This window comes from Microcebus murinus, chromosome 3, assembly GCF_040939455.1.
Source record: "Microcebus murinus isolate Inina chromosome 3, M.murinus_Inina_mat1.0, whole genome shotgun sequence".
NCBI lineage: Eukaryota > Metazoa > Chordata > Mammalia > Primates > Cheirogaleidae > Microcebus > Microcebus murinus.
This window is the reverse complement of record NC_134106.1, coordinates 72248645-72392823: the sequence shown is the minus strand read 5'-3', so window position 1 is coordinate 72392823 and position 144179 is coordinate 72248645. Positions and strand designations below refer to the sequence as shown.

General features: G+C 43.2%; 4 protein-coding genes, 2 long non-coding RNA genes, 1 other non-coding gene and 1 pseudogene across 9 annotated transcripts in view; 5 read left to right on the top strand and 3 right to left on the bottom strand.

The window, feature by feature from the left end:
* THNSL2 (threonine synthase like 2) overlaps nt 1-560 on the bottom strand; it is a 14196-nt gene extending 13636 nt beyond the window's left edge. Inside the window, exon 1 of one of the 2 annotated variants that reach the window (XM_012774341.3) lies at nt 443-560. The gene's annotated coding sequence lies outside the window, so the exon portion shown is untranslated. The remainder of the gene's footprint in view (nt 1-442) is intronic. The other variant, XM_020286232.2, reaches the window with a different exon arrangement.
* A 25971-nt stretch (nt 561-26531) lies between these two features.
* Nucleotides 26532-32529, top strand: FABP1 (fatty acid binding protein 1). Its single transcript, XM_012774345.2, has 4 exons — nt 26532-26680; nt 28258-28430; nt 29898-29987; nt 32408-32529. Exons 1-4 carry the CDS (start codon nt 26614-26616, stop codon nt 32456-32458), a joined length of 381 nt encoding a protein of 126 aa, XP_012629799.1. The 5' UTR covers nt 26532-26613; the 3' UTR covers nt 32459-32529.
* An 8819-nt stretch (nt 32530-41348) lies between these two features.
* On the bottom strand, nt 41349-84268 carry SMYD1 (SET and MYND domain containing 1). 2 transcript variants are annotated; one of them, XM_012774339.3, is made up of 10 exons: nt 84070-84268; nt 65977-66153; nt 64383-64596; nt 61418-61548; nt 59006-59044; nt 55752-55941; nt 48679-48771; nt 47380-47543; nt 46212-46380; nt 41349-44794 (listed from the first exon to the last, which is right to left on the bottom strand). In XM_012774339.3, the coding sequence occupies exons 1-10, from the start codon at nt 84204-84206 to the stop codon at nt 44636-44638; spliced, it is 1473 nt and encodes a 490-aa protein (XP_012629793.1). In that variant the 5' UTR covers nt 84207-84268; the 3' UTR covers nt 41349-44635. The 2 variants fall into 2 exon arrangements, with proteins under 2 accessions (XP_012629793.1, XP_012629794.1); XM_012774340.3 differs by lacking the exon at nt 59006-59044.
* On the top strand, nt 53767-55731 carry LOC142870055 (uncharacterized). Its single transcript, XR_012918591.1, has 3 exons — nt 53767-53856; nt 54466-54558; nt 55645-55731. It is a non-coding gene; the product is annotated as an uncharacterized LOC142870055 (long non-coding RNA).
* On the top strand, nt 55879-63539 carry LOC142870054 (uncharacterized). Its single transcript, XR_012918590.1, has 4 exons — nt 55879-55967; nt 56570-56669; nt 57283-57410; nt 63452-63539. It is a non-coding gene; the product is annotated as an uncharacterized LOC142870054 (long non-coding RNA).
* Nucleotides 84269-89898: 5630 nt separating the features above from the next.
* On the bottom strand, nt 89899-89956 carry LOC142870340 (uncharacterized; annotated as a pseudogene).
* A 4956-nt stretch (nt 89957-94912) lies between these two features.
* On the top strand, nt 94913-116825 carry KRCC1 (lysine rich coiled-coil 1). The gene is made up of 4 exons (XM_012774338.3): nt 94913-95078; nt 109492-109594; nt 111596-111717; nt 115452-116825. The coding sequence occupies exon 4, from the start codon at nt 115474-115476 to the stop codon at nt 116251-116253; it is 780 nt and encodes a 259-aa protein (XP_012629792.2). The 5' UTR covers nt 94913-95078; nt 109492-109594; nt 111596-111717; nt 115452-115473; the 3' UTR covers nt 116254-116825.
* A 7493-nt stretch (nt 116826-124318) lies between these two features.
* Nucleotides 124319-124510, top strand: LOC142870222 (U2 spliceosomal RNA). The gene has a single exon (XR_012918669.1). It is a non-coding gene; the product is annotated as a U2 spliceosomal RNA (small nuclear RNA).
* The last annotated feature ends 19669 nt before the right edge of the window (nt 124511-144179 follow it).

Genomic DNA, 144179 nt, shown 5'->3' with positions numbered 1-144179 from the left:
GAAGGGGACATTTGAGGAAGGGCTCCTCGGTGTGGCTCGGGAAGATGGAGAAATCTTCTGAGACTGGGTGGGCAGGGAGGAGACCTTCACACCAGCGGCCAACTGCGCCCCTCGGGTGGAGGCCGGGCCTGGACTCCAGTCTAAACCCGCAGCGGCCTCGCGGGAGCCTGAAGCTCCTCCACTCCCAGCCGCCGAACACACCGCGGCCTTCTCAGTTTCAGGGCCCTCCGAGACCGCCCCAACCCCGCGGAAGGCGCAAAGCATGAAGCCGGGTTCCTCCAAGTCCAGCGCCCGCACTACAGCTTCCAGGAACGGGCGGGACGGCCCACGCAGCCGCGCCAGGGTCCGGACCAAGCCTAGCCGCGGAGCTCCCAGAGCCGGGAAGCTCGGCAGCCGCGACCCCAGGAAGTCGTGGCCATACGGAAGGGCCGCCAGCGGTTACCTGGAGCGAGCGCGGGGCGTGGCGGGCCTGCCAGGCTGCGGACGTGCGCTCCAGGCGCAATCTGTGTGCGCCACCGCGGCGACAGCTCCACACTTCCCGCGAGACCCCGCTGGTGCGGGTTAAATGCCCGGAGCCGGGCGGATATCGCGGGAGTGAGGCGGAGGCGGAAGACAGGGCGGGGGAAGCGGGGAGAGGAGAGCGGGGAAAGCCAATGACAATGAGGAAGAAGCCCCTTTGCTTCTCCCTTCTGTTTTTCAGGCACTCTGCTAAAAACGCTTTGTCCACATTCAGGCTGAGAATCTTCACTGCAGGGCTGTGAGTATCACAAAACCTCACTTTCCAGATGAGAAAAAGGAGGGCGAGATGGGAAGGAAAGTCCTGCCTCTCCCTGGGCTTCTTGCCTCTCTGCAACATGAGAGAGCTAGGCAAACGCCTTGGTTCTCAAACTGGGGCCATTATGGCAGGAGCTCAGAACTCACGGGATATTCTTTATATTTTTTTAGAAACATTTTAATTAATGATAGATAATTAAAAGGGTAAAAGCCTGTCCTCCCTCCCCCATTCATTTTTAAGAGAAAAAGCAAGAACTTGAAAAACAAACTCAGAATGCCCAAATGCCCCCAGATTTACATACATCCTCCTGGGTCCCATCCCACTGAGCTGGCAGAGTTTGAGGAGCTGTCCTGGACAGGTGCGAGTGCAGGTTTAGTCCTGGCTCTGGGCTGGGCCTGGTGGTGGTAGCAATCCCAGCTTGGTCTCAGGCTGTGCTCTGGTTGCCTGTTTTCTCCATTTCTTCCTCCTATTTATGACATCCTCCTAAACCTGTGGTCTCTGCTTACTGAAGTTACCCACTGTCCAAACTCTGGATCACTTCTTGAGTTCCTGACTCTGTAACAAGGCGCAAATACATAGTCCCAAATTATCAAGCAAAAACTGACTTGCATAATTCCAACTGCCTTTTTCACAGAAAGGGACGAGCTGATCCTAAAATTCATGTGGAAGTGGAAGGAACCCAGAATAGCCAAAATAATCTTGACAAAGAACAAAAGTTGGAGGACTTATATTTCCCAATTTTAAAATCTGGTACAAAGCTATAGTAATCAAAATGGGTTGGTACTGGCATAAGGATAGACAAACGAATCAATGGAATAAAACTCATACAGGTACTGATTTTTGACAATGGTGTGAAGACCATGTAATGAGGAAAGAATAGTCGCTCAACAAATGATAATTGGACAATTGGACCTCCACATGTAATGAATGAATTTGGACCCCTGCCTCACACCATATGCAAAAATTAGTTCAAAATGGATCAAAGACCTGAATATAAGAACTAAAACTATAAAACTCTTAGAAAAAAACATGGGTTTAAATCTTTTGACTTTGGCACATTAGACAAAAGGGAAAATAGATAAATTGAACTTCATCAAAATTAAAACTTGTGCATCAAAGGACTCCATTAAGAAAGTGAAAAGAGGCCACACATGGTGGCTCACACCTGTAATCCTAGCTCTCTGGAAGGCCAAGGCGGGAGGATCACTTGAGCTCAGGAATTTGCAACCAGCCTGAGCAAGAGCAAGACTCTGTCTTTCAAAAAAAAAATAGAAAAAAATTAGCTGGGTGTGGTGGCACATGCCTGTAGTCCTAATTACTCAGAAGGCTGAGGCAGGAGGATCACTTGAGCCCAGAGTTTGAGGTTGCTGTGAGCTAGGTTGACGCCATGGCACTCTAACCCAAGCAACAGAGTGAGACTCTGTTTAAGAAAAAAAAAAAGTGAAAAGACAACCTAAAAAATGGGAGAAAATGGTTGCAAGTCATATATATGATAAGAGTCTAGTATCCAAAATATACAAAAAGCCGTTACAACTCAATAGTAAAAAGACAACCTAATTTTAAAATGGACAAAGGATTTAAATAGACAGTATCTCTAAAGAAGATATGAAAATGGTTAATAAGCACATAAAAAGATCCTCAAGGTCATTAGTGATTAGGGAAATGCAAATCAAAACCACAATGCGATACCCCTTTGTATTTGCTAGGATGGTTAGAATCAAAAAGAGAGATAACAAGTGTTGTCAAGGATGTGGAGGAATTGGAACCAGATACATTATTGGTGGGATGTAAATTGGTGCAGTCACATTTATTTATTTTATTTATTTATTTATTTTTGGAGACAAGGTCTCATTCTATCACTCAGGCTGGAGTGCAGTGGTGCAATCATAGCTCACTAGAGCCTCCAACTCTTGGGCTAAAGGGAGCCTACTGTCTCAGAATCCCCAATAGCTAGGACTACATGCACACACCATCATACCAAGCTAATTTTGGAAACCTTTTCATAGAGATGGGTGTCTCTATGTTGCCCAGGATGGTTTTGAATGCCTGGTGTCAAGCGATCCTCCCAACAGCCTCCCAAAGTGCTGGGATTACAGGCATGAGCCACCATGCCTAGCTGGTGCAGCCACTTTGCAAAACTGTTTGGCAGTTCCTCAAAATGTTAAACATGGAATTACTATGTGACCCAGCAATTCCATTCCTAGGTACATACCCAAGAGAACTGAAAACATGTTCATACAAAATATTGTACATAAAGGTTTATAGCATCACTATTCGTAATAGACAAAAGGTGAAAATAACACAAATGTCCATAAACTGATAAATGGATAAACAAAATGTGGTGTATTCATACAATGGAATATGATTCAGCCATAAAAAGGAATGAAGTACTGGTACATGCTACAGCATGGATGAACCTTAAAAATATTATGTTAAGTGAAGGAAGCCTGACATAAAAGGCTGCGTACTGTATGGTTCTATGTATATGAAATAGTTTGGAAAGGGTCATGCTGTTGCTGCTGGGAGAACAAGACAATCTGAGAATGATTTTGATTCAGATATGACTAATTCATCAGTAAACGGCTTTAGAAATCATTTCTAAAAACTCAGAGAACAACAAAGCCTCTTCCATTGCTTCTCATATGTACTGATTATGTACTCTGCTTCTGTTCCAAATAAATTCTTCTGTTGCTGAATTTATTTGGAATAGCAGTGGATAGTCATGCAGAATTAATTCAGATTAGAGATGCCTTTTAATATTCTGATATCTAGTTTTACTCAATAAACTTGAGAAACCAGCAGAATACATTTGAGAAGGGTACAAATAGTTCTGTAGTTATTTTTACTTCAGGTGCTGTTCTTTTACCATCTGAGCAGAATGTGTGTTTATAAGAGATGTTTGTTGTAGGGACTGGGTGCTGGTTTCTCAGTCATGTCTTTTTCCTTACCCTGGCCCATGCTAAGTATTGCTGTATGTGCACAAAAGCATCTGTGCCAAGTTCAAAGATACTTTTATTCATGCAAATTGGAAAAACATCCTACCCAACTATCCCCACTGAAGTAGAATTAAGTCAAAGTAAAGTTTGCATCCCCAAATTAGGAGTTTTATAGGCTGCTGGTACATCTGTTCATTCCTCCCTCCAGAGACAGATTACTCATTACCAAATCTCCTCCAAGGGACAGGGGAAGGTATAGCTAGATTAATTACCCTAGAATGTAAGGAATGTCCCCAGGAAAGAGAAGGAGACGGATATAACTCTCCAAATCTCTCAGGAGGTCTCTACCTTTAGTGAGACACTATCACCAGTTTCCAAGGCCTTGGCAATTCAAACATGCTGTTTGTTCAGAAAGCCTGCACCATGCAAAACTGTGAAATAGTCATGGAGAATTTTCTCCCAACACCTGGAGGCAAGCAGCCACCTTGCACCATGAGGAGGAAAGCCACGTTAATGATAAAGGAGCAGAAAGACAGAGGAGGCCTGGGACCTTGGTGACTTCCTTGAGCAACTGAACAAGCCCTGTACTTGCTTGTTTGAAGCTTGATTTCTCTTGCTAGGAGCCAAACAATATCCTAACTGCTATATTTCTTCTACTGGAAACTAACGGGACTAAAAGAAAAGCAAAAATTAAAAGAGTGTGAGGAGGACAATCATTACAAAAGAATAAGAGTACGAAAGAGGTGCCTGTGTCATCTTCAGTTCAACACGCACTGCACGGAACTCTTCACTCTCCCCCTACTCTCCCCTCACTCTGTACATGGCACCACCATTGGCTCAGTCACTCAAGCTAAGCAGCCATTTTTGATTTTTCCCTTCCCCTTATCCCCCATATCAAATCCATCAGCAAGCCCTATAGGTTCTACCTGCAAAATGTATGGTCCACTTCCACCACTTCCATCTCCTACCCACCAACACCCTGAAGTCTCTGCCCTTCCATCCCACAGTCCATTCTCCCAGCAGCAGGACTGGTCCAAGCACGCTGGTGGTTAAAGCCTCAACAGATCTTGTCACTATTAGAATTCAGTTCTGAGCCTATGTGGTCCTGAGTGATTTTTCCAGTCTCACTTTGAAACACTCCAACTCTCATCTACTGTGATAATCAAGCAGCACTCAGCTTTCTTCCTTTCTAGAACAAGCCAAGCTTTTTCTTATCTCTGGCCATTGCTGTACCTTCTAACTAAACGCTGTTCTTCAGTGTTTTGTTGTTGTTATTTGTTTGTTTTTTGGTTTTTTTGGCCACAAGGTCTTGCTCTGTCACCCCAGCTAGAGTGCAGTGGCATCATCAGAGTTCACTGAAACCTCAAACTCCTGGGCTCAAGCGATCTTCCTGCCTCGGCCTCCTGAGTAGCTGGGACTATAGTTGTACACTTCCACGCCCAGCTAATTTTTTTTTTTTCTGTAGAAACGGGGTCTCACTCTTGCTCAGGCTGGTCTCGAACTCCTGACCTCCAGCAATCCTCCCACCTTGGCCTCCCAAAGTGCTGGGACTATAGGCATGAGCCACTGCACCCAGCACCCAGCATCTTCTATAATTGGCTCTTTCTCAAAATCGAGGTATTGGTGCTAACATCACCTTCTCAGAGAAGCTTCCCTGATCTTTTCCACTTTCCTATTTCTATCAGATTACCCTTCTTTTCTTTTCTTTTCTTTTCTTTTCTTTTCTTTTCTTTTCTTTTCTTTTCTTTTCTTTTCTTTTCTTTTCTTTTCTTTATAGCACTTAATACAGTCTGAAGTTGCCTTGCTTGTTTTTTGTTTTTATTTATTGTCCACACTCACTCCAACCCCCAATGGAACATCAGCTGCTTGGGAAGCAGGACCCTGCCCCATTCACCACTGTGCCTACAGCACCTGGGCCAAGTACCGGCCCCTGGAGCTCTTAAGAAGGTTGGTTTGGGTAGGTGTGACAGCCACCTCTCTTTTAGGAAAAAGACAGTAGATACTGTTTTATCACTTCAAAATGGCCTTAGAGCAGCCTAAGAGCCCACCTGCCCACAGTCACTCTCTATCGTGCCACTGTTTGACTACCTTCGTAGCACTGTTGCTATCAGATGCATGTGCTTGTTGTCTTTCTCCCCTTTCTATTCTAATGAGAGCAGGGACCTTATCTGTTGTGTTCAACACTTTCTCCTCAGCACCTAGAACAGTAACTGGCAACACTCAATACACGCATGTTAAATGAATGAATAAAATGCATAGAAAACAAAATTGACTTCCTTAAGACAGTCACCTGGATGTCACTGGCAACTCAGCACAGAGCCAGTCTGCAAAAGTTGATTTGATCAATATGAAATTCCACGATTGGTGGCCACGATAAACACCCCTGAACATAAACAATGTTCAGCAAGGATATTTCAAGCTTCAGGAAGAGAACACACTTTTGCAGTTGAATACATTGAAAACTAGAAAATCTTTGGAGATTGAAGTGGTCTCAATTGCAGACAGGGAACCTGTAGACTATTAAGCAACCATTTTTTGTTATATAAAGGAAGGCATGAACAAGACCTCTACCCTCCAGGAACTCATAGTATGGGGAGCAGCAGGAAAGGGACAGTCAGAAATGCATAGCCCAACAGAGAAGTGCTCTAAGGGAAGCAAGCACAGGCATTGGCACAGAACAGGGAGTGGAGGGGCCAGAGAAGATGGGCTCTGATCTAGCCTTGGCAACTTGGATTTGTAGCCATAGGTGGAACTGAAGAGGGATTTTTGTTACCTGCCCACACCAGGCAGAAAGCTGGCAGATGCAGTGTTTGGCACCCATCTCTCCTACATAGTACTAGCACGGTTAAGTTGGAGCTTTCTGGTTCTTTCTGGTTCTGGCAAAACCAAGGTAGTTACATTCACTGCCACTAGATGGGAGTACTTGGTCAAAAGTGCTCACAACAGGTGTTTTATTGCAAACCAGCCCCAGTTCTGGTTTTGGTTTGGGGTTGGGGGGAATCCTTAGGAGTGGAAGTAGAATTTTATAGATTAAAAGGAAAACTTCCTTTAATTCATTATATTGCACAGGGCGTATATATTCATTTGCCAAAAAGCATTAAAAAAATCAAGCAAATACTAGAGTTTTTAGGCTGTTATATCCATAGTAGACTGGAAATCATTGCTTAAAGAAAAGAGAGGGGGTTGGAGGAGAAGGAACAGTAAATGTTTTCCCAGAAAATTGTCAACACTGTAATTTTTCTGTGACAATTGTCTTTCCTTACTATGTCCTCTGCTACCTCCTGGCCAGATGCCAGTGTACCCACATTAGTGATATTATATAATAGTTAGCTTTTTTCTTGATCTCCAAGTAGCAGCATCTTCTATCACTTTTGCCTGTTCCCCAAGATCCTCCGTTAAGTAGATGATGATTGGAAAGCAGCAATTGTCTAAAATATTTGTACTATGTTAGAATCAGAAGGTAGTTTAGACCTTACCTGTATTTTACAGATGCAAAAAATAAAGTTGGGATCTCATCTTCAAGGTCACCTGGCTCCTTTAACAGTATAGGCATACCTTGGAGATACTGCAGGTTTGGTTCCAGACCATGGCAATTAAGTGAATGTTGCAAAAAAGTGAATATTACAATAAAGAAAGTCACATGAATATTTTTATTTCCCAGTACATCTGGAAGTTACATTTATATTATACTATCGTCTATTGAGTGTACATTAGCATTATGTCTAAAGAAAACACATTAGTTTTAAAAATACTTTATTGCTAAAAATGCTGATGATCATCTGAACCTTCCGAGAGTAATCCTTTTGCTGGTGGAGAGTCTTACCTCAGTGTTGATGGTTGCCTACTGATCAGGGTGGCAGTTGCTGAAGGTTGGGAGGGCTGTGGCAATTTCCTAAAATAAGACAACAGTGACATTTGCTGCATCAATTGACTCTTCTTTCACAAAAGACTTCTCTGTAGTATGTGATGCTGTTTGATAGCATTTTACCCAGAGTACAACTTCTTTCAAAATTGGACTCAGTCCTCTTCAGACCTCGCCACTGATTTATCAACTAAGTTTATGTAATATTCTAAATCCGTTGTTGCCCTTCCAACAATGTCCACAGCGTCTTCACCAGGAGCAGATTCCAACTCAGGAAAACACTTTCTTTGCTCATCCGTAGGAAGCAACTCCTCATCTGTTAAAGTTTTATCATGAGATTGTAGCAATTCAGTCAGATCTTCAAGCTCCACTTCTGATTCTAGTTCTCTTGCTATTTCCACCACTTTTGCAGTGACTTCCTCCATTGAAATCTTGAACCCCTCAGTCATCATGCAGGTTAGAATCAACTTCTTCCAAACTTCTATCAATGTTAATATTTTGACCTCCTCCCATGAATCATGAATGTTCTCTTTTACCTTTTATTTTTTGTTGATGCATAATAATTATACATATTTATGGGATATAGACTGTTATTTTGATACATGTATACAATGTGTAATGATCAAATCAGGGTACTAATTAGCATATACATCACCTCGAGCACTTATCATTTCTTTGTGTGGTGAACATTCAAAATCCTCTCTTCTAACTTTTTGAGAATGTGCACTAAATTATTATTAACATCTGCACCTGTTGTTTAGTGTAGCTACCCTTGTCAATGTTCTTAGCTAGATCTGGATAACTTGCTGTAGCTTTTATATCAGCTTGTTGCTTCACCTTGCACTTTTATGTTATGGAGATAGCTTCTTTCCTCAAATCTCTTGGAACAAATCTCTGGTAGCTTCAAGCATTTTTTTCTGCAGCTTCCTCACCTCTCTCAGCACTCATGGAATAGAAGAGAGTTTGGGACTTGACCTGTATTAGGCTGTGGCTCAAGGGAATATTGTGGCTGCTTTGATCTTCTATCCAGACCACTAAAATTTTCTCCAGATCAGCAATAAGGCTGCTTTGCTTTCTTATCATTTATGTGTTCACTGGAGTAACACTTCTAATTTCCTTCAAGAGCTTTCCTTGCATTTGTAACTTGGCTAACAATTTGACACAAGAGGCTTAGATTTTGGTATATGTTGGCTTTCATCATTCCTTCCTCACTAAGCTTAAACATTCCTAGCTTTTGATTTAAAGTGAGAGATAAACAATTCTTGCTTTTCCTTGAACATTTAGAGGCCATTGTAGAATTATTAATTGGCCCAATTTGAGTATTGTTGTGTCTTAGGGAATAGGGAGGCCCAGAGAGAGGGAGAAAGATAAGGGGATGTCAGGTTGGTGGAGCAGGCAGAACACACACAACATTAAGTTCGCCATCTCATATGGGCATGGTTTGTGGTGCCCCAAAACAATTACAATAGTAACATCAAAGATCACTGATCACAGTCCATCATAACAGATATAATAATAATTTCAAAGTTTGAAATATTGTGTGAATTACTAAAGTTTGGCACAGAAACACAATATTATTGGAAAAAATGGCCTTAATAGACTCACTTCATGGAGGGTCATCACAAACCTTCAAGTTATAAAAAGTGCAATATCTGGCTGGGTGTGGTGGCTCACGCTTGTAATCCTAGCACTCTGGGAGGCCGAGGTGGGTGGATTGCTTGAGCTCAGGAGTTTGAGACCAGCCTGAGCAAGAGTGAGACCCCGTCTCTACTAAAAATAGAAAGAAATTAATTGTCCAACTAATATATATTGAAAAAATGAGCCGGGCATGGTGGTGCATGCCTGTAGTCCCAGCTACTCTGGAGGCTGAGGCAGGAGGATTGCTTGAACCCAGGAGTTTGAGGTTGCTGTGAGCTAGGCTGATGCCACGGCACTCTATCCAGGGCAACAAGAGTTAGACACTGTCTCCAAAAAAAAGAAAAACTATACTTTAAAAAATACCAGCAAATATTTGTAAGGCAAAGTTATTCATTCAACAAATGCGCATTAAGCATTTGCTAGTTGCCAAGTGCTGTATTAGGGTGGAGAGTCAAAACCAAGTATGGTGGTCTCAGCCTTAGAGACACAAGTGGGGGAAGCAGAGGATATTACACAACTGAGTCCCTGAGCAGAGGAATGACTTTTCTTTAAAAAGTGAACACAAATGAAAGAACAACAAATGAAAAATTATGGAGTGTCTAATCAACATCTCTCGAGCTGGGAAGATGATATCGACTTGAAAGTGTGTAGGCAAGGGAATGAAAATACTGGAGTATAGGTGAGGAGAAGCAGCAGGGGGACCTTGCAAGTCTGGAGAATGTAGAGATCCCCACTCATTCCCATTGAGAAGGTTTATAAGGGATTCCTAGGTTTCTTGTGGGCTCAGAGCAGCTGTGGGCGGCAGCTGGGAATGTAAGTCATAGGCCAGATCTCCAGTGCCCCAGGTGGGCAGAGACTGGACCTGCTGTGGCTCCTGAGGTCAGTCGTGTCTCAGGAGCATTCCCTGATGGTGGAGATGACAGAAGTGTGCCCAGCTGGGCACCTGAGAACCACCAGATCAGCCTAATGATCTTTATTTTCCATGATAATGACTCAGGTGATAATATCTAAAGCTAAAAGGAAAATGGGGAGAGAAAAGGGGAGCTAGGAGGAAAGAATAGTTATAAAAGCATGTTATTTAGAAATGTGCAGAAAATCACCAGAAAAGAAAATAGCTAAAAGAGCTGAAAGTGGTTACAATCATCTCATTCTTAACCGTTTTCGTATGTTTTTTTTTTTTTAATTTTGGGAAGGGTCCTGGATTCTCAAACTTTAGTGTGCCCCCAAAACACCCAGGGAGCTTGCTAAACACCTGGCCCTTTGCTCAGAGACTCTCGGTGATGGGCCCAGACATACGAGTGTTTAGCCTGATATAGGAGTGGAGCGGATCACTTTGGAGAATTCTCTAGATTCCAAGAGAGGTTAGAGAGTGGGGTATAGCAGACCCAAGGTTCTCTTCCAGTTCCTCTCCTTTCTAGTTGTGTAACTTTGAGTAGATCACTTGACTTCTCTGGTTTCTCATCATTTAACAAGGGATTGTTTGCATTAGATTGAGGCTTCTTGAACTTTTGGGGGGGTTAAGGTTGAGAATCTGGCGAAAGCTTTATCAGAAAAATTTAATCGGAAATTTTGCACACAATTTGGGTGTTCCTGGACTCTTTGGAATCCTATAGACTCTTGGTTACAATCCCTGAGAATAAATTTTCTTCAAGAAGATGTCCCTGTCAGCTCTGACATCCAAGGATGATCAGATTCTGGATGCTGTGGGGAAGCTGGCTGGGGACGAGGACAGGACTCACTCTGGACAGCAGCTTTGGAATCCCAGCCTGTGGGTGGTCTCTCAGCACACTCTGAATTGGTACCTCATACTGCCTTTTCTAGGGATAAAGAGCTAGTTCCTAACTTGGCAGATACAAACAAGATACAAATCAGCCCCACGTTCACCAAGATGTTAGAAGCTAAGCTTCCTGGGCATACTGAGTGACCAAGGACATCCAAGGCAACAAGAAAGTGGAACATCTCAAAAGAGTTGCATTTAATCAGAAACTATCAAGAAAGATAAATGAATCAGCCTGGGGAAGTGGCCTGAGCTTTACCCTTTTTCTTCAGATCACAGAAGAAATAGCCTTTCTAGATAAGCACAAAGTTTCTCCCAGCAATGACTGTGATAAGGGCTGTGATGCAAATTCCTCATCCCATCCAAGTACTCATAAATGAAAAACTAGGGGCTGAGAGAGCTCACATGTACTGGGACAGGGTGAAGCAGTCTGTGCAGTTGTCAGGTCCAAAGGTCCTGAGTCATCTTTGTCAAGCCCGAGGAGACCTTTCATCCAGACAGGAGCCACGGTACAGCCCTGCCCATTATCTAGTCCTGCCAGTCCAGGTCTAATCAAAGGAGCCATTGGCTCCTGCTGTTCCCCAATCTCAATGAGATTAATACAATATGTGGCTCTTGGCCAGCTGGCCAATGATCACAGGACCAAGTTCTTAGATAGGAAAAGCAAGCTCGGGGCCAGTGGAGCTGTGATCCACCAACAGGAACACATGTGCTGGCACTGGGCTCCTGAGCACAGTCCATCGTTCCTTCCAACCTGGAAGAGGAGGCTCTTGATGTGAGAGTGGGGGAGTAGGGAGAAGGGTGGTTTGACTGTGGGGCACACATCAGAGGACTCACTTGCCCAAGATATGGATTTCCTTCATCAGCTTGCTGTCCTCCCTTCTCATTTCCAGCCTGAAAATCCCACTGATACATCATGACTGGGTTACATAACATGTCATGATCAGGTTGCCCACTGTTCTGCCTGAAATTATGTTTTCCCTGTTTGTTTGTGTTTTGATGTTGTTGTTGTTGTTGTTATTTATGGTATGACATGATCACCTATGTACTTATTATTGTTGTTATATTTTAACATCTTTGCAACCCAAATTCTTTTGAACTGGTTTGTGAAATCTAAAAACTGGAGTCACTGGGCTGTAAAACAGCCTTGCCAAAGCACCCCTCTTCACTGCACCCTGCCCAGGTCTTTTTACTCCACTGGACATTTTTTATTAGTTCATCCGGTTAACACAAAAAATCATAAAACAATAAGAATAAATAGCATACACCACAGAGTTATATGCCCCAGATCTATAAAGAGATGATTCACAGATGTACCTCTATTCTACCCAAAAGGAGGTGCCCTTAAGAACAAAGGTTAAAGATTATCTAAAAGCCGTCATGACCAGACCTAAGTCTACTTTTCCAACCTCATTTCTCTCCATTCCTGTCCTTTCCCTAAGCACTCCTCTAGTCACATTGACTATTTGCTTTCACATGTGCTTTGCATATGTTCTTGCTTCTGCCTACAGTGCCATTCCCCTTTGGTCAGGCTATTGAACTCCTACCCATCCTTCAAGATTATGCTTAAGTGTCACCACCTCTGTGAAGTCCTCCGTAACTTCTTCCACCCCCTTTCCTTCAGGCAAATCATATGTCCTTTATCTCTGTGCTCCAGCACCTGGACATATCTCTCGTTTAGTGTGTAACACACTACATTTGGAACAGCTGGCTTGATTTTCCTCACTCCCTACTAAACTCTGAGCTCCCTCTGTCAAAGACACTACCGCCTGCCTCTTTGTATGCCCAAATCCTAAAATATAATACTTGGCATATATTTTTGCTAAGGAGATTCACTGAACTCAAATGAAATAGAATGAAGCAAGTGAAATTTATGGGCTAAAACCTGCATCAACCATTATATTTAGTTAAAAACTTAAGAGAACTTTTAAAATTAGGAATAAAACAAAGTAACCCATTATTTCTATTATTGTTATCATAGTTCTGGCAGTCTTAGCCAAGACAATAAGGCAAGAAAAAGAAATTATAGGTAGAAGGATTGGAAAGGAAGAGATAAAATTTTCATTATTTCAATATGATCAACAATTTTTAAGAAGAGGACTTCTGTTTCTGGCGAAGATTAAGCTTCCTGCATGAAACAACAGCTTTCAAGGCACTGGATATCATACAATGAAGAAAACTGATCTCTGAGAAACTGGAAATAAATGATGTGAGTCATACAATTTCCCCAGCTTATTAGGAGACTTTCTAGTTGATAGCACAGTTATGGGGAAACCTAGGCAGACTGTAGAGAAACCCTGAGTTGAGGAGACAGAGCTGAGAGTCCAGGAAGATCAAGCCAACTGAAGTTTGCAGAACAGAGTACTGGAGAGGAGACATGAATAGAGAACTCCAGAGATCTGCAGAGGGTGCCCTTCAAGCAGTCTCCAGAGAACCAACCAGCAAGGAAACCACCCAAGGCCAAAGAAAGAACCAAACAAAATGGTTAGAGGGTAACAATGTCTGACATTCACACAAAGTCAGGAATAATGCCTGTTTCTACCAGCACAAATGAAAAACCTCATGATTTTATGGGATATTGAATATGTTACATTGAAAGATCTTGTCTTAATACTGGTGACTGATTAGCCCTAGTCAGACTACTGCTCCAGTCCTGTCTATCAAGCCTTAAAAGCAAGACCTAAAAGGATCAAGAGTAGTTAAACTCCATTCCAGAACAAAAGTCCAGAATACTTATGAGAATGCAAAAACATCCCCCACCCAACACAGCAAAATGTACAAGGTATAGCATTTAATAAGAAATAACCAAGCATACAAAGAAACAGGAAAAAACCCATAATAAGGAGAAAATTCAATCAATTATACCTTCTCAGAACTGACACAGGTGCTAGAACTACAAGACAAGGATATTGAAACAGTTATTCTTATATTTCCTATGTTTACCATATGTTAAGTAGAGATAGAAAAGATCTAAAAAAACAAACAAAACCACATTGAACTTTTGGGGATGAAAACTGCAATCTCTGAAGATCTGAGATGAAAAGTATAGATGAGATTAAAAGAAGGTTAGATATTGCAAAAGAAAAGATTAGTAAACCTAAGGACACAGCAATAAACACTATAACAAATGGCAAATACACAGAAAAACAGAATTAAAAAAATTAATAGAGCAGCCTTGTGGAATCCTGCCCGACTTCTCCCACCCTCTTTCCTTTGTCCAGGTCCTATGTCCTTTATCTCTGTGCCCATAACACCATGGGCGTTTTGCTTATTTAGCATGTAACACATTCCATTTGGAAAAACTGACTTGCTTTATTGCCTTCTCTACTAAGCTGTGAGACAGTGAGCTATAGGACTTCAAGTAGCCTGATTGAAGTGTATTAGAGTCCCCAAAGAAGAGGAGAAATCAGAAGGTATGGAAAAAAGTATTTAGAGAAATAATAACCAAAATCATTTCTAAATTTGACTAAAACTGTTAACATGCAGATCCAAGAAGATCAACAAACCCCAAGCACAAGAAACATGAAGAAAAGTATACCACATCTCATCAAATTATTCAAATTATTGATTATTCAAAACTAATGATAAGGAGAAAAAGATTTATTTATTTATTTATTTTTGAAACAGAGTCTCGCTTTGTTGCCCAGGCTAGAGTGAGTGCCGTGGCATCAGACTAGCTCACAGTAACCTCAAACTTCTGGGCTCAAGCAATCCTTCTGCCTCAGCCTCCTGAGAGGCTGGGACTACAGGCATGTGCCACCATGCCCGGCTAATTTTTTCTATGTATATTATCTGGCCAATTAATTTCTTTCTATTTATAGTAGAGATGGGGGTCTCACTCTTGCTCGGGCTGGTTTTGAACTCCTGACCTCGAGCAATCCACCCGCCTTGGCCCCCCAGAGTGCTAGGATTACAGACGTGAGCCATTGCGCCCAGCCAAGGAGAAAAACATTTAAAGCAGCCAGAAAAACAGACATGTTACATAGAAGAACAAAGGTAAAAATGATAGCAAACTTCTCATAGGAAACAATGCAAACACAAAGATGTGGAGCAATATCTTTAAAGCAGTGAAAGAAACCCTGTCAACCTAGGATTGTATATCAGCAAAAATATCTTTTAGAAATGAAGGAGAGATAAAAACTGTTTCAGACGAATAGAAGCTGAAAGAATTTATAACCAGCAGACCCACACTACCAAAAAAAATTGAGGAAGTCCTATAGGAAGAAGAAAAATAATAGCAGATGGAAATCTGGATCTACACAAAAGAATGAAGAGCAGAAGAAATGGTAACTACATGGTAAAATTTTAATTTCTATTTAAATCTCTCTAAAAGATAATTGATGATTTCAATATAAATAATAACAAGGTAATGTGGAATTCATACCATACATAAAGGTAAAATGTATGACAGCAGCACAAAAATCTGGAGGAAAGAAATGATAGCATAATCTTTTAAGGTTGTTATACTACACATAAGATGTAATATCACTTAAAGGTAGCATGTGATAAGTTGTGTACTCTAAACCCTAAAGCAATCACAAAAATAATAAAGATTTCATATCTAATAAACCAACAGAGGAGATAAAATGGAAGCATAAAATATGTAATTAACCCAAAAGAAGACAGAAAGAATAAAGAAAAAGGAGATAAAGAATAAATGGGACAAATGGTAAACAAATAGCAAGATGATAGATTTAACCCCAACCATATCAATGAACACTTTAAAAGTTTATGGTCTATAAGTTTAGGCAATGGTTTCTAGACACAAAACCAAAAGCACAAACAATAAAAGAAAAATTGAAGTGGACTTAATCAAAATTAAAAGCTTTTTTACTTCATAGGCCACCATCACAACTCACAAAATGAGAGGGAATATTTGCAAATCCATATGTCTGATAAGGAACTTGTGTCTAGAATATATAAAAATCACTTAGAATTCAACAGTTAAAAGACAACCTAATTTTAAAATAAGCAAAAGATTTGGATATACTTTTCCCAAAAGAAGATATGCAAATGACAAATAAACACATAAAATGATGCTCAAAATCGTTAGTGATGAAGGAAACACAAATCAAAACCACAATGAGATAACACTTGACACCCACTCTAAAGGGGGAAAACATACAACTGGTGGTAAGAATGTGGAAAAATTAGAACCCTCATACCTGCTGGTATAGGAACAAGACTGGGTTTTGTTAGTAAGGAAGATAGGTAGAGATGTATGTTAGTGAGCAACCCAAAGTGTCTACTGCATTAATAAGCATACATGCAAGGTCCCATTCCTGGATCAGGAGTTAAGAGTCTAGGACTTGAATACCAGCTCCAACACACAAGAATGCGGGAACCTTGGGGCTGATTTCTTTGGCCTCTTATCCTCAAACATGAAGGCGAAGTTTGGACTCCTTGATCTTTATAATATATTTAGCCCCGCATTTTACAGGTGAAGTAACAGGCTTTGGGCCAATTGTTGAGTTGCCCACTCTCCTATACCTTCAACTTCTGCACAGCAACCGAGGGGGGCAAAGAGGTGCCTCCAGCCCTTGGGATTCTCAGTCTTTGTCCTTTAAGAAGATAGCCACATGGTTGATCTCCATGAATCCTCTCAGCAATGCCTACAGAGAACAGAGTTGAATCCTGGGAGGATCCATAGCTCTGCAAACTCCTCAATGACATGGGCTGCAATTTATTAGTGTCTGGGATATTAACAAGGAGTGAGCAAAGTCCTGGAACAAGGTAAATGCTTAATAAATATTTGCTGAATGAGTGAGTAAATAAACTGCTTATTATTCCATAAATGAGAGAGTTGTTGTCAGGGCGACTGATCCACCCCCAGGATTGCATAGCCAGGAATCCCTAATATCTGACTGTAAATCCTGCACTCTCTTGAGCTTATCACAATGCTTATTTTGTATGCCCATTGAAGATACTGAGAGTGGAAATGTGAGTAAGGAACAGGTACCATCCCCAAGAGTCACTGAGGATGTTTGGCAGCAATAAAACTGCTCCTCCCCCAGACCCCCAAGCACAACTCAGCCCAGGCTGGCATGAACTGCTAGGAAAGGCCAGGGTTTGCTGCTGCAGCCTGGGGTCTTCCAAGACAATATGAAAACCTCCTTTCTTCATTATTTAGCACCTCCAATGTGCCAGACACTGATTTCTCTGCCTCTCTGGTCTAATAGCCAAACTCACTAGCGATAAACTAGCAATGAAGAGAAATGTCCCAATCCTGAGTATTTATACCTCATTCTGATGCAAACCTTGCCTTGCATTTAGGATCAAGGTTTGAAAGGGAGGCATCTCTGATGTAGTGGAGACAGTTCTAGGCTTACCCTCAGAAGGCTTGCCTTCTCTGCTGTTTCCTAGCTGTGTAGCCTGAGACAAGACACTTTCCCTCTCTGAGTCTCAGTTTTCTTTCTGGTCAAATGGGAGTCATTGAATATGCTGTGTCTGCCCAACAGGTAGTTGGAAATGAGTCAGTCTTGGTGAGCTGTGCTATGCAAGATGAGGGGTAATCATTTTATTCTAGTCTTCAAGAATTTGAAGTCCTTTTGAATCAGTCTCCCCAACGGCAATGAAAAATCTCAACCAAAACCAGGGTCAAGAGTTAATCCACTGGGACCTATTTGGAAAAGAAGTAGAGTGAATGGTTTGAGACCCCTGACTGGTTGCGTCTGGACCCACACATCTTTGTAAATAAAGGTTTGAATACCTCTTATCATGTCTAATCCTGCCCTTTTCCAAGACACCAGGGTTTTACTTTGTCCTACCTGTGGAAAACTCCCATCAGAGCTACTTTCAGCAAAGACAGCCAAAGGAGGCTGATAGCCTCCAGTCCCTAAATTATAAGGGTGTAGCTAAATCAAATAATGTTTAGTTGAAATTTAACCCAATTGTCAAAAACTTCAGTCAAAGAGGAATTTGGGTCAGAGTTGAACATGTGATTACAAACGTCCCACATACACACACCTATCAGCAGATGGGGTGATCTGTCTCACTCCCACTTAGTGGACTATGTGCACTGTGTGGGCTCTGCCTGCAGCGTGGAATTCTGCACTTCCCAGTTTATTTCCCTGGGGCCACTTCCCACCTATGGCAGTGAACTTTAGTGTTTCTATGAGGTACTAATAAGAATACTGCTAAATAGGCTGGGTGCTGTGGCTCCCGTCTGTAATCCTAGCACTCTTGGAGCCCAAGGCAGGCAGATCATTTGGGCTCAGGAGTTCAAGACCAGCCTGAGCAAGAGCCAGACCCCGTCTCTACTGAAAAAATAGAAAGAAATTAGCTGATCAACTAAAAATATATATATATGGAAAAATTAGCTGGGCATGGTGGTACATGCCTGTAGTCCCAGCTACTCGGGAGTCTAACGCAGTAGGATTCCTTGAGCCCAAGAGTTTAAGGTTGCTGTGAGCTAGGCTGATGCCATGGCATTCTAGCCTGGGCAACAGAGTGAGACTCTGTCTCCAAAAAAAGAATAATGCCAAATAGACTCCAAACCCTTTCTCATAATCTCTGATTACTCTCTCATCTTCACCCTGTGCAAGGCATTTGTTCCCCTGCATAAACAAAGATCTTGCCAGGAGGCATTTACAGTTGAAATTTGAGACATTTGTTTTATTCTTATCTGTGCACTTAGCCATATATTAAGCATGTCCTGGATGACTTTTGCTCTCAGAAACTTTGTTAAGCTCCAGAGATATAAATAGAAACATAGTCCCTGCTCTCAAGAAACTTATAAGTAATAAACAAAAGAAAACAGAAAAAGAAATGTCATTACAGACCCAAAACCTCTGTGTCCAATTTTATCATTGTACCCTTGACTTAATATTATGATTAGTGCCTTCTAAAATTCGAAATTGCCCTAATCATAAATCAACAGACTGAAAATAACAGTAGAAAATGTGCTTTTTGTACTTGATGAGAATTTTACTTCTTAATCAAATTTCTCCCTTTCAATGGCCATCTCAAGGGATGGCAATAGCACCCCCGTGGTGACCCAAGCTGGGCTTCTAGGTTTGTCTTCAACTCCTCCCCTTCCCTCATGCCCTATAAGGGACCCCCAAAGGCTCTCTGTTGCAATTACACAGTATCTCTTCAATTCATTCCCTCCTACCTACTCCCTAACTCAGGTCCTTATCCTCTTGTGCCAGAATTTTTGCAAGAGTTTCATAACCCATTTCTCTACCTCCAGATCTTGCCCGCTACTCCTCACCATCTTGTCTTTCCTGCTGCCTTGAGAGTAGTCTTCCAAAATCACAAATCTGATCACTCCTTTGATTAAGAACTTTTGCTAACTTTCCATTACCTAGAACAGCAAATCCAAAATTTTATCAGTAGCATATCTGCTTCACTATTTTATTTTTTGTCATATCTTTTTATGTCTTTGTGCCAGTTATTTGCCTGTGTAGTTCAGCCCCTTACCCTCACTTCACCTCTCTGCTCTCTATTTGGGGAACATGGTGTCTAAAAACTATGTTTTCCAGACTCTTTTGCCAGCTGCATCTGTTAGGGCTAGAGTATGCCAATCACTCAACCAGTGGGAATTAAAAGTCAGGAGTTAGAGACAATCTTCCTTCTAGCATTGCTAGAAGTTCCTAGTGGTTGCCGTTGTGGCTGCAGTTATACAGTGGTTCTAGATTCCAGCACCCTGGACAGGGGGAGCACCTTTTTAGTGGTTCAAGCCCTGGTCCAGGTGGTGCCACTTTATTGGATCTAGAACAGAAGTCACCAGCAACCTCCAACATTGTAGAAGCTGGTGTAGACAGCTGGGCATTAAGAGCTTCAAATCTCTTCTTCCTTTGTTCTTTTGGCTCTTCCAACATCTTGGTAACCAATCCCATGTATTAAATTCCCTCATTTGCAAGGCCTAGGTTATCTGTTTTCCATACCAGACTCTAATTGATATATAATATGTTATTTACTATTTCTCTCTAAGTTACTGCGTAAAAAAAAAAAAAAAAAAAAAAAAAAAAAACTCGACCTTATCCTAGGCAAAAATATCCATAAGATCATAAGTTGGTATATATTTTTCTAGTATATATGAGACCAAATGCTTAATTATTAATATTAAAATGTTCATCCATGCGCCATCTAGAACCATCTCCTGTGCTGACATATACCCACTCTGGGAAGGTGTGGGCCTCCTGCTCTCCACCTGGCTGTGGCCCCTCTGCAGCTCCCATCTCGGCACCCCTACTCAGACTCTTTCATTCCACTCTCTGTCCTCTGCCCTGAACCACGTGCCTCTTTTCTGCAGTAATCTGTTTCTTCATGCTTGTGCATGCTTTGTTCTCTCTTCTTGAAAGAGAGAACAGAACAATTGTTTCTCGCTCTTAATTCAAACATTCCCTACATTTTGAGGTTTCATTCAAACATCATTCTATCCAAAAGACAGCTTCACCACTCCTCGTGTTGCCTACTAGACAGTAAGTTTTTTCATAGATTCAAAATGTAAGCCCAGCGTAGATTTCACACAATGGGTCAGAGGATGCTTGTTGAGTGATAAAACAAGCAGCAGTAGGTAAATCATCTAATGCCTTGTAGATTTGGTGGGATCTGAGGTTGAGGAAGGCAACCCAAGAGGGGCAAACAGAATGGTACTTGTGATCATAATGGAACACAAAGTGTGTGTTTGCACCATGGCCCAGATGGGGCATTCCAGTAAACTCAGTATTGGAAGAACTGTAGAGCCTTGCTTTAAAGAATGAAAATTCAGTGCATATACTTTGCACTCTACCTCTATTAAACACAAGAGTCCAGCAGCCACCTCAGCATCTTTCATTTCTTGAAATCTGTCTTCATGCACACAGACTGTCAGGTTATTATAAACACATTTCTGAACCAACAATAACCCATTAGAGTTCAATGACACCTAGACTATTGTCCTGTCAACATTTTCTAGGTATGTATTCCATGGAAAGTAGAGTGCAAAGTTCCAGTTCAGAAGAATTTTTAGGACAGTAGCCAAGCTATACTTTTCAAAATTATAATTGGGAAATAATAAAAGTCAATAACTTTGGAGTTTAACAGACTGGAATCATCTTCCTATTTAGATAAGTGAAGTCAGTTACTAACCTTTTCATATTTTTAGTTTTCTCATCTGAAAAATGGGGATATAATGCTTACCTTATAGTATTATTTTGAGAATTCAGTGAGCTTGTGCAGAGAAAGCACTTACTTACTTTTTGTTCAATTAATGGAAGCTATTAGTTTATCACTATTACTATATTAGTAATAGTTACTAATAGCAATAGTTACTATATTAGTAATAATAGTTACTAATAGTAATAGTAATATTACTATATTACTAATATAGTAATAGTGATCCCAAAAGAAATTGCTTTTGGGACGTTGGTCTAGGGGTGGAAAAAAGGCAGAGAGAGACCTCAGGGGGGCTTCATGGAGAGGGATCAAGATGCTGAGCCTTGAAGGAGGTCAGTAGAGTCACCACCATGGCCCTGAAGCATGGATGAGCCATGGCTTGAAAGCAGAGAGGATGCAGGGCTGCAGGGTAGGGGTGGCAAGGCCGTGCAGGACTGCTTAGGCGAGCTCTCTCTTTGAAGTGTCAGACTGACACTGAAGCCAACTGGACTAGCTTTCAGCCCCCATGGGGCAAGGGACACAGAGACACAGAACAAATAAATAACAGCCAAAATAGGGCCCTTATGAGTCAGCCTTGCAGATAAGTTTTGAGTTCTTTCTTGATCACTTCAATCTGCACATTATCTCCACTGCTTGCCATGCCATCCACGGGCTTCTCCACACTCTCACCTCATACAAGGACATTCCTAGAAAGTTATTGTGTGAGGGGAAGGTTTGTTCATTGCATACACTTTTCTGTGTAGTCTGTGTAGTATGGTTGCTTTTACAGCGTTAAAGCACCACCCACAATTTCTGTTGAGTATATTTTTATTTTTGTCCCCTGCCCCTACGGATTCTTTAAGCAAGTGTGTCTCTAAAAATGCTGAGGATATTGAATGGTTCATTAAGGCAGGTCCCATTCTAGGGCCTCGACGGTTGTTACAGGGGAACTCTTTAAGGAACTTACCATGGTTGAAGAGACAAAATAGGAATATGTAAAATAAAGCTTAAAAATATCTTTGAAAAAAAATTTTTTTTTTTGCTGAGGTACGTACATACTGAGATCCTACCAAAAGGATTTAAAACAGCATGTGGTAAAAGCACAAGACTTCCAGGACTGACACGTGGCTGACTGAGTTGATGGAAACTCTTCCCACAGCACAGCTAGCGTGTGCAGGTTGTAGCATAGCAGCTTTTCACATATTCAACTGAGATCACAAGAAACAAAAATCCCCAGATTCCAGGAACCGAAAGTCAGAGCAGTGAGCAATGAGCTGAGGCTGGGACACCTAAGGTGGTTGCCAGACCTGGAAATAGACCCAGATGGCCAGGAGCTTTGGTTTTCCTGGCCCTTGGGAGCAGGAGATGAGGCTCTCAGGCCTGCAAAAGACACAGCTACACCACCAGCAAAGCGGGGACTGGAGACACTACCCACTGGCCCAGGGAGATGGGAAGGAAGCCTGTCCCCAAGCCAGGAGATAAACATAAAAATTGGTCCTGGGCTGGTTATACCCTCGGGACACCTGGCAGATGCAAATGCAAAGTGATCTGATGCCCTGTGACAGGAGTGGTGCATTTCTGAAGGACTTGACCATCTATATAGTTCTTTCACAAGGCAAAGAATGCAATGACCTTTGACAGATGAGGAAGTGAAGCCTCAGCAAAGTGCTAGTATTACATATTGGGTAAAAAGAAGAGCTGTCCTTCTCGGCTGCAGCCCTGCCTCTAGGAAAGGTAATAGCTCCTCGGGGCACCTCCTGTGTCCCAAACATCCGGGAAATGGGCAAGCTGGCACTGCAGGCACTCGGGTCAGACACAGTGCAGAACTGAACAGCCGCCACAGCCTGCCACCAAGAGCCACCCTCTCCCCTCCCACACTGCCCATCTGAGTAGGAAGCCCGAGGGGAGGGATGTCAAGTAGGGAATGAGGGGCCAGAGTCTTCAGGCTGACCGAATCCAAAGCTATGCCCATGTAATGGGAGTCTTTTTTTTTTTTTAATCTTGAAAGCCACTTGAACTTTGTTATTGCAATTAAGCTTATCTCTTCTTGTGTTTGCCCAGCCAGTGGGTGGAAGATGTCATTACCCTCTCCTAATTTTACAGAAAAAACATTCACAAGTGTTAATTTTTGAAATGGCTACCTATCTCTATGGCCTCAAAATTCACCAAAAATTAAATAAATAAAACTGGACTAAAGGAAGCCACTGGGGGTTGCCTAAGAATGGCCACACCTAGGATAAGGAGAGAGAGGGAGCCGGGCCCTGTGTCTGCCAGCTTGGACTACCTGCCTACACCCCCGTCGAGCTGCCCATCTGCCAGGGGGAGCTGCCAGGTCTTCACTGGCTGTGCCAAGCCCCAGACCAGCCTGCGTCAGTCGCATCCACGCTGCTGTTCTGAGGCTGCAGGTGCTGCCTAGACAAGGCAGGCAGGAAGTGCTACGCCAGTAGATTCTCCCAGGCTAAGCACTTGATGGGTGGATGGGGTGGGGGTGGTAATGACTCTGTCCTGTCATTTTCCTTGGTGATTATTTCATTGTTTTCAGGCTGCAGAGTTCTTAAGCTTCCCGTGTAAGCAAGATTTTTGCTGATTAGCTCCCTGGCAGATGTTGGAAGAATTCTTGAGGTAGGTAGTAGGTGAGGTGGCATGGGTGGGGCCTCAGATATAGATTGGAATTTAGCCCCGGCTATAACCATAGCGTGCTCATTAGACAGACATAGGCTAGCTATCAGCCCAGGCTTCAGGTGGCACATGTAACCCACTGGGATCTAGATCAAATGAGCTTGAATTCCTCCAAAGCCTTCCCTATGATTTCTGGGGACCTGGGGACCCCTAGGGGGAATGGACCCCTATGGATACTCTGCTTCCTGGCACTGCTTCTAGGTGCAGTATCTCAGCTCTGTCACACCCATCCAGAAATGAAAGCCAGCCCTTCATCATCTTCTACGGGCACATGTGTTGCTTGCAGTATGGTATTTTACTGAAGCTTTTGAGTCAGCTAGGGAGAGAATTAAAGAAAGATGGATGGGGACTCACTCTGCAGCAAGTGAGCAGCTTCAAAGGCAACACCAGCCTTCCTGGAGTCCTTCTTGCCTCAAGGCCACTGGGGGTATCTCTTGTGCCCCATCACCCCATGCCATCTGGCCGGTCTCTCTCCTCCCTGCCTGCTGCGCCCTCTCCCTTTGCCCGCAGTCTGGAGGAGGGAAAGGACACCCACAGGCCTCTCCTTGTCTCCTGCACAAGGGACAGTCCTTGCCTTCACCAGCTCAGCTCTCACTGCCACACGGTGTGGGATCTCAAGCATCCCGTCTCCCAAGAAGCTAATCCAGTCATTTACACACACACACACACACACACATCTGAGAGGTATTCTCATGCGAGTTCTTAAAATAATGAATTTTTCACTTCCTTCCATATACAAAAAATGAAAAATCAATATCCCACCTGGAGATCACGGTCTAACATGGGCTCCCTCGGTACAAAAAGGCACGCTGAAAGCCCCATAATCCAGGCTCAGAGCAAGGTGAGAGAGGGGACTGCGGGTGTCCCCACCATGCTCTCAGACACTTTGCCCCTTCCCATCCTGGTGCCCGGCAGTGTGGTGACAGAAACGGCCGTGCGTTCTCACATGTAAGCCTGCTCAGCTTCCTACAGGGACAGCCCAGCGCGTGGCCTGAGCAGCACTCTGTGTCCCGGCCACTGTCAGAGGAGGCCCCTCTGCGCTGGAGGGAAAGGGTGCTCGTGCCAGGATCTGCACCGCTGTGTGCCCAACGAGTGCCCTCTGCCCACGCCGCTCTGAGCGTGGCGATCTCCCCAAGGCAGGGTGCATGCTAAAGCCACTGGTCACAGATGGCAGAGAAGGGCCCTGGCACTGGGCCTGTGGGGTCAGGTGAGGACATCTAAAGTGCTTTTCTGGATCAACATGTCCAAATGCTGGGGAGTGTGGAGGGTGTGTGGGGTCCAGAGACTGCAGAGCACACCACTCCTGTGGGCTGGCACGCCTCTGTTGGTCCCACACTCTTCATGCGTGTCTTCCCGTGGTGTCGACGCCCACTGGCATGAGCTCTCATCCACTCACATGTCCCCAGCCTCCTGCCCAGCCAGAACCTGAGGCCTCAAAGTGTTTAGAAGGAGTGTGGCTTGGGCACAGACACAGAGACACGGACCCCCGCCCCCACCCCACGACCTGTTCACTTGGCCTGTGACTGGAACCACAACCTGGGGAGAGAGGAGGGACGAAGGCGGAGAGGTAGACCAGAGCTGGGTTTTGAGGGATGGCAGCCCTGCTAAATGTTTAGGCAATGGAATCATTTTCCAAGCCAAAAGTCAGAGCTCCTGATAGAAAGGTAGGAGTGTTATTGGGTGTGGTTGTCACGATGGTACCTGTGACACTAGGGCTCTCCTGGCTACCCAGGACCTGCGGTCTCTGGAACTATGGGAACTGCCAAAAGCTCATGCCCGGAGGAGGCCGGAGGACAAAGGCTGGAGCCTGCAAACAAGGAGGCTGATGCCAAAGTGCGGGCAGAGAAGGGAGAGAAGCTGGCGGGTTACGGGCCGGGCCGGTGCTTGCTGAGAGCTTCCTCGGAGGCCTGAAGTGGGGGGTGTGCCTCCATTGGGCTCCACATCTCTCGGCGCCTCAGGGCACATCCCAGCCTCTGGAAGTGCTGCCCTGCCATCTCCCCAAGGCCGCTGCCAGCAGGGGCTCCCTGCGTATAACCTCAGATCCCCCGTCCTGCCCTGCTAGCAGGGGATGGGGTCAGTCAGCAGGGACCAGCTTCCCTCTGCCCCTCCCTCGCCTCTGCCTAGCAGATCTCAGTTTCCACACGCTGCCCTCTAGATGTGCTGCCCTAACACTTTAAATCCGGACTGCGGCGGCCTATAATCATCAGGGAGGGATTCCCAGAATACAAAATCGCTCTGGGGGCTGATGACAACTCTAAAAATGAAGTTTGTGTGATGATAAGGGTGGGAAGAAATCATAAGATTATGTAAAGAAGATGAGGGTTTGAGTTCAAAGTAAGTCTTTGATATTTTTCTGTGTGTTTTTATAGACACACATATGTGTGGGCACACATGTGGGCACGCATGTTTACAAATACATATACACACGCATATACATATGTGTGTACATTTTAGGCACACAACACATATACACATATATACACACAAATACACAACATATAAACATGTGCACACATATGTATAACACACATATATGCACACACGTGTGTGTGTACACACATACACACTTTTTTCGGGGAGGGGTGGTGACTCACTTTAAAGGCTGCAGGGCCAAGGGCTTTGTACTCGGCTGGCATTCATTACTGTTTGCTGACTGAGGGCAAACTTCTGCCGTGCCCATCCTGACCTTTATTGTTGACCATTGCTCTCAGGAGTTAATGTTTGAACCTGGCCATAAAGGAATTGACAGCTGCTGACCTCTGGTCAATATTCGAAGGGAAATGAGCCCCCTATAAAACAGCCCACAGTGGCAAGTCTAACCTGCAGTGCTGTGGATCAGCTGTAGAGAGGGAGCCTTACCGCCACCATGAACTTCTCCGGCAAGTACCAACTGCAGAGCCAGGAAAACTTTGAACCCTTCATGAAGGCAATGGGTGAGTGCAAGGCTGGACACCAAGGCTCTGGGTCCGGCCAGTCCGGCCAGTCCGGCAGTGGCTATTCAGGCTTTGGATGTTGAGAGGGGAGCAGAGGTTCAGGCCACCCACAGACTAAGGGGCGTTTTGTCGACTTTTGTGGTGACCTGCGGCTCATGCTATTACTCACTGGACAAAGCCACTCCGCAGGCAAGTGGAAAGAGCACTGGACTCGGGTGTGATCTGGATTGATGCCCACGTCTGCTGGTACTTCAGTACGTGGTCCTGTCCGTTCAGTCACGCACTCATGCACGCATTCATTCCTCTAGCAAACACTGATCCAAGGCCAACCAGCACTGAGCACTGTGCTAAGGGGATACCAGAGGGACAGATAATGATGGGCTACATTTTCAAGGTTGCAGTTTAAAGAGAGAAGAAGAGAAGAAATAAGGGTGATATATCCACTAAGGTGTGTAGTGCTGACTGTGTCAGGCACTGGGCTAAGCACTGGATATGCAATGCCCCATTTCATCCTTAACAAAAAACTCGAGTCCTGGGTGGTATTATTTTCCCACTTTACAGTGAGGCAACCGAGGCCTAGAGAGGTTAAGTAATCATGACCAAGGTCATGCAGGCAGGAAGTGTTTGCCTTGGGACTGGAAGCAGGTGCTGGTTCCCAGAAAACTCGTTTTAACCCCATGCCTGCCAGGGTCACGTACAGGAGGGTGGTGGAGGGAAGGCCCTTGGGAGGGGAAGGGGGTCTTGGGCTGAGCCTGGAAAGATAAGCAGGTGTCTGCCAGGGAACTGGGGGAGGGGAGCGTGTTCCAGGTGGAGGGAGCAGAGGGTGCAGCGTGACGAGAGGGTGCCGAGAGGGAGAAGGGTGCAGGAGACAGCAGGGCCAGGGAGGGGAGGACCTTGGGAGCTGATACCTTCTTCTGCAGCCACGCCACACCACCGCTGTGTCTCGCATCCCTCACCTGTGCAGCAGGACCCTCCACTCCCACTGTCGACCCGCATGATTTTTGTGAACTCCATTTATATAACAGTGCACACAGGCTCTGGCATTTGTAAAGCCCTATCAGGGCAAGGTACTGGCGGTCCATCTTCCTCCAAAGCCTTGACTGCAGAGGAGAACACAGGTTTGCCTGGCACAGTCCTGCTCTGTGCACGCTGTCCTACCATAATTATGAATCGTTCCCCCGTCACTCTCAGAAGTGACCCGGTTTGGAAGGCAAACTCTCTGGTCACCCTGGGTGTGGGGTTTAATATGCTCCAAGAGCGAAGTCGTTAAAAGAAGAAAGAATGAAGAAGGGAGTGAGTGAGACCCACGGTGCTCACAAGAGGAAAGGTTCTTCAGGCCAGAAGGGTGTCCTTTTTATAAATGCACTGTCAAGATAGCAGCAGGCCAGGCCGCTGACCCTTCCTTTCAGAGGCCAAAGCCCACGCCGCTCTCGGACCTACAGTGAGTTTCTGTGGCCTCTGGGGAGACAGAGCGCCCTCCCTTGTCCCCCCTCCAATGCCACCATGCTTCTCTCATCTACCGTGGTTGTGCAGCTCCCATCTCTGCCCATCCCTAAACCTCAGACGATTTCTCCCAGGTCTGCCTGACGACCTCATCCAGAAGGGGAAGGACATCAAGGGGGTGTCGGAAATCGTGCAAAACGGGAAGCACTTCAAGCTCACCATCACCACCGGTTCCAAAGTGATGCACAACGAGTTCACCCTGGGGGAGGAGTGTGAGCTGGAGACCATGACAGGGGAGAAGGTCAAGGTAGGAGGGTCCCCCCTTGGCCACCCTCTCTTCTAGAACTTTCCCTGGAACCTGGGTTCCTCCCTCAAGACCCACATCTCAATTCCCACCACAGATATCCCATCTCTGAACCAGCCTCTGGGGTGGGAGAAGCAGAGAGACAAGGGCAGCTCTTAGGGAGGAAGGTCTTAGAGAAGCTGCCCTCATCTTCCCGAGGACTGTCTTGGTGGTGCTCAGGCTCCCAAATCCACGGTGTCCCATATGGAGGATGTGGGGGAACAGGCACAGAGCAGGACTCTGGGTCTCAGGTTCTCCCAGGCCTAGCACTCCTGGCTCTCAAAGTCCTCTAAGCAGGGCCCAGCAGCAGGGTAAATGGGGTTCAGCGAAAAACCCTAACTGGCCTTTGCTGGTGGTGATGGGGAGGCCAGAGCTGGTGGTGACGGGGAGAGACTTCTTGGAGGAGGTGCTGGTGACACCAGAATACCAAGGCCCCCAGTAGGCACTCAGATCAAGCCTTCAGGGGTGGTCACTAAGCCCTGGCCTCGACTATCCCATCTATATAATGGGAATAGTCAATCTTCCCAGACTGAAGGCAGTGGGCAGGGCAGCATCGCATCCGCTGGGCTGCAGCTCAAGGCGTGTGACGAGAGCTGGGGAATGAGCTGTGCGGGTGGACGGCAGGCAGTGGCAGAGGATCCCAGACTGGGGTGCCTGTCTCTCCCTCCCTCGCAGACGCCGCACACGCCAGCAGCCCTCTTCTCTACTGCAGTCCCCACCCCCAGCTCTGTGCCCTGGACTCAGCTTGTCTGTCTTTTTATCTCTTCTGGTCGCTCTTTATTTCTGCCTCTCCAAATATAACAGTGCAGGTCAGGATAAATTTTAGGAGGGGAATTCTCTTGATGTGCCCACAGTAAGGGACAGGCCATCAGGGGTTTTATCCCAGGCCTTTTCCAATTATCCATTTTGGAGGTAAATTTTTAACCTTGGCCATTGTCTTCTCTCTGCTGTGTTTCTGTCACCTCTTCCTGGTTGTATAAGGATTGGAAAGGACATCGTGATGGGAAAGATTAGTATTCTGGAAAGAATAATACATACCGAAGCAAAATATGTGTTCTCTCAGGTGGCCAATGCTTTAAATTTTGCCACTACCTCCCTCCATATCTTGTACAATTGAGATTTTACTTGATTTTATTTTATCATTTGTATTTGGGACCATTTAGGTGTTCTGTGCTTATTTCTAGACCTGCCATAAATTAAATTCATTAATGCCATGATTAAAATTCTGACAAAAGAAGTCCTGATGTTCTTTAGTTCTTAAATGCACCTCACTTCTGTGTAGAGCCAGAGAGCTGGGGGCTGAGGGTGTAGGAACAGGAGCGTTGGGGCGGTTGCCAGCTGAGACCTGCACAGGTGCAATCACTGTTGTTAGCAAGGGCCTTGCTCCCTCCCCACGCCCTTCCTCACAGGCCACCTCTCTGTCGCCTGCAGGCAGTGGTTCAGCTGGAAGGTAATAAGTTGGTGACAACTTTCAAGAACATCAAGTCCGTGACCGAGCTCAATGGCGACACAATCACCAATGTAAGTTGGCGCCCTGAGCTTATGGCTCCCAGGGCTTGAGGGAGGAGAGGAGAAGCGTGAGGAGCAGCTCACACACCCCGTGTCGCCACCACTGTACGCTCACTCCCAAACACCTGCCTTCCCTATTGTCCATATGGCCTATTGGACAATATCGTCCATACCTGCTACCACTTACTGCGGATCCATAGTGTATCGGGCAGTTTATACACATTATTGGTGATCTTCCCAACAACCCTGAGTTTTCTGTTGTGTCTTGTTTTGTTTTTTGTTTTGTTTTGTTTTTTTTGAGACAGAGTCTCACTGTGTTGCCTGGGCTAGAGTGCCGTGGCATCAGCCTAACTCACAGCAACCTCAAACTCCTGGGCTCAAGCAATCCTTCTGCCTCAGCCTACTGAGTAGCTGGGACTACAGGCATGCGCCACCATGCCCGGCTAATATTTTCTATATATTTTTAGTTGTCTGATTAATTTCTTTCTATTTTTAGTAAAGACGGGGGGTTTCGTTCTAGCTCAGGCTGGTCTCGAATTCTTGGCCTCGAGCGATCCTCCCGCCTCAGCCTCCCAGAGTGCTAGGATTACAGGCATGAGCCACCACGCCCGGCCGAACCCTGAGTTTTCCAAGTGGAGAAACTGGGCCAGGACCCTTCTGTACCAGCTCTGTCTCACGGAGCTGCCAGCCTCAGTGTTCACTACACCAGCTCTCGGGGGAGCCTCTCACATTCTAGACAGTGTAAATTTGCATACTTACTACAGTCTTGTTCTAACAAAACCAGCGTGGCATATTAGGGTAATTTTCCAGCAGAGAGAAATACGGTGTCGTGAGGAAGAGGCAACCTTTTCTAATGCACCAAAAGCATTGGACACATCAGCTAGTGGTGGCCCCTCCTGGTGTTTCCCTACCTCTCCGGGTTCCCCACCCTGGCTGTCCCTCCCCACACTTTAGTTGGAGTCAGCCACTCCTCCTCCCCCCTCCCTTCCCTCCTCATCACCCACTCCCCAGCCTCTCCCCTTTCTTGACCAACATCCAAATGGGATGCAGTAGGAGAGGCGCCTGGTAGGACATGCAGAGACACCAGCACAGGTCACCCTTTTCAGTCTCCACTGGGATGTAGCCACAAGCCTCGCCCACAGGCCAGAGGGCAGAAATCCACTCAATCCGCAGGCGTTCACCGAGCCCTCCTGTGGGCCTCGGTGATTCACAGAGCAGCCCTTCCCTTGGTGCAGCACCCGCATGCAAGGAAGGCTTTATTTGGCCAAAAGTTCAGTTCTTAGAAAATAGCTTTGCTATTTCATGAGGTCATGGTAATTCATAGCCATAACCCTTCCCTTCTGCCTCAGCACTCACTGATGAACCACAAGGGGCCTCCATCTGCCCTGCAAGCCCAGGCACCTCATAAACGCCCTTGCCCTTTTGGCGTTATAAGCAGAATCACATTGTTCGTGAGACTGTGGCAGCTTGTAGCCCTGGCACAGTCCAGGTGTGCAGTCATCCTCGGGCCTGGCTGCCGGCCAGCTCCTGTCCTCAGCTCAGGAGTGAACAGCGCAGTGTTTCTCCTTCAGTAACATGTCCCTGACATGGGTGGGAAAATCCTTCAACTAGAGAGTGTGAGCATCAACCACAAAATGTACGATGCTCACCCCCACCCCAGCCAGGGGTGCAGGAGGGGGCAGGAGACGAGCTGTCCTGGACTGAGTCCTGGCCAACGTCCTTTGACACACTCCATTTTTGCCTAATCCTCTAGTCTCCTGTGAGACTAGAGGCAGGACGAGGGATTCAACAGACAGGTTGGCCTGCCCAAGGCCATCCAGCTAGTAAGTGGTAGAACCAGGGCTGGACCCCATTAAGCAGCAGCCATTCTGTGCTGCTGAAGCTAAGGGGCTCCTTTTCACCCTGGCCAAATGCATTGTCCTTAAAGCAGTCTTATCCAGAGAACCAGTAGGGGTGGAGGAAACATCCCTCAACAAGCCTAAAGCTGATGCATCCAATGTTTTTGTAGGTTCGACAGCTTTAAGGTACAATTATGCAGTGCCCACTGTGTTCCAGGCTAGGTGCCTAGGTGATTCCATGTACATGTATCTTTGGTGTCCAACATGCATTTGTTGAATAGTAGGCATTCAATGAAACTTTGAGAAGTTGGATCGGATTGGGCTGGTTTGCATGCTCTTGCTTTAACAGCTGTTGATGTAGGAAGGGTTTCAGACAAAGGGAGGACAACCCTCCACGTGAGGAAGTGAAGTGACAACAATTAGGCATAGGATCTAAGAAAGAATTGCCAACCCTTCCCCAGTCCTATAGAAAACAAAAGAATCTTTGAGTTGTCTTATATGCTAGCATATTTGGGGCTGTTTTGTAAGCTTTTTGTTTTGTTTTGTTTTTACAATTCAACGTGAACATTTCATGATTTCTTTTCTGGCTTTCAGACCATGACATTGGGTGACATTGTCTTCAAGAGAATCAGCAAGAGAATTTAGACAAGCCAGCATTTCATATTGCTTTTCTGTGTAAAATTAATGTAATAAAGTGGACTTTGTTTTAAAAAATACCTTTTCTTTTCAATGGCTTTTCATTGACGGTGCTATTGGGGTGCTATTGGTGGTGTCAGTGAGCACAGATCACCTATGTTTTCGTGAACCCTGATAACCCGAATGTTCCACGTTACAGGTCAGGTCCGAAGGGTAATTCTCGCTCTGAATACAGAACCCATGCTGCCCACTCAGGCGTCCTGCCAGGAACACCAGGTGTGGCTGGATCTGCACGGTGGCCCTGGGATTTCCCTTTCCAGTCACACGGGCAAGGTGCTGGAACAAGAGGGCGAGCAGTGGGCTGGCCCTGAGGGTGCTCCCTGTGGGCACAGGGAGCAGGAAGGCTGGACAACAAAGGAGAGCTACACCCACCAGCACAGCCACAGCGCCCACCCGCCAGCAGGCAGGTGCAAAAAGGTCAGGCACTGACCCACTAAATGCACAGCTTCTCCCCCTACGGGAGGGGCTTAGTGAGAGGCACCAGCAGTGGACAGAGGAAGCTGCACACCATGGGCAGGGGCAGAGTGCGGAAGGGGAGGGCGTCCCCTGAACACAAACACTACTTTGGGCCAGACGGGTAGGTACTTGTTAGAGGTTGAATTGCATCCCCCCAATAATTCATATGTCAAAATCCTAGCCCTCAGTACCTCAGAACGTGGCCTCATTTGGAAATTAGGTCACTAATTTAATTTAATTAACTAATGTAATTAGTTAAGTTAAAACAAGGTCATACTGAAGTAGGGTGAAGTAGGGTGGGCTCCTAATCTGACATGGTTGGGGTCCTTATAAAAAGGGGAAATTTGGACACAGAAACACACACAAGTGGATATATATGTGAAAATGGGGTTTTGCTGCCACAAACCAAGGACCTATTTGAAGCTAGGAGAGAGGCAAGGAGTTAGGCATTTTTCTCTAACTTCTTCAGGGAGAGCGTGGCCCTACTGTCACCTTGTCTCAGACTTCCAGCCTCTGGAATGTGAGATAATAAACATCTGTTGTTTAAGCCACTCAGTTCATGGTACAATGGCAAGCTAATACTGTACTCACACCCCTCATCCAAAGAGCTGCCAAGCTGTGCCATTTCTGGCTTTATACTATCTTTCAGCACCCAGAACTGTGCATAGCCCATAGTAAACCTTGATAAACGACTGAATCTTTCACCTTTCTCTCCTCCTCTCTTCCCAATTCTAGAGCTGAAACCCTGTTACTTGTTCCTTGGATTGTTTCATTGGCTACCCATGGCACCTCCTGGACCCCCTCTCTCTCACCTGCAAAGCTCTGCCCCCTGACAGAGTCATCTTCCTTAAATACAAGACGAATCATAATGCTTCCTCATTGGCTACTACATAACAAGTCAGACTCCTAAAGCTGGCATCCCAGTCTCCATATCAGGGGTCAGAAAACTTCTGTAAAGATCCAGAGAGTAAATGTTCTCAGCTTTGTAGATCATTTGGTCTGTGTCACAGTATTTAAGTCTGCCACTGTATTGCAAAAGCAGTCAGCACAAATGGGTGTGGCTGTGTTCTAATAAAATTGTATTTATTGACACTGAAATTTGAATTTCATATAATTTTATATCATAAAATATTACTCTTTTTTATTTTTTTCCCAACTATTTAAACATGTGAAAAGCATTCTTAGCTCAAACATTGTAAGGAAACAGATGGCATCCAAATTTGGCCCATGGACTGCATGTTATTGACCCTGTAATCATAGCCTGCCCAGTCTTTTTAGCCTATAATATACATTCTACTCTACCTAAACCTCTGTTCCCCCTGTAATTTAAGTGCTACCTCCTTCAAGAAGGCATCCCAAATTGCTCAGCTGAAATCACTCTCTCCCTTTCTCTAGCATTTTGTCTGCACCAGCGTTTTAGAATGAAGTTCCTCCTGCCTTGCACTATCACTTTGCTCTCCTTCTCCACCTGCAGTGGAGTCTTGGGTGTAAAAAAGAGATCCATTATCTGGGGAACTAAATCAGACTGAAGAAAAGAGTTTGTCTGCCTTTAAAGAGTTACTTTACTTCAGTATGAACTCAGACTCAGGGGTTACAAGGAAAAGAAACCAATAGAACACCACAATATGCCATTCACAAAAATAAATTCCAGATGAACTAAAGAGCTAAATAAATATGAAATATTATAAATAGATATGACAGTAGATAAATAACTTCACATGGAGAAGACTTTCTTATGCTAGGGGCAAAAACCATGAAGGAAAAGATTAATAAATTTGACTATCTCAAAAATGTCATGTTTTATACGAAAAAAGACACTATAAACAAAGCCTCTAAAAAATGTTTTGGCTCACACAACGAAGGTTAATAGACAGAGTATAAAAATCCCCCAAAGCTGGCACAGTGGTGCGTGCCTGCAGTCTCAGCTACCAGGGAGGCTGAGGCAGGAGAATCCCTTGAGCCCAGGAGTGCAGCCTGGGCAACATAGCAAGATCCCTGTCTCTAAAAATAATAATAAAAAAAATTTTTTTAAATCTCCCCAAATCAATAAGAAGACCAATGAGTCAATGGAAAAGTGAGTTGAAGATATTCATAGGCAATTCATAATACAAAATATGTTTAGTCTCATAGTAGCCAGGGAGGAGGGTTGCAAGATGAGGTATTATATCATTTTAAAAATCAAACTAGTAGAAAGTAAAAGGATTGATGATACCCAGGATAAATAGCTATGCCTTTGGTGGTGGAGATATAAACTGGTGAGGCTGATATGGAACACCCTTTGACAGTGTCCATTAACATTTTCAATGTGAAGTCTTAACACCTAGCAATGCCACTGTTGTATCTCTCCCTACAGAAGTGTTTACACATGCACAAAAAACATATAAAAGGCCGGGCGTGGTGGCTCACGCCTGTAATCCTAGCTCTCTGGGAGGCCGAGGCGGGCGGATTGCTCGAGGTCAGGAGTTCGAAACCAGCCTGAACAAAAGCGAGACCCCGTCTCTACTATAAAAATAGAAAGAAATTAATTGGCCAACTAATATATATATATATAAAAAATTAGCTGGGCATGGTGGCGCATGCCTGTAGTCCCAGCTACTCGGGAGGCTGAGGCAGAAGGATTGCTTGAGCCAGGAGATTGAGGTTGCTGTGAGCTAGGCTGACGCCATGGCACTCACTCTAGCCTAGGCAACAAAGCGAGACTCTGTCTCAAAAAAAAAAAAAAAAAAAAAAAAAAAACATATAAAGCATGCAATAGCCCAAAACTGGACACAAATTCTCATAAGTAAAAAAGAGTTAGATAAACCGTAGTATAGCCATACTATGAAATAATCCACAATAGATTCCATGAATGAGGTAGATCTCTATGTGCTGATATAAAAATATAATATCTCTAAGGCAAAGCTGTTTTTAAAAAAGCAAGTTGCAGAATAATATCAGCAGTATAATATCATTGATGTAAATTTTGTTAAAACATAAAACAAAATTATCTGTTTGTATATATATATATATATATATATATATATATATGTGAACATATAGAAAAAAGTCTAGATGTTTGAGACACCTGATACTAAAATAATAGCCATTACCTCTGGGAACAGAATTGGGTGGGAAATCAAGAGAGGTTTTTGCATCATTTATGTTGTTTGAATCTTTTGCAAAGAACTTATTTTGTGGAACTATTTCTTTCATGAGCAATGAATTTTTTAAAAAGCAGATGACTTAAAGTAGAAATATTGGGCTTGAAGAAATGGTTGTAGCCAATTAATCAATAATTTGGGACCTCAGTTATCTCTCCTATACAATGGGCAATACAATACATTCCCTCCTGGCTTTCCTGAGAAGCCCATGAAATAATGCAAGTCAAATGCCATTCAAATAAAACAAGTCAGTAGTGCCATTTTCAGATTCTCAGGGAGTGTCAGTTGGGTTTGGTATTTAGACCATACTCAGAAACTCCGTCATGCCCAGAGAAATTAACCTCTGAAAGCAGATTCAGAGGCAGGGGGAGAAAAAGAGTTCCCTTTGGACCACAAACCCAATAAATGGCGAAACTCAGTTTTTTTGACACTGAAGCCACAAGAGGAGAAAGTAGTACAGACTAAGTCTTCTCAGCAAAGCCTCCAGGGATCTGACAAAATTCCCAAAGTCTCCTCCCAGTGAGGCTCCTCCCCTGGGAATAACTCTCGGTTTTGGAGGGAATTATTTGTACTATTTTGCCTGGAAAGGAGAATTAATTAATAGTTGCTGAATTTAGAGTTTGTACGGGGTCCGAAGCCTGCTTAAATAAATTGAATAAACAGCTGTTGCTGTTATTAGCTATTTTTACCTTGGCTCCTCCCCTCTTCGTGCCCCCTTCCTCCCCTCCTTCTGTCCTGTGAGCATCCCACCAACAGAGGGGGCTCGTTCCCGGTGAGAGCCCATTGGTTTGTAAACTGCCCATTTTGGTGTCTATGTCCACACAAATCTTTTTATTTTTTCTTCCTTCCTTTCTTTCTTTTTTAACTGACTGCTATTAAGATAAATAAAGTGATTGGGTGGGGGCGGCCTAACTTAGTCCGCACTCAATCATCAGAGCACTTTTTCTGTACATACTAGAGGCATGTTTACTATCCCATGATTCTCTAGTACTTATTACTAGAAAAAAATGGAGACATGGAATTAAATGCATCTTCTCTGCACAGCCGAGCCTCTTTCATCCAAGGCAGGGCTGTGCAATGTTAAGCCCTGAGGATACAGCCATCCCTGGGACATGCAGTGTGTGCTAGCTCCAGACCCTGGTGCAGAATGGGTGGGGGTGATGCCTGGGAAAACAACAAAGAAGAGGTCTGGAAGCATCCGAGGGTATCTGCTTGGCAGGGAAATGTGGAGGCAGAGAAGGGAAGAGTCTTTTCCGTGAACATCCTTTTACTCTGGCAAGGGGTTTGAACTTGATCCCTATGACAGTGGGGAATCATTGAGGGGTTTTTACTAAATGTTACTAAATGAATTGTAGAAAAATCATTCTGACCATAGTGTCAAGGACCAATGAGAAGGGACAACGCTGAATACAGAGAGATGATTAAGAGGCTGTGGCAGTGGTCTAGGCAAGAGATTTTGGGGGCCTGAACCAAGGCAATACCTGTGAGGATGGAGCAAAGCAGAAAGGCTCAAGAGCATTTAGGAATTAGAATCAATGGGCTCTAGTGACTAAATGCAGGAAGCGCCACCAGCAGATGTATCAGTCAGGATGTATCAACAGGAGGCAGGGGCACACTCAGAAGGTCCTCCTGGTGAAACTCAATGAAAGGACTATTTACTTATAAAGGTGTGGTTAGAGTAAAGGAAGCCAGTAAAGCAGGTGAGGAGGCACCCGCCTAGCAACCATGGGAAGCCACTCCCACCTGTAGGTCTGAAGGGGCAATGCAGGGGACAGTTACTGGAGTCACGGGAGGGCCACCCAGTTGGACCTGGCTCAGCCTTCCTGAACACAGAGCCGGGCAGAGAAGGCTGGAGAAGGGATGTGGGAGAAATGGAGAAAAACTAACACAATGTGAGCTCCTTTAGTTGCAAGTGAAAGAAACCCACCCAAAAGGCTTAGGCCAAAAATAAAAATGGGGCAAAGGGGCATAGTTCACTAGCTCATGTAACTGGAAAGGGTAGGTGGACCCACACCTGAACAACAATATTAGTATTTCTCTTTCTTTTTTCCAACTCCTCTTTCCTCCCTCAATGTTTCTTCCCAGGGCTCTCCATATGGCAGAGACTGCAGCACCTCCAGGGTCACGAACTGAGAACTTGAATCCCGAGAGAAGAGCAGGGACTCCCTCTCCAATTCAGAAGGACAGGAGTCCCCCCCGTAAAGGTCGAGGGACTGGCTTGGGTCACTTGCAGTACGTGCTGGAACCCACTAGTCCTGCCTAGCTCCCGACTCTGCATACGGCTTGGTACTGGACGTTCGCCCTTGGTGGGAGTGTTTATGCCACGGAAATCAGCAAATGTTTCAAATCAGGGCTCTTCTTAACATTGTTGTTAAATATTTAGCAGCATACCACTGACTCCCAGACCATCACTGTGTGTTGGGAAGGGCTGTGCCGTGACAGGTCCAGGCTGAGTCCTGCATGAGCCTGTGCTGAGCAGCCTCCTGAGAGCTGCATGGCACAGAGTCCCTAGAGAAAGGGCTGGAACTGTTAGCAGAAGTGGGGAAGAGGTGCTGGTCTGAAAAGACTAGCCGCAGAAAGCTATTCAAGGGGTGAAGGAGAGGGAAGCATCTGCGATAACCTGCAGGGCACAGGTCTGGAGGGAAGTGATGAGTTCATGTACAGGCAGATTCAGTACGAAGTGCTCGAACACCATTGGTCCTGAATACGGCCACACTCTGCCCCCCAAGAAACATATACTCTAATGCAGGGGTCCTCAAACTTTTTAAACAGGAGGCCAGTTCACTGTCCCTCAGACCGTTGGAGGGCCGTTGGAGAGTGCGACGCACATTCCACACATGCGCACTGTGGGCCTGGGACAAGTCGGCTGCTAAGCAGGACAGGCAGCAGTGGCAAAAACACCCAGTGGGCCGGATAAATGTCCTCGGTGGGCCACATGTGGCCCGTGGGCCGTAGTTTGAGGATGCCTGCTGTAATGAGCCAGGTGAGGAATCAAATGCACATAAGCATCCTACAAGGGCAAATATAAGTGCCACTGAAGGACACAAGCCACATGACTGGAATTCTATCTGCTGTTTCCAATTGTAGTTCCCTGCACTGACCCCACTGTTGGCCATGCCTGGGAAGGGACTGGGTCTATAAAGGGATTCTGCACACACCACAACTGCCCAGCACATGTGAACAGAGGGGAAGCAGTGAGGAAGGGCTATAATCTACAAAGGGAGAATTTAAAAACCCTGCCTTGGTGAATGAGGCTTAGTCTGAGGGCTTGGTAGCAAGACCACTGTCTTTGGTAAGCAAGTAATGGCCCCCAAAGATGTCCACATCCTAATTCCCAGACCTGTTTGTGTGTCACCTTACATAGCAAAAGGGATTTTGCAGATGTGGTTAAAGTAAAGACCTTGAGACAGGGAGATTATTCTGGATTATTCCAGCGGGTCCAATGCAATCACAAGGGTCCTTGTCGGTGTAAGAGGCAGGCAGGAGGGTCAGAGATGAGATGACAGAAGCAGAGGTCAGAGTGACATCATTGCTGGCTGGGCCACAAACCAAGGAATGTGTGTCTTCTAAAGGAAGACAGATTCTCTCCTAGAGCCTCTAGAAGGAACATAGCCCACACACCACCTTGAATTTAGCCCTGTGACACCCATTTTGGACTTCTGGCCTGCAGAAGTAGGTCAGATTGTAAAACAATATTGTAAAACAATAAATCTGTGCTGTTTAAAGCCACAAGATTTGTGTGGTAATTTGTTACGGAAGCCATGGGAAACAAATCCAACTCCTAAAGACATCTGGGGAACTGCAGCACTGTACTTGGGCCGGATTGCTCTCAGACCAAGCTGTGTCAGCTGGGGAGGCTGGGACTGACAAATGAGGGTTGGGTTGGTGGCAGAGTGAGGGACCATATAATGCGGTATGGCCTTGCTGCATACTGTGCTTCTCTAAGACACATGAGTCCTCCTAGCCCAAATGAGCCCGAGTGATGAATTATGTAATGCTGGGCCAGGAGGGGGCAGAAGAGCTTCTAGAAGGGCTGTTGGCTCTCATGCACTGGGTGTTATCCACAGCCCTGCATCCCTTGGTCGGGAAGCTTGGACCTTCAACTGCCTTTAGAAATGTTGCTCTTCTCTCTGCCGTGTGCCCCAACTATATTCTTCTGTTCTGTATTCTTTGGAGAAGAAAATCTTGAATGATTCACCCAAGCAATGGCTATGTCTGCCTTTAAGACACATTTTTCAATACATCGGTAATGCGGTGGGCAGATGGTTTAGTTTGTTGGTTGGTAATCGGAGGTCTTAGACTTGTCTGCTGCAGCCCGAAGGAGTAGAAGCTTCAGGATGCAAATTTCACCCCAGTTTAAGAGAAGACTTTTTTTTAATTAAAGAGATTTTATTTTAAAAATCGACTAATTTTTAACATTTTTGTCTTAACATCTGGTTTTTTGGGTTTTTTTCCATTTTTTTTTTGGCTTCTTATTTTATATATATATATATATTTGTTTATTTCAGCATATTATGGGGGTACAGATTTTAAGGTTTCAATAAATGCACTTTCCCCCCTCCCCCCACCAGTCTGAGTTTCCAGCATGACCATCACCCAGATGGTGCACATCTCACTCATTGTGTATGTATATACCCGCCCCCTCCCCCCTTAAGGGAAGACTTTTTAAGTGGTCTGTCTATCCATTCTGCTACTCCCATATGGTAAAACCCCTTTATAGACTGACAACACAACAAATTAATGCATTCTAAAGGTAAGCCAATTACCATGGTATAAATATTCCCACCATGGCCAATTTCAAGTTGTCAGTGTGATGTTGATGAATGCAGAGTTGGGAAGAGATGTGTCCGGTTGGCTCTCACATGCTGACGCAAGCTGATTGTAGCACACCACTGCCTGTCTCTACCTTTCACTTCCACTTTCTAACTGGGGGAAGGGACACCCAGCAGACGCATGGCTGGAATGCTCAAAGTGGAATAATAGCTAATAGTCTCTAAGCACTTGTGATGAGTCAGGCACTGTTCTAAGGGCTTTACATTTAAGAAATTTAGTCCTTGCAGCAAACCTATGCAGTAAATAGCAATTAAGAAAACTGAGGCATGGGTGAAATAACCAGTTCAAGGTCACATAGCTAATATAGGAGAGCTGAGATAAAGACAAGCTTAAATGGTTTTTCTCAGTGTCCATGATCTTAAAAACTACACTAAAATATTTCTCTAAAATTACACAATCTAGTACAGTCACCACTAGCCACATTGGTGATTTAAGTATAAATTAATTGAAATTAAATAAAATTTAACATTCAGTTCTTCGGTCATACTCCAGTCTTCAATAGGCATGTGCTGCTAGTGGCTATTATAGTGGACAGTACAGATATAACATGTCCATCATCACAGAAAGTTCTATGAGACATTGCTCCTCTGAAAAAGATTATCAGAAACAAAGAAGCCACACCTATTTTCTTGGAAACACAGAGTATTTAATGGGCTTTGCTGACTGCTTTTACATAAAAATTCAGAATACACACAGTTCCATGTCTCTTCCTTCTGAGACAAGCAAATTCATTCATATGTTCATTCATTCATTCGCTTATTCAACACACATTTACTGAGCACCTACCATGTTCCAGGACCTGTGCTAGGTTCTGGGGATAAAATGATGAACAGAGGGACACAATAGTCCCCACCCTCCAAGAGCTCACAATCTGATGGAGGAGGTGCTGTTCTAGGGTGGTGTCCTGAGGAGGGACAGATGTGGGGAGGGGAGAAAGGAAAGATAAGAGTCTCATTTTGGATATGCCGAGTTTGCTGAGTCTGCAAACATCTGAGAGGTTGTGAGGGGCTGGGGCTGAAGTGCAAGGTCAGGGGATACAGACTTAAAAATCATCAGCCTCAAGGTGGTCATTAAACAAAGAGCCTAGGCCGGGCGCTGTGGCTCACGCCTGTAATCCTAGCTCTTGGGAGGCCGAGGCGGGCGGATTGCTCAAGGTCAGGAGTTCAAAACCAGCCTGAGCAAGAGCGAGACCCCGTCTCTACTATAAATAGAAAGAAATTAATTGGCCAACTGATATATATATAAAAAAAATTAGCCGGGCATGGTGGCGCATGCCTGTAGTCCCAGCTACCCGGGAGGCTGAGGCAGAAGGATCACTCGAGCCCAGGAGTTTGAGGTTGCTGTGAGCTAGGCTGACGCCACGGCACTCACTCTAGCCTGGGCAACAAAGCGAGACTCTGTCTCAAAAAAAAAAAAAAAAAAAACAAAGAGCCTGCCTAAGTTCGTGCAGCGGGTGTGTGCAGAGTGAGGAGAGAATGAACCAAGGACAAAACCAACTCCAGAAAATGCCAATGTGTCAGGGGCAGGTAGAGAAACAGGGCCAGTGAAGGAGCCTGAGAAGCCACCTCAGAGGATCGTCACAAGGAAGTGGGGTCACCAAAACCAAAGGCCAGGAGTGTCGATTGATGCAGAGAGGCCAAAAAATAGGAGGGCTAATAAGTACCCACTAGAGCTGATCTTGGTAAAAGCCATTTTAGTGGAGAAGCGGGAGTGGGAGCCAGTCTGCAGTGGAGCCAAGAAGAAATGGAAGGTGAAAAAAGGCATATAATAACTATACAACTAAAAAAATATTCAGCTTTGAAGATTATGATCCAAGAGTCCGCACCATTTTTATTGATTGCACTTAAGATGGCAGTGGGTGGAGAAATGTCGAGGATCTGGGATGCAGAAGCAATAATGGGTGAAGATCAATTTTGGAAGATGAGATGGAAAAAACGACCATGAATATAGGGAAATGGCTGGTGGCTTGGCAGACGACAATGACAAAGAAGGGAAGAAAGTTTTCCTGGGAGGTTTTATATGAGCGTGAAGAGTATAATTTGAATGTGTCGGTAAGGTCCCTGAGAGAATGTCAATGCTGTCCCTAAGCCTGTGGTACGGGGGCTTGAAAGAACTGTCATTCTTCCTATAAAAACCTTCTAGAAAGGAGAGTGTCCCCAAAGACCCGAATGTCAGGTACATGTATTCTGTGAAAAGGTGGCCCATTTGCAGAGTTTTCAGCCACTGGACAAGGTTCAGAGGGAGCCAGCGGGTCATTCTAGGGATGAAAGGGTAAAGATGAAGGGGCTAAGGTTTCAGGCAGAGATAACAAATATGGAACCTGCTGGGATTGCTTGACTTCAAGACACTAGGCAGAGCTCTAGGGTCAGTGGTAGCCCCAGGTCATGTAGAAGTCTTGATGACACCCCCAACTGAACAACTGTGTTCCTGGATCTCCCAAAACATTGGTGAGAAACGTGGGGCCTCAGAAGATAACAGGGTAACAGGCCAATCTTGGGATTGGTTGATTCCCAAGACCCTCACTTCTCAGATGGGAATCATGAAGACTCCCAGGAGATGAGGGTAAGTCCTTTTCTGAGAGATCCCAACCCAGGCATGGCACAGTCCAGATTAGAGTGCTCTTTCTAGTGAGAAGAGCAGAGGCCCCCAGGGCATGAACAGAGAAAGAAACTGAGCAAGGAGAAGGAACAATGATTTAGTACTGAGGCTGGAGCATCGCTGGGGACAATGATGAAGTCTGAGCTGGTAAAGACCCCCCAGGCACATGCAACCAAATAAAGTCCCCAAGGGCCAATTCTGCTGGACCCATGATCACTGGGTATATGTGTTTCCAAGTTTCTCTCTCAGCTTCACCCCAAAAAGACTTTTCCATTCTACTAGGCAAATGGACAGAAAAATCCCAGTGGTGTCCAAGTAGCCCCCACCTCCCAGGGAGGCACGAGGCTTGGTGATGAAAGTGGGGAAGGTACATTCCCTCTCTGTGTATTCCAGAAATAATTCTAGAACTGTACTTGGAACCAGATGTTAATGGAAGCCTCAGGTGGACAAGGCCCTCCCCTCTCTCTGCATATGCACATTCTGAAGGGGTTTCCATTCTCCCAGTAGAACCTGAATGGCCCAGACACAGCCCCGTCTTCATCACACCACACCAGCCTGAGGGAACTGGACACCACCCATCCTAGTCAGCCAGATATGAATATACCAGGCCCCAGGGGAGACCAGCAGCCCACAGACACCTGCACAGATGGGAGAGCAGCCACCTGGGACTCCAGGCACCTGCTGCCCTCAGCTCAGAGGTCACCCCCTCCATGATGTGCACACACCCCAGACACACGCCAGCCTCTGCACCCCTCCGTAGAGTTCCCCACTGCATTTAATTACGCTGCACTTTAAATGTTTGTTTACATTTTGCTTCCCCACCCAACTCCATCTGAATATCCTTTATTGGGTGCTAGGGCCTAGCATCCAATAAATATTTGTAGGAGGAATTGGGCTGGCCTGGGACAGAATTAACTTGAAGTGAATTCAGTTGAATTGAACCAAAATGACGCTGGGGAACACAGGGAAGAACATTCCCACAGCAACAAGGTTGAGCATTGCCTCGGCTTCCTCATCAAGGGTCTCCCCTAGACCCACCAACCTCCAGAATCTCTCTCCAGTCCCCCGCCCCATTGCCCTTCCCCCACCAGGCAGGTCCTCATTGCTTCTTATGGAACAGAGCCGGAGCTGGCTCACTGCTGGGCTCGGCCATGACCTGCATGGGCTGGTTGTTGAGGGCAGCCTCGCGCATCTTGTGGTACATGAACTCGTTCTGGCGGAACATGCGCAGCTCCATCTCCGTCTGCACCCGCATGGCCTGTGGGACACAGGTAGGACAGAAACATGTTGGTCCCTGACCTACCTTGGGGTAAATGACGCCCAGTCACCGAGATTCAACTCCATCCCCTCAGAAGATATACACACAGCATGCATGCACACACACACACACACACAGACTGGGGGCCTAAAATCCTGGCAGGGGGCCCAGTCTGCTCGAGAGAGAGAGAGAGAGAGAGAGAGAGAGAGAGAGAGTTGGACCCTTGGAGAGTAGCTGGAGGGATAGTTCTCAGCAGAGAATTTTCGTTCTCAGGAACTGTCCATTGGGGACCTGGATTTGAACCCTGGCTCCTGCACTTACTGGTTGTGGGACCTCAGAGAAGTGACTTAACTGTTTCAGCCCTCAGTTTTCCCACCCATGAAATGGGTGAGATTCCTTTGTACCTCACAGTGGGTTAGGAAGATTACACTGTGCGACACACAGAAAGGCCCTCATTCTCCCATATGTCCATTCAAGAAATGTTTGTCAAGGCCCAGGCATTGCTCAGGGGCTGAGGATACGGCAGTGAATAAGATCGAGAAAGACTCTGCCTTTGACAAGCTCAATACACCAGACATACAGCTGGTTACCCCCCACCCCCCTTTTCTGCCCCTCACTTGGTCCTCCTGTCAGCTTTGAGACACTGATGTATTATATCCATTTTAGGGATTTGGAAACTAGAGACCTGAGAAGTAAAAGGACATCCATATCTGAGGTCACACAAGTCCTAAATGTCATCATTCTATGACACATTTCATGACACCAAAGTCTGTTTGCTACACTGTCTGAGGACAGCCTTGTCACTCTCAAATAAACCAGCCCTTCAAAGCACAAAGGACACCAGCAGCGCCATTTGCCAGGAGCTGTTCTAAGTTTTTTCACACATTAACTCATTGCACCCTCACCACAACCCTATGCCCCCCACCATTTTACAGATGAGGAGACTGAGGCCCGTACATTCAATGTATGTGCAAAGTCACACAGCTAGAAAGCGGTGAAACTGGAACTCGGTCCTGGTAGTCTGATTCCAGAGCCTGTGATCCCAAACTCCACTCTGTGTAGCCCCAAATACTCTCTAACTAGGTGGCTGCACACACAAATATACATACACACATGCACACCATTGTTTAGGTTGTCCCAGTCCAGGCTTGGGGCATCATGACTCAGCAGACTCAGGGTTCAAGTCTCAGCTTCACCATTAACTCATTATGTGACTGTGGACATATGACTCCCCTTCCCTGGGCCTCCGTGTCCTCATATGTGAAAAAAGGGGAGTGGGCTAAAGCGTTTCCGAGTTCCCTGCTGGTCTAGCTGCAATCTACAGACTTTCCTAAAGTAGAGTCCACCTGAACTCAGACTGTCATCTTCAGAGAGCTCAGATCAGGCAGGGAGCACCCAGCCCCAAGATGCTACTTGCCTCTAAGTCCTTGGTGATGGGGTGGGAGGGTCCGTGTGTCACCAGGAGAATGGCATAGGCTTTGCAGATCATCCCATGCCCCACCTCAATGTTACCAGCATGCCAGTTGGTGAGCCCTGCCCGCATCACGGCCATGCCCAGTTGGGCGTTGTTGGGGTGGTAGAGCTTCCTGCAGGGCATAGCAAACAATCACCCAGAGCATCGTCCCAGCCGCCCTTACATCTGTCCGCGTATCATCTGACAACTTATAAAGTGCCCTTATTGACTAAGTCCGTCTGCTCCTCCACCCGCACTGTGCGGTCCTGCGGCCTGCTGAGGAGGCACAGAGACCAACATCCCACACAGTGAGGACGTGAGAGCCGGGACTCTGACTTGGGCCACTCAGCCAAGTCCTCAAAGGGAAACGGGACCAGGATTGTCCTCTGAGCTTGAGCACAGGAAGCCGGGGCCTCTCAGGAGCACCTCAGCACTCTCTGGGGAAAGTGACAGGAAAGTCAAGGGAAAAAAATAATTTGGAGGTTCTTCTTGGGACAGCCTTGTGTTTTCACCTCCTTGGCATTCTCTTTGCAGGGCTTCCTTTTAGCGTGTTGCAGAGTTTGCCTGTATTTTGTGTATGAGTAACACCCCCTCAAAGAAACAAACCTTCTTTTGCCAACTTATTCCTTTGGCCAGAAACACAAATTCACATGACAATGTGGTCACAGAAGGCAAGAGAGGATATTGGCCAAGAGAAGACAAGAGATTTGCATTTTACAATTCATAAGCAAGGATGACTGCTGCCTCTTTAAAAAAATAATAATAATAATAATAAAAGAAAACTCACAGAATTAATTTCCTGTATTGATTATTGGGGGTGGAGGGCTTTCCAAATACTTAAAATCAAGTTGGACTCAGCCTTAAGGAAATCAAAAGCAGACAATGTCATCCAAGGGATAGCTGTTCTGGAGGATTTGGGAAAGACCAGGGATAGATTTCAGCTCAAGTACTGGCTCTGGTTGTTTGGTCATTACTGCTTGACATGATAAAAAGGCCCAATCATAAAGAGAGACATGATCGATTACTCATGTCTGCTGTGGGTGCAGGAACAAGAGGTAGCAGTATGTGCGCTATCTAATTGCCACTTCTGGAATAGACTTCCAGGAGACTGAGACCCAGGATCATCACCTACATGTAGCCATCCACCATCCTCCTGGCATAGTCGGAAGCCTCTTCAAAGGCCTGGAGGTAGGAGAGGACCTCCGAAACAGTGCTCAGTATCCGCAGCATGTAGAGGTTGGTGTCAGCAAACACTGACTCCTGCTTCTGCAGGCACTCCCGGCATATTTTCACAACCTAGAGTGAGACATAGTCCTGCTTGTTACCACTGCACCAGAGCACATGCTAAATCCACATATGGGAGCATCATGATGACATTGGACACTCATTCTTTTAAGGTTGGGGAAATTGTTAACAGAGATGGGAAAGCACCGGTTTGTGATTTCAATAACAAAATGGTCCTATTTGGCTAAGTATAGGGATGGGGAGGGTAATGGTGGGAGATATGGCTGACACAGCAGAGCAAGGAGTTTTCAAGTCAGTAGGTAGCAGGAAGCTATGAAAGCTACACACACACACACACACACACACACACACACACACACACATACACAGAGTCAGCCCTACGTATCTGTGGGTTCCATATCTGCAGATTCAACAAATAATGGATCAAAAATATTTGAAAAAGAAATAAAAATAATAATACAATAAATATAATACAAATGGAAAAAACAATAAAGTATGCCGATTCATGGTCCTGTATTGGATGAATCACATCTTAGGGGTTGAGAACAGGAACCAGTATTTCCAACAAGCTTCCTGGGTTAATTCAATGCAAATGATTTGCAGGCCAATGTTAGGCAGTGGGTTTCAACTTTGGCTGCACATTGAAATCTCTGGAGAGCTTTAAAAATCTTGATGTCTGATTCCCACCCCTAGAGATTTTGGTGAAACTGTTCTGAATGGAGGTCTGGGCATCAGGATTTTTCAAAGGTGAATCTAGTATAGACATAGCTGAGAATCCCTGGTGCTTCAAGAGCCAAGTTCGAATGCTCAGTCAGTTGGTAGAGACTGAAAACTGTAGCCAGCACATGCATTCAGTTATGGGAAAGCAAGCAACCCACGGCCAGCTTGTCCCACGGCCATCTCCTGTCCTCTATCTCTGATGTCAGGCTCAGCCATCACAGATTCCCAAGGGACATGTGCCGGCTGCCTTTGTTCCCCTCAAACCCAGTTTCAGTGGGTCACATAGTCACTGAGAACACACCCCTAAGAGGTGCCGAAGGGCAAGAAGAGTCATGGCCTCAACCAAAGGACATCTTCCAGAAAAACAACCTGCTTGGCAGCCTCCTGCACCCCATTTCCCTCCCTTACTAGAGAACCTTTCCACCCTCCTCTCCACCCTCATCCTCTATAAAAAATGAATTCTTACCTCATGATACAAACCCTCAGAGCGAGCCTTATCTATTTTTTCCAGTGTGTCCTTGGAGAATTGTATCATCTCCTTAACCGCTTCCTGAGAGGGCTGGGAGAGGGAGAGACATTGAGCTGAGACCCCTTCATGAGGCCACCCACTCTACTTTTGAATAGCTGCCGCCTCTGACATTCCATGTCCTGCAAGATTAAGCCTTCCTCATTCTAAATGCCTCATTTCTGAAATGGTACCCAAGGTCCCTGTAGCTTCTCCAGCTCCCTCATCACACTTCTGACTCGTGTTGTGTGTTCTATGAACCAAGTCCCTGAGCCTTGCTGCCAGCCTGTCATCCCCAGCCTGCGCTCATTCCTGGGTCTTTGGATCCCAGATCAGAACCTGACATCGATCCCTGTTGTGTTTTCTCTGGCATTTTGGATTCTATCACCCAAAAATATTTGCCATTCTTCCTCTTTACCTCAAGTCAACCTCATATTCCACAGGTGTGCCCTTGCACTTTTATCTTCACTCAAGTCATTGATTTAAATATTGATACTAGCCAGCACAGGGCTGAAGACAGAGCCCGAGAACTTGACCCCAAAATCATACTCTAGCTTGTCACTAGAGTTCATTAAGGAGGGCCCTTGTGATTATGGTTATTCAAACCCTTCTAAATCTCTTAGCATCTAGCCCATGTTTCCGTGTCTTGACAGAAAAGACATCAAAAGAAAACTTGTCAGCTGTCTCTGTGAAATCTAGACTCATTAAGCTTACTGTATTTGCCTAAGCAGCCTAGCCATTTCATCAAAACAAACAAACAAACAAAAAAAAAACCCCAAGGTTTTGATATTTGAGGCAAGGAAGTATCATAATTAAGAAGCCAGTTCCCATAAAAACATCATAATTTTTAATAAAAAGTGCCACATTTCTCAAAGTCCAAAGGAGAAATTTCCTTGCTATTCTTACTCCTATCAGAAGCTCTTTTCTGAAACTTTTTTTTGTTTAAGCAAATATTGTAAAATTTTTTCCAAAATAAAAACAACTTTATTATTTATCCTGACTGTAAAATTAACATATGCAAGTTGTGAAAAATTAAAACAATATAAAAAAATATGGAGAAAAAAGTAGAAATCCCCAAAACCCAACCAACTATCACAGTTAGCATCTGGAGGATGCATTTTCTCATGTAAATATACAAGAATGATATTTAAAATATTTAATGACTAGGCCGGGCGCTGTGGCTCACGCCTGTAATCCTAGCTCTTGGGAGGCCGAGGCGGGCGGATTGCTCAAGGTCAGGAGTTCAAAACCAGCCTGAGCAAGAGTGAGACCCCGTCTCTACTATAAATAGAAAGAAATTAATTGGCCAACTGATATATATATAAAAAAAATTAGCCGGGCATGGTGGCGCATGCCTGTAGTCCCAGCTATTCGGGAGGCTGAGGCAGGAGGATCGCTTGAGCCCAGGAGTTTGAGGTTGCTGTGAGCTAGGCTGACGCCACGGCACTCACTCTAGCCTGGACAACAAAGTGAGACTCTGTCTCAAAAAAAAAAAAAAACCAAAAAAAAAAAAAATATTTAATGACTGGTATAGGAAAGGCACTGACCAATCAGAACACAGACTCTAGCCATCCACAATGAGTATGTCTATGTGGCTTACCAGTGAGTACTGGCTGAAATTCAGTTCTGTGTGTGCACACAGAAGTGTGTGTATATGTGCCAATAGGATCAAATCTTTCTTCTAACCGAAATAATACATGTTTCTGTATATACCATTTTTTCACTCAGAAGATTGTAGACATTTTCATATATCAATATAAAAATATCTATATCTTCACTTTTAATTAATGTAGAGTTTTCCACTGTATGACTCTAGAAAAATTTATTTAACCAGTTCTCTGGTTGTCCAATTTTTTCACTATAAAGAATTGGGCTCAACAGCTTCCTTTAAATTTGCTGCTCTTATTGTTTTGTGAGGTCATCCTCAGTAAACTACCAAGAAGTAACAGGATGATGGGCATTTGTTCCAATGAATATATATCCCCCTCTGCAGATGGAGATCATCTTCCCTCAGTCTCCCAGCTGTCCTGAAACAGGGGGTGTCCATCTTACAGTGGGAAAGGCCTCTGGCCAGGACAGCCTGCTTCAGGGTCAGGATCTCCTAAGGAAAGGGGTATTGTATGTGTCCTTCTGCCCACCTTACCTGCTTTGGCTTCTGCATAGTTCTTAACTATCCCTACAATTTTGACTACCCTTGTTTCCAAACCCTCTGTACCTGGGCATCCCTGGAATTCTTCTGTGTGTTGCATGGACTGACCCCAACGATTGATACAAGCACCCATCAGTGCATTGACTTTGGCTTGCAGGTCTCACTCCTGGCTTAACCTTTGCCTTGATTTGGCTGCAATTTCTGGCTTCTGGCTGCCTTTCTGCCACTACTCGGCTGCTGCCTTGGAGACCCGGAATGTTGTTTAGCCTTCTGTTAACTCAAATCATGTCTTTGTTCCAGACAAGTCATTTCAGCGTGTGCCTGCTTTCCTAAGCCCATTTGAATCAAGTGCATTAGTAAACTCTTGCCCAGTTGTGCAGAGTTCTGTGACTGGTGGCCCAGAGGTATACCATCAATCTGTCAGACCATATTTTTAGTTTCATCCATAACTTATTGCCCAAGTAATGTGACTCACAAAATCATGTCTGGTTTATAACCACTAGCCTCTAATCTTCTGTAAGTTCCATAACCTTTAAAACTCAAAATTCTTAGTGAATCTTCTGGAGTAATCAGTAGCTTGCAGGGTAGATTTGGAGAATACCAAACATTTAGGTGTTTATAAAAAAATCTTCCTCAATTTGATGATGTAAGGACGAGTGTCACTTTAAGCTCTGGAAGTGAATCGATTTTTTTAAAGGAGGCAACTTCCAAGATTCTCAAAACAACCTTGCAGAAAGGTTGTTAATTAAAAAGTGCAACATGTAATAAATCTATTCTGAGAAAGTAAATGGGTGGGGCTGTTCCCCTTGGCTCTGCTTTTCAGAGTAAAGGCAGGAACCTTCCTATTTGCAGATGGGATTTAAGGAACTCCCAAACTGTCCTCTCCATAAGCATCCAAATAAATAGAAAGCACCTCCTCACTACTACACTTGACTAGTCTTAAAAAAAAAATTAAATAAAAAACAAATAAATAGAAAGCAAAGAGGGAGAGGGAGGCAGGAGCCAGAGGAGGAGGGAGAGGAATGTAAGGTGGTTGGGGGTGGGTAAGAGGGATGTTGATTCCCCAACAATGAAAAATTGGCACATCCCTATTGTGGAAATCATGGGTGAAGGCTGGAGAGAGAGAAAGAAAAACCTAGGCAGCCTAAACAAAGAGAGTCTAAAAGTACAATTGAGGGAAATGTTACATATCGTGGTGTTATAGATTAAAAAAAAATTTGGTTTTTATTTCTATGTAGATTTACATATGCAAGTATTAATTAAAGGACCTAGAAAAGATTTTGATGCCAATTAAATGTTCGAGGCTGCCATACTGAGGTGGAGTGTTTATCGGGCTAGGACAAAGCATTATAAGGAAAAGGAAGAAAAACAACTGTGGTGACATTGTTGATAGTCTACCTTGAAGAAACTGTTAATAAGTTAATCTAGCTTCCCATTTTACAGATAAAGAAACTGATGTCCAAAAGGAAGAGACTCGCCCAAGCTCAGACATTTAGGGTCACAGCCAGAACTAGAAGACACATTTTCTAATTCCTTTTTCACTATTCTTTCTCCTACATCACCATGGCCTTTTTTTATGTCTTAGGAGGAATTTGCTTTTATTTATTTATTTATTTATTTATTTGACACAGAGTCTCACTCTGTTGATCAGGCTAGAGTGAGTGCCATGGCATCAGCCTAGCTCACAGCAACCTCAAATTCCTGGGCTCAAGTGATCCTGCTGCCTCAGCCTCCCAAGTAGCTGGGACTACATGCACGTGCCACCATGCCAGACTCATTTTTTCTATATATATTAGTTGGCCAATTAATTTCTTTCTATTTATAGTAGAGACGGGGTCTCACTCTTGCTCAGGCTGGTTTCGAACTCCTGACCTCGAGCAATCCGCCCGCCTCAGCCTCCCAGAGTGCTAGGATTACATGTGTGAGCCACCGTGCCCGGCCAGGAATTTGCTTTTAAAAAGGCATACTGCACTTAATTTTTTCTGCCCAGTTTTTAAAGGTGAGTTATTTTTGAGTTATTTATTTGAATAGAGAAAACTAATTTGATGTAAAAATAATAGAAAACTTCTGCTTTGAATCTGGGTGGGCTCAATCAGAAATCATCCATCTTTCATATCCAGAAAGATGCCAACTCCACAATTCAGACTGGAAGACGTGGGCATATTGTCACCAGCTGGTAACAGAATATCTAAAATGAAGGTATAGGAACTAAAGACCACACATCACCAGCTTAAATACCAGGTAAGCATCAAAAGATTCAGAGAAATAATACATGGTTGTTTTGTTTAACTTTGGAAGGGAAAAAGAAGGGCAGCTTTTGAAGGTCTGGGTGAGGGAGGGTGCAGTAGCTTGTTTGCTGTCGCACCTACGACACTACGCTGGCTGCCTCACCCATGTATCCCGTATACATTTCCTGGAATATAGAACCTTTGACTTGGGACAAGGAGGTTGTTCTTATAGAAAATACATTAATCCTTGGGTCCCAGCTGCTTTCTGGGAGGGACGACTCTCAGTTTCCCCACCCCTAGGCATTGTGGACCTGTCGGTCACAGCTCCCTTTTCCTACATCTGTCTGTATGGACTGTGCTCGAACCCCCATGGGCGGCTGTGGGTCCATGTGTGAGTGTGTCTGCCCCTTGTAATGTCCATAAATGGGGGCATACACAGTGTTATGGGTTGAACTGCATCCCCCAAAATTCATGTACGTTGAAGTCTAACCCCCAGTACCTCAGAATGTGACATTATTTGGCAATAAGGTCATTGCTGATGTAATTAGTTTAAATGAGGTCATACTGGTTTAGAGTGGGCCCCTAATCCGATATGAGTGGTGTCATTATAAAAAGAATGCCGTGTGAAGAGAAAGTGACAGGCATAAAGGTAAGACAGTGTGAAGAGACACAGAGAGAAGATGGCCATCCACAAGCCCAGGAGAGAAGTCTGAAACAGATCCTTCTCTCACCACCCTTGGAAGAAACCAACCCTCCAAAACTGTGAGACAAATGTCTGTTGTTTAAATCCCCCAGTTTGTGGGACTCTGTTATAGCAGCCCTAGCAGACTAATGCATGTGGCATTGTTTGGTCTCTTAATTCTTTTCCCTTAAGAAATAGAGCTCATTCCATATCTGTACATAAAGGTATACCTTGTTCATTTTAATAGTTGCAGAGTATTTGCTTCATTGAAATATTTCCCTATTGGTAGTTATTTGCTTTTATTCGACATTTTGTTGTCCCAACAGTGCCGCCACAATGCTGCTTTATACATGTATCTTTGTGCACATGTGCAAGCATATCTGCAGGGTAAATTCCTAGAAGTAGAATTTCTTGGTCAAGGGGGGGAAATATTCTATATTAAGAATAAAAATAAGTTAATGGCAAAAAAATCTAGAATAGCCAGAGGATGGAAGGAAGAGATGAGTCAAGGGAGGGAACAGCGTCATCTGAGCGTTCACGCCGACACCATTGAGTAATGAAAGTCATTGAGGGGGCCACATCAGCTGTACTGAGGAGCCGGTTTTGCTTGTAGCCTTTGCTCTAACCAGAGGCAAATTTCTGCCCACATATAAAATGCAGAAGTTAATTGTGTGTTTGTATTTTTTTAGAGGTGGGGTCTTGCCCTGTTGCCCAAGCAGGACTCAAGCTCCTGGGCTCAAGTGATCCTCCCGCCTCAGCCTACTGAACAGCTGTGTGCACAGGTGGACGGTCGTTATGCAGAAATGCTCAGTTAACTTCCCCTGAGGAGCCTGGCTCCTCATTAAAAATCTGTGTGGGATTTGTCAGGCCTGACCATAGGCAATCACAAGGGTTCTGCCTGGCAGGCCTGGGGGAAGCCTGCTCTCCCCACACCAGACACGTGCACAGCCAGTGCCCGGCACCCTCGGAGGGGGGTCGTAGTCAAGGACTCAGGCTCCCCTGGCTGGTCACGCTCTTCACGTATTTGCACTCCTAGCCCCTGTGCCTTTGTTCCTGGGGTTTTCTTATCTGGCCTCCTTAGGAGAGGAGGAGGGGGAAAGCTTGAAGACTTCCCCCACTCTGACTCAATATCAGTACTTTTCCATTCCTATACCTTCCCCCTCAGTCACTCCCAACCTCAAGGTCCACAAAACTGTCAGCGACTTTTGTTGGGACTTCCTCAGCAGAGAGACGCTCCCACTGTGCTGATCCACTGACCCTCCTCTGGCACCTGCACCACTCCAAGGGAGTCAGCACTTTCTCTGGTTTTAGCTTCTTGCTTGTACTATTGCAGTAAATGGTTAAAGACCTCACTCTCATTCCTGGCTTGTCGCTTTCACTGGCCACTCTGACACCTGGCGGCTCAGCTCCCTCTCCCAACTGAGCTGAGCTCCTGACATGCCCCCCCAAGCCTGGCTCTGGCGATCTCCTCTCAGTGGGCTCATGGCAACCAGCAATGAGTTAAGGATGTTAGCTCATCTAACCCGTCCCCCCGTCTTCATATCTTCCACCACCATGGGACTAGGAATATTTTAGCGATAACCAGGCAACAAATCTCTTTGCCCATCTGGTCTTGATAGCTGAATGCTCAGCGTTACTTAATCCTCAGCAAAGGAGCAATGGGAGAGGAACCAACATTTGCGGAGTGTCTCTTCTGTATGCCAGTCCCTTAAGCATGCATCATCTTGCTTAATCCTTACAACAACCTCTCGTAGTGGGGCCATCATAACAGCTGAGAAACCTGAGCAATTCCACAAAGTGGTGGTGTCAGGACACTAGCTGGGACCCACCTGCAGTGCTCCGTCCACCATCCCATGCCACCTCCCCAGGGCTTACCGGCTGCTTCCCCGGGAAGCTCTGGACAGGGGTGCGAAGCCACCCTTGACTGGCCCCTGCAGAAGACAGCCACAAACTGCGGCGGCAGGGCTGCATGTACCTTGGGGTCGGCTTTCACCCCCAGGAAGAGGTCGTCCTTCAGCTTTTTCTGGCAGTGCTCACACGTGCAGTCAAAGTAGTACTGCTTCTTCAGCTGCTTCTTGCGCTCTTCGCTGACGTTGAGGAAGTCGATGTAGGACACGGTCAGCTCCTCTCCTTCTGAGATCTTGCCCAGGGCCCGGAGCTCAATTCTGGGGCAGGGCGAAAAATAAAAAGAGTAAGTAGAATCTAGGCCTATGGAAATGGATTCGTGCTCTCCAAGGCTTCATGAAGTCGAGTCTGAAAGACAGTGACTTCCACTAGCACTCTGAGAACACTCCCATTCCCCTCAAAAGGGGAACGTGACTTAAAGGACAGTTTTCTGGATAATTCTACTCCACTCGTTATAATAGTCAAATATGCTCCATTCCATTAATGGCTCTGGAATCAGGTCACATAGACGCCCAGTAGAGGGCTGTGCTCAGTCACAAGACCATACACAGCTTCCACACCCAGTGTCAGCCCCATACATTTAGCTACTGATCATCTGTAACAAAGGAAGGAAGAAGTCATAAGGCAAAAACTCCATGCAAGAAAAGACCTAAAAACCATTTCTGGTTAATTTAGGGACTAATCTCTTGGAAACATATGCACATTCGGTTACCCACAGTCTTGGCCCACTCTGTATCTAACTTTAAGCTCCCTCTTACCTTGACTTCAGCCCAGTGGGTCAGGCCTATGTTATATGAGGAGACTTATGCCCAATGGATATCAGTGAAGGCAAATAAACAAAGGCTGGCTCTGTCATCCCTCCACATTGTTTATTTCTGTGTTTGCTAGGAGACATGGCTTATTGGTTGAAGGTGGTTAGAAAGAAGAGATGGCATTTCAATTCCCTTCTGGCTTAGACCTGATCTCACAGTGCTATCCACCTTACCAGGTAATAGACGCTGAAGGTGCTGAAGGAAAAAGCCCCCTGCAGAAAGGCAACCAGCTGAGCCCAACAGGTGGAGGCCAGCTCAGAGGCCGTTCAGCCACGTACCCTCCAGGCAAGGCCAAATGGCTGCAGAAAACAAGTGGTGAGGCCTGCACGCTGGGCCCTATGCCATTCTCCTGTATCTCCCCAAGATCCTGGGGCCTCACAGCCTGGGTGAAACGATCACCCAGACAGCAAGTGGCAGGATGCAGAGGGCTGGGGAGAAAATCTGCAGGGAGGTCTGTAGCCATTTCTTTTACCTCCCATAAAAGCTTAGTAAGACAACATGCAAAAGGCAGGGGGAGACTCCAGCACTCCAGAAGGGTCCCAGTCAAAGGCAGCCCCATACTCTGAGATGACACCCAAGGGACCAACTGATGGATGGCAGTGATATGCATGTCCAGGCATCTAAAGTGAGCACTTAAGGATGGTAAACCTTCTCCCAAAGTGGGATACACTGATGTGCCCAATAAATGTGATAATATGTACGAAAACAACTCACATGGAAGCTGGAAAAACCTAAGTGTCTGCTCATCTCTTATTCTTTCTTTCCTTTCTTCCCCACCCCAATTGTCAGTAGCAAGTGATGAGAAGCAAGTAGGAGAGGAATGCTGTGTGATTCTGCTCACAGCTCTGCTTAGAAGCCTAGTATGTCTGAGTTCAGGGGACGCTCAATTCTCGCATGAGGATGCTGACACAAGAGAGGTAAGCAACTTCCCCCAAAGTCCCACACACTGTGGCAACAGTCAGGAGTGGAACTCAAGTGCCATTCATGATTCCCCATGTCATACTGGCCTTGCCTGATTGTTTCCAAGCTGCCTTCCAGGTCATCGATGCACAGGGAATTAGATGCAGCAAAGCCCTTGCTTTTTAGGACTCCACTAATGTCCTAAATAGTTCTGTGTGAGCAACTCCTGGGCCAGTGTGGAGTATGGATCTCTGGTGTCTGGCCCTGGTGGGTAAGTAACCAGTTCTTCCCATACTAGCCCCCTTTCCAGAGGCAGCTCACTGTAGTGACATATCCTAATTCAACAGTGACTCAGTGGACAACTGGGTTGGAACTTCCAGTAACTTTGCTTCCCATCATGGTTTGACAATTTAAATAAGATCTCAGGGTGCCTTACATTATATCAATGGTATTAGAGATTTTTCAAAACCAAATTAACTTAATGTTACTTAAATATGAAAAAATGTATATATGTCCACCCCATTTTACCTTACTTGGAAACGGGGGGAGGGGGGGTTGGGGGAGGAAGAATGGTCACCAACACGGAATAAGCTCACTGTGGGAGTCAGGAGATGAGGGGTTTTAGCCACGTCCCTCCCTCCAACCAGCTTCCTTGGACGAGTCTCTTTCCCACTCTGGACCCCAGACCCCTTCCATTCCCCAACACTCTTCAATTCTATAGCTCAGCTAATGGAGCCACAAGTAGGCAAGTTATTTACGTATTTCTTGCAGAGGTTAGGAACAGAGCCCAGAACCCAGAGACTGAGGACTAGGAAGGTCCCTGGAGATGCTCTCCTCTTGATCTTTGCTCTACAGATGTGGAACCCAAGCCCAGGACATGATGTGCATCGTCAAAGTCACATGCAGTGCACACCAACACAGCTCATATACACTGGCCACTCCTACCCCTGCTTTCCCAAATCCCAAATTCCCACACAGCATTTTGTTCTTAATCCAGAGACCATTTCAAGGACTTTCAAGCCCAGCCTGAGAAAAAGACTCATCTGTGTCCATTGGATTGTCATTAAAAAACATCAAAAGTAAAATTTAACCTAAACCACTAATTTATAGTTGACCAGAAGTGGTAAACAGAATACTATGAATAGATATTTATCAAAATATCACAGTAAGGATGCTATTTTCTCATAGCATAGTGTCTGGGTGAGCAGTCAGGGCTTACAAACAGACACAGTCCTTTATAGGTCAATGATATCATCAGTCCTCATCTCATGGTAAGCAGGGTTTAGGGTGACAAGGTAGACTTCTGCTAAGATGGTGTGGACTAGAAGGATTCATGCTCTGAGGCTGGAGAAGCAGTGGAAGTGAGGAGTGACAGAGGGGGAAGAAAGGAAGGAAAATAAAGCAAAGGCAAGGCATGTGGTGTGTGGACAAGGAATACATTGTTAATTTGAAATCATTAAAAACACACCATTCAGTGAAGACGAGACACTGGGCTGCAGAAAGACATCACAGACCGACTACAGCCAAGGAGTCTTGGAAATGGGCCCCAGCAAAGCAGGCAAGTGAGGGAGATGGGTCAGAGGAGCAGGGATGCTTGGAAGGACTGACCCACCTCATCTGGGTGTGAAACATGGCTTTCACTGCCTCATGACTGAAAGACAAAACAGACACCCGAATGGAAATCATTACCATTGGCTGATCCAGTGTGGCTAGCAAGGGTGCACAGCATTCTGGGACACACAATCAAAGCTTTGGTCACTGCAGCAACCTTTATCTCAGCCCCTCTAGCAGCTCCCATTGGCTAAGACACAGCCTGGTATAGTGGAAAGCACACTGAATTTAGAAAGAGAGGGTACTCAGCCCTGAGCAAGTTACTTTCCTTCCCTGGGCTTCACCTGTAATGAGACTGTTGTGAGACAATGCACCTAAAAAACATATGGGATGTTGTTATAATTATCCCACTAACAAGCATTCTGGATGAATAACTGTTGCCTCTTTGGATGTCTGTCTTGGGGAGAGTTTGACTGAGAGTGGAGACTGGTTAGGTCATGCAGGTAGCACGTAAAAATTGTCAGGGTTAGAATTGGGCCCCTAACCCCATGTCCAGGGTTCTTTCCACTATGGCAGGCAGCTGGGCAGTAACTGCAAAGCCACCTTCTTGCACAAAAGCCAGGAAGCCTGGATAAAACATGGGTGCTAGAAATTAGTAGATGCAAAGAAGGCAGAGCAAACACTGAAGATGACCCGAGGAAAGAGCTCCTAGGCTCCTGTGGTTGTTACACACATTGATGAGAGGAGCCCTGGACCCAGGAGATGAGGGGTTTTAGCCACTTAGGGGAGCACCATCTCTAAAGCTCTGCCATATGTGTGGCTGAATTTGATCCTCTTGGCCAAGCAGGTTAAGCTTGGACAACAGCCCTCCAGGGAGGATTCCATGAGGTCCAGGCCAATGACCCCAAGAGGCTTAGGAAGGGAAACACAAATGCTAAGAAAAGATTATCATCTGGGTCCAAGATAAACTTTCCCATCTTGAGAGACTTTCTTAATTACTTAAAAGCCTGGTTTCAAAAATAGGAAGGAAAAGGGAAATCAGAGTCCTTGTTATTTTAAAGCTTAAGCTGGATCCTCATCTGAGAACCAGAAACCATTGTCTTTGGCTTCTAGGAAGTTTTGAGGGGAAACATGCTCATTACTGATGGCTCAGAGTAGACTTGCATCTGTCATGATAGCTCATCTCTAGGAGCAAAAGGAATTAATATTGCTTGGGCCTCATTCCCCCACATCTCCCCAAGCTGAGCTGCAGACAAACAGGGGCTCATCCCATATATTGATTTTGATCCACTTGTGTCCCACCCCCAAGATTCATTCTTTGCACTTAGGTCACTGATCTGAGCCTTCCTAGGGGCAGAGGGCTGACCCCTGAGGGCTGCTCGCCCAAGTTCCTTTGCTCTCTGGCCTCTGGTTGGGGTTTGGCCAACAGGAGGACATCAGAAGGTGGGAGAAATGAGAGGTTGGAGTATTTAGTCCACTAGCTTCCTCTCTGCCGCTCCATGGTTCCAGCAGTGGCTGGTTTCTCTGCAGCTGTAAGCCACAGCTGAGCAGTTGGGGACCCACCTAGCACGCTTGGCACTCACCAGCTACAGGAACAGCATTTCCTTTACTCGCCCCTCCACATGTAGGGGTGGTAATGGTCTCACATGTTGCTAGACCCTGGCACCTCACCATTCCTTGTTAGTTTCTTAAACGCTGCCCACACTTCTTTTTTTTTTTTTTTTAAGTCAGAGTCTCACTTTGTTGCACGGACTAGAGTGCCGTGGTGTCAGCCTAGCAGCTCACAGCAACCTCAAACTCCTGGGCTCAAGCAATCCTCCTGCCTCAGCCTCTCGAGTAGCTGGAACTACAGGTGCATATGCCACCATGCCCAGCTTTTTATATATATGTGTATATATATATATATATATTTAGTTGGCCAATTAATTTCTTTCTATTTTTAGTAGAGATGGGGTCTCACTCTTGCTCAGGATGGTCTCGAACTGCTGAACTCAAACAATCCATCCACCTCAGCCTCCCAGAGTGCTAGGATTATAGGCATGAGCCACCGTACCCAATTGTCCCTTCATTAAATTCTATCAGAGTAAATCCTTTTGAGTGTGCCTCCTGGGACCTTGACTAATAGCATACTTCTGCCACACTCCTCAGTCAATGTCATTCTGCAATGACCTACCTCTAGGGATAATCCCAGGCTTCAAGTTTTAAAATAGTAGTTAGAGGTTTACCTAAAACATCTAGGAAGCCTCAAGAAACATGCAAAGACTCAGGAATAACCCATTTTGAATTCTTTGATATCCTCCCTGACACCTTTCTCCCATCCACAGTTATTCTGGAATGAGGCTCCTATTTGCTGTACATTTGAAATCCATGCTAGTCCAGCTTCAGCAGGTCGACTTTGGCTTAAGTCAAGTGGAAAAAATACCATAAGGTCTCCCTATGCCCATCACACACCCCCAGTTAAAGACATACTCACTTGCCGTTGTTAAATATGACGGTGCAGTTGGGCCAACAGTCGTGGTTCACCAGGCCCAGGTTGGGGAAGATGCCCACGCCCACTGCCTGCAGGCCTCTCTGGTCACTGAGGGTGAAGCCGTTGCAGTTAATCTACCACAGGAAAAGATAAAAGAGTCAGTCAACAGACACAGAGTAGGAACAGAACACCATTCTAGCTGTTGAAAGGGAGCTGAAAAAAACAGAAGACCCAGTCTTGCCCTGAAGTCTGGAAATAAAACAATTAGTTCCCTGTTCTCTACATAACTCCAAATGACTCCCAAGATTAACACTATGGGAGAGTCCCATATCTGCAAAAACTGTAACCCTTGCATGTTTTTGGTGGTTGTATTCTAAAAAGGCCAAAGATGAAAATGGAGGCTGGGTACAGTAGCTCACACCTGTAATCCTAGTACTCTGGGAGGCTGAGGCAAGAGAACTGCTTGAGCTCAGGAGTTTGAGACCAGCCTAAGCAAGAGTGAGACCCTGTATCTACTAAAAATAGAAAAATCAGCCAGGCTTGGTGGTACATGCCTGTAGTCCTAGCTTAGTCAAGAGGCTAAGGCAGGAGGATCACTTGAGTTTGAGGTTGCTGCAAACTAAGCTGATGCCACAGCACTCTAGCCTGGGTAACAGAGTAAGACTCTGTCGTCTAAAAAAGAAAAAAAAAAAGATGAAAATATTCCCCTTTTTCCATATCTGGATCTGATATGAGGCTTCCTTAGTATCTGCCATGGTTTTTCTCCCCATGCCCTGCTGTGAATGTGTGTGTGTGTGTGTGTGTGTGCCTGCTTCTCCCTCCCCTGCCTCCTTTGCCTACTCACCCTCAACTCCTATAGCTGTTCACAAAACAAAATTGACATCTCTTCGGAGTTATTTTGTGTCAGGGGGATAGTTTTATACTCCCTACTCACATTTTAAAATCTGGTGAGTGCCATATTTAACACCTATCTCTGAAATGCAAGGTGCATCAAATCCGTTGTTACTCATGTAGGATTCAATTCATTTTCCTTTCCTTAAAAGTAAGTAGTTGTTTATAGAAACAGATTCCAAATATCTGTGCTTATGATATGAAAAATGCATAAGAATACATATAACCTAGAATATATTAATAACTGCACATGAATTTCTACTTTATATATAATACATATATGAACACAGTATGCATTTGTGCACTCACGTGGCTGTTTGTCACAGATTTGGAGCAGTGTCACCTTCTCCATTTATTCTCATAGGACACTTAGCAAGTGTAGGACGTTCAGCCTGTGAGGACCCCTAACAAGCTGTATTACTTTGGGCAAATTTCTTTCTTCTCTGAGTTCTGGTTTTCCTATCTGCTGGTTGAGTAAGTTGTACTAGATGAGCTCTAAGGATCCTTTCAGCTCTAACCTTTGGTAATTAGGCCATCTGTGGCCCTAGTCCCTGGGCCACTTAAAGATGTTCAGGATTGGTCTAACACACAAATTCACCCCAAGGCGACAGAGCACAACAATTAAGAGCAGAAGCTCTGGCCCCAGAGAGCACACACTGCTGCTAGACCTTCCTTGGACACTGGATAGCCATGTGGCCTTCAGAGGTCAAATAACCTCTCTGGGCCTATGTTCTCTCTTCTATAAAATAGAAATGTTAAAAGCATGGACCTCACCTCGTGTTGTAAAGACTGCATGAAATAATATATGGGAACCCGTGGTAGTTAATTTTATGTGCCAACGTGGCTGGGCCATGGTGCCCAGGTGTTCGGTCAAACATTCTTATGTTTCTGTGAAGGTGTTTTTTGCAAGAGATTAACATTTACATTGGTGATCTTTGAGTAAAGCAGAGTGCCCTCCATAATGTGAGTGGGCCTCATCCAGTCAGCTGAGGACCTTACTAGAATGAAGGCTGATCCCAGCTGAGCAAGAAGGAATTCTGTCAACAGACATCCTTTGGACTCGCCACTCTTCCGTGGGCCTCCAGCCTGCTGGCCTATCCTGCAGATTTTAGACTCACCAAGCCTCCACAATCTCTCTTTCCACAGGGTGAAGACTGGGGAGATGTTAAGTGTGATCATGCTGTTGTTGCTATGACAACAGCCTGCTCGCCATTACCACGTAAGGGGCCTGGCGTGCCAGATGGAAGACCACAGACCCGGGCCTGGGCCTCCTGATCCACCAGGCGCCCAACCCCACCTTCTGGACTCTTGTAGCCTCTCCTGGCTGTGGTGCTCCAGCCACCAAGCCCTGACTCCCCTCTCCCTGGCTCATGCCCTCCCCCGACTGGTCCCCATCAATCCTGCCTGGCAGACCTGGGCAAAGGCTTCCAAAGTAACTGATGGGCAGGAAGGGATGGTGATTGTGGGTCTTTGTTTTCAATGCGGAGAGAAGAAAATTTAGAATGCACAGATAAGCAAGAAGATAAATTACCATCTAAATCTACCATCCGGAGATAATAAATAAAAGTTTGTATGTGGGATGCCGATTTCATATAGGGCAGGAATGATCCCATAGTAGACGATGCCAGAAAAATAGAGTATGAAATGTGAGTTCTTCATTTCAGCTTCTGTCCCCATTCAGTCCTTTCTTGGCCTCTCCTCTGGCATGGCAGCTTCTGGAAACTCCTTAGTTGGACAATCCCAGCTGTCACTAACATACCTCCTTTAAGAGGACTCATATGCTAGAATCTCTGGATTTTTTTAGTTGCGTCATTTAGGGGCCTGTCCCTGGGCTCAGAAATGGAAGGGTGAGTAGGTGGTTCTGCTACGTCTGGTAAACTGAGGGCAGACATCCCCAGAGCCTCTGGCTGCCTGGGGAGACACAACCTTTATGGAAATAGAAGTCATTGTCCAGGGCCAATGGGGCTTCCCCTTTAGAGCTGTTCACCTCTGAAAAAACACCACCCTCCCAAAGGGGGAGCAGGGAAGGAAGGGGGAGAAGGTCAGGGAGGGCAGAGAAGGGCACCCAGGGCCCTACCACTCCGAAGATGTGCGAGATGTACTGCATGCTGAACTGCTGGCTTTGGGGCGGCCAGTACTGCAAGAACGTGTCCACGTCCACCCGCAGCTCCTTCTGTTCCTCCTCCCCAAAGTGCTCCACGTGGTTCTGCAAGTCATCCACGGCGACTAGGCAGCCCTCTGTGAGCCCGGTGCCCTCTCTCTCCACCCGCCACATGATGCGCGCTGCCAGCCTGTGGAGAGAGCAGTGTCAGGGAGGCCACCACTGCATGCATGCATGCATTCATTCATTCATTTGACAAACACTGGGTGTCTGATGCATTCCAGGGACAGTGTTGGGCCCAAGATACAATTTGGAACTGGATGGATAGAATTTCTTCTATCGTGATGCTTCTTATAGTGGGTGGGACATGGTAAACAAGATCATTTTAAGTAGTAAGTACTATGCAGAAAATAAAACAGGGTGACAGGACAGAAAGTGGCTGGGGGAGGAGAAGCTGCGGCCATCTGGGGCAGGGGGAGGTATCAGGAGGAGGCCCGTTTGGGCTACAACTGGAAGGACAGACAGAGCAGGCCCTGCAAGGCTGGGGGGAGAGCACATAAGGAGAAGAGAGCAGCACTCGCAAAGGCCCTGAAGGAGGAACGAGCGCTGCATGGTGGAGAAACAGCAAGAGGACCGGGGTGGCTGGAGCACAGGGAGCAAGGAGTAGAGACCAGATAAAGGCAGAGAGGTGGGCAGGAGCTGGATCACAGGGGGCCTGGGGACGCAGAGAGGCGTGGCAACCTGGGTCTCTCCTGGCAGTGTGTCTTCCTGGGATGAACGCTGACAAGGAGTTGGACGAACCGTTTCCACTTCTTACTGTGTGAGCCTGGGCAAGTCGCTTGACCTCCCTGAACCTATCTGGTGGCCAGTAAAGAAGGGACAATTTTCGCTGCTATGCTGCCCTCCAGAGGTATTCAGGAGACAAAAGGAGGTAATAGATGTCTGTGTCACGTGTGAACTTACTTGTATTCTTAATGATTGGGTAGAAACAAAGTGGAGAAGGCGGTTGGGGTGGGGAAACAGTGTGAGCAAAGGCCCGGAGGCAGCGCCGGCATGCACGGCCAGGAAGCAGGGAGGGCTCTGGCCTGGCAGGAAGGATAGGGCTCTGGGGGAAGAGAGGGAGGAAAAAGGCACAGGAGAGGACCCAGAGAGCACAGGCCTTGAGGGTGAGACAGGAGGGGCATACTTCACCCTAGGCTCCAGCCCATTTTGCCAGATCTTCAGTTTTTCTTCAACAGAAGCCAGAAACCCTAATTTTTAAAATGTGAAATTTCCCAATTTGTAAACATTGGTGGGCCAGTTTTAAAATACCAAGCACTGGAGAGCCACACAAGAGCAGTCCGCAGGCTGGCTCCAGCAGCGGCTACAGTTTGGGGTCACTGCTGTAGACACCCGGTTCTCCCTCCAAGACATGAAGGGCATGAACAGAAGTGACCAGATCCAGTCTCTCTGAGGCTCTTTCCTGATTTGCAGTTGGCCTGGCTTCCTTGGGCCTGGGAATGGTGTCACTGTCCCCAGCCCCAGCCTGACATTTGGGAATCCCAAGCACCATTCCAGGCCCCGCTCTGACCTGATGTTCTCGTTGGGCACCTTCCCGTATCTCTTGATGGCAGAACACTCGTTCTTGTGGTTCAGCCAAGCGTCCTTCTGGCAGGTGCGGTCACAGTAATGGGCAAACTTGCACTGCCCGCAGCGATGGAGCTTCTCCTGCCTCTTGAAGCATGTGTGGCACACAAAGTTAACGAGGCTGCAAATGAGGAGCAGACACGTGACCGGGGGGCACAGTGGAAAGGGCACCATGCTGGCTGGTGGGAGACCCGGGCTCCGATACTGACTTAGTGAGCCAGTCCTTGTCTTTCTAGACTTGAGATTCCCGCTTTTCAAAATGAGGAACTTGGACTTCCAAAGGTCCCTCCCAGCTATAACTATCCATTTAGCAGATATTTTCAAGTGACCCTGATGAGGGGGCCGCTATTGCCCTCTGCATATAAGCCCTTCAGTTCAATTCAGGCAAGAGTACATTCATGACCCATCTGTGTTAGACACTGGGAATGCCACAGATTTCACCAGAGAAACTACTGAACTTGCAGTCACCATGCAGTGTGACAAGACCATGACAGGGGAGCACCAGATATTCCTGGAACACACTGGAGAAGACACCTGAGAAACACAGGAAGTCTTCCAGGCCAAGGGAATGGGCTGAAATTCCTTATAGTACCCTGGCCAAAAGTCACAGGTCATCCGCACTGTGTCCTGGGAGGAGGCATTTTGTGTGACATGTCCTTCTCATTGTTGAACATAATGTCCCCTTCCCAAAAGGCTCTCAAAACATAATTATCTACAATATGATGAGATAAGAAGTAGGATAGTGGTGTACATGAAAGGAGGTCTACACACTATATGTGCCAGTTCTGTGTGTTTTGCAACAGTAAGAATTACAAGGTTATGGATGTCACTAGTGTCATCGGATGTATTCTCCCAGCTCAGAAAGGCTGGAAGTGATGAGGAGGAATAATGCATGCCCATTCCATGGGTGAGGGAGAGATATACAGGAAGATGAGGCTCCTAACCCTGTGCTTCCGGCCCCCCAGTGTTCCCATTACAGAGCCACATGTCCCCATGTTAAACCTGCCATTCAAATGGAACAGGATACACAAGAATCATATTTTAAGATGTAACCTGACAGCCAGACTGAGTGCAATCTGATGTGATCCTATATCTCTGGGCCCCAACTGCACATTCCTGCAATGCAGGGAAGAGAAATCCCTGCCATGGAAGCAAAAAAAAAAAAAAAAAAAAGATGAAAACAAGTTCAGTGACTTGCAGGAAAGTGCTGAGCTCCCTGGGAGGAAGTGGATATGTAAACTCAGGTTGGAGTCAGCAATCTAAACAGGGATCTCGAAAGTATAAGTAAACAGGGTCTTTTTGGAATCACAGAATTGCAAAGCCTGGAGGAAGAAACTTCACAGAACATCCAAGCACAGAAATCCCTGTGTCCATCCCTGACCAAGAATTTTCTAATTCCCACAGTGAAGAAGAGTTCACTGTTTCTAGGAACTGTCAGTTAGTTGTTGGCCAGTCCTAATTGTTGCAAACATCCTCTATGTGTTAAGTTTGAATTTGCCTTCCCAGAAAACACTCCTGTACCCTAATTTGTCCCTCTGGATCCTCGCCCCATGCAACAAGCCTGGCCAGGTCAGTTTTGCCAGAATTTGAAGCCCCCTGCCTTGCTTCTCATTCATTTCCTTTCTCCAAGTTAAATGCTCCCAAATCCTAGAATAATTCCTTGTACTACATGGTTTCTGGAATTCTCCCACCATTCTAGTGGCCTCTGACATTCCTGCAGCAGGTCCCTACAGCCAAAGGAAGGTGGGTATAGCATAAGATCAGGTGGCCATTGCCTGGGGTCAGACTCCAGGAACAGCCTGAAGGCCAGGCCCGGTGGTCCCAGTACAGCATCTAGAAGGGGAGAGACGAGTGTAGAGCCAGCTGAGCACAATGCATGGGCTGCTGGTCTAAGCTACATCCTGGGATTCCTAGAGGGCTGGAAGTTTTCAGCCTCTGGCTGGCCAACTCAACACACTGCTATGGCCTCATCTGCTATGAGATACGTTGCTAGTAATTTCTTAATAATCATAAAGTGCTCAAGGGCGTGAAAGGTCAGTACTTATTTGTAAGTTAGAGCAAATTCAAGGTTATCCTCTAACAACATCTTCCTTACTCTACACCAGCCTTCCCTTAAGCTTTTCTGGTGAGAGAGGAGGAGTAGAATTACACTAGCATACTTGGAATTGCACAGAATCCACAGCCCATTATAACTAAGCAGAGGGTGTACGCTGCTTAAGAAGGTCATTTGTCACGAGTGCCCAAGCAGGATAGAGCACATGGGGTTTACGTGGAACCCTGACCATTTAGTGACATCTCTAAACCCCTAGAGATGGGGAGCTATAAATTTCTCTCGTCTGTCTTGAATCTAGATTGCATTCTCTCAAAGGAATTTGAGGCTTGTTAGCAGGGGCTGGTTCATTGCTGAAGGATCCGAGTAGATTGGGTCCCAGGAAGGCTCCAAATCGTGTCTCCTGGACATTCAACTGTGAGACCCTAGGTGTCAGCACTTCACAATCATGGTGCCCAGAACATAGTATCCAGATATGGTGCTATTTACACTTCCTGGACCTCAACATTGTGCTTCCATCAGTTTGAAAAACTCACATTACTTTAAGGTCAAATTAAAAATATAATCACTAGAATCTCTGGAGTGTCCTCAAAGGTTTCTCAGAGTTTCCCTCTGTTTGCCCATAGGGCGTTGCATTTTCTAGATAGCTTTATGGAGGTATAATTGACATATAATATACTGCACGTATTTAAAAGGTACATTTTATAGGTTCTGGTATATGCATCTACGCACAGAACCATTATTCCAATCAAGATAATAAACATATCCATCAACCTCAGAAGTTCCTTCCCGACACTGACTTGTTTAACTTGAACTGGAGCCTTCACCTTTGTCCCTGTCTGGATGCTTTCCGTGTAGCATTCCAAACTGGCGAGATCACTTTGAATTTTCATTCTGTCATCTTTTATATTGGTGTGCTAAGCCTTGAGTCATCTGCAAATTTGAGAGTATGTCTTAGATTGGGAAAGAGGAAGGAGGGGCAGACGCCCACCTCTCAGGTCTTCGGACCCGGACCAGGAACACAAACCCAAGGCAGGAAAGAAAGGGAGGAGAGCCAGGAAGTGGTCTGGAAAGGGAAGAGTTAGAAGCAAGCATAATCGTGCTGCCTGTCACTTGTAACTCCATGCTTTTCTGTTCCAGGGGTTACCATCAGAGTGCAACCCCACATTAAGATTGCTCTAATATTTTATGCCCAAATTGATGTTTTAGAATATTCTAGTATAATATCCTCATCTTTTTATTCATATACATATATTGACGTATTCATATTTCATGTATACACTGAAATTTGAGCTACCAAACAAAAACTTTGCATGTCACAGTTCTCATTCTGTTTCACTGTTTTAGATTTCGAATACAAATAAAAATTCCAGGTGATCACCTAGAATAACAGAAGTTCTGTTTCTTCATCTTTGCAATTACTGCTTATTTCTAATCCCCTTAAAGTGTGGGAATTTTTAGCATCATAGGGTTGGAGACATGCACTGAACTTTAAGAACTTAATGCTTAAAACAAAACACATATAGCTGGGAATGTGTGTTAGGAGCTAACTATATAACTGAGGGTCCTCAGAATTACCTTCCAAGTGGAATACAGTGTTTATTAAAGGATAAGTAATTTTAAAATGTGCTAACATGAAGTTTACCCAATAGCAAATTTTCAGAACTTAGACCCACATAAATTTTGGGGAAAAGAAGGAATGTTTTATCCCTTATGTGGTCTAGGATTGCTGGTGCATGGTGACAATAAAAAATAGATTGATTTTTATTATTGTTGGCTTTGAATTCTATGTAAAGACCCCTTATTTCCTGTACTGGGGATGGACTCCTTGCCCAGCCCTGTCTTTAGTCCACACTGCCTGTGAGGTTTATTAGAGCAAGTTTTTCTAACCTGGCTCTAAGAGAAAGAATACATCTGGCCTGGAGTTTGCCTGAAGGCTTCCATGAAATGACTTGCTACACTTTTAATAGGCCCTGATTATGAAGTAACCTATCTGCCATGAACTGTAGCTATATTATGTCTGTAAGAATAAATTCAAGTGAAATGGCCCTGATGTCTTCAAAGTCACAAATAATCACTTTGACCAGGAGAAGGCTGGAAACACAGCCCTGAGATGCTGCAATACAGACTTCACCCCAAGCTGGGTGACAGGGAGACCTTTACAATCACCTATATGATCATTTTATCAGGCCTGGAATCAATTCAGCTGTCATTTCAACAATATCTCACCATTGTATTATCTCATGAGATTCTTTGCTATCAGTTCAATATAATGACTTTTCCTAAAAAGAAAATCTGATCAATGATTTTTTTTTCTCATAGTGAACTCACAATGGGTTCCAAACGTAAACCAGCAACTAGTTCTTCCAGGCTCACAAATCTGTTTTATATTCCATTTTATAATTTTGCTAGACCTGGAGCCAGGTTTTAAAAGCCAGTGAAACCCAGGAAGCCCTGTGAGTTATCTTACTTAAATTTAGGTCTTCTTGGGATGAGGCTCACCCTTCTCTCCAGCACGGGCCTGCTGTTAAGGCTTAGCCACGGGGCTGCAGCTGGGGAGGAGGAGCATGCAGAGTGGGGCTTTTCAAACTTTGGTGCATACACATGTCCCCAGAGAGCTTGTGTAAACTCAGATTCTAATTCAGGAGGTCTGGGTGGGGCCTGGGATTCTGCATTTCTAACAAGCTCCCAGGTGATGCTGATGCTTCAACTTTGAGTAGCAAGAATGTAAAGACGAAACCCAAATCCTGCTCCTTCTGGTGGGGCACACTGGGAAGTGTCAGGTAGACAGGACAGGAAGAGGAAATAAAAAAAATAAAAGCCTGTCCCTCTGGTTTCCATCTCTCCTCTTTGGTGGTGGGATGGGTATTATGCAAGGTCAAAGCCGGAGGTGGGTTCGGCTCCTGACTCCAATATCTCCTGGCTGTGTGACCAAGTCCCCTAACCTTTCTGAGCCTTTTGTTTCCTTATGTGAAAATGGGAATAGCAACACCTAGATCTTGATAACTTTGGAACTAGTGACCATTACTATTGAATGAAACATACTTACTACTTAAAAACTTCAAGCAAGAAGAAAATTACAAAGAAGTTCTGAAAGCTCACCACTCTCAGAGTGTCTTTAATAGTTAAATGAGGCCGGGCGCGGTGGCTCACGCCTGTAATCCTAGCACTCTGGGAGGCCGAGGCGGGCGGATTGCTCAAGGTCAGGAGTTCGAAACCAGCCTGAGCAAGAGCAAGACCCCGTCTCTACTAAAAAAATAAAAATAAAAAAAAATAAAATAAAATAGTTAAATGAAATAACGTGTAAAAGTAGCCGGCACAGAGCCTGGCTCAGGAAGAGAGCTTAGTGGACGTCAGCCTGGTCCACCTTCCCAGCTGTCATACAGGGAGGTGGGGCCAGGTGATCACTGAGCTCCTGGTCCTCCCCCAGCCCACTCAGTCTCAGGCCGCTGTGCAGAGGGAGATGGAGAACCTCTATGTGGGACAAGGCCATGTCCCCGGAATACCCACCCTGCCTTCCTTACTTCTCCCAGTGCAGGAGAGTGTTCAAAAGACATGAAGCCCTAAAACTATTTTCTAGTTTCCAGAAGAAAGACCAATTATCCTAGCCAGGTTTAGCTGGATGACCTTCGGCAAGTCTCATATTCCTATTCATGCAAGAAGATATTTACTCCCATTTATACAGCACTTCTCCATTTTCAAAGACATGTTTTCGTGATTCTTTTTTTTTTTTTTTTTGAGACAGAGTCTTACTTTGTTGCCCATGCTAGAGTGAGTGCTGTGGCGTCAGCCTAGCTCACAGCAACCTCAAATTCCTAGGCTCAAGCAATCCTTCTGCCTCAGCCTCCCAAGTAGCTGGGACTACAGGCATGCACCACCATGCCAGGCTAATTTTTTCTATATATATTAGTTGGCCAATTAATTTCTTTCTATTTATAGTAGAGATGGGGTCTTGCTCTTGCTCAGGCTGGTTTCGAACTCCTGACCTCGAGCGATCCTCCCGCCTCGGCCTCCCAGAGTGCTAGGATTACAGGCGTGAGCCACCGCGCCCGGCCTGTGATTCTCTTTTTTAAAGCTTCACAACAACATTTAGAGTAGTGGTGATCATTATCTCCAAGGGACATTATTCTCGTGAGGGTCCCTGATGCTGGCCACTGCCCCCAGCAGAGGACAGATGCAGCCGCGAAGCCCACCTGCCCGCCTGCAGCCCTGAGAGCGCCCTGCCAGGCAGCTGGTCCTCACTCCCGCTCCGCCGTGCGGCCCTGCTGGGCTCTGTCATCTGTCAAAGTCAAGAGGGCTGGAAGGGCAGCTGCTGCTCAGCTCCTTGTATGGAAATAGCCAGTTACTGGACAGATAAACGCAAAGACAAGGCGGCCTCATGGGGGAATGAGCCCTCTGAAATCACAGCCAGAAAGGACTGAACCAACAGTTCTGTCTCTCTGGGATGCTTGCAAACCCTCAGCCTGCCAGGTCCCCCCTCAAAAATTGGGGGGAAGTGTTCTAAAGAACATTCCATCCTTCTCTACACTTATGCCACTAAAAAAGAAAGAAAAATTTAAAGTTTAACATTAATTTTTTTATTTAAAAATTAGAAAAACGAACATTCCATCCCTCAAGTACCCAGAAAACTTCACAATATTTTAGATTTTCTCATTCCTTCTTTCTTTTCTTCCTTCTTTCCCTCTCCTCTCCTTCCCTTCCTTCCCCTTTTCCTTCCTTTCACAAGTATTTATTGAGTATCTGTTACATGCTGTGCACAGAGCTGGGTGATACAGGGCCTTAAAAGTAATGAAGACCTGACCTTGCCTTCAAGCATAGACAGTCCACAAGCATGGTGACCCGCTGCAAGTGTCAAGGCAGGAAGACCTGGCTTCCACTAAGGTGGGGGAGAGGAGGAATCCAGGAAGGCAGTCACCTAGGAGGTAAGTCGGCACTGTCATCACCCTGAAGATGGGCCGAGGCTGAACTCAGAGAAGGTCAAGATCTTCAGGGAAGCAGAGCCCGCATGAGTCAGAGGCCTCGGCGTGGGGATGTGCCGGCACACAGAGGAGACAGGAGTCGCTGCTTGACCAGATCATGGGATTCATGTTGGCCCTGAACATTATAGACCTCAGCATGGCAAGTTAGGGGGATTGCTTCCTTGGTTCAGGCCTAGGAATTGCCAATTTATTTTTAACATCCCTTTGTATTAAAACACCAACTCTCAAGAGTTTCTCTGCCACACTCATATGACAAGGTCCACACGCCTCTCCCACACCCCACAAGGACCTGCATGTACATCCGTGTTCCAGCGTGTTCCCACTGTCACCACACCCCTCAAATCACATTCAAAGCACATCCTCACATACAAATGAGTGATGATGGCGTCATTATGGAGGCAAACTGCCATTTGATCTACTCTATGTATAAAAGGCAATTATCGGCCAGGTGCAGTGGCTCACGCCTGTAATCCTAGCACTCTGGGAGGCCGAGGCAGGCGATTGCTTGAGATCAAGAGTTCGAAACCAGCCTGAGCAAGAGCGAGACCCCCGTCTCTACTAAAAATAGAAAGAAATTAATTGGCCAACTAAAAATACATAGAAAAAATTAGCAAGGCATGGTGGTGCATGCCTGTAGTCACAGCTACTCAGGAGGCTGAGGCATGAAGATTGCTTAAGCCCAGGAGTTTGAGGTTGTTGTGAGCTAGGCTGATGCCACGGCACTCTAGCCTGGGCAACAGAGTGAGACTGTGTCTCAAAAAAGAAAAGCAATTATTCCCAAACTGCAAAATTTAAGAATTATTTAGCAATAGAGCTCACAACAGGTCGTATGAGGTGCCAACATGTCTTGCCTCTGCAGCCAAAAGTGCCAAATTAAAGGCAAAAAGTCTGGCTGGGCACTGTGGCTCACACTTGTAATCCTAACACTTTGGGAGGCCAAGGAGGGAGAATTGCTTGAGGCCAGGAGTTCGAGACCAGCTTGAGCAAGAACGAGATGTCATCTCTACAAAAAAATAGAAAAATGAGCTGGCATGGTGGTGCTGGTTCCTGTTATTTGGGAGGCTGAGGCAGGAGGACTGCTTGAGCCCAGGAGTTTGAGGTTGCAGTGAGCTATGATGACACCACTGCACTCTAGCCTGGGTAATAGAACAAGAAAAAGGAAGAAAGGAAGGAAGGAAAGAAAGACATAAATCTAAATCTACTGTGGTTGTCCTTAGCATCAAGTACAAACATTTAAGGTTATGATCTGAATACTTACAAACCCTTATTCATTCATTTTCTGAACTAATTGTTCAGAAATTTCTCTAATCCTTTGATTAAATTATTTCCATTTTTAGCATCATTTATCCCCTAACACCCACCCACCAGCTGTTATTACAGGAAAGGCCACATGTGTGTTTGTGTATCTGCCAGGGCTAATCCTGGTGTTCCCACAGGCTCACATGGAATTACACTGGCTAAAAGCCCAGCTGTCTCCGCTGGTCCTAGAGAAGCTCATAACAGGTTCAATTTTCCAAAAAAGCCTGGCTGACGGTAATTTCTTTAAAAGTACTCAGGTTTTTCTCATGTTCCCCTCTATCTCTTCCCTTACACATATACATATACATATACAAATGCACATACACAACCTCCTGTACACTTACATCTCCTTAACCAGAATCATTTAAGAACTTGGTCAAGCATTTATTTAAAGAACTTTTTAAAAAATCCACTAGCTTTCCTTGCTCCTTCTTAACAAACTTTGTGATGAATTGGATTAATCTATAAAATTCACATTATTAGTTGTGGCAGGCTGAATAACAGCCCTCCCCAAATTAGGGCAAAGTCAATGTCCTAATCCTCAGGACCTGTGAATATGTTACCTTACACGGCAAACAGGCCTTTGCAGATGTAATCAAAACTAAAAACCTTGAGATGGGCACAGTATCCTAAATTATCTAGGTGGGCCTCATGTCATCACAAGGTCCTTATAAGAAGGAGGCAGGAGGTCCAAGGGGGAGAAGATGCTACACTACTGTCTTAACTAGGAAGGGGGCCAGGAGCCAAGGAATGTGGGCAGTCTCAAGAAGCTAAAGATGGCAATGAAACAGAACTGGGAGCCCATTTTAGACTTCTAGCCTCCAGAACTATAAGATAATAACTGTGTGTTGTTTTAAGGGTATGGTAATTTGTTACAGCAGCAATAGGCAACTAATACATTGGTTTATTATTGCAATCACTTATTTCCCTTTTTATAATAATAACATGCATATTCCTGTTTCTTACCTGAGTTTCTGGCTCTAACCATTCTGAGGTCCCAGAACCAGCTTTCAAGTCTTCTAAAATTGAGGGATGGGTACCCTTTCCTTTATTAAGATTAAATATGATTAACTGAACTGGCAAGAGCAAAAGAAAATGAAGCAGACAGTACTTTAAAGCCCACTTAGGGGACAGTGAGAAGTGATGGCTGGACAAGACGTGGGGACACTCAGTCCTGCTTTATGACTCACCCCTGTGTTGACCTGGGGAAGGCCCATGACCTCTCTAGGCCTCAGTTTCCCCATTTGTAAGAGATGATTGAATAAATTCAATGGGTCTCAACCTTCTGGATTGGGGACCATTTGAAAGTAATGAAAGCTATGGACTTTCTCTCCAGAAATAAAAAGCATGCATGCACAGCTACATAAACGTTGATCCTCCAATTATAGGTGTTTCCCTAGCTAAGGATTCATGGATCCAAATGAGGAACCCCAAGTCTAGACAAACTCTAAATTCAAGATAAACTGAGATACACTCAAATTCTGGCACTGCTAAAAATGAATAACTAAATAGTATTTTAGTTCCTAGCACTTCCCACAAGCACCATTCCTGTGCAATTTCTTATATTTGATGATATAATAAAATAATAATGAGAGTGAGCTCCATTCCTCGATTAGCATAGCACTCCTCTCTTGTTGCACCGGAGTCCTTTGCATGTACTGAGGAAATCATGTAACCCACAGAATCTCAGGCTGGAAGAGATCTTGCGGGTCATATTTCCCTTCTGTTGCACAACTCTCCGTGTAAGCAGAACCTTGCCAGGTCTTTACCAGGAAATAGTGAGGGGCCTCGCAGATAGCCCTGTCCATTGTCAGACAGCACTGACAGGCCCATTCTACCCACTGGGCAATCAAGGCTCAGTGCCGAGGGCCTAAAAGCTTCCGGGTGCCCCAGAAAATGTCTGGGACCTTAAAACACCTTTTAATAATGCTAAAAAAATAAAAACAAAAATAAAACAGAAAAAGCAAAATGAAAACCAATAACAATTTCAAAAGCAGAATTGTAAAAATCCATTCAGAAGTGATAAGCAGAACTACACTTCACATATCATGAGGTGGCACCTCCGAAGGTAAGGAGTTCCAGAGCCTACGTAATTTTTGCATGCCTTGAGCTCTGACTCCTGGGGCTTTTTCTCCTTCCCACTTTGACCTGAAAGATGACTCTGAAACTTCTGTCCAAGGAGCCTAAAGGTTTTAACTTTTCAGTTAAAAAAAAATGCTCAGCACCCTCCTTTTTTTCAAATGATAGCTTATTATTTGTAGATGGCTATTAGAAGAGATTCTCCAACTTAACTGTGTAACATGCTTCAGATTCCTTCACCTGCTTGATTCTGAACTCATTCCAGTTTGACCATATATCTATTATGTACGGATATTGTTTGACGGTTATGATGATGATGGTGATGATTATGATGCAATTTTATTCATGCTGCTAAAAATTGTCCTCCATGGGTTTTATTCTGTAGATCAACTGGGTTATCTAACTGATTGATTTTAGAGTTTAGAGAAAATGAAGGTTCTATTTCAGGGTCTGGAAGAGTCCTTCTAGGGCCACCCACAGAAAATATAAGAATCTAATAATTTCCTTGCTGAAAGACATGAGTCACTCTTAAGGCTAAAACCATTTATCTTCTCATTCTACTTGACATGAAATAAACTAAATAAGCTAAAAATGAAAAATAAAAGAATACAATGACAATAAGGAATAGAATAAAAGTAAGCTAAAGAAACAAGAAAGAAACTTAAAGCTTAGATATTTTTAGAAGTACACATAAGAAAAATGGATACTTTTAAAAATAAGATAAAAGATACGCAAAATTTTTAAAAGACATAACTAATTGAGGACTACAAAACAGTTGAAATCAAAACAAAAATGATCCAAAAGAATTCCCACAATTTAGAAGACCTGGATATAAAGGAGTAATAAACAATGAAGGCCAGGTGTGGTGGCTCAGGCCTGTAATCCCAGCACTTTGGGAGGCCAAAGTGGGAGGATCATTTGAAATCAGAAGTTCAACACTAGCCTGGGCAACACAGCAAGACCCCTGTATCTACAGAAAAATTAAAAATAAAAATAATTTTTTAAAAAAAATAGCCAGGCATGGTGGCACACACTTGTATTCCCAACTACTCAAGAGGCTAAGGCAGAAGGATTGCTTGAGTCCAGGAATTTGAGTCTATAGTGAGTTATGATCATGGCACTGCACTCCAGCCTGGGCAACAGAGCAACACCCCATCTCTTAAAAAATATATATATATAAGACCTTTGAAAAGAAGAAGAAAGTAAAAAAATAAATTTTTTTAAAATAAGCTATGCATATATTAATACTTAAATATTGAGGGCATCAAAAGAGAACAGACAATTCATAAAAGAATAAATATTAATGACTAATAAAAATGTTCACTTCTCTAACATTAAAGAAATCAAATTAAAACAATACTAAAATAAGTTTTTACAGGTTAAGTTGGAAATATGAAAAAGTAAAAGATAGCTTTCTCTGTTGGCCAGTATTGGGATGGAGAGACAAGCCCCATGCTACTAGTGGAGAAAAGTATGATCTCCTTTGGTGAGGTGATTTGGAAATCTATATCAAAAGCCTCAAAAACGTCTTTCAAACCCAAAATTTCTACTTCTAGGAGTTTATCTTTAATAAATAATCAGAGATATTTGGAAATAATGACTAGGAAAAAATGGAAAACACCCCTGATATCCAAAATATGGCATCTAATTCAATTAATACACAACAGTCAACAAAAGGAATACTATGCAGCCACTAAAATGGTGCAGAAAGATATTAATGGTTTTGAAAGTTACAACAAATTGTGAAGTAAAGAAAACAGGTTACAAAATAATCCCACTTTTTTGAGGAAAAAAAATATATATACAACTTCAAATTGGTACTAATTGATCAATACTTATGTGCACATATGCAAATAACATTCACAAGACGTCAGGCAGGAGGAAGGGAGGAAGAGGGGATAGGTAAATTCACACCTAATAGGTGCGGTCTGTCTGGGGATGGGCACACCTGTAGCTCTGACTCAGCTGGTGCAAAGGCAATATATGTAACCTCAATGTTTGAACCCCTGTAATATTTTGAAATTAAAAATTTTTAAATAAATAAATAAAATCAAGTCAACAAAAGGGGACATATGTCACTAATTTCAGCTTGCTAGGCAACTAGTCTACTCCACTGCATCTCTTCTATTGCTCAGGAGATGCAGAAAGTTTAGGAGAAATTATGTACCATTTAAGACAAATATATATTGATTGATTTTTGTTTACTAAAATAGAATAATTATAGGAAAACTATTTAATCTGTAGACTTTGTGTTGTCTTATTTCTCTAAGCGAACTTCCTATTTGATCTTTCAGTCTTACTAACAGAAATAAAATTAATATTTAGAATTCTGCTTTAGGAAAATGAAGGAATGTCAATCTGTATCTTCTGTCTCATTCTCTGAAATTTTTCATATATAATCAAAACTTCTTAAAACTAATATCGAAGACAAATATTTTTCTTACTTTCATACCAATTGATATTCAGGGTCATTGTCACTTTATGTGTTTAGGGTTGCAAGACGAGAACTTCAGAAGCTGATAATTTCCTGTAGGGTAACTTACATATCTATAATTATATGTACTTATTTTATAATGATTCCTTTGGTATGTGATCTGAACCATTTAGAGATATAAATTCATCATTCATATTTTTACTTCTTAAAATAATAATTTTAAAACCAAACAAAAAATATATATAACTTAATTACATTGAATGAAATATTATTTAATGTATCACTTAATAATCTTAAATTATTAAAATAATTAAATGATTATTAAATGCATCATTTTTATTCACTACTAAGAAAGCAAAAATCATTCTTTCAATTAAACCATAATGAGCCATAAATTTTAGGATACATCATGATTTAAATGTTAAAATGAAATAATGTATATTCTGAAATTGACAAAATATGTGTCCTGGAGTTGATAAATGTGGCCCACTCTATGTGTGCCATTTTCCTTCCATTCTAAAATAAACTTCTTCCCCCATATTTTAATAGCTGGAATTTAGAAATAGGTCTTGTAATCAAGGTATTCATTTAATGTAGTGTTTCTCCCAGGACCCCCACCCCACCTATGACTCATCACGATCAAGAAAATATTTAATATGCAATATATTTGCATGAGACAACAGAGGATGTACACAAGAATGTTAATAGTTTTTTTCCAAATGGTAAGATTGCAAAGAATTATTATTTTCTTCCTTTGGTTTTTCTATAATTTATACATTTTCTAAAATGAGAAAATCTGAACAATGCCAACAACAAAACAGCATCAAAAATTCCCAACGCCCCCTCCAAAAAAACAGCATGAATACCCACATTACCTCCATTTTACATAGAGGCAAGCAGGATCATGTGGGCTAAGGTATGGCGGAACTCCCACTTGCTGTCCTCCCAAGAACAAGGAACCCTCAGAGAAGAGAGCTAAAGGGGCAGGGAGCCACATTTACCAGCCCATGCACCATCCTGGTGTCTCATCTACTGTAAAATACTGTATCCAAGAAAAGCAACTCCTTTGTAAGCAGACCTCAGCCTACTACTGCACCTTCACTCCTTTCCAGTACCCAATCAAAACAACCAAGAGGGGTGGCAAATAGACTTCGTTTCAAATGTCAGTTCCCAATGATCAGTAGTAGCCCCTTGGAGTGCCCTGCTGGAAAGGATTCTGAGGCCAGTTGGAGTTCTGGAGCAAGGTGTGCTTGGTTGATTAGTCATGAGTATTTGCTAAGCCTGAAAGAATTTTCCCAGCTTTATTCTTGCTCTCTTACATTTAAGCAGGCCACCTGCTTTTCTAAAGAGCAAAAACAAAAAGAGATCCTAACCAGACTAAGGACTGTAATTTAAGGGCCTGGTTTCTGTTAATGCTAAGCTGGGGGCCTATTCTAGCAAAGACACAATTCAAACTTGCAAATCAGTATTTCATAGTGCAGCATTATATTTTAAAGTTGAATACACATATATTAATGACCCAATAATTTCACTCCCGGGATACACACTTCATGTATCTCCTCTTGAAGATAGGGAGATAGGGAACCTACAAAAATGTGCATAGCAATCATTTACAGGAGAATGGAAAAATTAATTGTTTGTAATTAATACAAACACACACAGTTTATTCATATTATTAATATTTTCACAAAACCATATGGGTGAATAATAAAAAAAACAATTGAGTGAAACATGCAAGTGGCATAAAACCATATATAATATTGTACCTTTGTTTAAAAGATCAAAAACAAAACATAAAAACTAACTTATACATCGTTTAGAAATATATAACTATGTGGTAAAATTATTATTTAAAAGGCAGTAGAATATGCAACACAAAACTTAAGACAGTTACCTTTGGGGCTGGTATGGGACAGGATAGATAAAGGTAAAGAAGATACAATATGTTGGAATATTCTAGCTGAGTTGGTGTTCATTTATTGCTATGCTTTATATTATATATGTCACAATATATAATGTATATGTTAGAATATATATGATAGTAGTTAGAATACTATGTATTACATATATTGTTTAAAGAATTAATTTTTGTTTAATGCAGTGCTCAACTAAAAATACGATCTTTCCTCATGTTTGTATTGGAAGGGAAGGGCAGAAAGCCTGTCTTGCAATAACGTTGATTAGAACTTGCCACCTTTATAAAGTGACTTTTGTGGGTAACTCAGGCCTACCTCCTTCTTATCTTTAGGGCTGAGCCTCACCAGAAGCCTAAAGTGGATACGACTTTCCTTTGATGCCTCGCTGGGCTGTCTCAGGTATAACCAAAGAAATAACAGCCTCTCATCTGTGCAGCGACAAGTTTGGATAATGCATTTTGAAAAAACCATCTCTTTTAGATTTTTTTCAATCATTTTAAAGATCATTTACTCCAAACATCCCAATTTGTATTACTTTATTACTATCCTAATGTAACATGTAATGGAGCATTTTATCTATAATATGCACTGAGGTTGTTTTTATTACTTCAAATGAATGACAAATTATTTATAACAACAAAAACATGGAAACAACCTAAATGTCCAGTCATCAGCAAGTGACAGAAGAATGTGCAACCTTTTAATACTATGTCTCTGGGCTGGGTGCAGTGACTCACGCCTGTAATCCTAGCACTCTGGGAGGCAGAGGTGGGAGGATCGCGCAAGCTCAGGAGTTCGAAACCAGCCTGAGCAAGATCGAGACCCCGTCTCTACTAAAATTAGAAACAAATTATTGGCCAACTAAAAATATATAGAAAAAATTAGCCGGGCATGGTGGCACATTCCTGTAGTCCCAGCTACTCGGGAGGCTGAGGCAGAAGGATCGCTTGAGCCCAGGAGTTAGAGGTTGCTGTGAGCTAGGCTGACGCCACGGCACTCTAGCCCGGGCAACAGAGTGAGACTCTGTCTCAAAAAACCTCCCCCCAAAAAAAACAAACAAAAATACTATGTCTCTGAAGAATATATAATAGCACAGGAGATATTCTAAATTATTAAATGAAAAACATAATAGCTTGCATAATAAGATCCCAACTGTGTATTACAAATGAAACCTATGTTTTAAAACAAGCTGGAAGGAAATACCCAGCATGTTAAGAGTGGTTATCTTTGTGTGATAGCTTTATTTTTCTTTCTAAATTTTCTAAAATAAGAACTTTTATAACAAAAGGAAAGCCTACTCAGCTCTAAACATTCTTGAAAGAGAAACTTTATTCCTAGCAGTTTGGGAGGCTGAGGCAGGAGAATCGCTTGAGCCCAGGAGTTCCAGGCTGCAATGAGCTATGATCATGCCACTGCACTCCAGCCTGGGCAACGGAACAAGACCCTGCCTCAAAAAAAAAAAAAAAAGATATTCTCCTATAATTTAGACAGAAGCGGCGGGAAATGGGGTGGGGAGAAGGAAGGAAAGAAAGAAAGAGAGAGGGAGGGAGGGAAACTGATTGCCTAGATTGGCTTTGGGGACTGGGAGCCACCAAATGGAGGTGTTCTTTACAAGGCCAGGTGGAAACTTGATGGAGCCCCAAGATCAGTCAGTGTTCGCAGTTCCCGTGTTTCTGGATCGTTGTGTTTTAACTGTGAATCCAGCTGACTCCCTAGCTGTACTCACCCCTCCCCTGACACAGGCACAAACTAATGAGATAAGATAAGCTACCCCTGAAGAGCTATCAGTGTCACCTGGGCCCCCTATAGTCCTCAAGTAGTTGTGAGCCACATGCCCCAGCTCACATCCTTATCCCTGAAGGTCTTGGTAGGCAGGAAGAAAAGAGAATGTGAAAGTTAATCAGTTTATCGCTGAAAAGCAGTGCCCATTCCCAGGATGGTTAGTGCAGCAAGCCAATGACAAGGCCTACATTATCAGCGGCCATCTTGATTCCCACCACGTAAATGTCAGGCAGGTCACCCCAACTTTGATCTCAGAAAACACTGTCGTTATAATGTAATCGCCGTGTAGTTATGTTTAAAATAAAGATTTATTATTATTTTAGAAGCTCAGTAAACCAGTGTAGACAGGGATGTGGGGAAAATGGGAATATAAACTTAATAGATAAAGTCCCAATCAGTTAGAGCCCCTTTGGAGAGCCTATTAAAACTGAAAACAGCACACCCTCTGGGGCAGCAGTTTCTCATGGGTGTGATCTAGTCATATGCCCTGGAGAACAGTCACACACATGTACAGACACAGCTAAGGACTTTGTTTGTTTTTATGAAAAATTGGAAACCACCAAATGTCTCTCAATAGGGAAATAGATAAATAAAAAGTCATATATTTACAGGGTGGAATATTTACAGCAATTAAAATTGGTGATCCACATAACATATGTATCTATATGGATAGCTCCATATGTAGTTAAAAGAAACAGATCTTTGGGGATTTAAAAGAAGTATCTATAGACTTATAGTTCCTATAAAGGTAGACATCAAAAACATGTTTAGAGAAATGAGCAAAATGATATCTAAAGTATAAAATCACTTCTGTAAAAAAGATAACATAGACAAATTGCAGCTATCCATTTTGATAAGTGCAAGTACATGTATATAATAGTACAAGAACACTTTAAAAGGAAATGCATTGAAATAATAACATAAGTTACCTCTGAAGAAAGGCAGAGGGGACTGGGACTGGGATTGGGTGATAGTCTAATTTTTCAAAGGTAAATGGATTCCTGTGTTACTTGTGTATTTATAATTAATTTTTTTTAAGTCTGAGCAATTACTTTATCCTTTATTTGTTATATCAAAAGAAGCTAAAAACATGGAGTTTTATGTAAGGAAATGTTTCCTACAGAACCACACCCACCTTTCTACCCCCAGTACACTCTTTTCTTCCCTTTTTTTTTCACTTGCTGTCACAGCATTTGGAAACAGCACACCCTTTCAGCCAAGTTCACCAGTGTTAGGAGAAGGTGCCCAAAGCCTTTGCTCACCTTTATCACCCTTCCAGGAACCACAGCAAATCACATTGGCAATGACCCCTTGCAGAAAAAGTTATGCCAGACAACAGTTAGCTGTCAGAGGTGCCATCTTGTTAAAAAAGATCACATGAATTTTATCCCTTCCCCTGATGATTCTGAAAGCAAAGCATGTTAGAGTTTGGCACCAACCAAACCAACGGGAGAGAAGAAGGCAACTCTAAGAAAAGGCAACTCCCCACATTTCATACCTGTCAAAAACTACTGCAGAATAAGCCCGCTCGGCAAAGATGACATCCGCAGCCCAGAACTCTTTGGTGGCCTTCAGACCCCGGCCTTTGCCCTCAGAAGTGAAGACCTCCACGTTCTCCATTCTCCCTATTGTCATCTCAGAGTCTGTCAGGCCAGCACGGTGGATATTTAACACTGAGCCGAGTCTCTTGTCACTGCTTCTATTTCAGCACCTTCAGCATCCCAAAGAGCAAGACTATAAATGGACAAGCCACCTCCCCTTCTCCACCCCCTCTCAGCCACTGGGCCCTCACCTCCCCCTCTACTACTTTTCCTGGAGGTGGGGATGGGACAAAAAAGAGGACGATGATCTGGAAAGGGAAGGTCTCACTCATCACCCAGCAAAGCCCACTGAGCAGAAAATGACCATTTTCTGGGCTAGTGTGGTTCTGGGCTTGGGCCTGAAAAGTTTTGAAAAGTTCCTTTGTAGGAAGAAACTATCTGTATATGCTAAGTTCTGGCTGCAGTCATGTTCAGTTTTAATTGGAATAGGGAGCACTTGGTCAGTAGGGTATTTTTAGCAGCCAGATGCCTCTGTCAATCAAAAACAGACAGCTGGAATGGTCCAAGAGAAGAGACAAGGTGAAATTTGCTGCTCTGGGGCCCTTCAGCTGTCAGCTTGCACTTTCTCAAGTGAGATGGGCCCCTTGCCCCACCCTTCTCAGTCTCTGCCGAGGTGGACTGTTTGCAGGAGGCTGCAGAAGCTAAACTGACCTTTGGCGTACACGTAACAGCACTATTTAGTCTCCAAGGGGCATCCTTCCTCTCCAATATCACCTGGGGCTCTCACAGCACCCCTACTTCAATGCATGGAGTTCCCTGTTCTCAGAATCACTGATGATGCTGGCGGATGCAGGCTGGATACAAAGAAGGCAGGCTTTAAAAATAACCCCCTCCCCGCCTGTCTCTATCTTCCTATCAAATTTCCTTTAGACTTGTGTCTGCTGCCAGGAAAATACCAATGTGCTCTGTCCTTCTTCTTACCCAGGAATAAGAACATTGAAAGGACAATTCTAAAATCTAAATGCAACTCTTCTTGGCTACCAGACAGCTCTCGCTGAGGATGAAAAGAAAGACACCTGCAGATCTAGAGCTCTGGCTTATCTTCCAAGTAATATTTTTTTTAGTTGGGATGCATCTAATTATGGAGGACCCCATATCCTAGATCTTTGTAAGTGTAGTAGTTCACAAGCACTGATTTCTAAGTAGGATGGATCTGGGTTTGAATACTTTTTGCCCCAAAATTTAGGGGGTACAAGTGATTTTTTTGTTTGTTTCACAGATGAATTGTATGATGCTGAAGTCAGGCCTTTCAATGTACCTGTCAGACGGCTAGTGTACATTGTACCCAATAGGTAGATTTTTATCCCCCACTCCCCTCTTAACCTCCCTCCTTCTTGGTTTCCAATGTCTATCACACTTCTTTATGACTATATATATAACCTTCATTTAGCTCCCACTTATAAGTGAGAACACATGGTACCTGTTTTTCCATTCCTGAGATATTTCACTTAGGATAATGGTCTTCAGTTCTATCCAAGTTTCTGCAAAAGACATTATTTCATTCCTTTTATGCTTGAGTAGTACTTATGATGTGTGTATGTGTGTTTGTGTGTGTGTGTCTGTGTCTATGTGTGTTTATACACACACACACATACATTTTCATTATCCATTCATCAGTTGATGGGCACTTAGGTTGGTTTGCAAGTGTGAATCAACTTCTTAACAATGTTGATTCTTCCAATCCATGAGCATGGGATGTTTTTCCATTTGTTATTTCTTTCATCAGTGTTTTGTAGTTCCCCTTATAGAGATCTTTACCTCTTTAGTTAACTATATTCCTCATGCCTCAATATCTTTTTTTTTTGGGGGGGGGTACTTCTGCTTATGTGGTTAATCGCATTTATTGATTTGTATATATCAAATCATCCTTGCATCCCTGGGATGAAACTCACTTGATCATGTTGAATTATCTTTTTGATGTGTTGTTGAATTTGTTTTGCTAGTATTTTGTTGATGATTTTTGCATCTATGTTCATAAGAGATATTGGTCTGTAGTTTTCTTTTTCTGTTTGTTGTTGTGGGTTCAAATTCTGAGCCTGCCACTACCACCTTGAGATGGAACCTCAAGGGTGATAATTTCCACCTAACTGGGTTTTTGTGAAGGTTAAATGAGATAATATGTATAAAGAACATAACATAGCACTTGGCACTTCATAAAGTACTCAGTAAATGATAGCTCTTTCATTTGATTCATTCTACCACATTATCCTCTCTTAACTATCAAGATGTACCAAAAATTATAATGTTTCTTCAACCAAATTGCATCTCCCAAATACTTTGACTCTGAAAATGACATCAAAAATCTGTTGTCAGACCATATATCCCAATTTTTAGGTCAGGACACACAGCTGAGAGAATATCTCAGTGACTTCAGATATATCCCAGAGAGCAAAACACCTTAAGACATTTATCAAGTTAGGTGCCTCAAAAAGTAAACATCGCCTATTCCCAAGAAAAAATATATTAAGTTTTTCTCCCTGGTTATCTAGTGGTTAGGAAAAAATAAAAAGGAGTTTTTCAATCCAGGTTAGCTTCCAATGAATGCTGATATCCACATTTACAGGCAACTCAGTGCCTTATAACAACTAATCTTCCCTCAAGGACCAGGGGTTCAGTCTGGCAGGAATGAGGTTGTTCATCTATAGACACTGTACTCTTGGAGCAGGTTCAACCCAACCCATAGTCAAAAAAGAAATCTACCTACCCCGAGACCAGAAAGAGAGAGGAAGCACCAACCCTTAGGCTTTAATTATACCTATGGGTCACAACCTTATCAGAACAACCATTATTATATTATTAAAGTATGGTAGACAGAATAATGGCCCCCCAAAGACGTCCAGGTCCTACTGTCCATGTTACCTTACATGGCAAAGGGACTTAGCAAATGTGATTAAGGATTTTGAGATGGAAAAGTTATCCTGGATTATTGGGTAGGACCAGTATAATTACAAGGATCCTTATGAGAGGAGGGCAGGAGGGTAAGGGTTAGAAGAGAAGGCGATGTAACAATGCAAGCAAGAGGCTCAGGGTCAGAGATATATTTGAAGGTGCTAAGCTGCTGACTTTAAAGATGGAGAAAGAAGGGGTCATGAACCAAGAAATGGGAAAAGGCAAGGGAATAGATTCTTACTCTAGGGACCTCCAGATGGAGCGCAGCCCTGCCTCCTCAGTTTTAGCTAGGTGAACCCCATTTCTGGCTTCTGACTTCCAGAACTCTAAGATAATAAATGTATGTTGTTTTAAGCCACAACATTTGCCATAATTTGTTACAGCAGCAATAAGAAACTAACACATAAAGTATTATACTTTCTCATTACAGTCTCTCATTATAATAAATATATAACATCTTTTTTTGCAACTCTGAAATTCATACATAAGATCATATACTAGCTCTTACACCTAAAAAACATAAATCACTAGTCTAACTTAATAAGGGAGAAAGAAAATGAAAGTTAATTTGTATTACATTAATATATATTAATTGTAAATTAAATAGGTAAATGTGCTCATTATACATATGATTGGGTACAACTATACTAGAAGACATGATAAAATCGTTAGATGTTTGCACCTCTAAGTTGAATCACTATGATAGTGAGAGCTAAAAATGAAGATTGATTTTGGAGACACAAATACCATTTGGGGCATTATTGTCTACAACCATGATTTTCTGAAATGGTGAATGACTCTTTGTGGAGTTCTGAACAAAAGAAAGTATCATCTTCCTTTGGTTAACAAGAAATTGCATTCTTGGAAAATTCAGTGTATATTAAAACTTTATAAAAACTACTCTATGATTACATACAAAACAGAGTTCTAGACTCAGATAATTATAAACCAGGTTTTGCCTACCTGAAATGCATGTTTGGGTATTTGAGGTTGTGCAGAATGGGCAGAGATTCTTCACTGAATCAAATAAGGCCGCCCCTTGTTTCCCAGGGCATCTAGCACCTCTGGCCAGGATCAGTGAGACAGGAGATGTTAGGGTTAGTTCCCAGGCTGGTGGCGGTGAAGGGGGAAGTGAGCTCTACTACACTGCATATCAACACAAATCCTATGTAAAAATTTCATGCCCATCTGCCCTTGCTACAGCCCCTCCCCAGTCTTTTTTTTTTCACTGAGATCCAAGCCTTTCTTTTTTTATTTATTTATTTATTTTTTTTTTTGAGACAGAGTCTCGCTTTGTTGCCCAGGCTAGAGTGAGTGCCGTGGCGTCAGCCTAGCTCACAGCAACCTCAAACTCCTGGGCTCGAGTGATCCTTCTGCCTCAGCCTCCCGAGTAGCTGGGACTACAGGCATGTGCCACCATGCCCGGCTAATTTTTTATATATATATCAGTTGGCCAATTAATTTCTTTCTATTTATAGTAGAGACGGGGTCTCACTCTTGCTCAGGCTGGTTTCGAACTCCTGACCTTGAGCAATCCGCCCGCCTCGGCCTCCCAAGAGCTAGGATTACAGGCGTGAGCCACAGCGCCCGGCCTCAAGCCTTTCTTGATGTCCCTGCTCTGCCAACAATATGCCAGTAGCACCCCACAATCATTGTGACAACCCTAAGTCCGCACCACATTCTAAAATGCTTCCTATGTAAACTAGCTTCCATTAAGAACTATGGGTCTTATCTATGTAGACTTGCTTTCATTAAGAACTATGGATCTTATCTTCAGGAAAAGTACATCTAGAGTTTTGAAAGGATTTCTTACTGACCTACTCAAGATGTTCAGTCAGAGAAGAAAAGGTTTAGGAAGGACATGAGAGCTTTCTTTGATGTCATACATCTTGAAGTATGGAAGAAACAGATTCACTCTGCCTTTCCTGAGAGATCAATCTAGGGCCCAGGGTGGACATAATTGCATGACAATATGGTGTGATGGTTGAGATTGAGCTTCACAGACCTTCACAACCATGTCTCTATAGATAAGCCCTTCTCCACTCCAAGAAGACGGAAACTTTTTCCATTGTTAATGATTTCAATAGGCATCCAGTCTCCTTCTTTTGTGTCTCTGAACAAAGAAGGGTTGTGAGAAAGGGAGAAAAATGAGATGATTCAAGCCAAAAGTCACTGGTCCAGGAGAGAAGTCTTAGCTGGAAGATTCCAGACAAGGAGACAACAATAATGACCACTATGGGATAGAGCCATTGTTCTGTCTAGCTATATTTCAGCTGACCACACACACACACACACACACACACACACACACACACACACACACACTAAGAACATTACCATGGCTCCCCAGTACCCTCATACCCTAAAGAAGGTGAGAGGCAATTGGTGCAGGATATGCTACTCACAGGTAATGCAAGTCCCTAATCACACAGCTTAAGGGTAGAAGAATGTGATATGAAGAGGCCAGGAGTGGGGGCTGCTTGGAGAGAGCTATCAGTGTAATATTGTAAGACTAGGCAAGGGCTTCAAGCATTCTCTTAATGTAAGCTGAGGCTCCACTTGTTAACCTGCATTTTGGGAAGAATCTGTCCCTAAACACCACATTGCAGCCCCTACATCTTTAACTGTAGCCTGTATTCATATTATTGTACTGAGCCTTTGAGCTAATAATGTCAGAAGCCTTGAGAGAGTGATGGTGTTCCCCTTGGTTGGGTATGTTGCAATTCAGGGACTATATACAAATAAATGTGAAGGTGGAGACGTAAATCAAGCCTATATAGTTTGTGTTAAGTTTTGAATCATTGGGGACAGTTTGTGTACCTGTTTTATTTATTTTTTTTTTCCGGCAAGGACCGGAAGACCTGCTAGACAAATTCTAAAAGAGCTTTAACACTTGTACCTGTTTTAATACTGCAGCCACTAATCTACTACACTCTGGAAATACTCCAATCATCATACCTGTTGGAAGACCCACTGGCTAAGTCACATGCCTGCGATCACCATCTAGTGGCAAATCAAGGGAACTGCAAAATCTTAAATCTTTCCTAAGGCCTATTTTAGTAAAAGAACAGCCCTTAGGGCTAGATTCAACCTTCTTTTTACCCAGAGCTAAGATTCATTTAGACCAGGGTGATACAGGAAAGTGGACCCCAAAAATGGAAGATCAGGCCTGAAGACTGAGTCAGTTCTTGGCTTCACACAGGAAAGAATTCAAGAACAAGACAACAGAGTAAAGCAAAAGCACATTTATTAAAGTAGGAAAAGAAAAATGAGGCTGCCCCATAGGGTAGTGGCTACCTCTCAGAGCAACAGACAGTGAGTTGCTGGGGTCTTATTTTATATCTTCTATTTAATTTTATGTTAAGTGGAAGGAGGATTATTCATAAGATTTCTGGGAAAAGGATAGGGAGTTCCCAGAACTAAGGGTCCTTCCTCTTTATAAATCATATAGGGTAAGTTCGCGGAGTTGCCCCAGCATTTCTAAACAGTCATGGCACTGGTGAGAGTTTCTTTTAGTATGCTAATACATTATAAAGATGGTATAATGAGCAGTGAGGGCAACCTAAGGTTATTTTTCTGTAGCCATCATGGTTCTAGCTGCTTTTGGTTGGCTTCTCCACCACTTCCTGTTTTATCAGAGATGTTGGTTCGGGTCTTATGGCTCCTTATCAAGCAGGGCCTGCTGTTTCCCTATCTTAAGGGGGCACCTAGGTTCCTTTACAGCTGTGGACTAAGAATGGTTTGTACCTTCTTTAAAGGTTGAGGAAAACAAATCAAAAGAAAACTAGTTTGTGGCACAGGAAAATTATATGAAATTCAAATTTCAGTGACCATAATTAAAAATGTATTAGAAAATAGCCACACTCATATGTTTACATATTTTCTATGCCTCCTTTCACACTACAACAAGCAGAGTTGAATATCTGCAACAGAAGCCATATGGTCCGCAAAGCCAAAAATATTCACTATCTGGCCTTTGTAAGATATGTTTGCCAATCCCTGCTTAGACTAATAATAGCTTAATACCTGACAATGCTAAATAGGCCAAGGGAAGCTTACTGCTTCCAAGTGCCTTCACTAGCTCATTCATTCATTCATTCATTCCACAAGCACTGAGAGGAACACGATCAAGGAAAAAGTTCTTGTGCACATCTACCACTCACATTCCAGGATGAAAGGAACAGCTTCCCTCCCTAGTAGACCATGATAAAAAAAAAATAAAAATAAAATAAAAAGACCATGATATCCTGCATACATCCCTGACGAAACTTCACACTCTCCGGACTCTGTGTTTTTACTCAAATAGCATGCTTGCTTCCCTCTTTCTCCCTCTGGCTCTAAAAAATTCTTAGTTGTAAAATGCTGTCCTCCCCAAAATTTCTAAATTCACTCATTCCACATGCATTTATCAGCACATGTATCAGACACTGTGCTCAGTGCCCCCATGTAAAAATGAATAAAATATAGGCCCTGTCTTTAAGACATTGACCATTTAACGAGGATTATGAGCATGTAAGGTGGTGAGAGATAGAAGACAACAACGAAAGACGTTCAGGGCAGTCTGAGGAGCCAGGGAAGAAGGCTTCAGAAGAGAAGTGGCAGACAAAGAGAAGTGGGGCGTGGGAGAATAAGAACGGGAGGAGACCATTTCAGGCCCAAGGACACAGCAAGAGCAGAGATGTAGAGGTCAAGAAACAGCATGACATGTGAGACAACTGACTACCGTTGGGTGGGTATTGTGGGAGCTACGGAAGCCGTGTTATACCATACTTTACCATTCTGGCACCAGCACTTTTATATCCCACTGTTACATGCACATTTGGAAGCTATTCTAACAGCAACAACTGTTTGAACGCTTAAAATTGTTCTTTATTTACATTACCACAGGTTTCACAGCACCTTTTGAGATGCTGTGAATTGACTTCTGACTTTACCTGAAATTCCTGTCTCTCAAAAATGTATGAAACCAAACAGTAGCCCAATTGCTGTGGGACCACTTGCTCAAGACTGCTTGGGTGTGGCTCCCCAGGCCACAGTTACACATATTAGGCTCAAAGTAAACCTCCTTATTTTACAGAGTTTGGAGTTTTTTTTCTATTAACATTTCTGAGGGGAAGAGGAGTTCATTAGGAAGAAAAGGAGATGTTAAGTAAGATAGCAAAGGACCTCTGAGACTGTCCTAGGGGACAAAAGTGGATGCCTTACCTTGGTGCTGCCTTGAGCCATTGCCCCACCTGGGAAGAAGGACAAGGGCACCCCCCATATTGGTGCTGCCCTACCTTAATCCTGCCCCAAGTAACTGCCACACCTGAAGCTTTGAACAAGCTTTTGAATCTGCAAAAGAAGGCAGGGAATCCCCAGCCCACAGGCCAGGCAGCCCAGGCACAATAGGATTTGGAAAGTGACCTAGAGTAGCCTAAGGCTAATTATCTTGTCATTACCTGTCCATCAAAGCAGTTCAGTGGTGACATCTGAATCCCGAGGAGGGCCCAATCTAGACACTATAAAATAGGACCCCAGACCATAATCAGAGCCTTTTTTTATGACGAGAGGCCCATTCATTGCCTGTGGCAAATGTATCTTGCTCTTGCTCTGTAAATGTATCTTGTCCTTCCTCAATAAACTTCATTTCTCGCTTGCCTTGCTTTTGGTGTGTCTGGCCATTCTTTGGCCAAGAGCACACCAAGAACTGAGAACAGACAAGATTACCAACCCCAAACCCCAAAAGAGAGGGCATTTCAAGAAAAAGGAGAAGCATATATGGTACTTTAAGTTGAGTTATGCAATAGTATGCATATAAATATATAGGAATCAGTATAGGTTTAACATTACATAATTATAAGGTGAAGGCAGTATAGGGAGGTGAGGGCAGTAGAAAGATAATGAGACCAGGGAGGTATGCAGAAACCTGGTAGTACAGTACTTGGTTTGACTTTTTCCAATAGACTACGAGGAGCCAGTAATGAGTTTGAGATACAGCCTTTTAGCAATATGGAGAGTAGATTAGAGTAGTTAAAGTCAGAAGAAGGGAGATCTTAGCATGTTTCTAGCAAGAGATGATGAGAATCTGAAATAAGACAATGTCAGTGTGACAGAAAGTAGAGAATACCCAAGAGAAACTTTTGCACAGTGCACCAGGAGACATGCTCATTAACAGGAAAATGGAAGTGTGTCTAGCTAGCAATGAAATGAATAAACTACAGCTGTATTCAACAACTTAGATGAACCTCAAAATACTAAGTGAAACAAGTCCCAGAATACTGCATAAAGATTAAATCTTATAAAGCTTAAAAACAATCTAAATATGTTTTAGCCATGCATATATGTAATAATGTAAAGAAAAAGGAAACGATGAATACAAACCAGGGTAGTGATTTATTTGGGAAATGGGGCTTCAGATGATGAGATTTATATGTACTTATTTGTGTTATAATATGTATTTGTGTGTATAATATATATAATAGATGCATATATTGAAAGAGAGAGAGAGAAAAAGGTCACTTATGGACCAATGATGACAACCAAAGATTGTGCTTAATCTAGTCTGTGTATTAAAGACCATAACAACATCACTAATCATTAGAGAAATGCAAATCAAAACCACAATGAGATTGGCCTGTATCAAGAAATCCAAAACAACAAAAGCTGGTGAAGATGTGGAGAGACGGGAACACTCTTACACTGCTGGTGGGACTGCAAATTAATGCAACTGTTGTGGAAAAGAATTTGGAGATATCTGAAAGAGCTAAAAATAGAAATACCATTGACCCAGCAATAGCATTATTGGGCATCTACCCAAAAGAGAATAAGACATTCTATTATAAAGACATCTGCACCCGAATGTTTATGGCAGCACAATTCACTATTGCAAAGATGTGGAAACAACCCAAGTGTCCATCAATTCATGAGTGGATTATTAAAGTTTGGTAAATGTTTACAATGGAATATTACTCAATTCTAAGAAATGATAGTGAGTTAGCACCACTTATATTATCCTGAATTGAACTTACGCCCATTATCCAAAGTGAGGCGACACAAGATCAGAATAATGGGCTCTACATGTACTCACTATCAAATCGGTACTGACTAACACTATGGTGCTCAAAGGGTGGTGGTGTTCACCAGGGATTTGGGGGTTTGGGGGGATAGACCCATAGCTGAGGGATGTGGTGAGCATTGTGGAGGTGAAGGGCATACATCTAACCCTTGCTAGGGAGAGGCAAAGATATAAAATGTAACCAAAATGTTAAAAAAAAAAAAAAAAAGAAGAAAACATTTATCGGGTGTCAGGCAGGTGGGAGGGGGAGGAGGGGAGGAGTATTTACATTCAGTACATAGTGAGTGCAATGCGCACCACCTGGGGGATCGACAGGCTTGAAGATCTGACTGGAGGGGGAGGGGAGGCAAGGGCAATGTATGTAACCTTAATGTTTGTACCCCCATAATATGCTGAAATAAAAGTAAATAAAGACCATAACAAAGAAAAGAAAGATTAAGGCAGGAGATAATGTATTTTTGAGATAGTTTGGGGGTGGATCTGTGACTTGCCAGACTCTTTTTCGCCTCAGTTGGTTTTAGATTCATTCTCCCGAGCCGAAAGGCTCCGAGTGCTCTTCCTTCCCCCAAAAGGAGGGCGAAGAGGCAAAAGCCTAACGAGCCCCGCGAGCAGGCTTAGAGCGGAGCCAGGAACAGGCAGCCAAGTCGGGCGCGGCAAGCAAGGAGGCGGGACTAAAGGGGCTTCCTGGGAGCGAGGCTCCCGGCGCAAGCGCAGTAGCGCTCCTCACCGCCATGGCCTCTGCGCCGTCCAGTCATTCGCCGGTAGTGGCGGCGACTTCCCGTCAGGAAGCCGGGTCTCCGCCTCCTCCTCCCACCCCCCCCTGCTCGGCGGCGGAGGCGGCGGCGGTGGCAGCGGTTGTTCTTGCCTCTCCGCCACCTCCACCGCGGCCTATCCCGTGGCCGGCGGCGTTGGCGGGGAGGGGGACAGTAGTTGTAGACGCCCGCCCCTGCCTCAGAGAAGGTGAGTTCCCGCCCCGGCGGCGGGGGCGGCCCGGTCTTCAGCCCCTCAACTCCCGCGGCCCAGGAGAGACTCAGCGCGTCCAGCTCGCCGGGCGCGCCCTGAGAGTGCGAAATGGCTGACAGGGCGCGGCCGGACTCCCGCCGCGCGCCCCCGGGCTGGGGCGCTAGCACTCCGGAGAGGAGTGTGGAGGGAAGGGACGTCTCAGCCTGCCGAGGAAGCTGAGGTCTGAGGGGCAAAATGGAGGCGGCCAGGCAGAAGTCCTGTGGACCTGGAGCGTCATGGAAAGGGAAGGGAGGTTGATGAGGAAACCCCAAGATTGAGGGGGCAGAGATGAAGGGAAAAAATCCGAAGACTTAGAAGAGAGTAAGCCTCTGTTTGGCGAAATTGAACATCCTGGAAAGTAGAAACTAACCAGTAGGGTACTCAGGGAGAGGTGGAGTTGGGAATTGGGGAGAGGAGGAAGTAGCACGGGAACTGTGAAGTTGCTTGGGCACTCGGGGAAGAGAAGAGGGGGTGAGGGTTTGGGAGGATCACTTTGGAGAGTTTTCCTAGGCTTTTGAGGATAGGGCCCTGTAAGACAGACTTCTAAGATTACAGGCCCATCTTGGTAGTGGTCTGAGTTTTAATACATATCTACCAAGGTCCGAGATAAAGCCGGACATTAGAGCGGTGGAAAGGGAGTTCATTCCGTAACTACTGACAGTAGGAGAAAGAGCTGAGCTCCGGCCGGATTTGCCAGAGGTGACTGGGCCCTTTTAAGGGAGAAGGAGGGGGAGGGGAGGGCTCAAGTAGAGTCTAGGAGGTGAAAAATTACAAAGGGTTAGGCAGTGTAAATGCAAGTCGGCCAGCTGTCTGCTAGCTGGGTTCTATCTAAGCTAGTATAGTATCTTCCCCCACCTGAGAGCCGGGGCCCCTGTCCTTCCGGATTACATTTCAGAGGAATGGCATTCAGGTCCTTGAGAACACTCCAGGGTTGTAAGAGATACATACACATCTCAAAGGGACAGAGGATTGGCTACTGTGTGCCCTTTTTAGTTAATGTTTTTAAAAAGGTAGGTCAGGGCCTGTCATCTGGTGTTGGCTAGAGCAAACAGTAAATTCTTTTGACAGCCCAGAGCTGTTCCAAACAGGAACTCAAAAACTCCAAAGTGAGGTGGGTTGCTTCAAGGACCTGGCCTTAGGCTGCTAGGGGCCATGTTAAATTTTGGTTAAGTCTCTTCTTACAGGGGTTTGGGAAGTTTCTACAGTTCTCACCAACACATTTCCCCTAACACAAAAAGCTGTTTCTTGACCATCTCCATCTAAGAGTTCTTACAAGTACTATTATATATCTGCAAACAGCTTGCTTGTTGCAAACTGAAAGAACGCTTTAAAGCAGTTTTGGAAAATATTCTAGATGGTAATGCTTGATCCCACTGCAGAAGATCTAAGTAAAATATTCAGCTATGTTCAGTTTCATAATTTTGATATTTGCTGTGTTGTTACGTTGCTTTTCATCATCAGAGTGAAAGATGATGGAAGCCAGAATATTATAATTTAGATGCCTTTTTCTAGGAGAGACACCCATAAATATAGCCTTATAAAATTAATTTTATCATCCTTTTTCATAATATATTGTATTTTGTGTGTTATTCCATAATATTTTACACAGATGTCAGTTCACATGATGCTAGCAATAAGCATGCTATGCCACTTTAAGGTGGCAAGATGAAAATACTGGACTGGTAATAGGTAATAGTGCTAATTTCTCCATTAGCTATATGACCCTAAGTCCCAGACTTTCTGGACTTGAGTTGTGCCTTCTCCATGGGGGAATTGGAGTAGCCTCGTGGTTCTCAACTACAGGTGATTTTGCACCCCAGAGAGTATTTGGAACATTTTTGGTTGTCACTACTGGGCAGGGAGGGATGGGAGCCAATCATAATTATGAAAGACAAAATCCTGAATGTTGAAATTCCCAAAGATCAAAATCCCAAAAATCACAATCCCAAAAAATCTACGACTTCAAAATATAATTCTGGATAAAGTAATTTTAAAACTTTTTAAAAATATTTACATTTTAAAGGGGAGTTTATTTGAGAAACACAACAAAACACTTCATAGGCCATTTTACACAATAAAATAGGCATTGATAACATGTTTTTGCAGACACAGATATGCTAATGGCAGTTGCTTGGGTATAACTGTTACAAGCAAATGAACCTTATTCATAAGGAAATAGGTCACAAAGGGCAATGTATAATGCATATCACTATGGTTGGTAATTGTGTGCACCCAGCTTTATAACTGGTTACCTAAAATACCATGACTGCCCAAGAGTTTGAGGCTGCAGTGAGCTATGATCGAATCACTGCACTCCAGCCTGGGCAACAGAGCAAGACCCCTGTCTCTGAAAGATGTTTTTTAAAAGAATGAAATACTGTGACAAACTAAGTCTTTTGATGGATCAGTCAAACACTGTGGTAGGTCACCATCATATGTATAGTCACCCAAAGAGCCAAGATCTCAAGAAAGTTTATCTTTCACAATTGCAGATGTACAAAAAGATGTCTTTTCATTTACTGAGGAAGTTTCAACGTTTTTAGGTACATGCACAACACTGACACTCAAGTCAATGCATTTTTATGAGGTCAAAATGCATAAAACAAATTAGAACTCTCTACACGTTTATACCTCCAGTATTGGAAATGATGTGAAGATGAAATACATAGCAGAGTGAATTGTAAAAAAAATAATGATAATTTACAATGGTGAAAAAGAAAAAAACTAAAAAAATTTGACAGAAAAAGTGTAAGAGCTAGCCTTACATGATGCAACTACCTTGTGATTTTGATTTTCGGGATTTTAGACAGGGATTTTATTTTAGGCTTTAGGGATTTTGATCTTTCAGGACTTTAACATTTGGGATTATGATTTAAACCCAGGAGGGACATGGTGGTCAAGTGCCAGTGCTACTGGCATCTAGTTGGCTAGAGATGCTACATACACCCTAAAATGCACAGGACAGCCCCACACATACAACAAAGGGTCATCCTATGCAAAATGTCTGTAATGTCGAGGTTGAGGAACCCTGCACTAACAAAAACCCTGAGGTCTTTTACAACTTTAAAATTGTGAACTGATTTAGCAGTTCTATGTTGGTATTCTTTCCATGGCATGGCTGTATGTTAGAACAGTAATTCATAAAATATCAAACTTTGACCGTAATGGCCATCAGATGGCATCAGAGAGTAATAAAATCTGTTGAGTTAGGGTTGAGACTCTTCACTAAGATTTGAAAAACAATATAGTTGTTACCTTAAAAATTACCTATTGTGGCTGAGTGCTGTGCCTCATTCCTGAAATTCCAGCACTTTGAGAAGCTGAGATGGAAGGATTGCTTGAGGCTGGGAGTTCGAGACCAACCTGGGCAACATAAGGAGACCCCATCTCTACAAAAAATTCTTTAAAAATTAGCCAAGTGTGGTGGCATGCACCTGTAGTCCCAGCTACTCAGTAGGCTAGGCTGAGGCAGGAGGATCGCTTGAGCCCAGGAGTTAGAGGCCGCAGTAAACTATGATGCCATTGCACTCCAGCCTGGGCTCTCTAGGGAGTGAGACCTTGTCTCTGAAAAAAAAAAGAAAATTGCCTCTTGTCCCTTTATTTCAGGTAAATATCCTTCATTAACAGTTAACTGCCGCTTGACAAATGGTAAATATTTGATGTATCACACTATTTAAAACACTGTTAGGCGCCTGTAATCCTAGCACTCTGGGAGGCCGAGGTGGGCGGATTGCTCGAGGTCAGGAGTTCGAAACCAGCCTGAGCAAGAGCAAGACCCCGTCTCTACTATAAATAGAAAAGAAATTAATTGGCCAACTAATATATATATATAAAAAAATTAGCCGGGCATGGTGGCGCACGCCTGTAGTCCCAGCTACTCGGGAGGCTGAGGCAGAAGGATTGCTTGAGCCCAGGAGTTTGAGGTTGCTGTGAGCTAGGCTGACGCCACGGCACTCACTATAGCCTGGGCAACAAGCGAGACTCTGTCTCAAAAAAAAAAAAAAAAAAAAAAAACACTATTAGGACTCAATATAGTTTTCTTTTAGATATTTATAAAAGCCTTAAATAATTGCCAATTATGATAGTGGATAAACAAGATTTTAAAAACATGAGTCGCTACTTAGCCACTATCTTTTTTTGTTGTCATTAGGAGATTCCTCTAAAAGGTATCAAAGAATTGACATCCTTCCAGTAACTACAATTTCGCTCTTTCAAAATTCTGATAGGATCATTAAAACTGATTCGAAGAGCATCTGCTAATCCATTTTCACCTACATGTATACATTAACAGAGAAACCCCAAACTCTGTAAAATAATTTAAAGAGATTAATTCTGAGCTGACTGTATGGCCTCAGCCTGGATAACATGGCCTCAAGAGGTCCTGAGAAAATGTGCCCAACACAGCCAGGTTACAGTTTGGTTTTATACATTCATAGAAATGGGAGTTACATATAAAATCATAAAGCAGTACATGGAAGGTGTACTTTGGCTTGGCCTGAAGAGGTGGAACATCTCGAAGCAGGGGCTTTCAGGTTATAGGTGGGTTCAGAGATCATTTGATTTGTAGTTGGTTAAAGAAATAAAGCTTTCTGGGAGGGCGGATTGCTCCAGGTCAGGAGTTCGAAACCAGCTCTGAGCAAGAGCAAGACCCTGTCTCTACTATAAATAGAAAGAAATTAATTGGCCAACTAATATACCTAGAAAAAATGAGCCGGGCATGGTGGCGCATGCCTGTAGTCCCAGCTACTCGGGAGGCTGAGGCAGCAGGATTGCTTGAGCCCAGGAGTTTGAGGTTGCTGTGAGCTAGGCTAACACCATGGCACTCACTCTAGCCTGGGCAACAAAGTGAGACTGTCTCAAAAAAAAAAAAAAAAAGAAATAAAGCTTTGTCTAATCTTCGGACTGTTTTAAGTTAAAGAAGTCTGTTCATCAGAGACAAGCAAACAACTGTACATATACACGTATACCAGACTCAAGTGAGGACTCAAGTGATCTAACTGTTAAGTAAATTGATGGCCTGCAGGTGTGTTTTAACCTTTGTCTTGTATGGCCTTAGGTCCTGTTAATAATTTAATATCTTACTGTCACAAGAACTCCAAAAGGAAGGTAGCATAACAGGTTTGTCCAACCTCCTTTTTCCATTTCATGGCTGGCCAAGATGGGGTCCATTCAGTCACCTAGGTGGCTTAGGATTTTTATTTTATCCCACATATAGCACCCATATGAGGAACTTCTCTGTATTAGGCTTGATAATGAGCAAATGTCAGTAAGAATTAAAAATTGCCAAGCAGGGAAGATATAGAAGGTATAAGGTTACAAATAGGAAATTGAGATACTAAACTCAATCACAAAATCCCAAAGAAGTACCATGTAACTGGATGTATATGGGAAAAATATATACATAGAAGTTATGGTCATAGTGTCAAGATTTTCCAGGACACTTTGTAATTTATTCAGTGAAGTTTCTCACACGTTTCTGACAGTTAAAGAAAAGTTTCACCAAGTAATGGTATGCCTGGGTAATCAGTAAAAACAGAACTGCAACAAACAAAAATTCTTGCTCATCTACCTCTTTTTTCAAGAAATTGACCCAGTTATAAGTTAAGGACATTTTTGGCTACTTATTGAGTCATTTACCCATTTAAATAGCAATTGTCTAAAAATGCTTTCCTTTGTTTCCATGATATGCTGAAATTCAAGTCAAACAACATAAAATCTACCTAATAGCCCTTCTTAGGTTTATTCAGAAAACATTGATTGATCTCCTACTATGTACCAGATACTGTATTCAGTACTAAAGACATACAGATGAATTGGGCCAGCCCTTTTAAAGGGCTTGATAGTAGGTTTTGTTAGTGAAATTAGGGAGGAAAAAAAATAATTGGGGAAAAGATAATTTTAAATATGGATTAGTCAGACTCCTGAGTTATCAATAATTCATTGTTTTGTATAAATATGTGCTCTGCCCATGACATGTTTGCTAAAGGCACACCTGAGCACATTATGTTGTAAATGTAACATTGGCATTAGAGAAAAATGCTTGGGGAGGAGGATAAAGTCAAGAGACTGTCTCTAGAGAGACTTTAAAGATTATTTGTTAGTTTCAGATCTGCCTTTATTGGATGTCAATAAGTGAAAATATTGACTAAGCATATTAAAATGACTAAGGATTGCCCCTACTATAATCATCATATATGTGTTGGGACATGAACATTGATATTCCCCCCACCCCTTCTTACAGACATGTTCATATTACTAACCCATTAGAAGGAATGACATGCATTTCATGGCTTTCTGATACAGGGTATCTTCCTTGCATCCAAGTAAAACTAATTTCACAAGCATGATCCCTGACCTAACTAGCCATAGAGTACTTATGATTTTGACATCCAAAGACTTATTTTAAATAAAAACACAAAGCCAGCCTGAGCAAGAATGAGATCCCATCTCTGTTGAGACTAGAAAAATTAGCTAGGCATCATGGCACACACCTGTAATCCCAGCTACTTGGGAGGCTGAGGCAGAAGGATCACTTGAGCCCAGGAATTTGAGGTTGCTGTGAGCTAGGCTTTAGCCCAGGCAACAAAGTGAGACTGTCTAAATAAATCAATCAATAAGTTTATATTAAACATGTAACTAGTATTCCCAATTAATGATTTAGTTAATTCATTTGTATTTTGTCATTGGAAATATGCCATAGTAAGTCCTTGATTATTTTTATGATTGTTGTATTAGTGTGAAAAAGCTAGAGTGTATCAAAGTCTAGATGAGTTACTAATCTCATTTCCTGAAAAGGCAAGGTTAACAGCTAGCATTATGGCTAAGGGTATTAATGATGCTGACAGACAGAGGTCTGCATTTCTAGTACAATTCGGTTCTCTGAAAACACCTTAAATGGGATTTGACCTTTGGGGGGGAAAAAAGATTCAAACATGCCTTAGCAAAGATAACAGAATCTGTTACCTAATGCTGTGCTCTGCTTAGTCTTTCCTAAGATAATAGTATAAGATTGCAAAACCCTCTAAGAACAGAAACAAAACAGGGATGTCCATTCTCACCCCTTCTATTCAGTATTGTGTTAGAGCTCCTAACCAGTACATTCAGACATGAAAAAGAAAAGGTTTACAGATCAGAAAGAAATAATACTGTGTTTATTTGCAGATGATATGATCATCTATGTAGAAAACCCCAAGGGAATCTAAGAAAAGGCAACTAGAATAAGTGAGTTTAGCAAGGGTATAAAATACAAAGTCAATGTACAAAATCAATAGTATTTATAAATGCTAGCAAAACAATTCAAAATTGAGATTCTTTTAAAAAATTACTATTGTATCCAAAAACATAAGATACTTTTGGATAACTTTAATAAAATACACCAAAAATGGCATAACATTGCTGAGGATAAAAGGTGCAAATGATGAAGAGATAAAAATGTCTCCTAATATTTCTTAGTGAGTTAGGTTGAAAAGTATAGGACCATGTCATTAATTTGGTGTGTTTATTAGAAGAGAAGATGAATTGAGCTACTTAAACCCAAAATATACCAATTAGCATCTAATTTTGCTCCAAAATTTTTTCTTCAAAGATTAAAGATGTTTACCAAACATCTAAAAACCCATTATGCTGTATTATGTTTAAATGCCATATCACAACACAAATCACGTGCTGTGAGGAATGAAAATTTTTATTAGGTTTTTCACTCAAACTCAGTTGATTTGTTCAACAAACATGAGACTTTCTTAAAAACATTTCATACAATGTCGTTCAGCAATGTGCTAGAAAGGTACTTGAAGTTTAATTGGCACATTTTACTCAAAGATTAAATAATGACCTTTTTATATCAAATGGAAGTTTTAGGACTAGAGTACAAAAAGTTCATGAGTTTTTAAGATAAACCTGAAACTTGAAATTGTGTGTGTGTGTGTGATTGGTCTCTTTAGGCTATACCCTCTAGACCTCGCTGCAAGAGTTCATTTGTATCTGCCTGTAGATTGCTTTGGTCAAAATGATTGAGATTGAAAATCATTGCTGTAGAAAGAATAGTTACAGGCTGGGCGTGGTGGCTCACGCCTGTAATCCTAGCACTCTCGGAGGCCAAGGCAGGAGGATCGCTAGAGGTCAGGAGTCTGAGGTTGCTGTGAGCTAGGCTGATGCCATGGCACTCTAGCCCAGGCAATAGAGTGAGACTCTGTCTCAAAAAAAAAAAAAATAGTTACAATTTAGTAGGGCATTTCACATATCTTTGAAGTATCAACAAAATAGAAAAATAAGACTTTAGTATGATACAAATATATTTAAATAATCAGACCCATAAGAAGGAGATTAGTGAGGAATGGAGATACAGAATTTGACTTTGGAATAAACTCAGATTCTATCAAATTCTTAATTTTGATTAGCCCCATAGATTGCTAATAAATAGATCAATCCTAGATGCAAGAAGAAAGTAGATTCTTTGTAGCATGCCATAGGTATTATCTTGCCCTTCTCCTGCTCATAGTTTTCACCAATCACCTAGATGAAAGCATAGACTGACTGTATATAAAAACAATGTGTGGGAACCATTGCAAATATCAAGATTAGATTAAAATGGAAATATTTTTTTTTGAGACAATGTCACTCTGGTGTCAGCCTAGCTCAAAGCAACCTCAAACTCCTGGGCTCAAGCAATCCTTCTGCCTCAGCCTCCCGAGTAGCTGGGACTACAGGCATGCGCCACCATGCCCAGCTAATTTTTCTGTATATTTTTTAGTTTTAGTAGAGACAAGGTCTCGCTCTTGCTCAGGTTGGTCTCGAACTCCTGAGCTCAAACGATCCACCCACCTCGGCCTCCCAGAGTGCTAGGATTACAGGCGTGAGCCACCGTACCCAGCCAAATAATTTGAATTTTAAAAGATTCTCCTAGGAATGGTGACCTAAACCCATAACAAGATGAAGTATTAATTCATGCATCAACAAAAAGAAATCAATCAACATAAGTATCAGATGGGAGAAGGGGGAAGCAGTGCTACCTCCAGGATTATAACAATTATAAGATCAATCGAAACCAATAATATGATGCCTATTTTTTTAAAAGCTGATGATAAATAAAATAGTAAGGATACAAATAGTGTACAGATCAGAGGAAGAGATGATTTCACTGTACTCCACAATAATCACAGTCTATATTCTTCAAAGTGTAGAATGCTACAGCCTTTGTAATGAGTAATCACTATGCAAATGAAATAGAGGTAATGTCACAATTTTCTGAGGAGAGATTGAGTTCACCACCAAGCCTCCCTTTTCTCTAATGATTCCTGTTGCCCACAATGTGCGCTGAAGTTTGGTACATACACAGTTAATTCAAGTGCCCAACTATTTTAATTTGTAAGGAATTTCAAGGTACATAGAACATCTACAAGTTATTTAAACACAGTTTCACAGAGAGGAATTGAACACATAGAAGAATGGGAGAGGAAAGAAATAATGTGAGAGATTATAAATTTGATAGAATGTAGATTTACACTGAAACTGAATTCACCATCTTTTTGAACACTAGTGCTTCTCCAACTCCACTCCCTACCCTCCTCCTGGAGAATGGCAACAACAGTAACATAATAACTCTTCCTCTTCGTTACTCTCTCTTACAAAGGTAACCTTATCCAGGATCAAAGCTTCAGAATTACCTATGCTCCTCCTATCTTCTACCTGCTCTTTCCCCATCTATCAGATTCCTTTGATTCCACCTTTAGACTGTCTCTCATATTCTCTTCCTTTCTGTTTCCTCTACCACTCTGGTGCAGCCCAATAATCTCTTGCCTACAACAGCTTCCTAACAATATCCCTATTTTAATTCTCTTTTCGTGCCCTATTGACTGCAGAATTAATTCCCAAATAAGGCCTATTATGAGTGGCCCCATTCTACCTTTAGTATTGTCTTTCACTACTTTTACTTATATTTTGTTTTATCTAATGCAGAAATGCCTTTTCTAATGCCCTTCTTTCCCCCAGAATACCCTTTCTTGTTTGTTTTCTCTAAATTGACCCATCTCTTAAGGGTCAATTCAAAATCCATTCTTCTCCACAAACCCCTCAGCAAGAATACATTATACCTTATTTTTCATAGCACTTACCACTTTTTTGTCTTCTATCATAGTCCTTTGCATATCATTTCTACAAAATTGTAAATTTCTCGATATTCACATTTTTCTTGTTCACTTATCATTCCCAATGTGTGAAACAGCTATATATACTTAAGGGAAAGAGTTGAGATTAAAAAAAAAAAAAAAGGTTGAAGATCTGGCTCTATGAAATAACACACGTGGCAAGGTATTTTACTTTCTTTGAATCCCAATATCCAAATTTTCAAAATATGGGAAATTCTACTTACCTTGCAGAGATAAAAGACTGAAAGATATTCTATTGTTTGCCTTACAGTAGGTATTCAATAAATGTACAACTCTTTTTTTCCTATCTCTTCTCATAGTACCTACCAGAATACCTTGAAAACAAACTCAATAAGTATAAAGTTTAATAAAGCCCAACAGCATGGAAAACTTGAACTAAATGGTGTTTAGGAATTGAAAAGTGAAGGAATAGCTTTGAAATAACATTATAAAGCTAAATTAGACATAACAATGTTTGATGGTGAGAAAAATTAGATTTTGAGCTTGGGAATAGGGATAGAGATTAGTGGGTGAAGAAGTTAAAGGTGACCCCAACTTTCTTAGTTCAGCATTGCCTTTTAGAAATGGGAAGTCTGGTATTAAGGATTGAACCAGGAGGGAAGTAATTGTTCTATATTAAGATATCTTGAGCTTCTAAATGACTAGTCCTCAGTAAACTTTCCATCTATACTAAGTAAACTTTATCTATACTTTATCTAAACTTTATCTATACTCAGTAAACTTTACATCTATACTAAGTTTTGGTTGTCACCAAAAGACAATATTTACCTATTCTTATTAAAGATTTTTTTTTTTTTTTTTTTTGAGACAGAGTCTCACTCTGTTGCTTGGGCTAGAGTGCTGTGGCATCAGCCTAGCTCACAGCAACCTTAAACTCCTGGGCTCAAGTGATCCTACTGCCTCAGCCTCTCTAGAGCTGGGACTATAGGCATGCACCACTGTGCCCGGCTAATTTTTTTCTCTTTTTAGTTGTTTGGCTAATTTATTTCTGTTATAGTAGAGACAGGGTCTCGCTCTTGCTCAGGCTGGAGTCGAACTCCTGAACTCAAGCAATCTTCCCGCCTCGGCCTCGCAAAGTGCTAGGATTACAGGTGTGAGCCACCACACCAGACCTATTAAAGATTTTTAATAGAAGAGTCAATGTCACACCACCACGGTCAGTTTGTGTACATTAATTCTGAATCAAGAGAAGTTCTGAAAACCTTTGTAGTTAACCTTTTTACCTCGCTGATTTTAGTCCAATGTAATTACATTATATATTTTAAAACAACTCAAAAATACTTGAGAGATACTATGTATAATAGAAATACATTGTTGAGTATTCATTTAATCCTTTGTAAAATGTTTCTGATTTACAGTCACTATCTTGAGCACATAATATTTTTAAACAAACCTTTTTAATTTATACACTGGTACTGAAACTAAGCTTAGTTTGAAGATATCCAGTATAACTTAAATATTTATAAAGTTTTCAATTACAAAGTCATATGTTTTGTAAAAATTAAAACAATATAGACATGTACAGAAAGCAGTGTGTTAGATGTTCTCCCTACTCATTTCCTAACCCCATTTTCTATTTCTCAAGCCCCATTAAGTTTAATGTAAATCTTTTCAGAAATTTTTCTATAGATATTGAGCTAACACACAAGATCAGATTGTAAAATCAGACTCATATGAATCAATAGTATTAGCCATTATCAAGGTTTAATAATTATTTCAAGGATACGGCAGTCTAGAGACTCACATGAAGCAGAGAGATGTCTGGTACATGAAAAATGGATCTACAGACTATGTTTTTCCACATTGGATATGTATCTCTGGCTCAGAATAATAGATAAGATTTCTAAGTAAAAGTTTACAGGATCACTTCACATAGTGGGAATGTTTACATTGTGAATCATCTCCATTTTATGTATAGCGTATGTGCATTCTTCAGGGAGAGATGCCTCATAGATTCTGGGTTTATTCACTGTAGTTAATCCTTAGCCAAAAGTATCTTGCTAAGGGCATTTTACAGATAAGGTGTTTTTCTCCTAGCAAATATCAGTAGGCTCTATAGGCATATATAAGCTTAAAAGTAAAAATACATAAAAATTTAAAATATATATAATTAGGCCCTTTACTCAGAGGTCTACACGTCACCTGCCTTCTTCCTTCCCCTGTTCCTCTGGAACAGAAGTGAGTGTATCAGATGCCAGCTGCATTAATTTCTTCCTTACAGTAAATACACATGTATATATTTAATCTGACATTGTATATGTTGAGTTATTTATACTAAAATTGGATTTTATGATTGGTAGATCAATTGATATATATTTTATATATACATGTGTATATGTATGTATATGTATATATATAAATGGAGAAAGAGAATTCTTCATAATCTTGTTTTCTCCCCTTAATATAGCATGGATATTTCTGCATGTTGGGACATGGTTCTAACTCAGTTCAATTTTTTTTTTTTTTGAGACAGAGTCTCACTTTGTTGCCCAGGCTAGAGTGAGTGCCATGGCATCAGCCTAGCTCACAGCAACCTCAAACTCCTAGGCTCAAACGATCCTACTGCCTCAGCCTCGCGAGTAGCTAGGACTACAGGCATGTGCCACCATGCCTGGCTAATTTTTTTCTATATATATTAGTTGGCCAATTAATTTCTTTCTATTTATACTAGAGATGGGGTCTCGCTCTTGCTCAGAACTGGTTTCGAACTCCTGACCTCGAGCCATCCACCCGCCTCAGCCTCCCAGAGTGCTAGGATCACAGGCGTGAGCCACCGCGCCTGGCCTAACTCAGTTCATTTAAGTAGCTGCACAGAAAGTGCAATTTTGATGCTACTTGATTGGCATCCTATTTGTAAACTGGTAAACTTCTATAAAACAAATTTCAGCTGTTAGGAACTTTAGATTGAAGTGTAGTTCTCAAGTGTAAATGTAGTAGTAATTGTGGCATAGTTATTATGGTGAGAAACACTTTTAGCAAAAGTTGTAAAACTTATTGTGTGAATATGACTGTAGCTTTGAAGAGCTTATCTGAACCTTATTTAGTGAAATATGTGTGGTTGTATTTGTACCAACTTTGGAAGAAGATTGCCTACCATGGGTAAAGATGGTTTGTGGTTCCTCCATGTGATTCTCAGATAACATTAGTGGTGTATCTAGAATCAGTGACTATCTTAAAACAGACTGTGTTTCTTGAGATTGTTCACTTTAAAACATAAAATGCCAAGACTGGATCTCTCAAGCCCAGCCTTTCTATATTGGTATCTCAAATCATTTCCATAAAGTCCACTCCAGTTACTGGGTGCCCTAGTAACTTTTCCTTCAGAATGGCATTTTCTAAAGACTAAAAATATGTTAACGTATTAGAGTCATACTAAATGTTTTTATAGTAAAATTGCCTTTTTTTTTTTTTAAGAGTCATGGTCTTATTCTTTTGCCCAGGCTGGAGTGCAGTGGCATGATCATAGCTCACTGTAACCTCGAACTCCTGGGCTCCAGTGATCCCTCCCACTTCAGCCTCCCAAGTAGCTAGGATTACAGGTTAGGCCAGGTAATTGTTTTATTTTTTGTAGAGATCAGCTCTTGCTATGTTGCCCAGGCTGATCTTGAACTCCTGGCCCGAACTGATCCACCTGCCTCAGCCTCTCAAAGTGCTTGGATTATAGGTGTGAGCAACTGCAACTGGCAAAATTGCCATTCTTTTTTTTTTTTTTTTTTTTTTTTTTTGAGACAGAGTCTCACTATTTTGCCCAAGCTAGAGTGCCGTGGCATCAGCTTAGCTCACAGCAACCTCAAACTCCTGGGCTCAAGGGATCCTCCTGCCTTAGCCTCCTGAGTAGCTGGGACTACAGGCATGTACCACCATGCCCAGCTAGTTTTTTTTTTTATATATATTTTAGTTGGCCAATTAATTTCTTTCTATTTTTAGTAGAGACAGGGTTTCACTCTTGCTCAGGCTGGTTTTGAACTAACCTTGAGCTATCCTCCCGCCTCAGCCTCCCAGAGTGCTAGGATTACAGGCGTGAGCCACCATGCCTGGCCCAAAATTGCCATTCTAATGAGCACAAAAGTCATTAACTGTAGCCTTGCAAGCACTCAGGAAATTAAGATTTGAGGTGTTATATGAAATGATACTAGTTAAAGATTGAAAATATTGCCTTAAGTGTTTAATGTAATCTTGCATCTTACCTCCCTTTATTGTATTCCTAGAGACCATAATTGAACGAATGAAGATTGAACTTTTTACAAAAAGTTCAAAGACGTCTGTGGAGTAGTGTTACAGTTTGAATAACAAAGGATTTCATATTATGAGGTAGGTTGAAAATAGACTGTGTCTTAAAGTAGCTTTATAAATATAGCAAGTAAACTTCATATATGTCATCTGAGACTTGGATGAGCTACTAGATCTTATCTGTCTCTGCTGGCTGCAATACCAAAAGTACTAGAGACATTTACTTAAGTGAAACATAAGACCTGCTGTACTTTCTTAAAGAACTCTAGTTTTCCCCATTGGTAATCTTGTCAGAAACTGCATTTTAGTTCATATTTGGTTGGGCTTAAGGTACAGTCATGTCTTTGTCTTGAATTGAGAGGACTTGGATTTAATTCTCAGCTCCACCATTAATCGTTGGGCAAGTCACTTTTACCTGAATATGTTTCTTGAACATACAAAATGGGAGTAGTCATCTCTGTCTTGCCATAATTGTGAAAATTAACTGAAATCAAATATGTGAGGGTGTCTATCATATTCTCAGTCTTCAGGGCTCAGGGAGAGATATAAGGTTAACGAAAGATAGTCAAAGGGCTCTGTGATAACTTGAGTTGCACTGAAATTTTAAAAATAACTTTCATAGGGTTATGAAGTAATAGTCAATGTAGAAAACACATGAAAACACCGAAAATAAAAATTATTCATACTCGTGCTCCAAAATTGTGAGTTTGCTTTTCACCTACATTGACATTTTATTTACTCTTACGTGGTTGGCTTTAAATTTATTCAGAGATTATTTTATATTATGGCTTGAACCCATAAGGGTTTATTCATTCTCTCACTTAAAAGAAGTTTGGGGTTAGGAAATGCAAGTCTATTATGACAGCCCATGATGTCATCAGAGAGGACCCAGGCATTTTCTATCTCTTTGCTCTGAGGTTCTCCCTTCTTTATGTTCCATGATGACTATTGCAGCTCCAACCGTGGCATCTTCATTCCAGCAGCAGGAGGGAGGAGCCCTCCTGGAGCCCTACACAGTACCTGAACTTTCTTCTAATTGACCAGAATTTATTCATATGGCCACATCTTGCTTTAAGAATGGCCATAAAATGTAGTCTTTTAACAAGGCACATTTCCTAAGGTTTGTTACTCAGGAAGAAGAAAAATTATGTTGGGAGGCAACTGATCGTTTCTGTCACAAGCAGGAACATAAAAATTATTGGGTCCTAAATCATAGGATTATCTCTACTGAGCTGATGCTTTGATTTGAAAGCAAGTGAAACTCTATTTGTAAACTCTTGGTTCAGAGCAAATATATTAAAACTCATGAGTGCTATTTTTAAATTCAGATGTGTAAATTTGGGATAATTTATTCTTAAACAAAATGCTACATATTTTTCGAGGAGAAAAAAAAACATGCTAAAAAAATTAGCCTTTACAAGCACAGAGACAAATATCATACAATCTCACTTATATGTAGGATCTAGAAAAGTCAAACTCACAGAAGTAGAGAGTAGAATGGTGGTTACCAGAGGGTGGCAGGGAGTAAGAGGGTGGAGACAGAGAAAAGACAGATATCGATCGGTCAGGGGTACAAATAACTTTTTACAGTTAGATAAGAGCAATAAGTTCTGGTGTTCTATTGCACACCAAGGTGGCTATTGTTAATAATAATGTATATTTCAAAATAGCTAAAAGAGTCCATTTTAAGTGTTTTCACTACAAAGAAATGATAAATATTTTAGGTGATAAATATGCTAATTAGCTTGATTTGATCATTCCACACTATATACATGTAGCAAAACATCACATTGTATCCCATAAATACATACAATTATTAATTAAAAATAAAATACAGCTATATAAAATAGATTATAAAAAATAAAGTATGTTTAAACATTTAAAAAGTTGGGCTTTATTTTCAAATTTACAAGAAGCAAAATAGCAAAATGAAGATTTTCAGATGACTGGTCTATATTGATAAAATAATTATAAACTTTGAATTATTTAATCTTTATAGTAAGATTGTATTTGGTTTCAGATGAATGGGAGTGCAGTATTGGACAAAAATAGATTTTGTAATCTCTGCATCTTGGTTTTTAGGTCTCCAGTTATTGCATAGTTTCTACTATTTGGGGAAAGCTCATGCTGAAAAACTGAGGCACTGAGGCAATTTATGAGTGAATATGATCAGATTTCTCCACCAAGTTCTCAGCCTGATAAGGGTAAGTTTCCATTCACCTCTTTATTCATATCTGTGCCATCCATAGGGTGGCTTCTTTCACATAGCATAATGTCTTCAAGGTTCATCCATGCTGTAGCATGTATCAGTACTTCATTCCTTTTTAGTGCTGAATAATATTCCCTTATATGAATATACCACATTTTGTTTATCTTATTATTATTATTATTATTTTTTGAAACAGAGTCTCACTCTGTTGCCTGGGCTACAGTACCATGGCATCAGCCTAGCTCACAGCAACCTCTAACTCTTGGGCTCAAGCAAGCCTACAGCCTTAGCCTCCCGGAACTACAGGCATGTGCCACCAGCTACTCGGGAGGCTGAGGCAGGAACATTGCTTGAGCCTAAGAGTTTGAGGTTGTTATGAGCTAGGCTGATGCCATGGCACTCAAAAAAAAAAAAACCAGCTTTATCAAGGTATAGTTGGCATATAATAAACTGTATGCATTTAAAGTATATAATTTAATAGGTTTAGACAAATGTATATGTCCATGAAATGATCACCACAATCAAGATCATGAGCATACCCATCACCCCCAAAAATGCCCCTTTATTATCCCTCCCTCCCACCTCTTTCCTGCCTCATGTCCAAGCAACCACTTTTACCATAGATTAGTTTGCATTTTCTATAGTTTTGCATAAATGGAATCATATAGTATATACTCTTTTGTTAGGCGGCTTTTACTAATACTATTATGAATAGTAAAAAATAATTGTCATTATTTGTAATTATTTTTAAATTCACCCATGTTGTTGTATGTATCAGTATAGATCATTCCTTTTTTATCACTGATGGTATTTATTCCATTGTATGATTATTCCATTGTTTGATTTAATCCATTCACCTGTTGATTGACATTTGGGTTTCTTTCTTTTATGGGGCTATCACAAATAATACTACTGTGAACATTCATGTGCAAGTCTTTGTATAGATATATACAGTCATGTATCACTTAACAACAGGAATACATTTCAGGAAATGCATCATTAGGCAATTTTATCATTGTGCAAACATCACAGAAGGTACTTACACAAACCTAGACATATAGCTGCTATACACCTAGGCTATATGGTGCAGCCTATTACTCCTAGGCTACAAACCTGTACTACGGCATGTTACTATATTAAATACTATAGACAGTTGTAACACATGGTAAGTATTTGTGTATCTAAGCCTATCTAAACAGAAAAGGAACAGCAAAAATACTGATGAAAGATTAAAAATGATATACCTGTATAGGGCACTTTACAATGAATGGAGCTTGCAGAACTGGAAGTTGCTCTGGGTGAGTCAGTGAGTGAGTGGTAAGTGAATATGAAGGCCTAGGACATTGCTAAACACTATTGTTGACTTTATAAACACTGTTCAAGTACATTTATGCTATACTAAATTTATTTTTTTTAATTTTTTTCTTCAATAATAAATTAACCTTAGCTTACAGTAAATTTTTACTTTATAAACTTTTAAATTTTTAACTGTTTAACTGTTTGGCAATGTCACTTAGCTTAAAACAGCACATTGTACAGCTGTACAAAAATATTTTCTTTCTTTTTTTTTTTGAGACAGTCTCGCTTTGTTGCCCAGGCTAGAGTGAGTGCCATGGCGTCAGCCTAGCTCACAGCAACCTCAAACTCCTGGGCTCAAGCGATCCTACTGTGTCAGCCTCCCAAGTAGCTGGGACTACAGGCATGCACCACCATGTCCAGCTAATTTTTTCTATATATATTAGTTGGCCAATTAATTTCTTTCTATTTATAGTAGAGACGGGGTCTTGATCTTGCTCAGGCTGGTCTCAAACTCCTGAGCTCAAATGATCCTCCCGCCTCCCAGAGTGCTAGGATTACAGGCGTGAGTCACCACGCCTGGCCTATATCTCCTTTTCTTTTGAGTAAATACCTAGGAGTAGATCATATGGTAGGTGTATGTTTAACTTCTTACCAAATTGCCAAACTGTTTTCCAAGTGGTTGTACCATTTGACATTCCTACCATTTGTTTCATATCCTCACCAACACTAATATTATAGTCTTTTTAATTTTAGTCATTCTAGTGAATGCATAGTGATATCTCATTGTGGTTTTAATTCACACTTTCTTTTTCTTTTCTTTTTCTTTCTTTCTTTCTTTTTTGTGTTTTGTTTTTTTTTGTCTTAAATGATAGACATTTATTTCTCACAGTTCTGAAGGCTGGGAAGTCTGAGATCAGTGTACTAGCCATGATTGGATTCTGGCAAGGGCTATTTTCCTGGCTTACAAATGGACATCTTCTTGCTATGTCCTCACATGGTAGAAAGAGAGAGTGAAAGTGTGTTTATGAGTGTGGGGGGAGCCACATTTTCTTGATAACTAATGATTTTAAACATTTTTTTCATGTGCTTATTGGCCATTTGTATATATTCTGGGTTTTGTTTTTTTACTTTTCTTGAAGGCAAAGTCTCATTCTGTCACCCTGGCTGGAGTACAGTGGTGTTATCATAGCTCAGAAGTGTCAGTTAAAATATTTTACCTATATTTAAGCAAGTATTTATCTTATTCGTTGTTATTATTCTGGTCAGAATTTTTTATACTACTTAAGTTGAATAGGAGCTAAGTTTTCTAACTCACCAAATTAGGCTTCATTTAGATTTTTTTTAATCTCAAATTTCTAGGGAAAACATAGCTGATCATTAGTTAGACTCTAAAATGCTATGTCAGGCTTATTTGCTTCTGTTAAAGGGGAGAAATATTCATTTCTACATGGCATATACTGCCTCCTAATTTTTGGAGATAAGATATATCACCAGAAATAGCTAGGGCATTATCATCTCATAGTAAGTACATTTCCTGCTGTATTTGTACTTATGCAGGATTTGAGTTGGGGGAAAGAAAGAGAACCAGGAACAGTGTTGCCTATCCCTACAAAAAAGAATCAAACAAGCAAGCAAACAAAAACTCTATCTACTTTTGAATTTCTTCTGAATCTTTTCTCTACATCAGTCCTGTCTCTTCTCAGTTTTCACCTCTGTTACTTTCCTTAACCTTCTGACCAGTACATTAAGAGAACAAACCAGAAGGCATTCTAGAATGCTTTTTTCACCAATCAGAAGTGGTAGAATGAAATCTAAGCCCTATACAGAAGATACAGAACTCTGTTCCCTCATGTTCCCTCAAGAAGTTTTCATCTTATAGCTGAGTTCCTAATCTCTAACATTCCCAAACCATTTTACAAACATCCTTTTATTATTAAGTCTTATAGTACTGTAGTCAGGTGAGTATGTATGTTTATTTTATTTTGCTTGAGGAAATTGAAAAATTTTAAAATCCAATTACTTCTCTATGGTTCTGTTACTTCTCTTAGAAAACAATATGCAGGAAACTGATCAATCCGAACTTTAGAGATTACCTGAACATTCAGATCAGGCCACTTACCGCAGATGTGTGGTTCTTGTCTACACATCCCTACATGTCTTGCATATCCAAGCCCTGCAACAGTGTCCTATATGTCACCTCCGTTCTGCCCTTTTTCCCCCACTTCCAGATGGGTAGTTACTTGTGAGTGGCCTGGCTGGTATGTAACCATCCTGATACTATTTTTTGGCATATAATGTCAGGATATTTAACTTTTATGCTGAAGTAGCTTTTAATTTGAGCTTCTTTGTTTTTTGAAGTTCTTTTCAAGATCAAAGGAAATATCCAGAACAAAATAATCTAGTAAGAATTTTCTCCCATCTTCTCTGCAGAGAATCCCTTTTTGTCAACCTAATGAAGCATTCAAAGAAGACATATGACTCTTTTCAAGATGAACTTGAAGATTATATTAAAGTACAGAAAGCCAGAGGTTTAGAGCCAAAAACTTGTTTCAGAAAGATGAGAGAGGACTGTTGGGAAACCTATGGGTACAAAGAAGAGGTTGATCCCAGACCCATGTACAGAATGCTTGATCAAAGACTCCCATCTGAAACCGTCCAGACCTACCCGAGATCATGCAATATTTCACAAACAGTGGAAAATCGGTTGCCTCAGTGGTTACCAGCCCATGATAGCAGGCTGAGACTAGACTCTCTGAGCTACTGTCAATTCACCAGGGACTGTTTCTCAGAAAACCCAGCACCCCCGAACTTTAGTCAGCAAGAATATAATTGTGGCTCATACAGTGTAGAATCTGGAATTTATAAGCACCTCTCCTCAGATTACAGTGCCAGTACTCATCATGCCAGTCATAAACAGATGCATCCAAAGAGGAAAAGGCACCCAGAGGAAGGCAGAGAAAAACCCAAGGAGGAACAGCCCAAGCATAAGAGGAAAAGAAGTTGTGAGGAAATTGATTTAGACAAACACAAGAGCATCCAAAGAAAGGAAACAGAGGTGGAAAAAGAAACTGTACAGGTCAGTACAGAAAAGCTTAAAAATCGAAAGGAGAAAAAAAGCCGAGATGTAGCCTCTAAGAAAGAGGAACGTAAGCGTAGGAAAGAGAAAAAGGAACAAGGCAAAGAAAGGACAGAGGAGGAAATGCTTTGGGACCAGTCTATCCTTGGATTTTGAAGCTTTTTAGTTGGTTCTCCCAAAGTTAAATTGAAAAACTAGTTGAGGAGCTTGGTTTTATGATGTTCATGTTCATATCACTTTTCTCATGTGAACAGAGGCCAATGAACAGAAAGTATTTAGTATGCTTACTATCCAACACAGAAATTACTTTTCCTCATTTTCTAAAAACATTATTACACTTTTCTTACATATAATGTTATTTCCCTTAATGAGAGTGGTTCTGCTTTTATTCATCAAATTGCTTGGATGGCAGGATTTATTTTCCCTTGAGAGGCTATTTATTTTAAATTGGAGGATCAATAGACTTTGCAGAATCTATTTCTTGATTGGGTTTGTTATAGTTTTGAATTGGGTATTTTTATGTTCATTGGTTTTCTCTATGAAGCAATTTATTTTTTTCCTTTGTTAGATCTAACTTGCAGTGTATTTTCTAGGTTGGAAAATGGAAAATGAAATACATTATAATAATAAGCTTAGGTTACATATAGTTTTAAAAGTTTCAAAGAATCTTGATACAAAATCAGTTTATATTCTGGAAATGTTTATAATAAAGTGTTCTAATTTCTGCATGTTTTTCTGTGTCAATATTCTGTCCCCATTTGCCAATCCATTTTCTCTTGGGTGGGGAAGAGCAATAACTGAGCAGTTTATACTTAAGAGGCAAGATCTTTTGGGTAAGTCACACTTTAAAGTTGTAAAAATTCTTAATATATTATACCTTGCTTATTCATGTGTGAACCCAGTTCTTAAGATAAAGATCTGACTGACCACAATTTTTTCAAATAGTTAAAACTGAAGAGAGAAGAGTTTATACGAAATAAAATGCCATTAGATTGCTCTGTCCTGGCCAGTGTATTCATTCTAATGATTCCCTTTTTTATGATAAGCATTTCAATTATTTGAGAATCACAGTTCTGTTACAGAAAGAGTGATGGTCTGGGAATCTTGAGTCTCACGATTTAGTCTCAACTGTGCCATCAAATTCTTATGTGACTTTGGGGAAGTCGCTTAACTTCATTATCCTCATTATCAAATATGACTAAGAAGACTGACCTCTAAACACACTTTGGATAACAAAAAGATTCAAATTATCTGCATTCTATAATGTTGTGCTATTACATGTCTATTATAAGATTAACTTAAAAATTATTTTGCTAAAATTATTTTTACCACAGTAGGAAAATAGAAATGGAAATTCACAAACAAAAGTTATCTGCCCTTCCCATTTTGTATTCTAAAATACAACTTTTAGCCTGGAAAGATAAGTACTTGATAAAATCATTATTACTTAAGCTTTTATTGGCATGCTCATGCTCTGACTCTTCCCATGTGTGATTGCTGATTTTATATGTCAACTTGACTGGTTAAGGGATGCCTAGATAGCTAGTAAAACATTATTTCTAGGTGTGTCTGTGATGTTGTTTCCAGAGAGATTAGCATTTGAATTTGTGAACTGAGTAAAGCACATGGCCTTCCCCAATGTGAGTGAGCATTATCCAACCTGTTGAGGACCCAAATAGAATAAAAAGGCAGAAGAAGGGCAAATTTGCTGTCTCTTTTTTTGCTGAGACATCCATCTTCTCCTTCCCTTGGACATTTGTGCTCCTGGTTCTTGGGTCTTTACATTTGAAGTAGGACTTAAAACATCAGCCCCACCCCTACTCCTCTCGACCCCTAGTTCTCAGGCTTTCAGAGTAGTCTGAATTATACCACGTACTTTCCTCATTCTCCAGCTTGCAGACACCAGATTGTGCCTCTGTAATCATTTCATGTGAGCCAACCCCATTACACACACACACACACACACACACACACACACACATAATTCTGTTTCTCTGGAGAACTCTAATAGGTTAGATGGTGACCTTCTAGAAAGGGAAGAGGAAAGATTCCACCATGGAATCACCAAGAATAGAAAAATTATACTATTCCATTTCCTTGATTGTTTAATCCTATCAAAAAGGAAATAAACTTAGTGATATATTTGCCTACAGGCAAGACATATAATAGTTTTTCTCAAGATTTGAACAAAATGCTAAATAGGGGCTAAAGAATAATATTAGATTTGTATTTGGCTATGTCACTGGTCTCACAGTGAGTGAGTAGATCCCCAGATCAACTTTTCTTCCATGGCATTGATAAAGTAAGATTATTTTGTGCTATTATATCACGCCCCCTGTTTTTAACATGTCTGGTCTACTGGTGAAAAGAACCCAAGTACAGCATAAGTAAGCTGTGAATTATCAGTCACAAAAGGTTATCTTTTCTCTGAAAACCCCAAAACAGTATAGTCTTTTTTGATTGATACTACAAAACAAGGTCAGCTGAATTGTCTGCATTTTCAGAGTTGACAAAATTCTTTTTTCAGAGGTTGAGTCTAATGCTCAGGGGGAAATTCAAAACTACAGTTGACCCTTGAACAACATGGGTTTGAACTTTGTCCACTTATATATGGATTTTCTTCTATCTCTGCCACCCTTGAGACAGCAAGACGAACCGCCCCCTCCTCTTCCTCAGCCTAATCTACATGAAGATGGGTAGGTGGAGGATCTTTATGATGATCCACTTCCACTTAATGAATAGTAGCAAATACATTTTCTCTTATGACTTTTTAATAACTTTTTTTCTCTAGATTTATTGTAAGACTGTAGTATGTAAATACATATGACATATAAAGTATGTGTTCATCAATTGTTTATATTTTATTGGTAAGGCTTTCAGTCAACAGTAGACTATGAGAGTTAAGTTTTGGGGGAGTCAGAAGTTATACACAGATTTTCGACTGTCGGGGGGCTAGTGCCCCTAACTCCCACATCATTCAAAGGTAAACTATGTAAGAATATACAGTAAGATACAAAGGTACTGTGATTTCTTCAAAATGATTTTAAAAGAAATGCCAAGTTTCAAGAGTTGGCACTTGAATGAACATTAATCTATACCGAGTATATCATGCAGATTCTTTCTAAAATGTTTTAATTAGAACTATCAAAATTAGGCAGGGGAGCACTGCAAGTATGTGATGGTGATAGTCTTGAGGAAGCTACTTATAGCTTGTACAATCATTTTCAAAATTTTAGGACAGAAACTTTTTGCCCTAAAATGTCACTGGTGACCCTGTTCCCCACCTCCATCCAAAGTACAAACATTATAATCTTCTGGTTGAAACTGAGCCTTCTTTGGCACTTATTTGCTCCCACGTCTGCCTGTGTAAGTCACCTTCAAAGAGAGCACTTCCACAAGAGCAGAACCTAAAATGAGAAGAAGGTATTGGGAAGCAAATTCTGGCTAAATTTGGAAAACAGTTATCAAAAATTGGAACTAGAAAAAAATGGAATTGGCAGTTGTGATGTGTATGAACAAATATTGAGAGCTCCGTGCCCGCATTATGCCGGGAAGGAACCTGAGAGAAATATGAGAATGTAAGCTCTCTTCCACAGACAGCTTGCAGACCGGCAGAGCACGCCAACCACTCGACAGGCACCAGCCAGTCAGGCCAGGAAGGGCTCCACAGCAGTGTCAAAGGATGATGGAGGGGACCAGGAACAACTGATTTGTTGGGGGGTGGGGAGTAAGACCTTGGGGAAAGGCTTCACAAAACAAGAGACATGTAATCAGACATCTACAAAGGACCAGCTTCTACGTGTAAGTGAAGAAGGAAGGGGAAATGTATTCCAAGCAGAGGTACCATCATATCCAAAGGTCTATAATCAAGAAAACAGTTACATGTTTTGGCGAACTGGAATTTCAGTGACTATATAAGGAGTCCTTAGAGCTTAGGCTGGGAAGAAAGGAAGTCTCCTATAAGCCAAGTTAAGGAACTTGGATTTGTCCTTAGGATGGTGAGAAGTCATTAGTTTTGTTTTAGAAAGACCACTTCCTACAGGACCCGAACCCTGCTCACCACAATGATCCAAACCTTTTGGCTTTATCTAGATTCTAGAATTTGACTAGATGGAATAGAATGCCTGACAACCAGAGCTGGAGGCTACAGAGAATATGAGGAGGGCCCCTGACAGAGTGGAGCAGAGGGAATTCAAGAAACCATGGAGGGAAAAATAAGCACCACATGTACCCACCAGCAAATTGGTTTCACTGATCAACACATAAGTGGACATATAGGAATAACATTTATCTGGCATCAGGCAGATGGGAATGGGGAGGAGGGGATGGGTATATACATACATAATGAGTACGATGCACACTATCTGTGGGATGGACACGCTTGAAGCTCTGACTTGGGGTGGACAGCAAGGCAACATATGTAACCTAAACATGTGTACTCCCATAATATGCTAAAATAAAAAAAAGAAAAGAGACCATGGAGGAATCCTGTGGGAAATTTTCATTCTGACAGGGAGGGGTAGCTACAAGTCAGTGTCCCCAAGAGCTCTGATTGAAGGATTTGTGCCTGATGAGTTGGGGAAAACAAGATGAAGGAAGTAGAGAGGCCACTCCTAAAACAATAAATACCCCACTGTGTGCTCTGTGTAATGTGCAACACAAAACTTGAAGTTTGGGGGTGAGGGCGGGCAAGCAGAAACCAAAAGCAGAAAGATAAGGCAGGAAGCCGTCTTAGGGTCCTGGCAAGAGATACAGTTGGTCTGAACCAGGTTGGGGCAATGAAGCAGAGGGAGCAGCAAAGGCAATGTTCATGCCCACGATTCTTGCTTGGAAGATCAAATGGATGATTGTATTGTTCACTGACATGGAGAATCCGGGAGGAGGTGGAAGGAGTAGATTGGTTGAAAACAGTTCAATTTTTGGTGTGTTGAATTCTAACCTATTAAACATCCCAATGGAGGTGACCAGCAGGGAGATATTTGAGTCTGGAGCTTAGGAGAGAGATCTGGGATGCAGATAAATTTGGGGAGTCACTTGCATAGAGATTTAATGGAAACTATGAGAATGACTGATGCCCAGGAGAAAATGTGGTGTAGGAAGAAAATCTAGCAATGGATAAAGCCTACAAAGCACCAACATTTAAGAGGAAAAAGAACTAGGAAAGGACACAAGATAGACTGCCAGAAAATTAAGAGCAGATACATGCATGTGATGTCACAGTAGCAAAATGAAGGAGTGCTGCAAGAAGAGAGGAAAGTTCAGCGTCTGGCTTAGTTAAGGCAAATGAGAGCTAAAATGTCTCCCCTGGATGTGCTTCTCTTCTCTGACAGTGAGAAACCCCAGCTCCCATTATTATATATCATATCCAATATGTGTAGTATTGCCTAGCCACCTTGCCTGCCCTCATATCTCACTGGGCCCCACATAGCAAAGAAGAAAGGAAGGAGGGAGGAAGAGAGAGAGTTTTGCTTTAAACTAATGACCACAAACCTCCAATCCATTAAGTTTCTCTAATAAGTTTCCCACTCTCAGAGATGTCTGTTTCATATTCTCCCCTCTCTCATCAAGCCATCCCCTCCTAGGGCCTCCATGGAGACCCCTTTCCTCTCAGCTCATGACCTCACCTAACAATCCAGGGAGAAAACAGAGGCCTTCAGAGGGGACCTTACTCACTCTCCTACCACCAGCTCTATAAACTTCTTTCAAATACTGTGTTTTCTGTCTTTCCTCCTGTCACAATGAAGATGTCCCTGCTCTTGTTAGAGACAAATTCCTCCCTCATGCCCTGGATCCCACACCCTTTTACCTTTTACCTCTCCTCCTCAACTGGATTATTCCATCAATAGGCAAACACGCTTCTGTCTCCCCTTACAAGAAAACAAAACAACAAATCCCCCCTTAACCCCCGATACCCTCTTTCTGCCATCTCCTTTCCCTTTCCTGTCAAGACTTGGCTACACTATCTACACTTCCTCACCTTCCGCTCTTTCCTTCACCTACCCTAATCTGGTTTCTGTCCCTATTACTCCTCCAAAGAAGTTCTTGTCAAGGTCCCCAGTGACCTCCATGTTGACAAATCCAGTGGATATATTTTTAAGTATTCAAGTCAGTATTTCAGGAGCTTCCATCTAGTTGCCCAGTCCCTCTTCCTCTCTTGGCTTCCGCTGCACCACATTCTCCTGATTTTCTCCACCTCAACAGCTCCTCCTGCTCATGGTTCCTTTCCTTTCCTTGGTTTTCCTGGTTCCTCCCTCAGCCACCTCTAAATGCGTCATGTATGGTGCCAGTATGAGACCCCTTGGCCATCCAGACCCTGCTGAGCCAGGCCGGCCAACTCACAGAATTGTTGAGAAATAAATGTTAGCCATTTGAAGCCATAAGTAGTCAGGCCGTCTATGACGCAGCAAAGGCTAACTTAAACAACAGTACGTGATCTCAGGTGAGTTTCTTAATCTCTGCATCTCATCTGTAAAATGGAGATAAGGCCATCATCCTTGTAGGGCTATTCTGAGGATTGGATGACAAAATATAAGTGAAGGGCTTGGCACAGCATAAACAACACATACGGTAATAAAAACAAACAACCTCTGCAGGCTGGAACGGGGCAGCCCTCAGGCTGGGGTGCAGTGCTTCGGTGCTTTGTAAGCAGCCAGCTCCTCTCTCAGCATGCCAGAGGGGAAGCATCCCAACGATCTGGAAGGACCGGGCAGCAGAGGCCACGACATGAACATGCACTGCCCCCCTCACAGCACTAATCACTGGGGGACCCCGGGAGTCTGGGCTCTTCCCTGCCCTCCCCAGGCTGTCTCCCCTAAACACAGGGAGACTGACGCAGGGGCGCACCAGTCACTCAGCGGGCACCTCCTGGGGCACGAAGTATGGACCGCTCCGGACAAGAAACAGCGCGGACTGAGGTTTGAACCCCGCCACTTTAGGCAGCTGGGACAGAATCCAGGAGGAAGTGTGGCGGATGGGGCACCCAGCAGGTAGGTGCTGGCTGGACTCCAGGCTCCTGGAGGGGCCGAGGGTGAGGAAAACGGGTTTAGACCTGGAGGGGAAGGCGGGAGCGCACTCTGAGCGCAGAGGAGGCTGGGCGCAGACCTAGAGGGCCGAGAAAAGCCAGAGGGTGTCAGTCTTCCTACGACAGGAAAGGGGGTAACGGCGGTTTCTAGGTACCGTGTTTCCCCGAAAATAAGACCTACCCATAAAATAAGCCCTAGCAGGATTTCCAAGCATTTGTGCAATAGAAGCCCTACCCAGAAAAATAAGCCCTAGTGATGGGCGTGGCTACCCAGCGGATCCGCACAACCCATGCATTTCGTGGCCGATCGGTAAAGACGAGCAGCCCTTCTCATCTGCCCCATCGTGACAGCTACTATCCCAGAGGTGACCGGAAAGGTGCGGGCAGCCCCACCGACAAGGTGGGCCCCCCTGTCAGGTCCCGGCCATCCTGTGCGTGCTGCAAGCTGAGGCTTTGAGGGGAAAATAACACATGCCCTGCAAATAAGCCCTAGGGTGTCTTCTTGAGGAAAAATAAATATAAGACCCTGTCTTATTTTGGGGGAAACATGGTAGAAAAAGGGGATGGACTGGAGGACCTAAAGGTGCCTCCAACCCCCACCCTCGGCTGCGGAGCCACACTGAGGCCTTCGTGCGCGCCTGGAGTGGCGGGACTCCCGGGAGCCGCCCCTCCCGGGTCTCCCGCCCGTTTCACTCCCCGCTTCGTGCCCCTGCGGTGAGGGCCGAGGACCCAGCAGGCCTGCGAGGCACCTTGTCCTCTCCCACCAGTTCATACTAGTGCCTCGCTCCCCGCACGCTTTCTTCCGGGGAGCTCGGACCGCTCTGCGCGAAACAGCTTCGTACCACGCTGTCACTGCCGCTCAACTCCAAATGTCCCCCAGTGCGGAGCAAAGCTTAACGCTTCGCTCTGCCCCGGGTCGTTGCAGTTTCCAACCCTCCTCTCCGCGGTGGCCACGCCCCGGGCGGGGGGCGGGCGTGCAAATGAAATGGCCCTTCGGACCCTCGGATTCCAGTGTGCCAAGGACAGCAAAGTCACTATTGAATCAAGAGGCAAACAAAAGTGTCTGCGAAAGAGGCTAATGTCTTCAACATAATATTCAAATAAGAAAGGAGGTGAGATTTAAACACAGGTGAGGTTTCTCACCGTGAACCAAAGGTGGGTAATAGAAGGGAGGACTTGGGAGGAAGGGCACCGATTCTTATCGCCTCTCGGCCTTTTGGCTAAGATCGAGTGTAGTATCTGTTCTTATCACTTTAATATCTGGTATGTCCTTCACTTGTAGGACAATAAATTAGGCAAGCTTTTGGAGCTGGGAGGTGGAATGTGAGCTTGCTTTATTCTCTCCATCCATCGTTCTGGTATTGCAGTATTTCTAGAAATGGTGTGTGGTTTCCCCTCCATGGGGCATATTGATAGTCCAGAAAGTAGACTAGCTAAGATGCTGTGCTAACTCTTTCCACCTTGAATTTCTTTTTCTCAAATTTTTTTCCTATTTATTTTCATGAATTGCCTCAAGGCTATGTAAAGTAGAATGAGACTAAAATAAACTAGGCCTCAGAGTACAATCATCCTATGTGGTATTGGTCTAGGACTTACCTAAAGCTTATGGCCTTTCATGACTCTGTGACTAGAAGAGGCGTGGGGAACAAAGTCCATCCCCTGGGAACATAAAATAAAGAATACCCGTAAAAATGGAGGCATAAACCAAGTCCGTAGGTGAAAAAGCATAATATTTCTTCCCAAATCAACCTGTAGAGATTCAATGTAGTCTAAAGCAAAATTGCAATTGATTTTGGAAATTGACGAGCCAAACTTAAAATTCACACTTGAATACGGAAAAGATAGGGAAAGGACTTGCTCTAGTGAAAGACATCTCATCAAACCATAGTAATTTGGAGAGTGCAGGCGGTGGAGCTACCCCAAAGGGCAGATGGGTTTGCTATGGACTTGGGCATGCATTCTAGCTAGTCCTTTTGATGATGGTATTAGGGGAAAACCCCCACCCCGGGGCCCCATGGCTGAACTCACTGCTGATTGGATGCATGTGAAGCTTATCCTACTAATGATAGGGGAAAAAACCCAAGGGCCCTGCTGATTGAATTCAAGTGAAGCTTAGGGTTGATCCTACTGATAATAGGGAAAAGCCCCTACCCCAGGGCCCTGAGGCAAAATCCACTACATGTGAAAGCTTACGGCTGATCCTACTAATTAGATAATAGTTGATTGGTTGTGTAAATGTATAAGACTGGGGAAAAAAAATAAGGAAGCGGTGCTCAGAATTTGGTGGTATGCCCCTCCGAGCCCGCACCCCACCCTGGCAAAATAAAGGCTGATTCTCTGACCCTCTGCGTGCCGCTGGGTTCTTTCTCTGGCCAGTCGCTGGTCACTTGCCGCAACAACGGCACAGGAGTTGGAGGAGCCCTTGGCAGTGTTGGAGAGCTCGTCTGCCAGGCACTCGACGATGGTCTTGATGTTCCGGAAAGCAGCCTCACAGGTGCCTGTGCACAGCAGCCAGAAGGCCCGATTCACAGGGCGCGGTGGGGACGCGTCCTCCTCCGGCGTCTGGCTCTCCGGGCTGGCCCAATGCGTGTTGAGCCCTCTCGGGGCCACCGTTGGTGCCGGCGTCCACCAGGACCTGGAGCGGGCTCTCCCCTGTGAGCAGGTGGACGAGGCGCGCAGCCGCGAGCTCCTTGCGGTTGCTGTGGGCATGCTTCGGGACAGCGAGGCGTCGCCACCGCGCTCGGCGCTTGCCGAGGCAGCTGGGCTCACCGCCCGGCACTGTGATACGGTTACTTGGCAAACTTCTCCTTCCCTGCGATGGATCCTGTAGGGAAATGTCGCCGATCTGTACATCATCGGTGCTCCACTTCCCGAAGAGCCTGAAGTCGGGGTCTCTGCACCGCGGGCGCAGCTGTCTTGCACTCTGTAGTCCCGAGGACGCAGCCCGAGCGTCTCTATCTCCGCGCGCGTACCACGCGCCGCCCTGGCACTGGCAGGAAGAGGCCGAACTGCAATCATTGAGACAGTTCGAGACCAGCCTGAGCAAGAGCGAGACCCCGTTTCTACTATAAATAGAAAGAAATTAATTGGCCAACTAATATATATAGAAAAAATTAGCCGAGCATGGTGGCGCATGCCTGTAGTCCCAGCTACTCGGGAGGCTGAGGCAGAAGGATTGCTTGAGCCCAGGAGTTTGAGGTTGCTGTGAGCTAGGCTGACGCCACGGCACTCACTCTGGCCTGGGCAACAAAGCAAGACTCTCTCAAAAAAAAAAAAAAAGACGGAGGGGTTGGGTTCAAAAATACTATGGAATACAGAAACCAGATGCAGAACCACAAAGAAATGGGCATTTGGGAAAAAACAAAAAGGCAGTACTTCAGAGCAGTGAGGAAGACAGACGTCCTATCAACACGCGGTGCTGGGAAAGTCAGGTATCTGTGATATTGTGAACCGCAGATTTGGTCATCCTCACTTACCGCTTCTGGTATATAACTTCTAAAATCTTTAAACTCTACAAATCATATGTGTCTTTTGTATGCTAATGATTGACTGATGGCTGGCAGCCCCTGGGTAGCTTCAAGATGGGGCTGGTCACCAGAAAGACCAATCCGGGATTAGAGAGTTGAGACCTTCAGCCCCATTTCCCAACGTCCAGAGAGGAAGAGGGGCTGAAGGTTGAGGATCACCGGTGGCCAATGGTTTAATCAATCGTGGCTACCTAATGAAGCCTCCATAAAAGCCCAAAAGGACAAGGTTTGGACTACTTTCCAGATAGTTGACAGGTGCCCAGGGAAGGCACGGAAGCCCTGCGCCCCTTCCCTCACCCTATGCATCTCCATATAATATCCTTTTGTTTCTCTCTCTTTTTTTATGCTGCTTAAGGAAGCAACGTGTAAAATCCTTTACAATAAACCAGTAAACATAAATGTTTCCCTGGGTTTTATGAGCCACTCTAGCAAATCAATCGAACCTGAAGAGAGGGTTGTGGGAGTCCCAATTTATAGCTGGGCACCAGCAGTGTAGGTAAAACAACGTAGGGCTTTCCATTGGCATCTGAAGTGTGTGGCGAGCAGCGCAGAGAAGTCTTGGGGACTGAGCCCTCACCCTGTGGAATCTGATCTATCTCCAGGGTGGATGGTGTCAAAATTGAATTGAATTAGAGGGCACCCAGCTGGTGTCTGCTGCAGAGTTGATTGCTTGCTTGGTGTGTGGGGGAAAAACCTCACACATTTGGTCACAGAAGTCTTCTGTGTTGATTGTCAAGTGACAGAATAGAAAAAAATCTTCAAAGTAGAATGCCTATGTTAATGGAAAAAACAAATGTTACAGCCCAACCAGGTTCATTGCCCACTGCTTAAGAGGAAGCCACTACACTGAGACGGCAGCGTTCACCACAGAGAAAGACTTTAATGTCACAGGCGCCATGTGAAGAGATGGGAGGAATTTCTCAAATCTATGTCCCTGAGAATTTGGGAGAAAGGGTTTTTAGAGATAGTTCAGCAGGCAAAGGGCTAGGCAATTGGGCCTGCTGATTGGTGGGGAGGGGGAGAGGGATGAGCTCATAGGGTTGGGATGCAGAAATTATCTTCTCAGATTTCCTGGGCTGTTGGATCTGTTCCTACACCTATCCATGGGTCTGGTTGGCATCAGTAGGTCCCAGGAATGCAAAGTCTGAAAAACACCTCAAAGACCAGTCTTCAGATTTACAACAGCAGTGTTATCTATAGAAAAGTAGTGGTAAGAGTCATAAATCTTGTGTCTGTCAGGGAGGACACTGCCATTAAGCCATGATCAACAACAGCAGCAAGGGAATTAGGGAACAATGGCTGGCTAATTTCTGGCTATTATCTATACTTCTATAAAAATCAGACTTTGATTACTATTTATACCTTGTGGGCTGTACATTATTTTAATATGGATGGTTTCACAAACTCTGTAAAATAATTTAAAGAGGTTTATTTTGAGCTCAAGGAGCATCATTTCAAGAGGTCCTGAGAGGCCGGGCGCGGTGGCTCACGCCTGTAATCCTAGCACTCTGGGAGGCTGAGGCGGGCCGTACTGCTCAAGGTCAGGAGTTCAAAACCAGCCTGAGCAAGAGTGAGACCGCATCTCTACTATAATAGAAAGAAATTAATTGGCCAACTAAAAATATATAGAAAAAGTAGCTGGCCATGGTGGCACAAGTCTGTAGTCCCAGCTACTCGGGAGGCTGAGGCAGGAGGATTGCTTGAGCCCAGGAGATTGAGGTTACTGTGAGCTAGGCTGACACCACGGCATTCACTCTAGTTTGGGCAACAAAGCAAGACTCTGTCTCAAAAAATAAAAATAAAAAAGGTCCTTAGAAAGACACTTGAGATGTCCGAGTTACAGTTTGATTTTATACATTTTTAGGGAGACAGAAATTGCAGGTAAAATCATAAATCAATACATGGAAGGTATATATTGGTTTGGCAAAAAAAGGTGAAGCATGTCAAAGTGGGGTGGGGGACACAGGGCAGCATCTTACAGGTTATAAGTGGGTTCAGAGATTCTTTGATTGGTAATTGATTAAAGAAATAAAGGTTTGTCTAAAGAGTTGGAGCTAATCAAAAAGAATGCTTGAGTTAAGAGTGTCTGCTAATCAGAGAGCAAGAGATCTGTTAAATAATCTTAGCATTTTGGGAGGCCCAGGAAGGAGGATTGCTGGGGGCCAGGAGTTTCAGACAAGCCTGAGCAAGAGCAACACCCCCATCTCTACAAAAAAAAAAAGAGAAAAATTAGCTGGCCATGGCAGTGCACGCCTGTAGTCCCAAGCTACTCAGATGGCTGAAACAGGAGGATCACTTGAGCCCAGGAGTTTGAGGTCGCCGTGAGCTATGATGATGCCACTGCACTCTAGCCTGGGTGACAAAAGGAGACCCTGTCTCAAAAAACAAAACAAAAAAACAATTTGTTAAGCAAATTGATGGCTTGCAAGTGGTACTTAACCTTTGTTTTGCATGGCCTTAGGTCCAGTTTGCAATTTGTCTAAACTCCAAAAGGAAAGGGACAAAAGGAGGTATGTCTGACTTCCCTTCCCTTCATGGCTGAGAACTCAGGTTTTTCTGGGGTCTCCTTGGCAAAGAGAGGGTCAATTCAGTTGGCTGAGGGTTTAAGGTTGTCAAATGAAGAAATGTTGAAGTTCATAAATTTGGAGAAGAGAGCTTTATTTCTCATAAATGATTGCAGCCTGCAGGGTGGCCATTTTGATAGACTGAGAATCATAACCTCAGGCAGAAGCCTAGACCCTGTACTGTGAGAGAGGGACAATGCGATCAGGAATTTATGCTGAGTGGGGTGGCCAAATGTACACTTTTAACAAACTATAGGAGGAGTAATGAATATTTATGAAGGAGAAACATGCACGTGCACAACTAAGCTTCATGCCCCTTCATAGGGTACATGTGCAAAAAATAGCAGCCTTAGCATCATCCTGCTGACATCAAAAGGTGAAGCAGAGAACATGAAAACCCTCACTGCATATCCTCTATTGAGTGGTCAAAACCTCTCCACGGTAGGCAGCCTCTTATCAGGAAGGAATGCTGGTGAGTTGTGCCAAAACTGCAAACAGTTGGGCAGTTGATTGAAATCAGCAGTGGAGCAAGTCTTTCCAAAGGCTAGTTCTGTTTAACTCTTAGGGAAGAAAGCCCAATGGTGATTAGCAAGGGAGGGGGCATAATGAGGTGTGCCTGACCTCCCACCCTGTGGTGGCCAGGAACTCAATTTTAAGGTTTCTCTGGGGTCTCCTTGGCCAAGACAGGGTCTATTCAGTTGGTTGGGGGCTTAGGATTTTATTTTTATTTCTCAGGATTTTAATTTTGGTTTACATCTGAGGGGAAAATGCAAAGTTCCCCACCATATAACAGAAACACTGTGATGTGCTAGCCTGGAGTGCTCAGCAAAGTTGTTACAAAATAGACTAAGCAAGATAATTACTGGGAGATGGGTGGTGGAAGTGCCCAGCACTTTCTTGGGTACCTCAGTAATTTCTTGCATTGAAGTGGCCAGCTTATACAAGCCGTGACTGCTTTAGAGCTGCTTTGGCTGCCCTATAGTGCCCTTTAATTATGATACTAGAATCCCCATCTAGTGGAGAATTATAATATTATTAACATAACATGAGTTGTGTGACAGTGCATGATGATGATTTTGCTCATGCTCGATTTGTTTCACCACGAACAAGCAATGTTACAATTAAAGCTCTGCATTACTCATTGGGAAGGGATTTAAAGCAACACCGCAGGGTGGGGTGACGTGGATTTTGCATGCAAGAGAGCTCCTGTGGAAAAAAATTCCTGCACCCAGGATCAAGCACCCTTGTAAAGTAACCTCTAATAGACTCATCTAACTTGTCAAGCTGGACTTGTCTGAGTCATTCTTTGGTCTCTCAACTCCTTCACAGTTTGGGAAGCAGTTTTTCTATACTGTCTCAAGATTTTCCTGAAACAACACCTACCTCACAGCTTGCACAAAAGTCAATTCCAGTTGAATCATGTATCTATGAGGCTTTTATTCTCATATGAGGACATCATATGAGAATATCTTTATGATCTATGGCAGTGGTTCTCAAACAGGGACAGTATTTCCTTCAGGGAACATTTGGCAATGTCTGGAGACAGTTTTGGTTGTCACAACTGGGAAACGGAGGATGCTCCTGGCATCAGGTGGGTAGAGGCCAGAGATGCCGCTAAACATCCTACAATGCACAGGACGACCTCTACGAAAAAGAATTCTCTGACCCAAAATGTCAATAATGCTGACATGGAGAAAGCCTGTTCTAGAGTTAGGAAAATATATCTTAAATATGACATTAAGCATGGCCGGGCACATTGGCTCATGCCTGTAATCCTAGCACTCTGGGAGGCCAAGGCGGGAGGATCGTTTGAGCTCAGGAGTTTGAGACCAGCCTGAGCAAGAGCAAGACCCCATCTCTACCAAAAATAGAAAAAAATTAGCTGGGCATGGTGGCACATGCCTGTAGTCCCACCTACTTGGGAGGCTGAGGCAGTAGGATTGCTGGAGCCCAGGAGTTTGAGGTTGCTGTGAGCTAGGCTGACACCACGCACTCGCTCTAGCCTGGGCAACAGAGTGAGACTCTGTCTCAAAAAAAACAAAAAATAAACAAACAAACAAAAAAGCACTAACTCTGTACGTTTCATTGCAGAGTTTGACAACATTAAAATTAAGAATGTCCATCATCAAAGGATACCCACCAATGGAATGTAAATGCAAGTCAAAAGGTGGAAGATCTCCACAGGACCAGCAAAGGGCTCACTGAAGAATACAGATAAGGAAAAATGCAAACAATACAACAGAAGAATGTTCAAGAGACCTAGACCACCACCAAAGAGAAAATCCAGGCAGGGTGTGGTGGCTCATGCCTGTAATCCTAGCATTCTGGGAAGATGAGGCAGGAAGATTGCTTGAGATCAGCCAGAACAAGAGTGAGACTCGTCTCTACAAAACATTAGATGGGCGTGGTAGTCCGAGCCTGCAGTCCCAGCTACTCGGGAGGCTGAGGCAGAGGATTGCTTGAGCCCAGGAGTTTGAGGTTGCTGTGAGCTAGGCTGACACCACGGCACTCTAACCCAGGCAACAGAGTGAGACTCTGTTTTTTTTTTAAAAAAAAAAAACAAAGAAAAGAAAAGAAAAAAATATCCAAATGGCCAATAGGTATAAGGAAAGATACTATTACCCTTGTAAACAGGAAATATTCATTAAAATCACGAGGTAGAGAATTTAAGGTTTGACAATCCCTTGTGTTGGAAAGAATGTGAAGTCCCCAAACACTGCTGAGGGAAGGAAGTGAATTGGTAAAAACTCTTTTGAAAAATGTTAGGCATTACTGTTTGGTAAAGCTGAATATACTATGTCGTGTAACACAGAAATCCCATTCCTAGGTAAACACTCTATAGTAATGCAAGCTTATGTACATCAGGAGATGTACACAAGAATATTCATGGCAGTGTTGTTTAAAATGGCCCCACAAAAGATGTGAATATAGATGTTTCTCAGAAAAAGACATACAAATGGCCAACAGGTATATGAAAAAATGCTCAATATCACTAATCATCAGAGAAATGCAAATCAAAACCACAATGAGATATTGTCTTACCCCAGTCAGAATGGCTTTTACTAAAAAGACAAAAAGTGACAGATGTTAGGATGCAGAGAACAGGGAAGTGATACACTGTTGGTGGGAATGTAAACTAGTACAGCCACTATGGAAAACAATATGGAGATTTCATAAAAAACTAAAAAGAGAATTACCATTTGATCCACCACTGGGTATCTACCCAAAGAAAAAGATATCACTATATCAAATGAATGCCTGCACTCACATGTTTACTGCAGTACTATTCACAATAACAAACAGATGGAATCAACCTAAGTGTCCATAAATGGATGACTAGATAAAGAAAATGTGATTATATATATATATATATATATATATATATATACACACACACACACACATACACACAATGGAATATTATTCAGCCATAAAAAATAAAATCAATTATTTGCAGTGACATGGATAGAACTGGAGGTCATAATGTTAAGTGAAATAAACCAGGCACAAAAAGACAAATATCAAATGTTCTCACTCATCTGTGGAGCTAAAAAAATTGAAAGAATGGAGGTAGAGAGTGGAAAAATAGATAACAGAGGCTAGGAAGGGTGAGTAGGAAAGTGGGGAGGATGAAGAGAAGTAGGTCACAGGGTACAAACACGTGGTAGGATAGAAGGAATAAAATCAATGTTCGATAGCTTAGTATGATGACTATACTTAACAAAACTGTATTGTACTTGGGTGCTACACACCCTAAATACCCTGACTTAATCACTATACTTTATTAGTTTTATTTTTATTTTTTTTGAGACAGAGTCTCACTTTGTTGCCCAGGCTAGAGTGAGTGCCGTGGTGTCAGCCTAGCTCACAGCAACCTCAAACTCCTGGCCTCAAGCAATCCTCCTGCCTCAGCCTCCCGAGTAGCTGGGACTACAGGCATGCACCACCAGGCCCGGCTAACTTTTGGTATATATATTTTGACTTGGCCAATTAATTTCTTTCTATTTTTAGTAGAGACAGGGTCTCACTCAGGCTGGTTTCGAACTCCCGACCTCAAGCAATCCGCCTGTCTCGGCCTAATCACTATACTTTATTTACATGTATATATGGGGTACAAAATTTCTCATGTACCCCATAAACATGAACAAATAAAAAAAAAATGGCCCTGGACTGAAGACAACTAGAATGCCCATGAACAGATAAATAATCTGTGATTATAACTATATCTAGAGATACACACATATATACATAACACACATATATTCTATCAAATGCACACATTTTCTAGAATGGAATACCATCCAGCTATGAAAATGAATATATTGTAAAATTCAGAAGTACATTCTATAAAGGATATGCATACCATACAATTCCATTTATATAGAGGAGAAACAAAAAATCAGGCAAAACTAAACTATAGTATTTTGAGACTTATACTTAAGTAGTAAATTATCCAGAAAAGCAAGGATGAAATTGCCATAAAAACCAGGATAGCGGAAGACAAAAGGGACTGTTAAGATTCAGATGGGGAAGGGAGACGTGTGGGTGCAGCAGTGTTCTACTGACCGATGTGAGTGCTGGTTAGATGAACTTTGCCTCTGTCATAAATCATTGTGATGTAGATTTTTGTTTTGTGCCATATCTCCTTGTATTTCTCTTATATTTCACAAATCAAGAATTGGTTGTTAGGCCAGGTGAGGTGGCTCATGCTTGTAATCCAAGCACTTTGGGAGGCTGAGATAATAGGAAAATAAGAAAAATTAACCAGGCATGGTGGTGGGCCCCTGTAGCCCCAGCTACATGGGAGGCTGAGGCAGGAGGATCACTTTTGCCCGGGAGTTCAAGGTTGCAGTGAGCTGTGATCGCACCACTGCACTCTAGCCTGGCTGACAGAGCAAGACCCTGTCTCCTAAAAAAAGAAGAAAAGAAAAGAAAGGAAAAGAAGAGGAGAGGAGAGGGGAGGGGAGGGAAAAGGAAAGAGAGGGAAAGAAAAAAAAAGAAAAGAAAAGAAATTGGGTGTTTTAGTAAAGTTTTTTTAAAAATAAACTCTTCAATTAGGATTTAATGATGCTGATTAGGTTATAGACTAATTGCATTCCAAGAGGATGAACTTGGGTGTTTAAATCCCTTTAGGGTGTGTGATTGGATTGTTTCTCCTTAGAGTCTGGAGAGGTGGGATGAGGAGGCTTAAAACCCAAGAGGCGGAGACAAAGGAAGGGGTGTGGCCTCCTGCTTCCCTGCTCCTGGGAAGAGAGCAGCGAGGAAGCTGGGATTCTTCTGAAGCTCAGAGTAAAACCTCCACCCTGTGCTGGGGCTCCTTACTTCCTTCTGAGGTTCTAACCAGGTGGGCCTCTGCACTGTCGGGCCCACAGGACTTCTACTTATACCACCCCAAAGACTTATAGGCGTAAGGGGGTGAGGGTTCCATCTGTTGGTGGAAATTTTTCTCACCAAACTAATGCATTTTGGTGATTCCAGGTAAGAAGTGAAGCAAATGCGTTTCTCTTTTGCTGTAGTATTTGGTGGCATTAGGAGTGCTTGTTGTTAAGGAAGATGGCTGAGGTGCAAACAAGAGGAGGCTGGAATGGGAAGCATAGCTGAGGCAGGTAGGATTCCTTGGATCTGGGGTTCCTAGTGGACCTGAACATGTTGGGAGAGGTCAGGACCTTTCTTCATTCATTTATTCGTTCAGCAAGTATTTATTAAGCATCTACTCTAGGGCAAGCACAATTTGATAGGATGAGGAAAGAGTAGTAAATAAGGAATCTTTGTTTATAAAGAGCTTATATCCAAGTGTACTAAAATGGAAAATGGACCAAATTTAAGAATTAAATTGTTTGTTAGAGCCTTGCTACTCAAAGCGTGGTCTGGGTATGAGCAGCATCAGCGTTGCTGGGTAGCTTGGCAGAAACGCAGAGTGAGAACCAGCATCTTACCAACATCTCAGAGCACTGCGTTTGGTGATGTCATGGAGAAAAGTAAAGCAGGGAGGGCCAGAGGGTGTCTCATGCGTCAGAACTCTGAGATGATGACATTCCAACTAAGACCAGAGAGGCAAGGAGCCTTTCTGTGTGCATACAGAGGTAACAAGCTTTGCAGGTTTAGGGACTGAGAAGGTCCTGAGGCTCGGGTGTGTCTGCCTGTTCCCTTCCAGCTGGAGACAGTGAGCCAGGAAAGGGGAGCAAGAGGAAGGTCCTCTCAGAACAGTGAGCGACCAGTAGTGCCAGCAGGCACGGTGGGGATCTGGGCTTCCTTGTGAGGGAGGGAGGAATCCTCTGATTGTTTGGGGCAGGAGAGTGACATCAGCCAGATTACATCACATTAAAAAGATTACTGTGGCTGCTGGTTTGGAAACGGACTCAGCGAGTAGGAGCTGAGGGACCAGTGAAGATGTGACAGCCCTGATCCAGCAGAGATGTGGCAACCTGAGCATTTGTTTGTCTTAACGTCTTAGAACATCCCAGCTGAGAAAACAAAGCCCAGGGGGCATGCCTCGAGGCTGAAGAGGTGGGCAAGGGAATGACAAGTTGTCTGTGTAAGAGCTTGGCTAGGAACATCAACAACAGCTTGAGATGAGTTTGGTGGCTGGCCAGGAGGAGTCTGAGAAAACTGGAGGTGGCAGTTGTATGTGGCTCTGGCTAAGCAAGGAACAGGTAGAGACTAGACATGGGTGGCCTGGAACCTTATTAAGGGTGTATCCTAATCATGGGGAAATGTGGAAGTGGGAGGGGACATAATCAGATAGATTTTAAACTTATTCCTCTGGCTATTTCCTGGAGAATGGCTCAAAGGTGGGTCTGGGTGGATGACAAGGACAACCAGGGGGCAGATTATGGTGCGGGTGAGGGATGACCAGCAGTGGGGACAGAGCACAGTGGATAAATTCCAGGGAGGTTTAGTAGGGTGGACAGGCCAGATGTGAGTCTCATGGCACGTGCCTTTTCTGCCAATATCTGAGTGCTGTATAAGCAGGGCCAGTGTTGGGGAAGGAAAAAAGCAGGAAGTCGCTCTGCCCAACATCCCCTCCCATCGTCCTCCCAGTGAAGCAGGCTGGGTCTCCCTCTCTCTCCCCACCAACACTTGTCATCGCTGTTTTGCAAATTCACGATGGGAGGTTATTTGCTGTCCCGCCCTCACATAAGGCTGGAGCTCCCCTAGGGCAGAGCACCCACATGTCGTGTTCACTTCACATATGTGCCCAAGGCCAAGCCCAGCACGTGGCTCAGGATGTGCTCAGTGAAAACGTGTCATGCAGTGGGCACTTACACACTTAACATGTGCAAGTGGCCAGCCTGGCTCCAAGTCCACATCCACCCACATCCACCCTTTGGGCTGTGACCGCCCAAAGGCACTCAGACCAGCATCTGGAAGCTGGGACCCAGCCACAGGTCCAGGGCATGTGGCTTGCTTATGGCAAACACTCCTCGGTCAGCCAGAGCTAAAAACTAGGAGTGACCTAAATTTGAGGAGATTTGCCTTAAAAAAAAGTCATGGTCCATGGATGCTCACCAAGCAGCCTTCTTAGAAATGAAGTAGATCCACCATGCACTGAAATAGGAAATGGATCTAAATACATTGTTTGGGATGAAAAAAGGCTGAATTGCAGATGAGAATGTACAATTACACTTGGTGAATTCTAGTTCGGATAAAAGTTTGGAGTAATATACCCAAGACACCAACGCCATAGTTATCTCTGGAGGGTGAAATTGGGGAATTCAGTTTTATAGTGTATACTGCTGCAATAGGTTTTTTATTTTTAGCACAAACACACATTTACACTGACTAAATGGAAAGACAAGTTAAAATAATAAAGTAAAATGGAGGGGAGTTCTTAGAATAGACAACTTTTAATGATGCTGGTCCTCATTCGTGCATCCTAATGAGAATATTACTAGCTACCAGTCACTGACCACTTGCTATGTACCCAGTGCTGTCCTCAGCTCTTCAGTTGTACTCCGTCTCTTAGTCCTCACGACATCTGTAAAGTTGGTACAAACCTCAGAGATGAAAAGCATTCTGAGCTACAGAGCATAGCTGAGCCAGCATGCTCTGGACTCTTTCTGGGTTCAAATCCTGCCTCCACTTTTTGGCTGTGACTTAAGTAAGTTACTTAAATTCTTTGTGACTTTCTTTTCCTCATTTGTAAAAAAGGAATAATAAGTTCTGAGTTTAATACAATAAATAGCATCTTCCTCTGTACTTTTTCCCCAGCTATTAGATTCAAAATCGTGTGTGGGTGATCTGGGAATATGTTTAATGATCTATTATTTCTTCCTTGGCATATAAGCACAGGGCTAGTCAGTTCTGTTTTTGTGGACTTTATGAATTATTTTAGTTTAGTTGCTTCATAGTCTTTGTTTTTTTGAAATAATTTAATTTTCTTATTTTTATGATACAAGCAATAGTATTTATGACAAAAATTCAGAACAATTAAATAAGAAAGACTAAAATTATCCATAATCCCCAAACCTGGGGTAACCACTGATAAATTTTACACATATTTATATTTGTTACATTTATTACATATTTATATATCCTCAAATTTACAGTTGTTTTTTCTTTTTCTTTTTCTTTTTTTTTTTTTTTTGAGACAGAGTCTCCCTCTGTTGCCTGGGCTAGAGTGCTGTGGCAACCTCAAACTCATGGGCTCAAGCAATCCTACTGCCTCAGCCTCCCAAGTAGCTGGGACTACAGGCATGCAACACCATGCCCAATTAATTTTTTCTATGTATTTTTAGTTGGCCAGTTGATTTCTTTCTATTTTTTGGTAGAGACGGGGTCTTGCTCTTGCTCAGGCTGGTTTGAGTTTTTTTGTTTTGTTTTTTGTTTTTTTTGAGACCGAGTCTCGCTTTGTCGCCCAGGCTAGAGTGAGTGCCGTGGCGTCAGCTTAGCTCACAGCAACCTCAATCTCCTGGGCTCCAGCAATCCTACTGCCTCAGCCTCCCGTAGCTGGGACTACAGGCATGTGCCACCATGCCCGGCTAATTTTTTGTATATATATTTTTAGTTGGTCAATTAATTTCTTTCTATTTTTAGTAGAGACGGGGGTCTCGCTCTTGCTCAGGCTGGTTTTGAACTCCTGACCTTGAGCAATCCGCCCGCCTCGGCCTCCCAGAGTGCTAGGATTACAGGCGTGAGCCACCGCACCCGGCCTCAAATTTACAGTTTTAAGACTCATTTTCTTAGTCCATTATAATTCATGATTCTCAGTCTATTACCAAAATATTTTTTCAACATCAATGACTACATAGTATTTACAGTATTTGATACAATATAATCTCCCTAGAAATTTGAGTCTAGTTTTTTTAGGACCAAAAAGTCATTCATAACAAAATAATACATTTAACAGAAAGTTTCCCCCCATTTTCCCTAGCAGAGATTCACTCATGGTCGATATAATGGAAAATTCTAAGACTCACTACTCTTTTCAACATGAACTTGAGGATTATGTTAGAAAGCAGAAAGCCAGAGGATTACAGCCAAACCTTTGCTTTACGAAGGTGGCAGAAGACTCCATGTACCAAGAAAGGGGCCACACTGGCCCCAGACCGCCAATGCTGGAGCGGGGCCTCTCCTTTGGGAGGCTCCATAAGTTCCCTGCTTCCTACCAAAGGCTGAGAACAATGGAAAGCCAGGTGCCTCCCTGGGCTAAAATTCATCACACCAGACAAAGACTGGAATCTCTAAACCACGGTCAGAGAAAACATCACCATTTCTTCACGCACTGGTGGCTTCCAAGGCCACCTGTGCGAGGAGAGAACTCAGGCCCCTGCAGAGTGCCAGGCAGGGACGATGCCTGCCACCTCTCCTGGGAGGACCGCAGCAGCGTCCACCAGGAAGGCCTGGAAGACAGAGGCCAGAGGAGAAGGTACAGGGAGGACAGAGGAGGGGGAGCCACTAGGGCAGAGCAAGGAGAGCCCAAGAGGAAGCACGAGGACAGGGGAGAGTCCCACAAAGAGAACAGGGGCCTGGGCAGGAGAGACGCCGAGGTGGGGCCCGTTGGTACAGAGAGGCCCAAACGCAGAAAGAAGAGCCCCCAAGATAAAGATGCCTCCAAAGAGGCGAGAAGGTCTCGTAGAGAGAATAAGAGGCCTGGCAAAGAAGGCCCCGAGGAGAGGGACTTATGGGATGAAGCGATCCTTGGTGGCTGTTACTGATGGCTGGGTGTTCCGGGCCCCGATACTAAGTAATTTGCATCCGTTGAAAAGAATGGATTAAATAACATTGAAGGAATTAAATGCCCACCCATGCTGAAGAAAATAAAATCTCATCCCCACCTCACACTCTATTCAATTATAAAAAACCCAGATGCTTTAAAGATGTACATGTAAAAACCAAAATATAAAAGTATTAGAAGAAAAATATAGGAAAATCATTTTCAATCTTGGAGTATGGATGGATTTGCTAAGACAGATATATAGCCAGGGGCCATTAAAGAAAGAAAATTAATAGATGTGATTTTTCAGATATTTAATATTTGTGTAAAGCAGAAGATCTTTGTTGTACAATTTACAAAACAGAAATGTTTAAAATAAAGCATTGTATATACGTATAGCAAAGCTCTAGGAAGATACAAAATACACTCGTAACTGCGGGCTCTGGGGGGCAGAGAACTGAGTGGGTGGGGAACAGAGGTCAGCGGTATACCAACTTTTCAAAGTGTGTGGATTATTTTGAATTTTGTACCATATAAGACTTTTTCAATAAATAAATACTTTTAAAGGGGAAAATCATTTGCATCGCTGTATTAATATTCCTGTGCTAGTTATCAAATTATCAAATTCATGCCTCTGCAGGACAAGCCACGCCTTTGCCTGCCTTTGCCAACAGGGTCTTGCAGATGCGTGTGGGTAAATGCTAGTCTCCACCAGTAGAAGGCACTGGAGGGTCATTGTGGCAGCCCAGGTTTGCCCTTTTCTGTGGCTTCAAGTCTGTGTGTGTGTGTGTGTGCGCGCGCGCGTTGTTGACAGGGGTGCTATCTAGCTGTAGCCTGTGCTCTCCAACAAATTTCTTTGTCACTGGTGGGCTGTGTGGCCCAGTCCTCTGCAAAGGTCTGAATATCAGTTCCTTCCTCCTTCACCCTCCCTCAGCCCCATAGGTAGGGCTGGGAGCCAGAGAGCTACCACCTGCAGGTCATGTCTGGCCAGCCACCCGCTTTTGCACTGCCCTGGCGCTAAGAATGGTTTTGACATTTGAACCCCAGCTGAGCAAAATATTATCTCAACAAAATGGATCCCATTCTTCTCATTAATAGAACTGTAGTCCAAAATATGTACTCATTATTTTATTTTGAATTTCATCAATAAAAAGGCTGTGGACATTTGTTTCTGTCTTGTTGTATAACTTTCTACCTAATATCCTTGATTGTACCTCTTGCCCACAAAGCCTAAAGTACTATCGGGGTCCTTACAGAAAAAAGTCTGTCAACCCCTACCTTATAGTCTCCCTGCCTTAAACTACTCCTTTTGATAGTTATTCATCTTTTATTAGTTAATAATTCTTTGTATTTAATTTTCTCTGCTTTAATTACTGGAGTGGTTTCTGTCTCCTGATTTGTCCCCGACTAACACAGCCCTGATAGACAAATAGCTTCTACCAATTAATAAGAAAATATAGACAACCAATAATAGGTTCAAACACATCTTTTTTTTTTTTTTTTTTTTTGAGACAGAGCCTCGCTTTGTTGCCCAGGTTAGAGTGAGTGCCATGGCGTCAGCCTAGCTCACAGCAACCTCAATCTCCTGGGCTCGAGCGATCCTCCTGCCTCAGCCTCCCGAGTAGCTGGGACTACAGGCATGTGCCACCATGCCCAGCTAATTTTTTCTATGTATATTAGTTGGCCAATTAATTTATTTCTATTTATAGTAGAAACAGGGTCTCGCTCTTGCTCAGGCTGGTTTCGAACTCCTGAGCTCGAGCAATCCGCCCGCCTCGGCCTCCCAGAGTGCTAGGATTACAGGCGTGAGCCACCGCGCCCGGCCCAAACACATCTTTATTCATCAAAATGGGAACCATTACAATCAACACATTTTTTTCCAAGGAGAAATAAGTTTGTTTATTCCTGTAGCATAAAAATCCATGCTTCAGGATTCCATGAACTCTTGGAAAGCATTTTGTGCAACCTGCTGCTTGTGGAAGCATTTTCCCTGCAAAAAGTTGTCAAGATGCTTGAAGAAGTGGTTGTTGGTTGGCAAGAGGTCAGGTAAATACGGTGGATGAGGCAAAACTCTGTAGCCCAGTTCGTTGAACTTTTGAAGCGTCAGTTGTGTGATGTGCAGTCAGGCATCGTTGTGGAGAATTGGGCCTTTTCTGTTGATCAGTGCCGGCTGCAGGCGTTGCAGTTTTTGGTGCATCTCATCTATCTGCTGAGCACACTCCTCCGATGTAATGGTTTTGCCAGGATTCAGAAAGCTGAAGTGGATCAGACCAGCAGCAGACCACCAAACAGTGACCATGACCTTTTTTGGTGCCAGTTTGGCTTTGGGAAGTGTTTTGGAGCTTCTTCTCAGTCCAACCACTGAACTGGTCGTCGCCAGTTATTGTATAAGATCCACTTTTCATTGCATGTCACAATCTAATCAAGAAATGGCCCATTGTTGCGTACAAGAAGAGAAGGTGACATTTCAATGATTTTTTTGATTCTCAGTGAGCTCATGAGGCACCCACTTATCGAGCTTTTTCACCTTTCCAATTTGCTTCAAATGCTGAACAACCATAGAATGGTCAACCTTGAGGTCTTCGGCAACTTCTTGTGTACTTGTAAGAGGATCAGCTTCCATGATTGCTCTCAATTGGTTGTCAATCTCCAAAGGCCAGCTACTGCACTCCTCGTCTTCAAGGCTCTCGTCTCCTTTGCAAAATTTGAGCTAGCACTGCACTGTACGTTGGCTAGTAGCTCCTGGGCCAAATGCGTTGTTGATGATGTTTTGAGTTGTCTCCACTGCCTTGCGACCCATTTTGAACTCAAATAAGAAAATCACTTGAATTTGTTTTTTTTTTCTAACATCATTTTCATAGTCTAAAATAAATATAAACAGCAAGTAATAAGTCATTGGCAAAAAAAACATAAAGTGAGAAATGCATGTTAAAATGATGTATAACATAACCACATTTATTTAAGAATGTATTCCAATATCAAATGTCAAATTTCAACAATGCTAAAACCACAATTATTTTGCACCAGCCTAATAATAGGGAAGTAGGCATTCACCTATTCATTTAGTCAATAAATATTTATTGAATTCCAGTCATTGTTTTAGGTACTGAGATACAGCAGAGAATTAAATAAATGTAAAGATAGAAGAGGAAGAGAGGTAGTGAGAGGGTAGAAAACATCAGCCTAGGCTTGGTGCGGTGGTTTATGCATGTAATCCTAGCACTCTGGGAGGCCGAGGCAGAAGGATCGTTTGAGCTCAGGAGTTTGAAACCAGCCTGAGCAAGAGCAAGACCCCATTTCTACTAAAAATAGAAAGAAATTAATTGGCCAACTAAAAATATATAGAAAAAATTAGCCAGGCATGGTGGCACATGCCTGTAATCCCAGCTACTCAGGAGGCTGAAGCAGAAGGATTGCTTGAGCCCAGAAGTTTGAGGTTGCTGCAAGCTAAGCTGACACCATGGCACTCCAGCCTAGGCAACAGAGTGAGATTCTGTCTCAAAAAAAAAAAAAAAAAGAAAAAAAGAAAAGAAAAGAAAGAAAAGAAAAGAAAAGAAAAGAAAAGAAAAGAAAAGAAAAGAAAAGAAAAGAAAAGAAAAGAAAAGAAAGAAAACATCAGCCTAAACCATCCTTACTACTTCAAACTCAGGCTGGGGTTTAGGGTAAGATAAAGATTTGAATAGAGAGTAATTTAAGGGGAAATCTGCAAAGAATGTATAAACAGTTAAATCTAGAGCAGCATATGGAGTTAGGGAACGTTTTTAGACTGACTGGTATGAACTTTATAGAAGGGGTTCCAGACTGGTCTTGTTTAATCAAGAAGCAATAACCAGGCCGGGCACGGTAGCTCACGCCTGTAATCCTAGCACTCTGGGAGGCTGAGGCAGGCGGATCGTTTGAGCTCAGGAGTTTGAGACCAGCCTGAACAAGAGCAAGACCCTGTCTCTACTAAAAATAGAAAGAAATTAGCTGGACAACTAAAAATATGTAGAAAAAATTAGCCAGGCATAGTGTCATGTGCCTGTAGTCCCAGCTACTTGGGAGGCTGAGGCAGAAGGATTGCTTGAGCCCAGGAGTTTGAGTTTGCTGTGAGCTAGGCTGACACCACGGCACTTTAGCCCAGGCAACAGAGTGAGATTCTGTCTCAAAAAAAAAAAAAAAAAGAAGAAGAAGAAGCAATAACCTGGTTAATGAGAGTTCATGTGTCCACATCACTGTCTCCCACAGAACATCTCATGGGCACCACATCTGGGGGCTGAGAATGGGAAAACTGAAAAGTGTGATCCACATCAGGGCCAGGAGAAGCTGAGCACAGAGGCTAGTCCTGGCTGTCCCCACTGGACTGAGGACTGAGAACCCAAGATCCAGGACTGGTGGGGCCTGGAGGCTGCTGGAAAGGAAACTTCTGGAGATTTATTCCTCCTTCCAGGGGTTAGGAAGCCCAGGAAAGATTGCATCTCTGTCCAGAAGCTTGCACCAAGGCGGAGAGGCAAGAAAGAGGGAGGTATAGACAGAGAGGGAGGAGCTCAGGAAAAAGGATGGTCTGGAAGAAAGCACCCTGCCCTTGTCTAGAGAGCTGAGCAGCCATGTGTCTGGACCATATTCTGGCTTCCATGTTCTGAAGGTGGCTCAGGCTGCATAACCTGCTGACAAATTTCTACTGCCAGATAGGTGTCTAGAGCAGAACTGGCCAGACAGAGTTGCTCCTAGTTCTGATATAGGTAGGCCAAGACCCACCTGCCAGGGCCTCTGATTCACAGATGCTCAGGTGTCTGTGTATATTGGGTATAAGGAGACCAAACAGTGGCAAGATG

Coding starts and splice junctions, on each gene's coding strand:
- FABP1 (XM_012774345.2), top strand. CDS start 26,614: ATGAACTTCTCCGGCAAGTACCAACTGCAGAGCCAGGAAAACTTTGAA. Junction 28,431..29,897: donor TGACAGGGGAGAAGGTCAAG/GTAGGAGGGTCC, acceptor TGTCGCCTGCAG/GCAGTGGTTCAGCTGGAAGG. Junction 29,988..32,407: donor ATGGCGACACAATCACCAAT/GTAAGTTGGCGC, acceptor TCTGGCTTTCAG/ACCATGACATTGGGTGACAT.
- KRCC1 (XM_012774338.3), top strand. CDS start 115,474: ATGAAGCATTCAAAGAAGACATATGACTCTTTTCAAGATGAACTTGAA.
- SMYD1 (XM_012774339.3), bottom strand. CDS start 84,206: ATGACAATAGGGAGAATGGAGAACGTGGAGGTCTTCACTTCTGAGGGC. Junction 64,597..65,976: donor GTGCCCAACGAGAACATCAG/GTCAGAGCGGGG, acceptor CTCTCTCCACAG/GCTGGCAGCGCGCATCATGT. Junction 47,544..48,678: donor CTGAGGGTTTGTATCATGAG/GTAAGAATTCAT, acceptor GTCTCACTCTAG/GTTGTGAAAATATGCCGGGA.